At 42.9% G+C, this 144,179-nt stretch overlaps 4 protein-coding genes across 9 annotated transcripts; 1 reads left to right on the forward strand and 3 right to left on the reverse strand.

Annotated features, from left to right (window-relative positions):
• Positions 1–21,757: 21,757 nt before the first annotated feature.
• On the reverse strand, positions 21,758–32,373 carry LOC139552753 (uncharacterized). Of its 3 annotated transcripts, none has more exons than XM_071364785.1 (5): positions 32,154–32,373; positions 31,796–31,913; positions 31,050–31,110; positions 30,692–30,809; positions 21,758–26,833 (listed from the first exon to the last, which is right to left on the reverse strand). In XM_071364785.1, the coding sequence occupies exon 5, from the start codon at positions 26,242–26,244 to the stop codon at positions 22,309–22,311; it is 3,936 nt and encodes a 1,311-aa protein (XP_071220886.1). In that variant the 5' UTR covers positions 26,245–26,833; positions 30,692–30,809; positions 31,050–31,110; positions 31,796–31,913; positions 32,154–32,373; the 3' UTR covers positions 21,758–22,308. The 3 variants fall into 3 exon arrangements, with proteins under 3 accessions (XP_071220886.1, XP_071220887.1, XP_071220888.1); XM_071364786.1 differs by having other exon boundaries at positions 31,050–31,113; XM_071364787.1 differs by lacking the exons at positions 30,692–30,809; positions 31,050–31,110.
• Positions 32,374–48,593: 16,220 nt separating this feature from the next.
• On the forward strand, positions 48,594–64,451 carry bicdl2l (bicaudal-D-related protein 2-like). 2 transcript variants are annotated; one of them, XM_071364788.1, is made up of 8 exons: positions 48,594–48,724; positions 51,806–51,903; positions 52,062–52,750; positions 53,359–53,478; positions 59,328–59,486; positions 61,377–61,468; positions 61,669–61,789; positions 63,866–64,451. In XM_071364788.1, the coding sequence occupies exons 3-8, from the start codon at positions 52,187–52,189 to the stop codon at positions 64,187–64,189; spliced, it is 1,380 nt and encodes a 459-aa protein (XP_071220889.1). In that variant the 5' UTR covers positions 48,594–48,724; positions 51,806–51,903; positions 52,062–52,186; the 3' UTR covers positions 64,190–64,451. The 2 variants fall into 2 exon arrangements, with proteins under 2 accessions (XP_071220889.1, XP_071220890.1); XM_071364789.1 differs by lacking the exon at positions 48,594–48,724 and adding an exon at positions 49,617–49,796.
• A 323-nt stretch (positions 64,452–64,774) lies between these two features.
• Positions 64,775–80,322, reverse strand: abhd11 (abhydrolase domain containing 11). The gene is made up of 6 exons (XM_071364790.1): positions 79,905–80,322; positions 77,796–77,931; positions 76,350–76,523; positions 74,583–74,753; positions 71,144–71,325; positions 64,775–70,994 (listed from the first exon to the last, which is right to left on the reverse strand). The coding sequence occupies exons 1-6, from the start codon at positions 80,030–80,032 to the stop codon at positions 70,859–70,861; spliced, it is 927 nt and encodes a 308-aa protein (XP_071220891.1). The 5' UTR covers positions 80,033–80,322; the 3' UTR covers positions 64,775–70,858.
• Positions 80,323–89,783: 9,461 nt separating this feature from the next.
• On the reverse strand, positions 89,784–116,949 carry LOC139552756 (claudin-3-like). 3 transcript variants are annotated; one of them, XM_071364792.1, is made up of 2 exons: positions 115,811–116,949; positions 89,784–90,076 (listed from the first exon to the last, which is right to left on the reverse strand). In XM_071364792.1, the coding sequence occupies exons 1-2, from the start codon at positions 116,392–116,394 to the stop codon at positions 89,836–89,838; spliced, it is 825 nt and encodes a 274-aa protein (XP_071220893.1). In that variant the 5' UTR covers positions 116,395–116,949; the 3' UTR covers positions 89,784–89,835. The 3 variants fall into 3 exon arrangements, 2 of the variants coding, with proteins under 2 accessions (XP_071220893.1, XP_071220894.1); XR_011670472.1 differs by having other exon boundaries at positions 89,941–90,076; positions 114,167–116,949; XM_071364793.1 differs by lacking the exon at positions 89,784–90,076 and adding an exon at positions 94,632–96,806 and having other exon boundaries at positions 115,907–116,945.
• Between the last annotated feature and the right edge of the window lie 27,230 nt (positions 116,950–144,179).

The raw sequence follows: 144,179 nt of genomic DNA on the forward strand, positions 1-144,179 counted from the left end.
AGCAGTGGATAGCAGTAGGTCAGTTAGGACAGAATAGCTACAGTAGACAGGTGTGAGAGTAAACGTGAAGCAGGACAAACTATACATTCACGTACATACTACCTCAATTAGCCTGACCAACCGATGCCCCCGCACATTGGCTAACCGGACTATCGGCATTGTTTCCCGTCACACACCACCCGCCAACCCCTCTTTTACGCTACTGCTAATCTCTGTTTATCATATATGCATAGTCACTTTAACCATACCTACATGTACATACAACCTCAATCAGCCCGACTAACCGGTGCCTGTATATAGCCTCGCTACTGTTATAGCCTCACTACTGCATATAGCCTCGCAGCTGTTATTTTTCATGGTCTTTTTTACTGTTGTTATATTTCTTTACTTAGCTTTTGTTCACCTAATAACTTTTTTAAATTTAGAAATTGCACTGTCGGTAATAGCCTGTAAGTAAGGATTTCACTGTAAGGTCTACACCCGTTGTATTTGGCGCACGTGACAAATAAACTTTGATTTGATTTGATAATCTCAATAGTACAGTCAGTGAGAGAGAAGTATCCTACGGCTTATGTCAAACTTTTGATTGATGACTCTGCATTTAGTCCCGCCCCCTGACATATAATGACAAATTTTGCCCTCCCCTGTATTTGGTACGTCCCACTATTACATCATTTCATACCCAGAATCCTCCACATTTTCTGATTTACCCGTGTATAAATATGAGTATTAATTCAAGGGATCTCACACTTCTTCTCAGATATCGTAAGACGAAACATGTCTCAGGGAAAGCCTTCAACCATCATCCCATGGACTATGAAGCGCAAGAGGATCCAGTGTTTCCTCAGTGGAGTGCAGGGTCTTCAGCTGAAAGTGCGAGTGGCTTCTCTCCAGGTCAATTGGACGGCAACCATTCATTGGACAACAGCCATCCATTGGACGACAACAGCCATCCTTTGGAATGGAAAGCGTTCAACCATCATCCCATGGACTATGAAGCACAAGAGGATCCAATGTTTCCTCAGTGGAGTGCTGGGCCTTCAGTTGAAATTGCAAGTAGCTCCTTACAGGATCAATTGGATGACAACCATTTATTGGACAACAGCCATCCATTGGAAGACAAACATCTATGTGTTTGCCAGGAGGCGCTAGGTTTTTCACCGGGCTGCAGCCTGGGAAGCTTTCCAGGGATATGACACCCTACTTGCCGTGATGTAATTGTTGTTTGTCTAATTTTCATTAATCAATAAAAGAATGATGTATCAAAAAGCTCTTGTTTGTCTCTTTTTTATACAGCTTTTGTCATACCCTAGTTATGTGATGGGAGGGAAAAGTTACACATAGTGTCACCAGCAGAGCTTTTGTTTGTCTCTTTTTGATACAGCTTTTGCCAGCTGAGAGTATACATTCAGGTAGCAGAGGAAGCAGTGGATAGCAGTAGGTCAGTTAGGACAGAATAGCTACAGTAGACAGGTGTGAGAGTAAACGTGAAGCAGGACAAACTATACATTCACGTACATACTACCTCAATTAGCCTGACCAACCGATGCCCCCGCACATTGGCTAACCGGACTATCGGCATTGTTTCCCGTCACACACCACCCGCCAACCCCTCTTTTACGCTACTGCTAATCTCTGTTTATCATATATGCATAGTCACTTTAACCATACCTACATGTACATACAACCTCAATCAGCCCGACTAACCGGTGCCTGTATATAGCCTCGCTACTGTTATAGCCTCACTACTGCATATAGCCTCGCAACTGTTATTTTTCATGGTCTTTTTTACTGTTGTTATATTTCTTTACTTAGCTTTTGTTCACCTAATAACTTTTTTAAATTTAGAAATTGCACTGTCGGTAATAGCCTGTAAGTAAGGATTTCACTGTAAGGTCTACACCCGTTGTATTTGGCGCACGTGACAAATAAACTTTGATTTGATTTGATAATCTCAATAGTACAGTCAGTGAGAGAGAAGTATCCTACGGCTTATGTCAAACTTTTGATTGATGACTCTGCATTTAGTCCCGCCCCCTGACATATAATGACTCATTTTGCCCTCCCCTGTATTTGGTACGTCCCACTATTACATCATTTCATACCCAGAATCCTCCACATTTTCTGATTTACCTGTGTATAAATATGAGTATTAATTCAAGGGATCTCACACTTCTTCTCAGATATCGTAAGACGAAACATGTCTCAGGGAAAGCCTTCAACAATCATCCCATGGACTATGAAGCGCAAGAGGATCCAGTGTTTCCTCAGTGGAGTGCAGGGTCTTCAGCTGAAAGTGCGAGTGGCTTCTCTCCAGGTCAATTGGACGGCAACCATTCATTGGACAACAGCCATCCATTGGACGACAACAGCCATCCTTTGGAATGGAAAGCGTTCAACCATCATCCCATGGACTATGAAGCACAAGAGGATCCAATGTTTCCTCAGTGGAGTGCTGGGCCTTCAGTTGAAATTGCAAGTAGCTCCTTACAGGATCAATTGGATGGCAACCATTTATTGGACAACAGCCATCCATTGGAAGACAAACATCTATGTGTTTGCCAGGAGGCGCTAGGTTTTTCACCGGGCTGCAGCCTGGGAAGCTTTCCAGGGATATGACACCCTACTTGCCGTGATGTAATTGTTGTTTGTCTAATTTTCATTAATCAATAAAAGAATGATGTATCAAAAAGCTCTTGTTTGTCTCTTTTTTATACAGCTTTTGTCATACCCTAGTTATGTGATGGGAGGGAAAAGTTACACATAGTGTCACCAGCAGAGCTTTTGTTTGTCTCTTTTTGATACAGCTTTTGCCAGCTGAGAGTATACATTCAGGTAGCAGAGGAAGCAGTGGATAGCAGTAGGTCAGTTAGGACAGAATAGCTACAGTAGACAGGTGTGAGAGTAAACGTGAAGCAGGACAAACTATACATTCACGTACATACTACCTCAATTAGCCTGACCAACCGATGCCCCCGCACATTGGCTAACCGGACTATCGGCATTGTTTCCCGTCACACACCACCCGCCAACCCCTCTTTTACGCTACTGCTAATCTCTGTTTATCATATATGCATAGTCACTTTAACCATACCTACATGTACATACAACCTCAATCAGCCCGACTAACCGGTGCCTGTATACAGTGATCCCTCGCCACTTCGCGGTTCACTTATCGCGGATTCGCTATTTCGCGGATTTTCATAATGCATTCTTTTTTTTTTTTTGGTGCATTGTGCTCTGCATTCTGAGTCGCTAAAAACTCACTCCCGCTTCTTGTATCAAAACATGCTACGAATTGTGCTATCATTTTGTCGTCTCGTGCAGTTATGTGTACGTACATAAAACAGCTTGGCAAATTTACATTAAGTTGGCCAAATTATCTTGTAATTTCGAACATCTCCTAAACCCATAATGTCGACGAAACGGCCTACACGTGAGTCACTGTATTTGTATACATGTAATAGTTGCTAATTGTAAAAAAAAAAAAAGTTTTCTATTTCGCGGATTTCACTTATCGCGGGTCATTTTCGGAACGTAACCCCCGCGATAAACGAGGGATTACTGTATAGCCTCGCTACTGTTATAGCCTCACTACTGCATATAGCCTCGCAACTGTTATTTTTCATGGTCTTTTTTACTGTTGTTATATTTCTTTACTTAGCTTTTGTTCACCTAATAACTTTTTTAAATTTAGAAATTGCACTGTCGGTAATAGCCTGTAAGTAAGGATTTCACTGTAAGGTCTACACCCGTTGTATTTGGCGCACGTGACAAATAAACTTTGATTTGATTTGATAATCTCAATAGTACAGTCAGTGATAGAGAAGTATCCTACGGCTTATGTCAAACTTTTGATTGATGACTCTGCATTTAGTCCCGCCCCCTGACATATAATGACTCATTTTGCCCTCCCCTGTATTTGGTACGTCCCACTATTACATCATTTCATACCCAGAATCCTCCACATTTTCTGATTTACCTGTGTATAAATATGAGTATTAATTCAAGGGATCTCACACTTCTTCTCAGATATCGTAAGACGAAACATGTCTCAGGGAAAGCCTTCAACAATCATCCCATGGACTATGAAGCGCAAGAGGATCCAGTGTTTCCTCAGTGGAGTGCAGGGTCTTCAGCTGAAAGTGCGAGTGGCTTCTCTCCAGGTCAATTGGACGGCAACCATTCATTGGACAACAGCCATCCATTGGACGACAACAGCCATCCTTTGGAATGGAAAGCGTTCAACCATCATCCCATGGACTATGAAGCACAAGAGGATCCAATGTTTCCTCAGTGGAGTGCTGGGCCTTCAGTTGAAATTGCAAGTAGCTCCTTACAGGATCAATTGGATGACAACCATTTATTGGACAACAGCCATCCATTGGAAGACAAACATCTATGTGTTTGCCAGGAGGCGCTAGGTTTTTCACCGGGCTGCAGCCTGGGAAGCTTTCCAGGGATATGACACCCTACTTGCCGTGATGTAATTGTTGTTTGTCTAATTTTCATTAATCAATAAAAGAATGATGTATCAAAAAGCTCTTGTTTGTCTCTTTTTTATACAGCTTTTGTCATACCCTAGTTATGTGATGGGAGGGAAAAGTTACACATAGTGTCACCAGCAGAGCTTTTGTTTGTCTCTTTTTGATACAGCTTTTGCCAGCTGAGAGTATACATTCAGGTAGCAGAGGAAGCAGTGGATAGCAGTAGGTCAGTTAGGACAGAATAGCTACAGTAGACAGGTGTGAGAGTAAACGTGAAGCAGGACAAACTATACATTCACGTACATACTACCTCAATTAGCCTGACCAACCGATGCCCCCGCACATTGGCTAACCGGACTATCGGCATTGTTTCCCGTCACACACCACCCGCCAACCCCTCTTTTACGCTACTGCTAATCTCTGTTTATCATATATGCATAGTCACTTTAACCATACCTACATGTACATACAACCTCAATCAGCCCGACTAACCGGTGCCTGTATATAGCCTCGCTACTGTTATAGCCTCACTACTGCATATAGCCTCGCAACTGTTATTTTTCATGGTCTTTTTTACTGTTGTTATATTTCTTTACTTAGCTTTTGTTCACCTAATAACTTTTTTAAATTTAGAAATTGCACTGTCGGTAATAGCCTGTAAGTAAGGATTTCACTGTAAGGTCTACACCCGTTGTATTTGGCGCACGTGACAAATAAACTTTGATTTGATTTGATAATCTCAATAGTACAGTCAGTGAGAGAGAAGTATCCTACGGCTTATGTCAAACTTTTGATTGATGACTCTGCATTTAGTCCCGCCCCCTGACATATAATGACAAATTTTGCCCTCCCCTGTATTTGGTACGTCCCACTATTACATCATTTCATACCCAGAATCCTCCACATTTTCTGATTTACCTGTGTATAAATATGAGTATTAATTCAAGGGATCTCACACTTCTTCTCAGATATCGTAAGACGAAACATGTCTCAGGGAAAGCCTTCAACAATCATCCCATGGACTATGAAGCGCAAGAGGATCCAGTGTTTCCTCAGTGGAGTGCAGGGTCTTCAGCTGAAAGTGCGAGTGGCTTCTCTCCAGGTCAATTGGACGGCAACCATTCATTGGACAACAGCCATCCATTGGACGACAACAGCCATCCTTTGGAATAGAAAGCGTTCAACCATCATCCCATGGACTATGAAGCACAAGAGGATCCAATGTTTCCTCAGTGGAGTGCTGGGCCTTCAGTTGAAATTGCAAGTAGCTCCTTACAGGATCAATTGGATGACAACCATTTATTGGACAACAGCCATCCATTGGAAGACAAACATCTATGTGTTTGCCAGGAGGCGCTAGGTTTTTCACCGGGCTGCAGCCTGGGAAGCTTTCCAGGGATATGACACCCTACTTGCCGTGATGTAATTGTTGTTTGTCTAATTTTCATTAATCAATAAAAGAATGATGTATCAAAAAGCTCTTGTTTGTCTCTTTTTTATACAGCTTTTGTCATACCCTAGTTATGTGATGGGAGGGAAAAGTTACACATAGTGTCACCAGCAGAGCTTTTGTTTGTCTCTTTTTGATACAGCTTTTGCCAGCTGAGAGTATACATTCAGGTAGCAGAGGAAGCAGTGGATAGCAGTAGGTCAGTTAGGACAGAATAGCTACAGTAGACAGGTGTGAGAGTAAACGTGAAGCAGGACAAACTATACATTCACGTACATACTACCTCAATTAGCCTGACCAACCGATGCCCCCGCACATTGGCTAACCGGACTATCGGCATTGTTTCCCGTCACACACCACCCGCCAACCCCTCTTTTACGCTACTGCTAATCTCTGTTTATCATATATGCATAGTCACTTTAACCATACCTACATGTACATACAACCTCAATCAGCCCGACTAACCGGTGCCTGTATATAGCCTCGCTACTGTTATAGCCTCACTACTGCATATAGCCTCGCAACTGTTATTTTTCATGGTCTTTTTTACTGTTGTTATATTTCTTTACTTAGCTTTTGTTCACCTAATAACTTTTTTAAATTTAGAAATTGCACTGTCGGTAATAGCCTGTAAGTAAGGATTTCACTGTAAGGTCTACACCCGTTGTATTTGGCGCACGTGACAAATAAACTTTGATTTGATTTGATAATCTCAATAGTACAGTCAGTGAGAGAGAAGTATCCTACGGCTTATGTCAAACTTTTGATTGATGACTCTGCATTTAGTCCCGCCCCCTGACATATAATGACTCATTTTGCCCTCCCCTGTATTTGGTACGTCCCACTATTACATCATTTCATACCCAGAATCCTCCACATTTTCTGATTTACCTGTGTATAAATATGAGTATTAATTCAAGGGATCTCACACTTCTTCTCAGATATCGTAAGACGAAACATGTCTCAGGGAAAGCCTTCAACAATCATCCCATGGACTATGAAGCGCAAGAGGATCCAGTGTTTCCTCAGTGGAGTGCAGGGTCTTCAGCTGAAAGTGCGAGTGGCTTCTCTCCAGGTCAATTGGACGGCAACCATTCATTGGACAACAGCCATCCATTGGACGACAACAGCCATCCTTTGGAATGGAAAGCGTTCAACCATCATCCCATGGACTATGAAGCACAAGAGGATCCAATGTTTCCTCAGTGGAGTGCTGGGCCTTCAGTTGAAATTGCAAGTAGCTCCTTACAGGATCAATTGGATGGCAACCATTTATTGGACAACAGCCATCCATTGGAAGACAAACATCTATGTGTTTGCCAGGAGGCGCTAGGTTTTTCACCGGGCTGCAGCCTGGGAAGCTTTCCAGGGATATGACACCCTACTTGCCGTGATGTAATTGTTGTTTGTCTAATTTTCATTAATCAATAAAAGAATGATGTATCAAAAAGCTCTTGTTTGTCTCTTTTTTATACAGCTTTTGTCATACCCTAGTTATGTGATGGGAGGGAAAAGTTACACATAGTGTCACCAGCAGAGCTTTTGTTTGTCTCTTTTTGATACAGCTTTTGCCAGCTGAGAGTATACATTCAGGTAGCAGAGGAAGCAGTGGATAGCAGTAGGTCAGTTAGGACAGAATAGCTACAGTAGACAGGTGTGAGAGTAAACGTGAAGCAGGACAAACTATACATTCACGTACATACTACCTCAATTAGCCTGACCAACCGATGCCCCTGCACATTGGCTAACCGGACTATCGGCATTGTTTCCCGTCACACACCACCCGCCAACCCCTCTTTTACGCTACTGCTAATCTCTGTTTATCATATATGCATAGTCACTTTAACCATACCTACATGTACATACAACCTCAATCAGCCCGACTAACCGGTGCCTGTATATAGCCTCGCTACTGTTATAGCCTCACTACTGCATATAGCCTCGCAACTGTTATTTTTCATGGTCTTTTTTACTGTTGTTATATTTCTTTACTTAGCTTTTGTTCACCTAATAACTTTTTTAAATTTAGAAATTGCACTGTCGGTAATAGCCTGTAAGTAAGGATTTCACTGTAAGGTCTACACCCGTTGTATTTGGCGCACGTGACAAATAAACTTTGATTTGATTTGATAATCTCAATAGTACAGTCAGTGAGAGAGAAGTATCCTACGGCTTATGTCAAACTTTTGATTGATGACTCTGCATTTAGTCCCGCCCCCTGACATATAATGACTCATTTTGCCCTCCCCTGTATTTGGTACGTCCCACTATTACATCATTTCATACCCAGAATCCTCCACATTTTCTGATTTACCTGTGTATAAATATGAGTATTAATTCAAGGGATCTCACACTTCTTCTCAGATATCGTAAGACGAAACATGTCTCAGGGAAAGCCTTCAACAATCATCCCATGGACTATGAAGCGCAAGAGGATCCAGTGTTTCCTCAGTGGAGTGCAGGGTCTTCAGCTGAAAGTGCGAGTGGCTTCTCTCCAGGTCAATTGGACGGCAACCATTCATTGGACAACAGCCATCCATTGGACGACAACAGCCATCCTTTGGAATGGAAAGCGTTCAACCATCATCCCATGGACTATGAAGCACAAGAGGATCCAATGTTTCCTCAGTGGAGTGCTGGGCCTTCAGTTGAAATTGCAAGTAGCTCCTTACAGGATCAATTGGATGGCAACCATTTATTGGACAACAGCCATCCATTGGAAGACAAACATCTATGTGTTTGCCAGGAGGCGCTAGGTTTTTCACCGGGCTGCAGCCTGGGAAGCTTTCCAGGGATATGACACCCTACTTGCCGTGATGTAATTGTTGTTTGTCTAATTTTCATTAATCAATAAAAGAATGATGTATCAAAAAGCTCTTGTTTGTCTCTTTTTTATACAGCTTTTGTCATACCCTAGTTATGTGATGGGAGGGAAAAGTTACACATAGTGTCACCAGCAGAGCTTTTGTTTGTCTCTTTTTGATACAGCTTTTGCCAGCTGAGAGTATACATTCAGGTAGCAGAGGAAGCAGTGGATAGCAGTAGGTCAGTTAGGACAGAATAGCTACAGTAGACAGGTGTGAGAGTAAACGTGAAGCAGGACAAACTATACATTCACGTACATACTACCTCAATTAGCCTGACCAACCGATGCCCCCGCACATTGGCTAACCGGACTATCGGCATTGTTTCCCGTCACACACCACCCGCCAACCCCTCTTTTACGCTACTGCTAATCTCTGTTTATCATATATGCATAGTCACTTTAACCATACCTACATGTACATACAACCTCAATCAGCCCGACTAACCGGTGCCTGTATACAGTGATCCCTCGCCACTTCGCGGTTCACTTATCGCGGATTCGCTATTTCGCGGATTTTCATAATGCATTTTTTTTTTTTTTTTGGTGCATTGTGCTCTGCATTCTGATTCGCTAAAAACTCACTCCCGCTTCTTGTATCAAAACATGCTACGAATTGTGCTATCATTTTGTCGTCTCGTGCAGTTATGTGTACGTACATAAAACAGCTTGGCAAATTTACATTAAGTTGGCCAAATTATCTTGTAATTTCGAACATCTCCTAAACCCATAATGTCGACGAAACGGCCTACACGTGAGTCACTGTATTTGTATACATGTAATAGTTGCTAATTGTAAAAAAAAAAAAAGTTTTCTATTTCGCGGATTTCACTTATCGCGGGTCATTTTCGGAACGTAACCCCCGCGATAAACGAGGGATTACTGTATAGCCTCGCTACTGTTATAGCCTCACTACTGCATATAGCCTCGCAACTGTTATTTTTCATGGTCTTTTTTACTGTTGTTATATTTCTTTACTTAGCTTTTGTTCACCTAATAACTTTTTTAAATTTAGAAATTGCACTGTCGGTAATAGCCTGTAAGTAAGGATTTCACTGTAAGGTCTACACCCGTTGTATTTGGCGCACGTGACAAATAAACTTTGATTTGATTTGATAATCTCAATAGTACAGTCAGTGATAGAGAAGTATCCTACGGCTTATGTCAAACTTTTGATTGATGACTCTGCATTTAGTCCCGCCCCCTGACATATAATGACTCATTTTGCCCTCCCCTGTATTTGGTACGTCCCACTATTACATCATTTCATACCCAGAATCCTCCACATTTTCTGATTTACCTGTGTATAAATATGAGTATTAATTCAAGGGATCTCACACTTCTTCTCAGATATCGTAAGACGAAACATGTCTCAGGGAAAGCCTTCAACAATCATCCCATGGACTATGAAGCGCAAGAGGATCCAGTGTTTCCTCAGTGGAGTGCAGGGTCTTCAGCTGAAAGTGCGAGTGGCTTCTCTCCAGGTCAATTGGACGGCAACCATTCATTGGACAACAGCCATCCATTGGACGACAACAGCCATCCTTTGGAATGGAAAGCGTTCAACCATCATCCCATGGACTATGAAGCACAAGAGGATCCAATGTTTCCTCAGTGGAGTGCTGGGCCTTCAGTTGAAATTGCAAGTAGCTCCTTACAGGATCAATTGGATGACAACCATTTATTGGACAACAGCCATCCATTGGAAGACAAACATCTATGTGTTTGCCAGGAGGCGCTAGGTTTTTCACCGGGCTGCAGCCTGGGAAGCTTTCCAGGGATATGACACCCTACTTGCCGTGATGTAATTGTTGTTTGTCTAATTTTCATTAATCAATAAAAGAATGATGTATCAAAAAGCTCTTGTTTGTCTCTTTTTTATACAGCTTTTGTCATACCCTAGTTATGTGATGGGAGGGAAAAGTTACACATAGTGTCACCAGCAGAGCTTTTGTTTGTCTCTTTTTGATACAGCTTTTGCCAGCTGAGAGTATACATTCAGGTAGCAGAGGAAGCAGTGGATAGCAGTAGGTCAGTTAGGACAGAATAGCTACAGTAGACAGGTGTGAGAGTAAACGTGAAGCAGGACAAACTATACATTCACGTACATACTACCTCAATTAGCCTGACCAACCGATGCCCCCGCACATTGGCTAACCGGACTATCGGCATTGTTTCCCGTCACACACCACCCGCCAACCCCTCTTTTACGCTACTGCTAATCTCTGTTTATCATATATGCATAGTCACTTTAACCATACCTACATGTACATACAACCTCAATCAGCCCGACTAACCGGTGCCTGTATATAGCCTCGCTACTGTTATAGCCTCACTACTGCATATAGCCTCGCAACTGTTATTTTTCATGGTCTTTTTTACTGTTGTTATATTTCTTTACTTAGCTTTTGTTCACCTAATAACTTTTTTAAATTTAGAAATTGCACTGTCGGTAATAGCCTGTAAGTAAGGATTTCACTGTAAGGTCTACACCCGTTGTATTTGGCGCACGTGACAAATAAACTTTGATTTGATTTGATAATCTCAATAGTACAGTCAGTGAGAGAGAAGTATCCTACGGCTTATGTCAAACTTTTGATTGATGACTCTGCATTTAGTCCCGCCCCCTGACATATAATGACAAATTTTGCCCTCCCCTGTATTTGGTACGTCCCACTATTACATCATTTCATACCCAGAATCCTCCACATTTTCTGATTTACCTGTGTATAAATATGAGTATTAATTCAAGGGATCTCACACTTCTTCTCAGATATCGTAAGACGAAACATGTCTCAGGGAAAGCCTTCAACAATCATCCCATGGACTATGAAGCGCAAGAGGATCCAGTGTTTCCTCAGTGGAGTGCAGGGTCTTCAGCTGAAAGTGCGAGTGGCTTCTCTCCAGGTCAATTGGACGGCAACCATTCATTGGACAACAGCCATCCATTGGACGACAACAGCCATCCTTTGGAATGGAAAGCGTTCAACCATCATCCCATGGACTATGAAGCACAAGAGGATCCAATGTTTCCTCAGTGGAGTGCTGGGCCTTCAGTTGAAATTGCAAGTAGCTCCTTACAGGATCAATTGGATGACAACCATTTATTGGACAACAGCCATCCATTGGAAGACAAACATCTATGTGTTTGCCAGGAGGCGCTAGGTTTTTCACCGGGCTGCAGCCTGGGAAGCTTTCCAGGGATATGACACCCTACTTGCCGTGATGTAATTGTTGTTTGTCTAATTTTCATTAATCAATAAAAGAATGATGTATCAAAAAGCTCTTGTTTGTCTCTTTTTTATACAGCTTTTGTCATACCCTAGTTATGTGATGGGAGGGAAAAGTTACACATAGTGTCACCAGCAGAGCTTTTGTTTGTCTCTTTTTGATACAGCTTTTGCCAGCTGAGAGTATACATTCAGGTAGCAGAGGAAGCAGTGGATAGCAGTAGGTCAGTTAGGACAGAATAGCTACAGTAGACAGGTGTGAGAGTAAACGTGAAGCAGGACAAACTATACATTCACGTACATACTACCTCAATTAGCCTGACCAACCGATGCCCCCGCACATTGGCTAACCGGACTATCGGCATTGTTTCCCGTCACACACCACCCGCCAACCCCTCTTTTACGCTACTGCTAATCTCTGTTTATCATATATGCATAGTCATTTTAACCATACCTACATGTACATACAACCTCAATCAGCCCCACTAACCGGTGCCTGTATATAGCCTCGCTACTGTTATAGCCTCACTACTGCATATAGCCTCGCAACTGTTATTTTTCATGGTCTTTTTTACTGTTGTTATATTTCTTTACTTAGCTTTTGTTCACCTAATAACTTTTTTAAATTTAGAAATTGCACTGTCGGTAATAGCCTGTAAGTAAGGATTTCACTGTAAGGTCTACACCCGTTGTATTTGGCGCACGTGACAAATAAACTTTGATTTGATTTGATAATCTCAATAGTACAGTCAGTGAGAGAGAAGTATCCTACGGCTTATGTCAAACTTTTGATTGATGACTCTGCATTTAGTCCCGCCCCCTGACATATAATGACTCATTTTGCCCTCCCCTGTATTTGGTACGTCCCACTATTACATCATTTCATACCCAGAATCCTCCACATTTTCTGATTTACCTGTGTATAAATATGAGTATTAATTCAAGGGATCTCACACTTCTTCTCAGATATCGTAAGACGAAACATGTCTCAGGGAAAGCCTTCAACAATCATCCCATGGACTATGAAGCGCAAGAGGATCCAGTGTTTCCTCAGTGGAGTGCAGGGTCTTCAGCTGAAAGTGCGAGTGGCTTCTCTCCAGGTCAATTGGACGGCAACCATTCATTGGACAACAGCCATCCATTGGACGACAACAGCCATCCTTTGGAATGGAAAGCGTTCAACCATCATCCCATGGACTATGAAGCACAAGAGGATCCAATGTTTCCTCAGTGGAGTGCTGGGCCTTCAGTTGAAATTGCAAGTAGCTCCTTACAGGATCAATTGGATGGCAACCATTTATTGGACAACAGCCATCCATTGGAAGACAAACATCTATGTGTTTGCCAGGAGGCGCTAGGTTTTTCACCGGGCTGCAGCCTGGGAAGCTTTCCAGGGATATGACACCCTACTTGCCGTGATGTAATTGTTGTTTGTCTAATTTTCATTAATCAATAAAAGAATGATGTATCAAAAAGCTCTTGTTTGTCTCTTTTTTATACAGCTTTTGTCATACCCTAGTTATGTGATGGGAGGGAAAAGTTACACATAGTGTCACCAGCAGAGCTTTTGTTTGTCTCTTTTTGATACAGCTTTTGCCAGCTGAGAGTATACATTCAGGTAGCAGAGGAAGCAGTGGATAGCAGTAGGTCAGTTAGGACAGAATAGCTACAGTAGACAGGTGTGAGAGTAAACGTGAAGCAGGACAAACTATACATTCACGTACATACTACCTCAATTAGCCTGACCAACCGATGCCCCCGCACATTGGCTAACCGGACTATCGGCATTGTTTCCCGTCACACACCACCCGCCAACCCCTCTTTTACGCTACTGCTAATCTCTGTTTATCATATATGCATAGTCACTTTAACCATACCTACATGTACATACAACCTCAATCAGCCCGACTAACCGGTGCCTGTATATAGCCTCGCTACTGTTATAGCCTCACTACTGCATATAGCCTCGCAACTGTTATTTTTCATGGTCTTTTTTACTGTTGTTATATTTCTTTACTTAGCTTTTGTTCACCTAATAACTTTTTTAAATTTAGAAATTGCACTGTCGGTAATAGCCTGTAAGTAAGGATTTCACTGTAAGGTCTACACCCGTTGTATTTGGCGCACGTGACAAATAAACTTTGATTTGATTTGATAATCTCAATAGTACAGTCAGTGAGAGAGAAGTATCCTACGGCTTATGTCAAACTTTTGATTGATGACTCTGCATTTAGTCCCGCCCCCTGACATATAATGACTCATTTTGCCCTCCCCTGTATTTGGTACGTCCCACTATTACATAATTTCATACCCAGAATCCTCCACATTTTCTGATTTACCTGTGTATAAATATGAGTATTAATTCAAGGGATCTCACACTTCTTCTCAGATATCGTAAGACGAAACATGTCTCAGGGAAAGCCTTCAACAATCATCCCATGGACTATGAAGCGCAAGAGGATCCAGTGTTTCCTCAGTGGAGTGCAGGGTCTTCAGCTGAAAGTGCGAGTGGCTTTTCTCCAGGTCAATTGGACGGCAACCATTCATTGGACAACAGCCATCCATTGGACGACAACAGCCATCCTTTGGAATGGAAAGCGTTCAACCATCATCCCATGGACTATGAAGCACAAGAGGATCCAATGTTTCCTCAGTGGAGTGCTGGGCCTTCAGTTGAAATTGCAAGTAGCTCCTTACAGGATCAATTGGATGACAACCATTTATTGGACAACAGCCATCCATTGGAAGACAAACATCTATGTGTTTGCCAGGAGGCGCTAGGTTTTTCACCGGGCTGCAGCCTGGGAATCTATCCAGGGATACGACACCCTACTTGCCGAGATGTAATTGTTGTTTGTCTAATTTTCATTAATCAATAAAAGAATGATGTGTCAAAAAGCTCTTTTTTGTCTCTTTTTTTTACAGCTTTTGTCATACCCTAGTTATGTGATGGGAGGGAAAAGTTACACATAGTGTCACCAGCAGAGCTTTTGTTTGTCTCTTTTTGATACAGCTTTTGCCAGCTGAGAGTATACATTCAGGTAGCAGAGGAAGCAGTGGATAGCAGTAGGTCAGTTAGGACAGAATAGCTACAGTAGACAGGTGTGAGAGTAAACGTGAAGCAGGACAAACTATACATTCACGTACATACTACCTCAATTAGCCTGACCAACCGATGCCCCCGCACATTGGCTAACCGGACTATCGGCATTGTTTCCCGTCACACACCACCCGCCAACCCCTCTTTTACGCTACTGCTAATCTCTGTTTATCATATATGCATAGTCACTTAAACCATACCTACATGTACATACAACCTCAATCAGCCCCACTAACCGGTGCCTGTATATAGCCTCGCTACTGTTATAGCCTCACTACTGCATATAGCCTCGCAACTGTTATTTTTCATGGTCTTTTTTACTGTTGTTATATTTCTTTACTTAGCTTTTGTTCACCTAATAACTTTTTTAAATTTAGAAATTGCACTGTCGGTAATAGCCTGTAAGTAAGGATTTCACTGTAAGGTCTACACCCGTTGTATTTGGCGCACGTGACAAATAAACTTTGATTTGATTTGATAATCTCAATAGTACAGTCAGTGAGAGAGAAGTATCCTACGGCTTATGTCAAACTTTTGATTGATGACTTTGCATTTAGTCCCGCCCCCTGACATATAATGACTCATTTTGCCCTCCCCTGTATTTGGTACGTCCCACTATTACATCATTTCCTACCCAGAATCCTCCACATTTTCTGATTTACCTGTATAAATATGAGTATTAATTCAAGGGATCTCACACTTCTTCTCAGATATCTTAAGACGACGTACCTTGAAACATGTCTCAGGGAAAGCCTTCAACAATCATCCCATGGACTATGAAGCGCAAGAGGATCCAGTGTTTCCTCAGTGGAGTGCAGGGTCTTCAGCTGAAAGTGCGAGTGGCTTCTCTCCAGGTCAATTGGACGGCAACCATTCATTGGACAACAGCCATCCATTGGACGACAACAGCCATCCTTTGGAATGGAAAGCGTTCAACCATCATCCCATGGACTATGAAGCACAAGAGGATCCAATGTTTCCTCAGTGGAGTGCTGGGCCTTCAGTTGAAATTGCAAGTAGCTCCTTACAGGATCAATTGGATGGCAATCATTTATTGGACAACAGCCATCCATTGGAAGACAAACATATACGTGTTTGCCAGGAGGCGCTAGGTTTTTCACCGGGCTGCAGCCTGGGAAGCTTTCCAGGGATATGACACCCTACTTGCCGAGATGTAATTGTTGTTTGTCTAATTTTCATTAATCAATAAAAGAATGATGTATCAAAAAGCTCTTGTTTGCCTCTTTTTTATACAGCTTTTGGCATACCCTAGTTATGTGATGGGAGGGAAAAGTTACACATAGTGTCACCAGGAGAGGGAAGATAGGTAGCAGAGGAAGCAGTGGCTAGCAGTAGGTCAGTTAGGACACAGTAGCTACAGCAGTCAGGAGTGAGAGTAAAGGTGAAGCAGGACATGGTGACAATGTCAATAGTGAAGTTGGTGCAGCCATAGCATGAAGTCACCGTCAAATGTATATTTCACTCTACACTGTGTATTTATTTTGTCTCAGGCCCTAACCCCACATACACGTGCTGTAATTTAGTCAGTTTTAGTCAATTCATTTATTGATGTATACATTTACATGGGAAAAACTGTTTTTCATTTAGCCTGTCCAAAACTGACTATAAAGCTGGCATACTTGAAAGTGTGCACACTCATGTTTTCATATATTTTTTACTTTTTGAAAAAGACATTTCCAAGATAAGAAGAAACCTAGATAAATAGTATGATCTACATAGATGTGACTTCTCTTCTTCTGGTATATTGTCAAAAGGTTCAATAACAAGCCATCTATATCTGGCTTTCAAAATGTAGGCCTACTCACCACAAGACGAATCATTCTGTCATTCATCCTTTTGTTTTGACAGAATGACAGAATGACTCATAGTGGGGCGGGACTAATGACATGGTCATCAATCATACTGAAGTTGACAGAAGCCACAGGATACTTCTCTCTCTCACACTGCCATTTTTACGGACTTGAGCCCTGTTATGAAATTATATAATAGTGGGACAGAAACCAAAACTAGAACACAATGATACATGTAATGTCAAGTCAATTTTGAGTTCTCTTCTGTGAATAACTCGCCATGACACTGTTAACCACTTCGATGGAAAACATGTTAAATTCACACTTTTTCATAACATGGACAAATTAGGACTGACCTAATTCCAAATAAACATGATAGAAAATACTGTCCACCATTTTAAATGAGATCCATCAGTTTAAAAATGGATGAATATGTTCTGTTGTGCTTCATTTAATTAAATAATTGTATTGTGAAAATAGCACAACATCCCTGTACACCACTTTTTCTTCATATGCAAATCAATACAATTATTCTTTACAAATATTTAATAAGGGGCATATTTTAGTAGACAAGATATCAACAATATTCCATGTGTTACCACATTATTGTGGACAATTGTGAATATTATTCAGGTTGAAAAACATGTAACAAATTGTCACTATATTACACAAAATGTACTGTCTTTTGAAATGTTGAAACTCTTATTCCATATAGTTAACTTCTAATTGGTCCCAATCCCGGATCCGGGAGCACCCCCATCAGTAAAAAAGATGACTAGCATAGCCTAGCATAGCGTCACAAGTAAATACTAGCATATAAATATCATTCAATCACAAGTCCAAGACACCAGATGAAAGATACACATCTTGTGAATCCAGCCATCATTTCTGATTTTTAAAATGTTTTACAGGGAAGACACAATATGTAAATCTATTAGCTAACCACGATAGCAAAAGACACACCATTTTTTCCCTGCATAGGTAGCTATCACAATTTCGACCAAATAAAGATATAAATAGCCACTAACCAAGAAACAACTTCATCAGATGACAGTCTGATAACATATTTATTGTATAGCATATGTTTTGTTAGAAAAATGTGCATATTTCAGGTATAAATCACAGTTCTACATTGCAGCTGCAATCTGAAATAATGCCGAAGCAGCCAGAATAATTACAGAGACCAACGTCAAATACCTAAATACTCATCATAAAACATTTCTGAAAAATACACAGCGTACAGCAAATGAAAGACCAACATCTTGTGAATCCAGCCAATATTTCAGATTTTTTAAGTGTTTTACAGCGAAAACACAATATAGCATTATATTAGCTTACCACAATAGCCAGAAACACAAGCCGTTTACCAGCAGCAAAGGTTAGCGATCCTAACAAACCAGCAAAAGATATATAATTTTTGACTAACCTTCATATACTTCATCAGATGACAGTCCTGTACCATCATATTACACAATGCATATAGGATTTGTTCGAAAATGTGCATATTTAGCGGCACAAATCGTGGTTATACAATGTGAATTGTAGCCAAACTTGAAGCAATCTGTCCGGCGCCATCTTGGAGAGGCACCTAATCTAATCGATAACTAATCGTAAACTTGACAAAAAAATACAGGTTGGACAGCAAATGAAAGATACATTAGTTCTTAATGCAACCGCTGTGTTAGATTTTTTAAATTAACGTTACTCGACATACAGCGTGCGTTACAGCGAGACCATGCCGAAATTAATGGCGGACTAATAATTTTACATTCTTCCACAGAAATACGAATTAACATCATAAATAGCTCTTACTTTTTGATGAGCTTCCATCAGAATCTTGGGCAAGTGGTCCTTTGTCCAGAACAATCGTCTTTTGGTTGAAAGATGTCCTCTACTCCTGTAGAATTAGCTGCTAACGCCAGCGATGTACCGGAGAGGTGCCCAACTCGTGATAACGCCTGACAAAGAAACTCCAGAAAATCGCAATAAACTGATATAAACTGCTATAAGTCGGTTTAAATTAACTACCTTATGAAGTTTTTAAGACAAAAAACAAATTAAATCAGAGCCGGAGATATAGAACTGCTAAACCGAAAGCTTTTCAGGACGCCATGCTGGTGTCCCTCCTGCGTCAGGCCCCGCGTCGAAAAGGTCGGTCCTTCCGTTCCAAGAGGCTTTATACTCCCCCAGATGGTGCTATCCACTCCATTCAAAGTCTCACCGCTTACTGACATCTAGGGGAAGGCGTATGCAGTGCATGTAGCCCCATAGCTTACAAGGGAATTTATAAACCGACCCTGGAACAGAGACCTCGATTTCAGACTTCTCACTTCCTCACAGGAAAATTGCTCCAACTCGAGTTCTGTTTAACTCACAGATATAATTCAAACGGTTTTAGAAACTAGAGAGTGTTTTCTATCCAATAGTAATAATAATATGCATATTGTACGAGCAAGAATTGAGTACGAGGCAGTTTAATTTGGGAACGAAATTCCTACAAAGTGTAAACAGCACCCCCTATTGAGAAAAGGTTTTAAAGGGGAAATCTGCAGTTCAAACAATAACAAAGCAGGCACCCAATCACAAATTTAGTAAATAGTTGAGGGATGGGGCTGGAGTAATGTAACCACTCTCAAATTCATATACAAAGCTACGGATGCAATGACTGATGATCCATGAGATCAAAATGAGTTTCAACCATGTTTTGCCTTCAGAAAATATTCATACCCCTTGGCTTACTCCACATTTTGTTGTGTTACAGCCTGAATTTAAAAAGGATTAAATTGATTTATTTTCTCACTCCTATACACACACACAATACCCTACAATAACAAGTCCAACTTGTAAGTCGCTCTGGATAAGAGCGTCTGCTAAATGACTTAAATGTAAATGTAAGTGAAAACATGTTTTTTGGACATTTTTGTTGATTTATTGAAAATGAAATACTGAAATAATACAATTACATACATTTTCACACCCCTGAGTCAATACATTTTAGAATCACCTTTGGCAGCGACTACAGCTGTCAGACTTTATGGGTAAGTCTCTAAGAGCTTTGCACACCTGGTTTGTACAATCTTTGCCCATTATTCTTTTAATAATTCTTCAAGATCTGTCAAGTTGGTTGTTAAAAATTACTAGACAGCCCTGTTCAAGTTTTTCCATAGATTTAGAAGCTGATTTAAGTTAAAACTTTAACTAGGCCACGCAGGAACATTCAATGTCTTATTAAGCACCTCCAGTGTATATTGGGCCTATTTTTTAAATTAATTTTTCTGCTGAAAGTTGAATTTGTCTTCCAGTGTGTGTTGGAAAGCAGACAGAACCTGTAACGACTCCCACCGAAGGTGGCTCCCCTTCCTGTTCAAGTGGCGCTCGGCGGTCGTCATCACCGGCCTACTAGCTGCTACTGACTCCCCCCCCCCCCCCTTTTTTGTTGAGTAGGTGTACCTGTTTGTGGTTAGGGTGATTTGTGGGGCTTTATTACCCAGCAGCCCGGCCTGCTGGGTGTGCGGGATTGTTGTGTGTACACTCTGTACATTCTTGTTGTGTCTGGGTATCGTGTTGGTTGGTATTTTCCTTGTTTCTCACTCTGTTTGTGGTGAAGCATTTGTTTTTTGAGTAGCGTCGTGTTTGCACCCGTGTGGGTAATTAAATTTGGAACGCTACTCTGAACTCTCTGTCTCCTGCGTTTGACTCCTGTTCATCCCCTACACCTCGGGCATTACAGAACCAGGTTTTCCTCAAGGATTTTGCCTGTGCTTAGCTCCTTTAAGTAAAATTTTTTATCCTGAAAAGCTCCCCAGTCGTTAGCGATTACAAGCATTCCCATAACATGAATCAGCCATCACTATGCTTGAAAATATTGAGAAGGTTACTATGTTGCATTGGATTTCCCCAAACATAACTGTCACGATCGTCTTCATAAGAGAGAGAGGACCAAAACGCAGCGTGTGAAAAATAAGACATCTTCTTTTTATTATAAGAAGGGAAACGAAACAAAACAACAAACAGATGAACGTGAAGCTATGAAATAACTAGTGCACACATGCAACATAGAACATAGACAATTACCCACAAATACATGATGCCTATGGCCGCCTTAAATATGGCTCCCAATCAGAGACAAATGAAAAACATCTGTCTCTGATTGAGAACCACTCAGGCAACCATAGACATACCTAGACACATTCACTCAACCATAGACTTCCCTAGAAACATTCACTCAACACAAACCCAAACACTCTAACAAATCCCCCTAGACACTACAACCACCCAAGACAAGACAAAAACACAAACATACCCCATGTCACACCCTGACCTAACTAAAATAATAAAGAAAACAAAGAATACTAAGGCCAGGGCGTGACAATAACACTTTGTATTCAGGACAAAAAGTTGCAGTAGTACTTCAGTGCAGGATACACATTTTGGAATATTATCTAAGCTTGACATAAAAAAGGGGTAGAATACTTATTGACTGAAGGTATTTCAGCTTCATTTTTAATTTGTTTGTAAAAAATTCTAAAAACATAACTTATAGGCCAGTGACACAATATCTCTATTTAATCAATTCAGGCTGTAACACAACACAATGTGAACAAAGTCAAGGGGTGTGAATACTTTCTGAAGGCACTGTACAGTATTTGTTAACAATTACTTTGTTTACAAACATTGGAGTAAAACAAGGTAATAGTGGGTTCTGATGGGGTACGACAACTGAACTAAGCTCATGAGGCATTTATTAGTTATGCATTGGGTCTATGGAATTTCTTATAAGCTATATAAATAAATAAAGAGAGTCGCACACTATATATAAACTCCCAGTCATTTATTGGGTAAATTGGAATTTATTATGCCATAATAACATGTGAAATAGCTTCCACTCTAAAATGTATTTAATTACTTTTGCAGATTTTAAATAATTAAAAAATAATGTGACAATTCAAAAATGTGATAGTACAATATTGAAAATATATACACACACAGTATAAATATGGCCTAAAAAGTAAAACAAAAATAATTGTGTTTGTAAAAAAGAATCACATATCGTATAAAAATACAAAAAGAAAATAACAGTCAGATACAACAAATAATGTTCAATATAATATGGAATATGGTAAATTTACATAAAAGCTCTATATACTTTAACACAAGCTATGAGATAAGGATCGCATAAACAAATGCAATGTTCTGTACTTTTGCCCAGAAATCATAATCGAGGGTCTTGACAATCCCACCAGTGCTATCATAATTACAACAATATTCATAGACAACATATACAGGCATTCTTCACAGAATAGTGATTTTCTTCCATTAGATTGATTAAATACACTTTTCAAGAATGGCATAGTACAGACAGAGAACCTAGTACCCATAAGGCAGTGTGCTGTAGTCTGGGAAAAGCCTCCGCTTGTTATACACTATTCTAAATCGTTTTGGGGCAGAGCGGTTTTTTAAAGTGAATCTCCTCTTGTCCCTGACAATCTGGGTATTCTGTGTCGATATCTCATCTGAATTGTCCCTATCTCTAAGAAAGTCATTGACCAATCCTATGAGAGACTCCAGATGTACTAAAGCTGCATTGGAATGATGTAACGTGATCCCCTTAACTTTCATGCATTTCTTTCCATTGTGTGTTTTGTATCCGTATGTCTTTGGTCCACCCGATACAAACTCCACAATGTGATCACCTGGATCTAACTCGCTCGTCAGGCCCCCCAAGAACTCATTTAGCTCTGGCATCCAATCTCCAGGCCTACTCACAAATATGACACTGTCTGTGTCATGGTACAGTGTTCGTTTCTGCAGTTTTTCCATGAGGTCGTAGAGCTCCAGTCTAGCATAGGCAGTTGTGAAAGCGGCAATGAAAACATTAACAGGACCAGGAGAACTGTGGCGCTTCTCAATGTACTTCCAATTCACCATGACAACATCATCATTCAAGAAAGAGATATTAGAAACATCTATCTCAGGAGAGAACACACAGTTCAGAAGTTCCTGCAAATCTTTAATCAAAGTTGTGTTCATTTGATTTGCTCTTTGGCCAAACTTTCCCCAAAGACTGTTCAGAAAAAGCTTAGCAATTTTTCTCATGGCCTTGTTGACAACAATCTTTTCACGGTTCAGCTTAATACCTTCTGTTTCCTCATATCTCTGAAGGTACGCTTCTTTGCTAACTTCATCAGCTGCACTATGAGGCCACCCACTGGCCTCTTGTTTGTCTTTTAGAAAGGTCTTGACATACTCAGCGAAGAGAGATTCAGACTTTTCGGGGAAATGCCACACTTCAATCAGTTTGGCAACTTTGTACCCCTTCTCAATGGCTTTAGCCATTTCAACAGTACACCATACTCCAGTTAGAGCCCTTTCCTCATCTGAGTGAGTACACTCAGTCTCTTGATTCTCTGACTCAGAGCAGATTCTGCAGAGTGGAAACATGAGCTTGCCAGCAGCACGATATGGTAGCACAGGAAGATACAGACCCTTTGGGGGGTATACTTTGGCTTTGACGAAACCAAAGTATTTGTCTAGTGGCTCAAATTCACGTGCAATTATGTTAGGGTGTCCGATGGGGTAAGCCTTTGCCTTATTTACAAAGGGATAAAGTGACGTGAAATCATAGTATTGGATTGTCTCCCCTGGTTGCACTTTGTAATGCAGGTGGAGTGCGTTCGTCCTACCCCCAAAAAAGGCATCTCTGGGTTCCATGGGCTCAGGCATTTCAAAGGTTTTCAAGAACGTCTGGACCTCTGGATCTGTCTTTTTGAGATCATTCCAATCATGATCCCACATTACCTTCACATTCAAATTGTGGTCCTTTTGCAACGAGCTGATTTTGTCCTGGAAACGCTGATGCATGACACCAAAGGTAATTTTGGTCTGCTTACAAAGAGCATTATAGTCGTAACAGTCTGGGCAACCATGAAAATAGCAGCCAGCGTACTCATAGGCTGTGGTGCCATCATCATCCTCTGAGAAACCATCCAACGAGTACTTGCCCACCCGTTTTTCTCCATCGTTCAGAGCATGCTTTATGGATCGTTTTTCCTTGTGAGACAAATACTCCAACCATTGAATAGATGGATTAGAAAAAGTCTTCTGACTTTGGATGTAATTGTCTAATGGGGGAATGGCAATGGTATTTTCGGGTAAGAATTTTGTGCGGTAGATTTTCATGCACAGGGAAGCAAGAGTCACACATTGCAGTGGGTCAACCTTTGTAGTGCTAAGGACCTCTTCCCTAAACCGTAAGCATGCTTTCCGCAGAATGATCACATCATTCTTACAATATTCTGCCATCTCTTTCTTGAAGTCAAACTCAGATTTTGATTCAGATTTTGATTTGTGCCACTGCAGAAAGTTCTCCCTCTCTTTCTTCATCATGGTTCTGTCACCATATAATTCAGGGGAGGGGTACTTGCCAATGTAATTCTGGTTTTGCTGTGTGTTAAACCAATGTGGGAAATATCCCTTCTTGTCATTTTCAAAGCCCATTGCCTCTGGCATGTCACTCAGCTTCATTGATAAAAAACTGAGACTATCAATGTATCTTTGTCTAAAGTCTTTGTCAATAATGCATATAAGCTTGCTGCCTTGTGCTGTGATTTTTGGTGTAATCATGTTGTCGACTAGATAGTTCATCAAAAAATACCCATCATATCCCTTTGAGTTGTGGGCTATGAATGTATAGCCGTTGTACTTGTTTGTTCTGTATTTTTTATAGAAGGCTTTAACACAGTCCTCTCCCTCTGCAGTCCAGGTTTCCCCATGGAAATCCATACAGCACACAAAGTTGGGAACGTGCTCATCTGTGTCTTGTCTTGTCTCAAAGTCATAGAAGATGTACTTCTCACTAGGCTCCTCGGGTTCAAGTTTTTGAATGAAACACTGATGGCCTTCTTCTTCCATTTTAACAGCTTTACAGCAGTGGCATCGATTAGCTCCACATTTGTGCTCCTTCGGATTGGCCACATTAATAGTGTAACATCTCTTACACTGGGAACAGTATTTGGTTACATCACACGTGGAAAACATTTTACCAGAGGCTTTATTCAAATTACGAACTTTGTGCTGTGTATGGCAGAAGTTAGATCGGCAGATACGCAAACACTCTGTACACTGGATGGTCTGCTTTGGCTGATCTGGGCACTTAGCATGATGACAGACATTGCAGCAATTCTCACACTTGTGGTCATTCTTTTTGCTATAGCCAGCATAGCAAAAGTTGCAAAAATAGCTAACTCCCAGAAACCCCTTTGGGTTTTTGATACCATAGTAATGGTCATCATGCAGGTACAGAAACACTGTTTTGGCATGAGGTTTTTTTAAAGGTGTTTTAAAGTGTTTTATATCTGACCGTTCACGGTAAAATACCACTATTTTAACACCCAGATTCTTCTCAAATGTGTTAATGTCTGATAAAGAAACCTTAGTGAGCTCAGATAACCCAACTGAAGTCTGCAGATCTCTGCCTTTCTGCTCAGCGTCACTCGTAGTCAATCCTGGATCTAAAAGCATTACTACACAAGTGGCAAAGCAAAGGTTGTTGTCTTTGTTAGTGAGTACAATGAGGTGCCTACACTTTTTCTTAATTAGCTCACTATCCAAGATATCTGTCACCTTTCTACGTGGACCAACACCACCCTCAAGATTGTGCACGATTTGTACAACAAGCTCTAGGGTGTCATCAGTCAATATTTCTTGGTTACTCTGGACCACCTGCTCGATTAACGAAAAAAATGTGTTAGGTTCCACTTCTCCATTTGGCAAACGGGCTGAGACTGGGAACACAAAGTCACCCTCCAACTGTAACAGTCTTACATCATTAGCACCGGCCAGTTCTGTCATTTTCTTTGAAAGTCCATCTATTGCCTCTAAAATCATAGCATAGAAGACGGCATAGTCGTTCACATCATCCCGACTCATGTCCAACCGCTGTCTAATTTCAGTTGTATTGAACTTTGCTCGATTAATCACTCTTATGGATCTGTCTATGCCGTCGTCACCTTGCTGAAGTCTCTCTAAATACGCATTCAAAGCACCAAGAGGATCCATTTGCTGAGCATCATTAGTGGATGAATGAGCATCATTTTCACCTGCTGTTAAAGGCAGTGAAGGCAGGTTCTGAGACTGCCCATTATCTGTGTTGTTAATTTGTGGGAGGTGTGGGGGAACAAAACCAGGGGATCTGGCATTCAGTTCATGAGCTATATTGGTAGGGGTTGAGTCCATTGAATCAGAAACTGGTGACCTTTTGGGGGCTCTGTCCAATGGCTCATCACTCTGTCTTTTCTGAGCCATTTCAGTTTAAGATAAATGTAACTAATGTCTGTGAGATGTAACGAATAACCAGGGGTAATTGTTCCGGTGTGTTGGTTTCGTGACACTAGTTTTTTGGCTGAATTACACTTTCACAGGGGTGCACCTGGCATCTTTCAAATTACGGAAGGGGATGAGACATTTGGCCAATAGACTTGGCCGAGACTTGCGGAGAGAAGGGGGTGGAGCTAGCAAAGAGACTCCACCCTGGTTCCGCCACTAGCTTTAGTATCAAATCTCATACCTCTAACTCCAGAACCTAAGGAGGAGGGATTTTGTTTCTGTGTTGCCGAGAATATATACATTAAACAATCAGTTCACAACTTTGTAAATTAAAATGATGCATGTTTAACATACTTATTAGTCCAATGGATAATTTGTCTTTTCATACAGGTGATATTAGAAACTGCTCAAGGCTCTTGTATTATTGTCCTAGCCAATTTTAAAAAATGTATAGAGTACATATCCAAGATGAATTTGAGCCAGCTTCTGCAGGGCAGCACATCTTCTGGCTTCTTGTAGGTTCTCCCTCTTGATGTTTCTTATAAGGATCTGGTCTCAGCTATGATACCTAGAATATAAAATACAAACTTGTGATGAGTTTTATTAAGCGACTTGATTTAAGAACATAAAACTGTCATTTTAGTACAGTAATCTTGTAAGGAGAAGTTTTATGAAAGGACAAGCTCTTCTCCTAGTTCTTTAGTGATGGGAATCCTACAATTCCTACGACAGGGTAAGAGATTGTTATTTAGAACAATACAACTAAAACAGAAATGACCCAACAACATTCAAACTCTAATTTTACACCTGGAATTTGTGAACACAACTACAGTAGTATGCCATTCATTTCTAATCTACAATTCCATCCCGAGCACCAAGGGGGGAATCCCGACCCGAGTTAAGCGCAAGTAAATGGAAAGGAATTCCCTTTTAATGTGCTGTTCACTCTACGTGTATTCTCACCTTGAATTTAAGAATGAGATTAGCCTGCTATTCAACTGCTATTCGTTTGGGGTGAAGACCATAGAAATTAAGGTGTGTCGGAGATGTGTCTACAGATACATCATATTCTGACCTTGACTTAATTCCCTTATAAATCCACCACCTTTGTGTGCAATGAAACGATGAATAAGGTTGAGTAACCTGTTAGTTCCAAGTGGAACGACATCTACTTTATTTTTTAAAGATGCCATGTGCAAATGACAGTACAACGCCAAACATACCGAGTTGATTTATGATTCCTAGAATGTTTTAATTGTTATACACAGGCTTTTCACTGTATTTTTTTAAACAATTTGTATCGTGTTAAATATTAGCCAGTAACGGTAGCCACCGTCAGTTTTACCCACATACATTTATAACTTTCTCTTTACTGTTAGTTTTACATCATTCCATTACATTGTTAGTTTACCTTTATTTCCTCTATCACGTTCCTGTGTTTGTTCCTCAGGATCGCAAGCAATAGTGGATCATATCAGGCTAACGTATTACAAGTAGTCCCAATAATTTGGGACATGTAGCCTATTTGAATCATTATGGCACGCAGACCATACACAGTATCTTAAACCTGAAGCACGGTTCACAATGACTGCACTGTTGTTATCTCAGTTCTACGATTAGTGAGGATTGTTCGGGTAGATTTGTAGGACTACTGTTCATCCCCTATTGTACACTTTTCTCACCTTCCAATTGTTCATGGATTAAACAATTGATTAATCAGACCACTGGATTTTTGGTTCACCAATATATTTTGTTCGTAAAACAATATTATTCATAAATACTTTCCTAACCCTAAATAATATACAAGATCAGAGTATTTTTAAATCTACCAATTGGTGCTGGAAATGAATGGAAATGAAATGAATATGTACGTATTTACATGGCTTTCTTTCAATGATCCCTAATATTCTGAACCGGTCTCTCCATATATTCAAATGAGTCTGTCGAGATAATTCAAGTTAAAAAAGGTACACCAAATTTAAGTGGATGGCTTGAGATAAATGTACTGAAAAAGTTCAATGAAAGGCGTACAAGTCTGAATCGGGCCCCAAGAGCATAGAATAGAATGCAAATGTATTGTCCATATGTATTTGGACAGTGAAGCTAAAATGTAAATTTATTGTATTATAAAAAACAAATGAAAATGATATTATTTTATATTATTTCAAATGCTTAGAGAAAGAGATTTTGTTCAACAAGAAACACTTTATTCTCCAAAAAGATAAGGGTAAAAATGATTGACACCTCTAAAGATACTTATAAATAAAGTAGTCAAAAGTTTAGTATTTGGTCTTATATTCCTAGCACGCAATGACTACATCAAGCTAGTGACTACTGTAACTTGTTGGATGCATTTTCAGTTTGTTTTGGTTTTGTTTCTGATTATTTTGTTCCCAATAGAAATTAATGGTAAATAATGTACTGTGTAATTTTGTAAATAATAATAGAATACAATACCAGTCAAAAGTTTGGACACATCTAGTCATTCCAGGATTTATTAATTATTTTACTATTTTCTACATTGTAAAATAATATAGAAAAAAAACTGAAGTATTTAATATACTCTATAGATCAATAAAAACACAGGCTATTAAAATGTACATGCAGTGCCTTCGGAAAGTATTCAGACCCCTTCTTTTTCCATATCTTGTTATGTTCCTGCCTTATTCTAAAATGTATTAAATAGATTTTTTCCTCATTAAGCTACACACAATACACGACATGGTTCAATGTGCCAACAAATCAGCACAACCTCCTTTTTCAGATTGCTGGTGTCTTGGAGCTAAAATTGGGATCATGTATACTGTGCTAATGACGATCCAAAATTGAGTAATGGAAAGCAATATTCAAATCTGCAAACAAGGCATTTGTGGTAAGTATATTGTGGGCTCCATCTTTATGCACAAACACTATTCAATAATTGTATTTATTTATTCATTTTTATTTAACTAGGCAAGTCAGTTAAAAACAAATTCTAATTTACAATGACAGCTTACCAGTGAACTGGTGTCTTGGACAACTGCCTTGTTCAGGGGCAGAATGACATTTTTTACCTTGTCAGCTCGGGATTCGATCCAGCAACCTTTCGGTTATTGGCTCAACCACTAGGCTACCTGCCACCTCATAGCAATGTTTTTTGGAGAATGCGGGCATCGATCCCGCTACCTCTCGCATGCTAAGCAAGTGCTCTACCATTTGAGCTAACTCTCCAGCTGGAACAACTCATACAGTGATACGTAAAACTATTTAAAAGGCTCTTGAATCAATAAAGTAAAAGTAATACTACACAAACAAGGTGATTAAAACCCAGAAGGACAGCACAGGGGCATTTCCAGTTTGACTATAGAGCCTGATGATATGTGAGTCGGCCTTGTGACTTCCCTTCCACTCTGTCTGCTGGGATCTCCTGTTTGGGTGTCTGCTTGTTGCAGGGGGCCAATGGGCAGAGCTGGGAGGATCGTCAGCTGATGTAGCATACCTGGGTAGGCTTGGCCTGCAGGCTATAAAGGGTGGCCTCATCAGCCAACACTCTCTCTCTTCCCTGACTGGCAGGCTGGCTTCCACCACCTTATGGTTTTTTGGTCTGTTTCACCAGACAACACCCTCTCCACACACTGCATACACTACTGATCCTACAGATGTCCACAGCTTGTTACATTTTGTATTTATTCATATTTAGTTTAATAAATGAAGAAAAAAAATCAGAGGGGGTGCGCGTAACATTTTTGAATTTTTAAAGCCTTATTTAGATATTTGTCTGCTTATAATTCAGGATATTTGTCTGGCTATTTGTCAATCACAATTAGAAGACTATAAAGCACTACACACAAGAATACATGGTATTAATCGATAGAATAAAGGCGTAAACAATGTAGTTGGCATCTGTTATGATTTTACTGTCAATTCTGCTCTTCTCGTGGAGCGAGGTTTATAGGCTTCCCGCATTTTTCTAATTACATCAGTTGAACTGTTTCTAAGGAAATGAAAGGCAAAAGTGTCAATTGCAAAAAAAAATATTGGACGTTAGCCCGCGGTCAGTACCCACCCGTTCGTAAATGCACTAGAGAGATGCTGAAAAATTATATTTTTCCACTCCTATTTCTTTGGCAAAATGTACATTTGGTGTTTATTTCATGCAATAAATACTTAATCATTCACAAATAAATGTTATATTAGGCTACGTGTTATAGTCTGACCATCAGTGTCAAGACTTCAATAAGCAATACTATTCCATATCTAAAGTTCAAAGGTGCGGTAGAACAGGGGGTGCTGCCGTCGCTGGTGACATCAGGAAATTACCGGCAGATATAGATCCATTTTCCCTTCGAATTTGACAGCAAATATTATGAAGATCTGTTTAGCTCTCATAACATTTGTGTACATCTGAATAATACATTTGGATCCAACCCTAAACTTTACTACATACCTTAAACACGGTCTCTTCTGTGTATAAATGATCTTCTATGTTCCAGTCGGCTTTGTCAGTGTAAGCCACTTCTAGATTGCCCCAGGTTCTCAGATGCTGAACTGTTTAGCTGGTAGGTCTGTATAATGTGATGAAAATAAGAAACATGACATGATTTATGGCATTCACACACCGGTAAACTCTGCAGTAGATATTACAGACATAACATAACTTAACACTACAGTCAACAGTGCCTTTTGGTAGTGAAGCAGCTATCCCACAAACAGATCTCTTAAAAGTATTTCAATGATTATCAATGCAAACAATGTTACAAAAAGCTCTTGAAACAAACGGAACATAAAAGTAAAAATGCACTTACAGAGGGATTTACACACACATGAAGGGAGAGGAGAGGCATAAGCAGCTTCACTGAAGATAGTCTGCTGAAAAAGTTAGGCAATCTTATATATGTGACAAAGGAAATGGATAGTCCAATCACAGGCTTACACGATAGTATGATGTAGCCATGCTTAGCCTGTGCAAAATACCGTGGGTGTGACACATCTATTAGAAAGCACTGTCTCCTAGTTACAGTAAATAACAATCTCTCTCTCTCTCTCTCTCTCAATTCAAGAGCATTATTGTCATGGGAAACCTATATTTACATTGCCAAAGCAAGAAAAATAGATAAACAAAAGTGAAATGAACAATAAAAAAGTCCCAAAAGTATAAAAACATTTCAAATGTCAAATTATGTATATATACAGTGTTGTAATGATGTGAAAATAGTTAAAGTGGGCGGCAGTTAGCCTAGTAGTTAGAGTGTTTGCCTAGTGGTTAGAGTGTTGGACTAGTAACCGAAAGGTTGCAAGATTGAATCCCTGAGCTGACAAGGTAAAAATCTGTCGTTCTTCCCCTGAACAAGGCAGTTAACCCACTGTTCCTAGGCTGTCATTGAAAATAAGAATTTGTTCTTAGTAGTGAAGCAGCTATCCCACAAACAGATATAGATCCATTTTCCCTTTGAATTTGACAGCAAATATTTTGAAGATCCGTTTAACTCTCATAACATTTGTGTACATCTGAATAATACATTTGGATCCAACCCTAAACCTTACTACATACCTTAAACACGGTCTCTTCTGTGTATAAATGATCTTGTAGGTTCCAGTCGGCTTTGTCAGTGTAAGCCACTTCTAGATTGCCCCAGGTTCTCAGATGCTGAACTGTTTAGCTGGTAGGTCTGTATAATGTGATGAAAATAAGAAACATGACATGATTTATGGCATTCACACACCGGTAAACTCTGCAGTAGATATTACAGACATAACATAACTTAACACTACAGTCAACAGTGCCTTTTGGTAGTGAAGCAGCTATCCCACAAACAGATCTCTTAAAAGTATTTCAATGATTATCAATGCAAACAATGTTACAAAAAGCTCTTGAAACAAACGGAACATAAAAGTAAAAATGCACTTACAGAGGGATTTACACACACATGAAGGGAGAGGAGAGGCATAAGCAGCTTCACTGAAGATAGTCTGCTGAAAAAGTTAGGCAATCTTATATATGTGACAAAGGAAATGGATAGTCCAATCACAGGCTTACACGATAGTATGATGTAGCCATGCTTAGCCTGTGCAAAATACCGTGGGTGTGACACATCTATTAGAAAGCACTGTCTCCTAGTTACAGTAAATAACAATCTCTCTCTCTCTCTCTCTTTTTCTCTTTCTCTCTCTTTCTTTCTCTTTCTCTTTCTTTCTCTTTCTTTCTTTCTCTCTCTCTCTCTCTTTCTCTTTCCTTCTCTCTCTCTCTCTCTCTCTCTCTCTCTCTCTCTCTCTCTCTCTCTCTCTCTCTCTCTCTCTCTCTCTCTCTCTTTCTTTCTTTCTTTCTTTCTTTCTCTCTCTCTCTCTCTCTCTCTCTCTTTCTCTCTCTCTCTCTCTCTCTCTCTCTCTCTCTCTCTCTCTCTCTCTCTCTCTCTCTCTCTCTCACTCAATTCAAGAGCATTTTGTCATGGGAAACATATATTTATATTGCCAAAGCAAGAAAAATAGATAATAAACAAAAGTTTTCATTTTATTAGCTAAACAAAACTTGTTTAAACAGCGAAATTGTCGTGGAAGTCAGCCTGGTTTGCATAGCGATGATGAAAATAACGTAATTTAAGCTATAATGTCATCACAGCGTTGATATAGCAACAGACGCTAATAGTTTATCGAATCTCATTTGACATATCAATCCATGCACCCATTGTAACTTCTAGGACGATTTGAACCCACTTATCCTAAAAATGTCACAACGTTTTCCCATCATTGTAAAGTCCTAGTTATTTTGTTGCTTTGACAAAATAATTTATTTAATGTGATACATTTACAGTGCGTTCGGATGTTATTCAGACCCCTTCCCTTTATCCAGTTTTTTTTTTTACTTTACAGCCTAATTCTAAAATTGATTAAATATAAAAATCCTCATCAATCTACACACAATACCCCTATAATGATAAAGCGAAAACAGTTTTTTATATGTTTGCAAATGTATTAAAAATTTAAAAATTTAAAAACTTATTTACATAAGTATTCAGAACCCTTGATTTGAGACTCGAAATTGAGCTCAGGTGCATCCTGTTTCCATTGATAAAGTTCCTTACTTTTTCCCCCTTCCACTTGCCTCTTCCATTTTTGCGCTAATGCTGCAATTAGTTGGTTGTAATTTTGGGTAGAGTAGACATTTCCATATATTTGTGTTAGCTGCATGTGTGATATAACTCCACCAGTCCTATTAATGATATCATTTACAAACATTAAAAAACATTTTTTTTTTTAATATCAAAAATTAAAGCTTTTTTTAATCAATTAGTATATTTTAGTTTAACCACAATATTTGATGGATTATTTGTTCTGTATTTTCTGGTGGATTAAACTGAAATTGTATCCAACTTTCTATGGCTTGTTTTAAAAATAACGATATTTTGGAGATGATTTCATTTTCAAATAACCGAAAGTAGTCATGGCAGATAATATTCACATTTTTGGTGACTTCAATATTCACATGGAGAAGTCCACAGAAAAGGACTTTTGGAGCCATCGTCGACTCATTGGGTTTTGTCCAACCGGACTGGGTTTCGTCTCCGGACCTACGGACCGGACTGGGTTTTGTTTCATTGGGTTTTGTCTCCGGACCTATGCTTTGCAACAGTCATACCTTGGATCTAATTCTGTTTGTTTGGAATAAATATTGTGGATCTATATGTTTTTCCTCATAATCCTGGAATATTGGACCACCATTTTATTACATATGCAATCGCAACAAATAATCTGCTCAGATCCCAACCAAGGAGCATCAAAAACTGTTCTTGGACAGCCCAAAGATTCATAGATGCCCTTCTAGACTCCCTCCACCTACCCAAGAACGTTGGAGAACAAAAATCTGTTAACCACCTAACCGAGGATCTAAATGTAACCTTGTGTAATACCCTAGATGCAGTCACTCCTCTAAAAACCAAAAAAATGTGTCACAAGATATTAGCTCCCTGGTATACAGAAAATGCCAGAGTCCTGAAGCAAGCTTCCAGAAAATTGGAACAGAAATGGCACTCCACTAAACTGGAAGTCTTCCGACTAGCTTGGACTGATAGTACCGTGCAATATCGAAGACCCCTCACTGCTGCTCGATCAGCCTACTTTTCCAACCTGATTGAGGAAAGTAAAACAATCCAACATTTATTTTTGATACTGTCGCAAAGCCAACTAAAAAGCAGCATTCCCCAGGAGAGAATGACCTTCGCTTCAGCAGTGACGAATTCATTAATTTCTTTGATGAAAAGATCATGATCATTAGAAAGCAAATTACAGACTCCTGGAGACACTAGAGTTTTTTAATCCTGTATCTCTTGAAACATTCACAAAAATAGTCATGGTCTCTAAACCTTCCAGCTGCATACTAGACCCTATTCCAACTAAACTACTGAAAGCGCTACTTCCTGTGCTTGGCCTTCCTATGTTGAACATAATAAACGTCTCCCTGTCCTCCAGATGTGTACCAAACTCACTAAAAGAGTCCGTAATAAATCCTCTCTTGAAAAGGCCAAACCTTGACCCAGAATTTTTTTTAATATATCGGCCTATATTGAATCTCCCATTCCTCTCAAACATTTTAGAAAAAGCTGTTGCGCAGCAACTCACTGCCTTCCTGAAGACAAATAATGTATACGAAACGCTCCAGTCTGGTTTTAGACTCCATCATAGTACTGAGACTGCACTCAGTACTATGACGGGTAGTAAATGACCTTTTAGTGACGTCAGACCAAGGCTCTGCCTCTGTCCTCGTGCTCCTAGACCTTAGAGCCGCCTTCGACACCACCGATCATCACATTCTTTAGGAGACATTGGAAACCCTAATTGGTCTACATGGACAAGTTCTTTCCTGGTTTAGATCTTATCTGTCAGAAAGATATTAGTTTGTCTCTGTATATGGTTTGTCCTCTTGTCGGTGTTCCGTAAGGTTACGTTTTAGCACAACTATTGTTTTCACTATATATTCTACATCTTGGTGACGTCATTCGGAAACACAATGTCAACTTTCACTGCTATGCGTATGACTCACAGCTGTACATTTTGATGAAACATGGCGTAAAAAAAGGCCGTCCTACTCCTCTCCTCTCTACCTAACTTCCCCTCACAGTCCCTTCAGTTTCCCTTTGGCTGCTCAGCCTACCTTAGTTATCCCTCACCCATCATTGTCCTGCCATTCCCAACCAATCAGAGGGCATGGAAATAAGCCTTGAATTGTACATCGCATCTCCTCTCATTCTATCTTGGTTCGTGCAGGTGACTGTGACCTCCTCCTCAGACCACTTGCCGGTACGCCTAGAACATTTTTTATTTTATTTATTTTTATTTATTTTATTTATCCGTTATTTTACCAGGTAAGTTGACTGAGAACACGTTCTCATTTGCAGCAACGACCTGGGGAATAGTTACAGGGGAGAGGAGGGGGATGAATGAGCCAATTGTAAACTGGGGATTATTAGGTGACCGTGATGGTTGAGGGCCAGATTGGGAATTTAGCCAGGACACCGGCTGCTCTTAACACCCCTACTCTTACGACAAGTGCCATGGGATCTTTAATGACCTCAGAGAGTCAGGACACCCGTTTAACGTCCCATCCGAAAGACGGCACCCTACACAGAGCAGTGTCCCCAATCACTGCCCTGGGGCATTGGGATCTTTGTTTAGACCAGAGGAAAGAGTGCCTCCTACTGGCCCTCCAACACCACTTCCAGCAGCATCTGGTCTCCCATCCAGGGACTGACCAGGACCAACCCTGCTTAGCTTCAGAAGCAAGAAGCATTGCCCTGGGAACCAAGAGGAGTATCTCAGTTTCAAGGTCTCAGCTTTGAGAGAAGCCTTGTCAGTAACATGCAGTAACCAACATTAATAAGTATATAAGGACTGAAAAGGGAAAGCCCTTTTCGGAGTTTTAATCAAGTTTGAATTGAGTTTGTGAACATCTCCGGACGTTATAATAAAGATTGATTAATTTACATTGAGTTTGAGTCCTTAGAGGTGAATTTCCACGACAACTTCATGTTACTTTGATACGTTTCAGCCATATGTTCTACTGAATGACTGTTAGTATTCTTTAATAACTCTTAAGGATCTTTACATATCGGTGTCCCACCCACGGGACGGTTGAGCTATTGTGCGCTAATGCGATTAGCATGAGGTTGTAAGTAACAAGAGCATTTCCCAGGACATATACATATCTGGTATTGGCAGACAGCTTAGATTCTTGTTAATCAAGCTGCACTGTCCAATTTACAGTAGTTATTACAGTGAAAGAATACCATGCTATTGTTTGAGGAGAGTGCACAGTTATGAACTTGAAAAGTTATTAATAAACCAATTAGGCACGTTCGGGCAGTCTTGATACAACATTTTGAACAGAAATGCAATGGTTATTTGGATCAGTCTAAAACTTTGCACATACACTGCTGCCATCTAGTGGCCAAAATCTAAATTGCGCCTGGGCTGGAATAATACATTATGGCCTTTCTCTTGCATTTCAAAGATGATGGTACAAAAAAATTACCCCATTTTTTTCCCTTTGTACTGTCTTTTACCAGATCTAATGTGTTATATTCTCCAACATTAATTTCACATTTCCACAAACTTCTAAGTATTTGCTTTCAAATGCTATCAAGAATATGTATATCCTTGCTTCAAAAATTTTAAAATTAAATGAAAAGGTCCTGAGCTACAGGCAGTTAGATTTGGGTATGTCATTTTAGGCGAAAATTGAAAAAAGGGGCGGATCCTTCAGATTGATGTTAGAGTTGCCAATGCTGCTTTACATATTGTTTATAGTATGTAGTATTATTCCGTACTGCCATAAGTGTTATTATTGCAAGTGCTGAACAAATAATCATAGTGACTACGTCCGTCTCAGCTCGCTTATTCAAATCAAATCAAATCAATGTCTTAATCAAAGTTATGGCTTGCTTCTTATACGCTCATCGTTCCCTTATGCCATAGTTTGTACATCTCAATTGTTATCTATATAGGTCCTATATAGGTCTATCACATTAGTATCTTACTCATAATTTTAGGCAATGTTGCCATTATGCATTTCATTTTTTTGCTAACTTTGTGTATTATAATTAGCTCATGTGCTTTTCTACATGAGGAGGGGATACTATTTAATGTGGTTGGGTCTGTTACTATGTTTGCCAGTGACAGTCTCTTTCCTTTCAATTTTTTTTTTTTAAACAAAAAGTTCAGTAGTAGAACAATATAATTCCAGTTCATATTGGGAGGGCTGTTTTGTCTGTATATTGTCTAAAAATGTGGATACTCGTGTTGGTATTTTCTTTCCTTTTTAGACCACATAATAAAATACTTCAAATGGTAGGCTAACCACGTCTCTCTCTCGCTCGCTTTCTCACTCTCTCTGGGTATGGTAACTTAAAGAAGCAGTTATTATCCAGTTACACAAATCCACAAGGAGCCAGTAGAAAACATATTTATTTAGCAAGTCAGCCATATCAGCTATGGTTTTTAAAAACACACATCACGACAAGAGAGACAACACAGCACTACATAAAGAGAGACCTAAGACGACAACATAGCATGGCAGAAACACACGACAACACAGCATGGTAGCAACACAACATGGCGACAACATGGTAGCAACACAACATGGCAGCAGCACAAAACAGGGTACAAACATTGTTGGACACAGACAACAGCACAAAGGGCAAGACTGTAGAGACAACAATGCATCACGCAAAGCAGCCACAACTGTCAGTAATTGTGTCCATGATTTAGTCTTTGAATGAAGAGATTGAGATAAAACTGTCCAGTTTGAGTGTTTAATGCATCTTGTTCCAGTCGCTAGCTGCAGCGAACTGAAAAGACAAGCGACCCAGGGATGTGTGTGCTTTGGGGACCTTTAACAGAATGTGACTGGCAGAATGGGTGTTGTATGTGGAGGATGAGGGCAGCAGTAGATATCTCAGATAGGGGGGAGTGAGGCCTAAGAGGGTTTTATAAATAAGCAACAACCAGTTGCTCTTGCGACGGGTATACAAAGATGACCAGTTTACCGAACACTATAGAGTGCAGTGATGTGTCCTATAAGGAGCATTGGTGGAAAACTTCATTGGAATATATCTACAACTTTTTCAAAATGTAAAAAAAATGGATCAACCTACCACAAAATTGTTTTGCTGAAATATCTCCAAAAGTTGTGATGACACTGAGGATTTTTTTTTGTTCAGCAAGAACAGTGACAGGCAGGGAAAGTTTTGGGGAAATAATTTGGTGACATCTTGTGGTCTTTATGTAAATTACAGGGGTCTAGTTACCCCCTACTACCCTTGGCCTATGTGAATTATTAATAATACAAAAGCCTGCTGGTAAAAGCCTTACGAGTAGACCATTTAGAAACCTTCTATGGATATAGGCTACTTGGCGAATGCATGGCCAGAATAAGAAAAACACCAGACTGCTGTTGATGCAGGGTTCATTATAGCATGGTAAGGGCATATAGCCTACATGTTTGTTTTTTTACACACATCCAAAATAATAACAGGAGCTGTCTAAAATAATGTAATAGCCTAAGTAGATAAAACGGGGATGTCCGCTCACTCTTACCATACCATACAGACTCATATGTATTTTAAAGTGATCTCAAGAGCCAAACCCTATTGCTAGTCTTGATTACTTGGCAAATGCATTGGGCAGGACAAAAAAACAGCCTGCATTGAGAGGAGGAGTGGCTTGGTTTAGAGGTTGTGGGCACAAAAAGCACGTCTCCCTTGTTCCATGTTTATATCCCTTACAAAAAAAGGTTTCAGCTTTGAAACAGCAGTAAAGGTGCAGTAACTGCAGTCTACTGTGGTATTTTGGACATAGTCATTACAGATTACACTGCAAAAATTACTTTAGTAAAAAAAACTATTATTTTGGACGCAGTATTTGCAGCATAGTTCACTCTGACCGCAATGTTTTTTCATAAGGGTGGGCATAAGACACGTTTTCCTACTTTTCAGCTCAATGCCTTTTTGAACATATGAACTTTCATGTGCCTTAATAACCAAGTCGTATCTAATCTGTAAAACGAAATAAAATATGAAATCGAGAAGCTGTTTAGCAAACACAGAAAATACAGAACCTGCCCAGCCATGATTGGTTGAGATAGTGAGGGTGCTGGGACTTTCACGAGAAAGCGAGTCCATTCTGTCACTCAATGCTTATATTTCAAATGGCACGTCCTGATCTCTGCTACCGCGGATATTTGAAAGATCAATCATTGGATTTAATCATATTTTTCTTCATGGACAACATGCGAAGTGTAGCTACAGCTTTCAATAACAGTGTTATTCTGAATACAGCTGCTGTTATCGATACAGCTTGTGTCTACTGTACTGTTGGCAAAAGCAGTCTGGTTGAAGCCGAGTGGGAATGATTATTTAGAAAAGGTTTCAGTCTGCCATGAATCATCATCATAATCCATACACAGCAGGTGCACTGTATCAAAACGTAGTTTTCATTGTTAGCTATTAGTTAGTTAGGTAACGTTATACAGGTAACAGGTAAGTTATTGCCAGCTAGCTACAGTGGCTGAGCTGGCCAGTTACATTGTGCTGTTAATGTTGATTGCTGATGTGCTAAATCATGCATGATATGATGATAATCTTTGTCATGTTTAACCAGTTAGCTACTGAAAATAGGTTCAGTTGTGGTTACAAACATTAAAAAACATTTTTTTTTTAAATATCAAAAATTAAAGCTTTTTTTAATCAATTAGTATATTTTAGTTTAACCACAATATTTGATGGATTATTTGTTCTGTATTTTCTGGTGGATTAAACTGAAATTGTATCCAACTTTCTATGGCTTGTTTTAAAAATAACGATATTTTGGAGATGATTTCATTTTCAAATAACCGAAAGTAGTCATGGCAGATAATATTCACATTTTTGGTGACTTCAATATTCACATGGAGAAGTCCACAGAAAAGGACTTTTGGAGCCATCGTCGACTCATTGGGTTTTGTCCAACCGGACTGGGTTTCGTCTCCGGACCTACGGACCGGACTGGGTTTTGTTTCATTGGGTTTTGTCTCCGGACCTATGCTTTGCAACAGTCATACCTTGGATCTAATTCTGTTTGTTTGGAATAAATATTGTGGATCTATATGTTTTTCCTCATAATCCTGGAATATTGGACCACCATTTTATTACATATGCAATCGCAACAAATAATCTGCTCAGATCCCAACCAAGGAGCATCAAAAACTGTTCTTGGACAGCCCAAAGATTCATAGATGCCCTTCTAGACTCCCTCCACCTACCCAAGAACGTTGGAGAACAAAAATCTGTTAACCACCTAACCGAGGATCTAAATGTAACCTTGTGTAATACCCTAGATGCAGTCACTCCTCTAAAAACCAAAAAAATGTGTCACAAGATATTAGCTCCCTGGTATACAGAAAATGCCAGAGTCCTGAAGCAAGCTTCCAGAAAATTGGAACAGAAATGGCACTCCACTAAACTGGAAGTCTTCCGACTAGCTTGGACTGATAGTACCGTGCAATATCGAAGACCCCTCACTGCTGCTCGATCAGCCTACTTTTCCAACCTGATTGAGGAAAGTAAAACAATCCAACATTTATTTTTGATACTGTCGCAAAGCCAACTAAAAAGCAGCATTCCCCAGGAGAGAATGACCTTCGCTTCAGCAGTGACGAATTCATTAATTTCTTTGATGAAAAGATCATGATCATTAGAAAGCAAATTACAGACTCCTGGAGACACTAGAGTTTTTTAATCCTGTATCTCTTGAAACATTCACAAAAATAGTCATGGTCTCTAAACCTTCCAGCTGCATACTAGACCCTATTCCAACTAAACTACTGAAAGCGCTACTTCCTGTGCTTGGCCTTCCTATGTTGAACATAATAAACGTCTCCCTGTCCTCCAGATGTGTACCAAACTCACTAAAAGAGTCCGTAATAAATCCTCTCTTGAAAAGGCCAAACCTTGACCCAGAATTTTTTTTAATATATCGGCCTATATTGAATCTCCCATTCCTCTCAAACATTTTAGAAAAAGCTGTTGCGCAGCAACTCACTGCCTTCCTGAAGACAAATAATGTATACGAAACGCTCCAGTCTGGTTTTAGACTCCATCATAGTACTGAGACTGCACTCAGTACTATGACGGGTAGTAAATGACCTTTTAGTGACGTCAGACCAAGGCTCTGCCTCTGTCCTCGTGCTCCTAGACCTTAGAGCCGCCTTCGACACCACCGATCATCACATTCTTTAGGAGACATTGGAAACCCTAATTGGTCTACATGGACAAGTTCTTTCCTGGTTTAGATCTTATCTGTCAGAAAGATATTAGTTTGTCTCTGTATATGGTTTGTCCTCTTGTCGGTGTTCCGTAAGGTTACGTTTTAGCACAACTATTGTTTTCACTATATATTCTACATCTTGGTGACGTCATTCGGAAACACAATGTCAACTTTCACTGCTATGCGTATGACTCACAGCTGTACATTTTGATGAAACATGGCGTAAAAAAAGGCCGTCCTACTCCTCTCCTCTCTACCTAACTTCCCCTCACAGTCCCTTCAGTTTCCCTTTGGCTGCTCAGCCTACCTTAGTTATCCCTCACCCATCATTGTCCTGCCATTCCCAACCAATCAGAGGGCATGGAAATAAGCCTTGAATTGTACATCGCATCTCCTCTCATTCTATCTTGGTTCGTGCAGGTGACTGTGACCTCCTCCTCAGACCACTTGCCGGTACGCCTAGAACATTTTTTATTTTATTTATTTTTATTTATTTTATTTATCCGTTATTTTACCAGGTAAGTTGACTGAGAACACGTTCTCATTTGCAGCAACGACCTGGGGAATAGTTACAGGGGAGAGGAGGGGGATGAATGAGCCAATTGTAAACTGGGGATTATTAGGTGACCGTGATGGTTGAGGGCCAGATTGGGAATTTAGCCAGGACACCGGCTGCTCTTAACACCCCTACTCTTACGACAAGTGCCATGGGATCTTTAATGACCTCAGAGAGTCAGGACACCCGTTTAACGTCCCATCCGAAAGACGGCACCCTACACAGAGCAGTGTCCCCAATCACTGCCCTGGGGCATTGGGATCTTTGTTTAGACCAGAGGAAAGAGTGCCTCCTACTGGCCCTCCAACACCACTTCCAGCAGCATCTGGTCTCCCATCCAGGGACTGACCAGGACCAACCCTGCTTAGCTTCAGAAGCAAGAAGCATTGCCCTGGGAACCAAGAGGAGTATCTCAGTTTCAAGGTCTCAGCTTTGAGAGAAGCCTTGTCAGTAACATGCAGTAACCAACATTAATAAGTATATAAGGACTGAAAAGGGAAAGCCCTTTTCGGAGTTTTAATCAAGTTTGAATTGAGTTTGTGAACATCTCCGGACGTTATAATAAAGATTGATTAATTTACATTGAGTTTGAGTCCTTAGAGGTGAATTTCCACGACAACTTCATGTTACTTTGATACGTTTCAGCCATATGTTCTACTGAATGACTGTTAGTATTCTTTAATAACTCTTAAGGATCTTTACATATCGGTGTCCCACCCACGGGACGGTTGAGCTATTGTGCGCTAATGCGATTAGCATGAGGTTGTAAGTAACAAGAGCATTTCCCAGGACATATACATATCTGGTATTGGCAGACAGCTTAGATTCTTGTTAATCAAGCTGCACTGTCCAATTTACAGTAGTTATTACAGTGAAAGAATACCATGCTATTGTTTGAGGAGAGTGCACAGTTATGAACTTGAAAAGTTATTAATAAACCAATTAGGCACGTTCGGGCAGTCTTGATACAACATTTTGAACAGAAATGCAATGGTTATTTGGATCAGTCTAAAACTTTGCACATACACTGCTGCCATCTAGTGGCCAAAATCTAAATTGCGCCTGGGCTGGAATAATACATTATGGCCTTTCTCTTGCATTTCAAAGATGATGGTACAAAAAAATTACCCCATTTTTTTCCCTTTGTACTGTCTTTTACCAGATCTAATGTGTTATATTCTCCAACATTAATTTCACATTTCCACAAACTTCTAAGTATTTGCTTTCAAATGCTATCAAGAATATGTATATCCTTGCTTCAAAAATTTTAAAATTAAATGAAAAGGTCCTGAGCTACAGGCAGTTAGATTTGGGTATGTCATTTTAGGCGAAAATTGAAAAAAGGGGCGGATCCTTCAGATTGATGTTAGAGTTGCCAATGCTGCTTTACATATTGTTTATAGTATGTAGTATTATTCCGTACTGCCATAAGTGTTATTATTGCAAGTGCTGAACAAATAATCATAGTGACTACGTCCGTCTCAGCTCGCTTATTCAAATCAAATCAAATCAATGTCTTAATCAAAGTTATGGCTTGCTTCTTATACGCTCATCGTTCCCTTATGCCATAGTTTGTACATCTCAATTGTTATCTATATAGGTCCTATATAGGTCTATCACATTAGTATCTTACTCATAATTTTAGGCAATGTTGCCATTATGCATTTCATTTTTTTGCTAACTTTGTGTATTATAATTAGCTCATGTGCTTTTCTACATGAGGAGGGGATACTATTTAATGTGGTTGGGTCTGTTACTATGTTTGCCAGTGACAGTCTCTTTCCTTTCAATTTTTTTTTTTTAAACAAAAAGTTCAGTAGTAGAACAATATAATTCCAGTTCATATTGGGAGGGCTGTTTTGTCTGTATATTGTCTAAAAATGTGGATACTCGTGTTGGTATTTTCTTTCCTTTTTAGACCACATAATAAAATACTTCAAATGGTAGGCTAACCACGTCTCTCTCTCGCTCGCTTTCTCACTCTCTCTGGGTATGGTAACTTAAAGAAGCAGTTATTATCCAGTTACACAAATCCACAAGGAGCCAGTAGAAAACATATTTATTTAGCAAGTCAGCCATATCAGCTATGGTTTTTAAAAACACACATCACGACAAGAGAGACAACACAGCACTACATAAAGAGAGACCTAAGACGACAACATAGCATGGCAGAAACACACGACAACACAGCATGGTAGCAACACAACATGGCGACAACATGGTAGCAACACAACATGGCAGCAGCACAAAACAGGGTACAAACATTGTTGGACACAGACAACAGCACAAAGGGCAAGACTGTAGAGACAACAATGCATCACGCAAAGCAGCCACAACTGTCAGTAATTGTGTCCATGATTTAGTCTTTGAATGAAGAGATTGAGATAAAACTGTCCAGTTTGAGTGTTTAATGCATCTTGTTCCAGTCGCTAGCTGCAGCGAACTGAAAAGACAAGCGACCCAGGGATGTGTGTGCTTTGGGGACCTTTAACAGAATGTGACTGGCAGAATGGGTGTTGTATGTGGAGGATGAGGGCAGCAGTAGATATCTCAGATAGGGGGGAGTGAGGCCTAAGAGGGTTTTATAAATAAGCAACAACCAGTTGCTCTTGCGACGGGTATACAAAGATGACCAGTTTACCGAACACTATAGAGTGCAGTGATGTGTCCTATAAGGAGCATTGGTGGAAAACTTCATTGGAATATATCTACAACTTTTTCAAAATGTAAAAAAAATGGATCAACCTACCACAAAATTGTTTTGCTGAAATATCTCCAAAAGTTGTGATGACACTGAGGATTTTTTTTTGTTCAGCAAGAACAGTGACAGGCAGGGAAAGTTTTGGGGAAATAATTTGGTGACATCTTGTGGTCTTTATGTAAATTACAGGGGTCTAGTTACCCCCTACTACCCTTGGCCTATGTGAATTATTAATAATACAAAAGCCTGCTGGTAAAAGCCTTACGAGTAGACCATTTAGAAACCTTCTATGGATATAGGCTACTTGGCGAATGCATGGCCAGAATAAGAAAAACACCAGACTGCTGTTGATGCAGGGTTCATTATAGCATGGTAAGGGCATATAGCCTACATGTTTGTTTTTTTACACACATCCAAAATAATAACAGGAGCTGTCTAAAATAATGTAATAGCCTAAGTAGATAAAACGGGGATGTCCGCTCACTCTTACCATACCATACAGACTCATATGTATTTTAAAGTGATCTCAAGAGCCAAACCCTATTGCTAGTCTTGATTACTTGGCAAATGCATTGGGCAGGACAAAAAAACAGCCTGCATTGAGAGGAGGAGTGGCTTGGTTTAGAGGTTGTGGGCACAAAAAGCACGTCTCCCTTGTTCCATGTTTATATCCCTTACAAAAAAAGGTTTCAGCTTTGAAACAGCAGTAAAGGTGCAGTAACTGCAGTCTACTGTGGTATTTTGGACATAGTCATTACAGATTACACTGCAAAAATTACTTTAGTAAAAAAAACTATTATTTTGGACGCAGTATTTGCAGCATAGTTCACTCTGACCGCAATGTTTTTTCATAAGGGTGGGCATAAGACACGTTTTCCTACTTTTCAGCTCAATGCCTTTTTGAACATATGAACTTTCATGTGCCTTAATAACCAAGTCGTATCTAATCTGTAAAACGAAATAAAATATGAAATCGAGAAGCTGTTTAGCAAACACAGAAAATACAGAACCTGCCCAGCCATGATTGGTTGAGATAGTGAGGGTGCTGGGACTTTCACGAGAAAGCGAGTCCATTCTGTCACTCAATGCTTATATTTCAAATGGCACGTCCTGATCTCTGCTACCGCGGATATTTGAAAGATCAATCATTGGATTTAATCATATTTTTCTTCATGGACAACATGCGAAGTGTAGCTACAGCTTTCAATAACAGTGTTATTCTGAATACAGCTGCTGTTATCGATACAGCTTGTGTCTACTGTACTGTTGGCAAAAGCAGTCTGGTTGAAGCCGAGTGGGAATGATTATTTAGAAAAGGTTTCAGTCTGCCATGAATCATCATCATAATCCATACACAGCAGGTGCACTGTATCAAAACGTAGTTTTCATTGTTAGCTATTAGTTAGTTAGGTAACGTTATACAGGTAACAGGTAAGTTATTGCCAGCTAGCTACAGTGGCTGAGCTGGCCAGTTACATTGTGCTGTTAATGTTGATTGCTGATGTGCTAAATCATGCATGATATGATGATAATCTTTGTCATGTTTAACCAGTTAGCTACTGAAAATAGGTTTACCGAGAGACTGAAAAACAGCTTCTATCTCAAGGCCATCAGACTGTTAAATAGCCATCACTAGCACATAGAGGCTGCTGCCTATAGACGTGAAATCACTGGCCACTTTAATAAATGGAACACTAGTCACTTTAATAATGTCTACATATCTTGCATTACCCATCTCATATGTATGTACTGTATCCTATATTATTCTACTGTATCTTGTTCTATGTCGCTCTGACATTGCTTGTCCATATATTTTTATATTCTTAATTCCATTCCTTTACTAGATGTGTGTATTGGGTATATGTTGTGTAATTGTTAGATATTACTGCACTGTCGGAGCCAGAAGCAAAAGCAGTTTGCTACACCCGCAATAACATCTTCCACAATACACTTTGATTTGATTTGAAATAGCCACTGTGCTGTGAATGCTAATTGATTAGCAAGCTAATCAAACCCAATGTTAAGTGATAGGGACACATGCTAAGCTAACTAGCCACAATGAAATGATAGTTCAATAGCTATCTACATTGAACAAAAATATAAACGCAACATGCAAACAATTTCAGCGATTTTACTGAGTTACAGTTCATATAAGGAAATAAGTCAATTAAAATAAATGCATTAGGCTCTAATCTATGGATTTCACATGACTGTGAGTACAGATATGCATTTGTTGGTCACAGATACCTTTGAAAGAAATGTAGGGTCGTGGATCAGAAAACCAGTCAGTATCTGGTGTGACCACTATTTGCCTCGTGAGCGTGACACATCTCCTTCACATCACTCTGTTGATTGTGGAATGTTGTCCCACTTTTTTATGGCTGTGCAAAGTTGCTGGATATTGGCGGGAACTGGAGCACGCTGTCGTACACGTCGATCCAGAGCATCCCAAACATGCTCGAAGCGGTTTGGTGATGTCAATGTTGTGAACAGAGTGCCCCATGGTGACGGTGGGGTTATGTTATAGGCAGGCATAAGCTACGGACAATGAACACAATTGTATTTTATCGATGGCAATTTGAATGCACAAAAATACAGTGACGGTGCAGCGGTCTGAGGCACTGCATCGCTAGGGTTTGATCCCGGGCTTTGTTGCAGCCGGCGGCGCACAATTGGCCCAGCGTTGTCCAGGTTAGGAGAGGATTTGGCCGGCCGGGATGTCCTTGTCCCATCTCGCTCTAGCGACTCCATGTGACAGGCCGGGCACATGCACGCTGACATCGGTCGCCAACTGTACGGCGTTTCCGTACAGTAATGTATTTATTTAAATTGACTGATTTTCTCATATGAACTGTAACTCAGTAAAATCAGTGAAGTTGTTGCATGTTGGGTTTATGTTTTTGTTCAGTATATGGACATTGGACATGGACATTACATGTCCTGCTTCAAAGTGCAGGACAGAAATAGGCTCTCAGGCGAGATTAATTTGTTCATACCTACCTCGTACCCCTGTACATTGACTCTGTATGTAGTCTGGCTATTTTAATTTTTTTACTCATTGTAGGGAAAGTGCTCTTGAGTAAGCATTTTATGGTAAAGTCTACAGCTGTTGTTTTCAGTGCATGTGACAAATAAAATCGGATTTGATCCTGACCTGAACCAAAGTCACAACGGATCTCATTTGATAGACCTAAGCCTGTGTTTGTCGGTTTTAAGTTTTTCCTAATTGTAGGCTGCCACCTTTAGTAGTCTTTTACTCTTTAAATATTTGATTGTTTTTTAAGCATTACCTCACTGCTTTAGCACATGGCCAGAGTCACGTGTTCTCATGGGAATTCTTTAAGAGATCCGTTGCTTAAGAGCGTGTGAACGAGGCTAAATGGCCGTAAACACTGTAGCTGGTCAATGTGAAAGGTTATCTTTATTATACAACAATAGGCAATTTAATACTGTTAATGGTTTGCCAAATGGGGGAACTTGGTGAGATAACGTTCAGAGAATCCATTTAGGCAGTTTGGTAAAAGTATTACTTTTCTAAATATGTTTCCCAATGATTAGAGCAACTGTGAAAATCGCAGCAAAATGTTTAAATGCCCTTTTCTCCTAAATGGTATTATACTTGTATCAATTTTAAAAGCAGCATTACCTTCACATGTTTCTCCAATTACAAGGTATGATAAACCATTTAGAAGTCCAATTACAAGGTATGATAAACCATTTGGAAGTCTGTACTTTTATCCATAAAATAAATAAATACAAATCAAATTTTGGAACATAAGCCCGAAAAGAGATGGTGGGTCACATGTAAATGACCAATCATGGTGCTAAAATAGAGAACTTGCTTTAACAGGTTGAATAAGCAAACGAGCGTGCGATTGACAGTTACACTGGTTTAACGCCAGCCAACAATAGAGCCCGGTGGGTAAAAGCAGGTGAGCTGGTTCTACTCTTTTTGGCAATATTCTGGTGGAAAATTTAGAGGGTCAAGCATAACACGCCAACCCTGTTACCTATACATAGATAGACAGGCTAGAAATGCTTTTTGTGACGCATTTGGATTTATGGTTGATTTTAAGATTAAATCGCAACTTTATTTGTGACTTAATAAGTGACTGTTGTGGGGTTTGTAGAGCAAAACCACCGACATGTACATGTTCGTGAGAGTCATCTTTTAATATTTTGTATGTCAAACCGTTCGGACATTAGACGTTTTCGTGGGAAGACAAATTTTCGCGATGTATCATGTTCTGACAAACACTACTTTAGCTCCTCCACCAATGCGTTGAATTGAGACTCCGCCAATACAAAAAAAACATATACCTTTAACTTTATATGGGGATGTTTAATTATGTTAATTTGATTTCCGTAGGGCCGCGAAAATTGACTCGAGGGTTAAGGGGGCTGAATTTCCTGATTTGCCCTAGCTTTTCGTCTTGGTCATTAGGAAATGAAGCGGCCATGACTGATTCAGACTGAAACCAGACAATAGTTGTCTTGGGTGGTTTGTGACGTGGCAAACGTTTGTACATTAACTCTGCCAAAACCATACACCGTTACAGCCGCTCACCCATCTAGATAACCGAGAAACAGTCTAACCAGGTCTTGAAGTCGCCAAGGCCAACTTCTTTCTACAATTTGCTTCAGCCGGCTAGTGTGCGAACAGGGCAAAATTGGTTTGACATTGGATAGCTTATCTCTGGGGCTAGTTACGGGATCGTCAATAAATTACACAATGTAATTGTGACTATTTTCATGTTGCACATCTTTTAGTTGTCTCATTAAATGCTTTCAATATTTATATTAATTTATAGTTTGTAAGGAGTTAAGTCATTTTGAAATATGCAGTTATTGACATTTAAAAAATATTGTATTAAGTATATTGTGTAATTTACTGATGGACCCTAACCAGCCCTGTACAGCCCTGTACCAAATTGACCATTACTTGAGCACTGTGGGCATGTGGGAAGGATTGAAATAAACCCAACCAGAGGAACACTGTTAAAGGTACCCTTCATTCCATGACTTACATTTTTTTTTCTTATCTCACAAATCTCAATTTTGGAACACTATAATAAATGTTTCTGACTCATATGTCACAGGCCGTTTTCAAAACGAGAAGTTGTTTTTCAGGGGCAGTCGCTCTTTAACCTCATGAGATGGGAATTTTTATTTATTTTTATGAAGCTGAACAAGTGCTCTTTATGACAAATGTTAAAATTAAAATGATGTGAAATCAAGTTTTATTTATATATATATATATATATATATATATCAGTACCAGTCAAAAGTTTGAACACGATCTCATTCAAGGGTTTTTCTTTATTTTTTACAATGTTCTACATTGTATAATAATCGTGAAGACATCAAAACTATAAAATAACACATATGGAGTCATGTAGTAACCAAAAAAGTGTTAAACAAATCAAAATATTTTATATTTGAGATTCTTCAAAGTAGCCACCTTTTGCCTTGACAGCTTTGCACACACTTGGTATTCTTTCAACCAGTTCCATGAGGTAGTCACCTGGAATGCATTTCAATTAACAGGTGTGCCTTGTTAAGTTCATTTCTGGAATTTCTTTCCTTCTTAATGCGTTTCGGCCAATCAGTTGTGTTGTAACAAGGTATGGGTTGGGGGTATGCAGAAGATAGCCCTATCTGGTAAAAGTCCATATTATTGCAACAGCTCAAATAAGCAAATAGAAATGACAGTCCATCATTATTTTAAGACATGAATGTCAGTCAATCCGCAAAATGTCAAGAACTTTGAAAGTTTCTTCAAGTGCAGTCGGAAAAACCATCAAGCGCTATGATGAAACTGGCTCTCATGAGGACCGCCAACGGAAAGGAAGCACCAGATTTACCTCTACTGCACAGGATAAGTTCATTATAGTTACCAGCCTCAGAAATTGCAGCCCAAATAAATTCAGACATCTCAGCATCAACTGTTCAGAGGAGACTGTGTGAATCAGGCCTTCATGATAAAATTGCTACAAAGAAACCATTACTAAAGGACACCAATAAGAAGACTTGCTTGGATCAAGAAACACGAGCAATGGATATTAGACTGGTGGAAATCTGTCCTTTGGTCTGATAAGTACACATTTTAGATTTTTAGTTCCAACCCCTGTGTCTTTGTGAGACGCAGAGTAGGTGAACGGATGATCTCTGCATGTGTGGTTCCCACTGTGAAGCATGGAGGAGGTGTGGGGGTGCTTTGCTGGTGACACTGTCAGTGATTTATTTAGAATTCAAGGCACGCTTAACCAGCATGGCTCCCACAGCATTCTGCAGCGATACGCCATCCCATCTGGTTTGATCTTAGTCCCACTATCATTTGTTTTTCAACAGGAAAATTACCCACCACACATTCAGGCTGTGTAAGGGCTATTTTACCAAGAAGAAGAGTGACGGAGTGCTGCATCAGAGGACCTGGCCTGTTCAATCACCCAACCTCAACCCAATTGAGGTGGTTTGGGATGAGTTGGACCGCAGGGTGATGTAAAAGCAGCCAAGTGCTCAGCATATGTGGGAACTCCTTCAAGACTGTTGGAAAAGCATTCCAGGTGAAGCTGGTTGAGAGAATGCCAAGAGAGTGAAAAGCTGTCATCAAGGCAAAGGGTGGCTACTTTGAAGAATCTAAAATATTTTGATTTGTTTAACACTTTTTTTAGTTACTACATGATTCCTTATGTGTTTATTATTCTACAATGTAGAAAATAGTAAAAATAAAGAAAAACCCTTGAATGAGTAGGTTTGTCCAAACATTTTACTGGTACTGTATATATATTTTTTTACCAAGTGACACTTCTCAAAAGGCACTGAATTGGTGGAACGACCTCTCTCTTTTGTACTCTCCCTTCCATGTCTTGCCTCTTATCTCTCTCACACATTTGCTCCTCATCCCTTCTGAAATGGTGTATGTGTAGCTTGGCATTGTTATATGATGACAGGGCAGTATAAACAGATAGGTATCGTACGTCATGTCTGTAATCTGTGTCTGATTGTGTTAGGACATCAAAGGTCCATTTCCCTCAAGCCCTGAAATGTTGACGTGCCCGTATCCAGGCTACCATCACCGTAGCAATAGAAGTTAAAGGGAGAAAAAAAGGTGAGGGTGCAGCCTCCTCTGACATCACTCGATGACATCACACAAGATATGTTGGTCCTATTCTGGTTACTCAAAGTTCAGGAAAAACCAGTTGGTAAACATTCTGTGTTTTGTTCCCTCCCCTTCTCACTCTCTATTTTTCTCTCACTCTGTCATAGCCTGTTCTCACTGCCAGTCATTTTTTTTTTGTCCCAGTGAGATTGTGAGCTCCTCTCTTCAATTCTCTCTCAAACTCTCCTCTTGTCGGTTTACTGTTTGGTGGTTGTGACCCCTCTATTATACCATGGGAGACCCTGTGCCTTTCTCCATCCTGAACGAGAGACTGAGACCACAGTTCACTGCCATGGAACAACTCTGCTACTCCCTGCACACGCTGGAAGATGGACACCAGCTGCCTGGCACTGTCTGTGGCAGTTCAACCACACGGTCTACAATACTGAGAGATGAAATACAAACACAGGACGATTCAAGCTCGACCATGACTGAACCAGAGGATGACCCAGAGAAGGAGGATGTGGTCACAGAAGGGTCGACTTCGCTGACCGAAGAGGGGGACAATTGTCATGATCTGTTGACCATGACCAGTACCTGTTTGATGCCGTCTTTGACCGCAGAAGATGCTGGTCCTGATGGTTCTGGTGAGCTGGCCATGGTCAAGGAGAGTTTGGCCATAGAGAATGGCGATCCAGGTGGTTTGACCATGGTCAGTGAGGGAGATGGTTCTGATGAGGTCAGTGAGGATAAGAGCCCTTTCAGACGGAGCTACGTAGACAGAACCTTACCGGACCTCATCAGGAGTGAACGACAGCTCGGCAGACGCAGAACATTAGGACCAGTGTCAGACACGGTGAGAGAGTGAGGACGGACAAAAATAACATGTGTGTGCTGTGCAGCCAAGAAAGTATATTGAATGTAATTTGACGCAGTACTTGTTATGGTTTTCAAAGATCTTGGACCAGAACAGATCTTTCACCTCGTTCAGTACAAGTGTGTCATACTCTGCTATAGAATGTTATCAGCTCATGGAGACAGGTTTGATTTGTGGCTGAAGGGAATATTGTTGTCTCTCTTTGGGCTCTTATCAGTGAGGGGCCTGGTGTTATCTGTGTGCGTGTGTAATATGAGCTGTCACATGCGTATCCAGTACAACAGGATTTGTTTCTGCTGTGTCATCTTCCAGGAATCTGGATTAGCACTGTTTACAACTGAGCCTGAGTTTTTCATGACACCATTTATTCTTAGCTGAAGGTTGTGTGCGCGTGGTTAAAAGTAGTGCCTCGGGAGGTGGTGTGTGTGCGTGCATGGTTAAAGGTAGTGCCTCGGGAGGTGGTGTGTGTGTGTGTGTGTTTTGCATGTAACACTGTCTGTGTGTGTCTAGTTGAAGGGAAGAGGAAATTCAGCAACACCTGTAGGAAGTTGTTAAACATGCTTCTTTACAAACGTGTTTGTGTGTAGTTGAAGGAAGTGCGTCGGGAGGTGGCGCTGTCAGTGAGACGCAGTCTGAGGCTGAAGGCTCAGGTGGACAAACTACAGGAGAACAGAGACGAACCGGGATGGAGCCAACACAGGGAGAAGGTAACACACACACTTCAAATACAGTCAAGCATAACCATATATTTGAAAAGTAATTTCAAAGGTCATGCAATTGTTGAAACATACAGAAACAAGATCAGTGTGATGTATAGAGGCTGAATAACAAGAATCACATGACAACAGGGCTTGAATGGAGTCTGGGGGTAGGCTAACAGGACTGAATCCTTTCTGTTACTGTGAAGCACGTCACCTTTAGAAGTCTGTGTTTATGTTGAACTCTTTCCCCTCCCTCATCCTTCTCTCACCCCCTCCCTCCCTCAGGAAATAAAGCTCTGCCTCGGGTTCTGCTGTGGTACAGTGGTTGCACAGCCTTTCCTCTATAGGGAGGCTGTGCTCACTGAGCCTGTACTTTTTCAAAGTTTTTCTAAGGTTTTAATCAGTAACCGTGGTCAAATAGTTTGCCATGGTGTACTGTCGATTTATAGCCAGATAGCACAGGATTTGGCTTTGTGCTTGTTTTTCCCAATAGGTAATGTAGTTTTTGTTTTGACTGTGTCATTTGGTTTATTCTGATTGATTGGATGTTCTGGTCCTGAGGCTTCAGTGTATTAGTAGAACCGATTTGTGAACTCAGCCCCAGTTGGATGAGGGAAATATTTTCTGGCATTGCAGGGCTTGATGAGGGCTGGATGAGGGAAATATTTCCTGGCATTGCAGGGCTTGATGAGGGCTGGATGAGGGAAATATTTCCTGGCATTGCAGGGCTTGATGAGGGCTGGATGAGGGAAATATTTTCTGGCATTGCAGGGCTTGATGAGGGCTGGATAGGGAAATATTTAGGGCTTGATGAGGGCTGGATGAGGGAAATATTTCCTGGCATTGCAGGGCTTGATGAGGGCTGGATGAGGGAAATATTTCCTGGCATTGCAGGGCTTGATGAGGGCTGGATGAGGGAAATATTTCCTGGCATTGCAGGGCTTGATGAGGGCTGGATGAGGGAAATATTTCCTGGCATTGCAGGGCTTGATGAGGGCTGGATGAGGGAAATATTTTCTGGCATTGCAGGGCTTGATGAGGGCTGGATGAGGGAAATATTTCCTGGCATTGCAGGGCTTGATGAGGGCTGGATGAGGGAAATATGTTCCTGGCATTGCAGGGCTTGATGAGGGCTGGATGAGGGAAATATTTCCTGGCATTGCAGGGCTTGATGAGGGCTGGATGAGGGAAATATTTCCTGGCATTGCAGGGCTGGATGAGGGAAATATTTCCTGGCATTGCAGGGCTTGATGAGGGCTGGATGAGGGAAATATTTTCTGGCATTGCAGGGCTTGGTAAATTATTTGAAGGGGTCACCATATTTGAGATCTTTTCAAAACTTCATTGCTCTTTTTTTGAGTTATTATTAGTGGATATTGGCCTAATTCTGCCCCTGCATGCATTGTTGTAGTTTTCCTCTGGACATGTACTGTAGGTGTTTGCCCCATTGGGTGAAATCTTGTTTTGCAAGTGGACTCCACACCTCGCTGCCATAAAGTACAATTGATTCAATGACATATTCAATTAGTTTTAGCCAAACTATACGAGGTATTTCTATTTGGATTCGTTTTTTAGTGGTGTAGAATGCCCTGCATGCTTTCTCAATTCATTCACTGCCTCATTTAGGTGTCCAGTTGAGCTTATTTTGAAACCTAAGTAATTGTAGTGTGTGCAGTACTCTGCATATTTTGTACCAATCGAGAACTTTGGTCTAATTCCCTGAGATCTTCTCTGGAAAATCATTGTTTTAGTCTTTTGGGGATTTACTGCCAAGGCCCAGGTCTGGCAGTACTGCTCTAGGTGATGTGCTGTGGGTTTCAGCAGGCATAGGTCATCTGCGAAGAGCAGGCATTTAACCTCTGTATTGTGGAGACCAACAACAGGGGCTGAGGATTTTTCTAGAATAGTGGCCAAGAGCGCAGGGCTGCGATTGCAACCCTGGCAAAGGCCAGGCCCCTGGTTATAATTTCTTGCCAATTCTGATGCTCCATTTATTGCCAAGGATTTAATTGTCATGTCGTGAGATGTTTTTGGTAGATATCCAATTTGACTTTTAGTCAAGACATTGTGCTTATTAAGGAAGTTTAGAACTCTTACATTTATAATACTACAGAAAACTTTCCCCATGTTACTGTTCAAACAAATACCTCTGTAATTGTTAGGGTCAAATTTGTCTCCGTTCTTAAAGATTGGGGTTATGAGTCCTTGGTTCCTGTTCAAATTAAACAGTTTTAATATAGCCAATTGGAATTTTGCTGAATTTGAGCATCTCATTTAGGATGCCATCAGGTCTGCATTCTTTTTTACATTTGAGGGCTTGAAGTTTCTTAGAGGTCCTGCTCAGGGTGGGTGCTGCAGCTTCTCTCTAGGAGTCTCTGCAGTCTGTTCTCTATGGTGCAGAACTTGATGACAGACAGCTCCTTTGCCATCTCCTTTACCTCAAGAGCTGTGGTAAGGCTCTCTCTTCATGGTGACCTTTACCTCCTCAAGCACTGTGGTAAGGCTCTCTCCTCATGGTGACCTTTACCTCCTCAAGCACTGTGGTAAGGCTCTCTCTTCATGGTGACCTTTACCTCCTCAAGCACTGTGGTAAGGCTCTCTCCTCATGGTGACCTTTACCTCCTCAAGCACTGTGGTAAGGCTCTCTCTTCATGGTGACCTTTACCTCCTCAAGCACTGTGGTAAGGCTCTCTCTTCATGGTGACCTTTACCTCCTCAAGCACTGTGGTAAGGCTCTCTCTTCATGGTGACCTTTACCTCCTCAAGCACTGTGGTAAGGCTCTCTCTCAGCTCCTGGACTGGTTGATCTGGTCCTGTAGAAGCTGTCTGGTCTGGAGGTGGTGTAGCTGGGGGGCTGCTCCATTAGATTAGTAACCCATACCTCTAACAGAGACATCCTCTCAGCAGGCTGATGAGGGTGTGGTCATGGCTAGGGTTGAACATTTTGGGGAATAGTCAGAGGTGGAAACTTTCCTTGGGAATATGGGAATTTATGCAAATTAATAGTAATACCATGTAGATGTTTTTTGCATTGGATATATTTACCATAGCATATGGAGACAGAAACATAAACCTTTTACCTTATCATAAGTAGACATAATTGCAAATAATTAAATCCTTCCAATAGAAAAAAAAAAAATGTAGTTAGGAATTGAACTTTAATTAAATGAGTTGACTCTTCACATGGGATGATTTCACTGAACAACAAAAGGGAATATTGAATGATCCCCAATGATCCATCACATCTCCCAACAACATTTTCAACATACACGTGTAAAATGATAGTCTAGAAACTAAAGCTTTGGTTGTTTTCTTCTCAGGCTTCCATGTCTTCTCCCTGGACCTTCTAAATGTCCACCTCTTGAACATCAGACTCTGAGACCTCATTTTCATGGTCACCTTCCAACCTTGTTGAGGATGGCTCGTTGTCAGGCTCAAAAAGAAAAACATTTGCCTGGATGGCCACCAATTCTTCAACCCTTGTATTGGTCAGCCTGTTGTGTGCTTTGCTGTGTGTGTTTCCAAACAAGGACCAGTTGCGTTCTGAGGCGGCTGATGTTGGTGGGATTTGGAAGATGGAGGCAACAGGGGAAAGAGCCTCAGATCCACAAAGTCCCTTCCACCAGGTGGCTGATGAGATGTTGGCACGACTGCCATATTGCATCTCCATCCCAAAGCCCTTGCTTGGAAGTGTACTCCACCAGACTGCCAAGAATCTTGCCCTCATCCAGGCCAAGGTGGTGAGGCACAGTAGTGATGAGACCATAGGCCTTGTTGATCTCTGCACTAGACAGGATGCTCTTGCCAGCATACTTGGGGTCCAACATGTACGCTGTGGCGTGTATGGGCTTCAGGCAGAAGTCTTCACGCTCTTTGATGTATTTCAGAATTGCAGTTTCTTCTGCTTGGAGCAACAGTGAAGTGGGCAGGGCAGTACGGATTTTTTCTCTTACATCTGCAAGCAGAGTCTGAACATCAGACAAGATGGCATTGTCTCCCTCAATCCGTGCAATGGCTACTGCTTTAGGTTTCAGGAGTTTCAGGCTGCTTACCACCATCTCCCAAAATACATCATCCAGGAGGATCCTCTTGATGGGGCTGTCCATATCTGCAGACTGATATGGCCATTTCTTCGAGAGATTCCTATCCTTCCAGGACTGTCAAACATGATGACAACACAACCCCAATGGGTGTTGCTGAGCAGCTTCAATGTGGTGCTCTTATTCTTCTCACTTTGCTTAGTGAGGTAGATTGCTGCTATAACTTGTTGACCCTTCACATACCTAACCATTTCCTTGGCTCTCTTGTAGAGTGTATCCATTGTTTTCGGTGCCATGGTGTCCTTGAGGAGCAGATTCAATGCATGAGCAGCACAGCTAATGGGTGTGATGTGAGGGTAGGACTCCTCCACTTTAGACCAAGCAGTCTTCATGTTCGCAGCATTGTCTCACCAGTGCAAATACCTTTTGTGGTCCAAGGTCATTGATGACTGCCTTCAGCTCATCTGCAATGTAGAGACCGGTGTGTCTGTTGTCCCTTGTCTGTGGTGTCTGATTCATCATTTTCACCCCAAATGGAACTAGATGGAATTTTGTCAGATGTTGCTTGTTGTGAGTGCTGAGGGAACTTTATGCACTTGGCCAGATGATTCTGCATCTGTTGCATTCTTCACATATGATTTGGCACAGTGTTTGCAAATGTACACAGCTTTTCCTTCTAAATTAGCTGCAGTCTGCACACATCAGATGGTGCCTGTGGCATTTCCCTGCAAAGATTAGAAAAAAATGAGTAAAAAAACAAATACAATTCCATGTACAGATGAATAGTTAAGCAGTTAGATTACACAACTTCTTTGTAAGATAAATGAAACATCCACCATTCCAGTGTTTAATTGCTATATTGTAATTACTTTGCCACCATGGCCTATTTATTGCCTTAACTCCCTTATCTTACCTCATTTGCACTAACTGTATATATACTTTTCCTTTTCTTTTTTTTCTACTGTATTATTGACTGGATGTTTTTGTTTATTCCATGTGTAACTCTGTTGTTGTATGTGTCAAATTGCTATGCTTTATCTTGGCCAGGTCACAGTTGCAAATGAGAATTTGTTCTCAACTAGCCTACCTGGTTAAATAAAGGTTAAATATATATATTTTTAAATATGGAAACAGGTGAATTAACACTCAGTTAGCAGGCTCAAGCAAGCGAAAACCCACATGGTAGCAAAAACTAACTAGGAGAAATTGTTAACAAGTTAGAAATGATTTAAACACACTTTGCTGTATTTACTAGTTAACAAAAAAAAATATATGTCATAAAATATTCACCCCATCCAGTATTGTAATCAAAACTTACCAGAAAGCATGTTGTCCTTGGCTCAGACAGTGTAGTAGTGTGGGCTTAATAGCATCTCATTAGTATGCAAGATCTTGAGAATCAGCTGTACATGTGATGTAAGAGTGCACTGTGCATGCAGAGGGTTGCAATTCCATTGGATTGGGGATAGTGTAACCAAAAATAGCCCCAAGACTTAGAATTGCCTTGTGTATCCCACAAAAAAAGGTTCACTGTTATAAGCTAACTTTTCTGATGAATTTAAGAAAAATTCCCCAAATTCCAGGGATTAACTTCCTAGCAAGCTAACTGACAAATTTGAATTTAGCAAGCTAGCACGATTAAGATAGCTTTTTTTTTTTTTTTTTACTCACTCTGTCAATCTTTTCCTCGATCTTCAGTTGTCTAATTTGACTACTTATATTTTGTAGCACATTTTCCTCGCGATCTTAACAAACAAGTTATAAAAGTCAGGAGCTGTTCTTCTGCGTGAATGCCTTGACTGTTTCTCTCTCTAGGTTACAGAGGAGGTTCAGTCCGTTCTGAGGTTGTTGCTTCCTCTGACAGAAGCAGAGTCCAGCACAGTAGAACCATCTGTTCAGGAGAACAGTCTGGATACAGCGCTGGTCCTGCTGCAGAACGTCGCACGCAAACTAGCTCTCAGCCACACAGCACAGGTGAACCTAAACTAGCTCTCAGCCACACAGCACAGGTGAACCTAAACTAGCTCTCAGCCACACAGCACAGGTGAACCTAAACTAGCTCTCAGCCACACAGCACAGGTGAACCTAAACTAGCTCTCAGCCACACAGCACAGGTGAACCTAAACTAGCTCTCAGCCACACAGCACAGGTGAACCTAAACTAGCTCTCAGCCACACAGCACAGGTGAACCTAAACTAGCTCTCAGCCACACAGCACAGGTGAACCTGATAACCTAGCTCTCAGCCACACAGCACAGGTGAACCCTAAACTAGCTCTCAGCCACACAGCACAGGTGAACCCTAAACTAGCTCTCAGCCACACAGCACAGGTGACCCTAAACTAGCTCTCAGCCACACAGCACAGGTGAACCCTAAACTAGCTCTCAGCCACACAGCACAGGTGAACCCTAAACTAGCTCTCAGCCACACAGCACAGGTGAACCTAAACTAGCTCTCAGCCACACAGCACAGGTGAACCTAAACTAGCTCTCAGCCACACAGCACAGGTGAACCCTAAACTAGCTCTCAGCCACACAGCACAGGTGAACCCTAAACTAGCTCTCAGCCACACAGCACAGGTGAACCTAAACTAGCTCTCAGCCACACAGCACAGGTGAACCCTAAACTAGCTCTCAGCCACACAGCACAGGTGAACCTAAACTAGCTCTCAGCCACTCAGCACAGGTGAACCCTAAACTAGCTCTCAGCCACACAGCACAGGTGAACCCTAAACTAGCTCTCAGCCACACAGCACAGGTGAACCTAAACTAGCTCTCAGCCACACAGCACAGGTGAACCTAAACTAGCTCTCAGCCACTACAGCACAGGTGAACCCTAAACTAGCTCTCAGCCACACAGCACAGGTGAACCCTAGAACTCTCAGCTCTCAGCCACACAGCACAGGTGAACCTAAACTAGCTCTCAGCCACACAGCACAGGTGAACCTAAACTAGCTCTCAGCCACTCAGCACAGGTGAACCCTAAACTAGCTCTCAGCCACACAGCACAGGTGAACCTAAACTAGCTCTCAGCCACACAGCACAGGTGAACCTAAACTAGCTCTCAGCCACACAGCACAGGTGAACCTAAACTAGCTCTCAGCCACTCAGCACAGGTGAACCCTAAACTAGCTCTCAGCCACACAGCACAGGTGAACCTAAACTAACACTGAGCCACACAGCACAAGTTAGGCCAGGGTCCTCAAGGATGCATTTAGTTCCTCAGTTTTTAGTGAATGTGACCCAGGCACTCAGCCACTCACACACCTCTTAGGTGAGCGTAGATCCCACCCCCACAGGCAAACCCATAGAATACAAAGATGAGTAAATCTGTGCCTATCCAGCAGTAGCTCGGAGGCTAACGGTTCATGTCAGATGAGTTTAGACACCGCCCCTCAGGTGAGCCCAGACTGGTTCCGTTCAGGTATGTGACCTGATGGGTTCAGTTAGCTCAAACTTGTTTCAATGGAATTTTAATTACTCGGTGGCATTTAAATGCCTCCCAGGCATAATGCATCACCACATGACTCCCAGCCGTAATGCATCACCACATGACTCCCAGCCGTAATGCATCACCACATGACTCCCAGCCGTAATGCATCACCACATGACTCCCAGCCGTAATGCATCACCACATGACTCCCAGCCGTAATGCATCACCACATGACTCCCAGCCGTAATGCATCACCACATACACAGAAGGTCAGAATACATCAGCAAACATTTTATTCCAACTAGCAGAAGAACTGATGTCATCAATAGTAAGAAACACCATTTTATGTCAATGTATTCCATAACTGTGAATATAAATAAAACAAACCTGCCTTTTTTCTCCCAACCACTCTCTCTTGTTTTGTTTTCCCCAGGATTCCCAGTTCTGGGTTAAAAAAGGGAATGGTGTGGATGACAGTGCTGTTCTACAACAGGCACTACGTGACAGAGACGATGCCATGGACAAGTGAGTACACACACACACACACACACACACACACACACACACACACACACACACACACACACACACACACACACACACACACACACACACACAGCAAAGAGAAGTGTCAATGCCTCCTCTAAGAGGGAACTGCATTGTTCCTGTAGAAAAATGACACATTGATGTTTTGTTTAGTTTTTTTTCCCCTTCCTGTTGAACAGGAAGAAGGCCATGGAGACGGAGCTTCTCCGCAGTAAGACAGAGATGATGTTACTGAACAACCAGCTGTTGGAGGCTGTGCAGAAACGACTGGAGCTCTCACTGGAACTAGAGGCCTGGAAGGTACTAAAAGATGGTGGGAGGAGAGAAAGAGAGAGCGAGTCGGAAAAATGGATATGTCTGAGACATACAGTAGCAACATATGAGCTCAGCTGGGGAGAGGTTACGGTGGAAAACAAGCTCTCACTAATGAGGGACAATGGCAAATTACCCATGGTTTAACACACACGTTATAATGCATCCAGCCGGTACATGTCACCAGCTGGTATCCTAGCATGATAATAAAGTAATAGAGCCTGGGGCCATCTGGTGGTGAGGGACCAGCTTCCTCTAATGGTGCAATATGACATCACATACTTCTGGTCACTTTAGTGTATGTGGACACCTGCTCGTCGAACATCTCATTCCAAAATCATGGGCATTAATATAGAGTTGGTCCCCCCTTTACTGCTATGACGGCCTCCAGTCTTCTGGGAAGGCTTTCCACTAGATGTTGGAACATTGCAGCGGGGACTTGCGTCCATTCAGCCACAAGAGCATTAGTGAGGTCAGGCACTGATGTTGGGCGATTAGGCCTGGCTTGCAGCTGGCATTCCAAGGTGTTCGATGGGGTTGAGTTCAGGGCTCTGTGCAGGCCAGTCAAGTTCTTCCACACCAATCTTGACAAACCATATCTGTTTGGACCTCACTTTGTGCACAGTCATTGTCATGCTGAAACAGGAAAGGGCCTTCCCCAAACTGTGGCCACAATATTGGAATCATAGAATCGTCTAGAATGTCATTGTATGCTGTAGCGTTAAGATTTCCCTTCACTGGAACTAAGGGGCCTAGCCCAAACCATGAAAAACAGCCCAGGATCATTATTCCTCCTCCACCAAACTTTAGTTGGCACTATACATTTGGGCAGGTAACGTTCTCCTGGCATCTGCCAAACCCAGATTCGTCTGTCGAATTGCCAGATGGTGAAGTGTGATTCATCACTCCAGAGAATATGTTTCCACTGCTCTAGAGTCCAATGGCGGCACGCTTGACATCACTCCAGACGGCGCATGGTGATCTCAGGCATGTGTGTGGCTGCTCGGCCATAGAAACCCATTTATGGCTTCCCGAGTGGCTCAGTGTTGGGGTGTCATTACCGGCCATTACCGGGAGTCCCATAGGGCGGCACACAATTGGCCCAGCATCATCCGGGTTAGGGGAAAGTTTGGCAGGGGTGGTTTACTTGACTCATCGCACTCTAGCGACTCCTTGTGGCGGGCCGGGCGTCTGCAGGCTGACTTCTGTCGTAATTTGAAAGGTGTTTCACACATTGGTGCAGCTGGCTTCCGGGTTAAGTGAGCGGATGTTAAGAAGCGCGGTTTGGCGGACGCATGACTTTTGCCTCTGCCGAGCCCGTTGGGGAGTTGCAGTGATGAGACGAGTTCGTAATCACGGAATTTGAGAGAAATAAACTAAGAAACCGATTTCATAAAGCTCCTGAAGAACTGTTCTTGTGCTGACGTTGCTTCCAGAGGCAGTTTGGAATTCGGTAGTGTGTTGCAACTGAGGACAGACGATTTTTACGCACTTCAGCACTCGGCGGTCCCGTTCTGTGAGCTTGTGTGGCCTACCACTTCGTGGCTGATCTGTTGTTGCTCCTAGACATTTCCACTTCACAATAACAGCACTTACAGTTGACCGAGGAAGCTCTAGCAGGGCAGAAATGTTATGAACTGAAAGGTGGCATCCTATGACGGTGCCACGTTGAAAGTCACTGAGTTCGCACACTTTCTTTTTACCTCATCACTGGTCAGAATGTGTACCAAGTTTGATGTCTAACGCCTCGATCACACCGATAGCGTCATTGTATTTTCGTACACCGGAAGTGCATTCATTTCCAATGGAATGCTGCATATGTTGGATTTATCGAATGTATGCGTAGACAGTTTGACAGAAATGGTAAATGTTGAACTTTTGTTGCACACATCTAGATGACGCTGTAGGTGTTATCAAGGCGTCAGAGGTAAAAGTTGCAGCAGTGGGCAGAAAAAGATAAATGCAATACTGGATTGCCATAATGAGAAATAATCCATCAATATTGTTGTCTGTTTTTTACCAATAGTCAATAAAGATGTCAACAAATGTATTTCCGTGTGTCAGGACGACATCCAGAGGATCCTGCAGCAGCAGCTCCAGAGCCAGCAGGCAGCAGAACAAGCCCAGAGGAAACCCTCCCGTCTGGGGCTGCTGAGGAGGACTAAAGAACCCCCACAGAGGCCAGCCTCCACCCCTACCACCTTGACCTACACCCCTGGACAGGTCATCCATACCCCTGCCCCCTCTCCGGCCCCTGTTACATGGAGGGATAGGCTGAAGAGGGGGAAGACGGGTCGTCATGGTGACCAGGATGCAGCGCAGGCGTCGCCGGTGTCGCGGTCGTCGAGTAGCAGCAGACTGGAGGGGTTTCATACCATAGACTTATAATACAACATAGCATGAGAGGGACAAATCATAGATACTTTATACATTTTTCAAACTGTTGATTCCTACTGGGAGAGATACATGGATTGAGCTGATAGTTGACATGCATTACACACATTCACATGGAGATTAATTCTCTACTTGAGGAAAACATTATTCAGTGGTAATGGTTGCCTTCATACTACATTTGGGTTGTAGATTCCCTCGAACTGTAATCATTAATTAATCTATAACGCGTGTCTTTGATTAAAGTAATTTAAACGTCCTTCCAAATGCTGAGCGTGCCGTTTATTCTAGTACACAGCTAAAAATTAGGGATTAAAACAGCCACAATGTCATCACAACTTCCCATTCTCCTTAACCCATAATATTTACCAAGTGCAGACTATCCGAGACAGGAAGACAAGACATGTTTTTTTCCCCTTCAATTTTAATATACATCAGTAATACATAATTTAATATCTCAATTATTCACCCAATGTATCTCACAACTACATGACATTGAATGAACGTTACTGTGGCAAAGTTAAAATGCATAGGCCTATCGACAACTGAACAAGAGGATGAAAAGGCATGCTCGTAATAAAATAGACTAAATTACTGTTTGTTTTATTTAGCCATGTTGAAATTGACAAACATTTCACCTCATACCTGGGTTAAAATAGTATTGGTTTACTTTAGGTGTGCGCTTGATTGAGCTTGTACAGTGTTAATGGAACCAATGGAATAGTCCCAAAAGTGCAAACCCCATCAACCCAGGTTCAATATCGACACATTCTTGACCAACAAAGCCAATATGAACCCTGGGGTCTGAGTATGATTGGTAGGGGATTGCCTAGCTACTCAACCACCAAACTATTTTAGTTAAAACAAGGGTAAGCTAGTTCAACACAAACCATTCTGATATCTTTAGTTATTCAAACCTGGCATCCAACGGAGTACACTTTTTGTTTAACTTTCAACTACAAAAATTATAAACACACTAGAACCCTTTTGGGGCTATGAGTCCTTGTGATAAAATATACATAACTGGCAACACGGAGACCAGTCTCAGAGCTGCTGGTTAACTGCGGAAAACTTGTTACAAATTTTACAGAGATGAAAAAGAGATGAAAACAAAAAAAGCCTCAGAAGGCAGACAGACAGACTTACTGAGCTGCAGTATCACTGTTTGATTGTACTTTTCCCCATACACACAAGCACCAAAACATTTCACTGAAGAACAAACCTGACCACAGAGGAAATCTGATAAGATTAAGAACAATATGAGTTAGAGATTATTTTGCAGCATATCTGACATACCCATAAACACTAAAACATGGCAGCCCAATTCTGATATTTTGCCCAATTATTCGCAAAACATCTGATTGGTCAAACGACATTAGCAGCATAATATCAGAATTGGGCTGCCTGTGTAAATGCAGCCTTCGTCTACAGAGTTAAAGTGATTCATATACTTGAATAAATGACCATTGAAACAGACGCTAGTAGATTATCACAAACAACAGAGTACACAGTTCATTTTTACAAAATGGCCACTCACAACACAGAAGAGTAGAGAATATTACCCAGTGTAGAGCATTGGGTTTTCCAACTCCAGTCCTAGAGAGTGGAGGCTTTTGTTCTAACCCTGCACTAACACACCAGTTTCAAGTAATCAACTATTCATGGTCTTCTGTCTGGAACTTGATTAGTTGAATAAGGTGTTAGTGTTGGGAGTCAGGACCCAGAGTGTGTTAGTGTAGGGCTGGAACAAAACCCTGCAGGTCCAGTAGATTCCCCAGGACCAGAGTAGGACCCCCTCTGCTGTACAGTCTAACCTGGGAGATACAGGAGATAATACAGTACCTGGAAAGATATAGCTTTATTAGCGCTTAAATGGCATAGAAAGGTAGCTATTTAGCTATCTGAATGACATCGCACTATAAAAAAGGTCAAAAACAACATGTTACACTACATGTAATCGAGTAGTACGACACACAAAAAAACTACCTTTACACATCATTGAAAAGAATACTGAAATTAATTCCAAAGACTAAGGGTCAGATTTACTAAGCGTTTGCATCAATTGCAACACCCTTTTCCCCCAGCTGAGGATAAAATACCAAAAAAAAACACAGCTTTAACACGGCTACACTGTGTGCTTTCACTTAATGTCTTATTCCATAACAATCATTTTACCCCTTTGTTCTCCTTTCTGGCTAATTCCCACAGGCTTAGTAACATACCGCACACAAAACACACAAATGAACCCCATGTATAAAAGCGATTGCACACAGCAACACAACAGCCCCGATCTCCCTGGGGAGCCGTAGATGTTCCTTCACTGACATCAGGTGCTAAATCCACATGTCCGTTCAGACAGAACCAGAGCACTTATTCAGAAAGCTTCTTAGACTAGGAGTGCTCATCTAGGATCAGGTTCACCCTTTGTTCATATGTTATTCACTATGATCTAAAAAGGCAAAACTGATCCTAGATCAGCACCCTAATCTCTGGTTCAGAGCTGCAGTTGTACTTTACATTCCATCTGCTTGAGAGGTCCTGTCTTTAGTCCAGACTTCTAATATAAGACAATTAGGGCCCGTATTCATAAAGCATTGTAGGATTAGGAGTGCTGATGTAGGATATATATATATATATTCTTTCCCCCCCAGGGGTTGCCTGGCTATCCAAGCTCCTTGCTCCAGCCAAACGCTACACCACACCCACGGGTGTTAATTTCTTCTCCGCAATGAGTCTAAATCTGAGTACTTCCACAACGATTTCTAGAACAGAAAAACATTCTAACCGTTCTGATTGGTCCCAGAAACAGATGGGTTGGGCCAGAGCCAGAACACACACGGTTAAAGCAGAGGTTTGATTAGTTAGAGATGAGCCAATCGCTGATTACTTTGTTTAGTACAACACCCCTCATTTTGATATCACCGCAAACGACTTCAATAGCTAGGTTTCCATCCAATTGGCGACAGATTTTCATGTGAATATTTAAATCTGCAGAGATGAGTTTCCATCAAATGGACTTGTTGTGGATTAAAGGCTGTGCGTGATGACGTAGTGCACATAAAAATACCTTTTGCGGATTCACATGTACCGAATAAAAAAGTGAAATGGGTTTCCATGGCACTTTCAACTCTAGGCCTACTGATGGTTTTGTCACAAACAAATGTTGCGTTATATAGCGAATGTGGCCACTCTGGTATTGGCTTTAGTCAACAGCTCAGTGGTCACCAACCTTTTCTCAGTCAAGATCACTTTCGCAGTCAAAACGCAACACAAGATATACTGCTCAGGATTTGTTTTTAACATGACTTAAGAAAATGAAACATTAACCCAATAAAAAAAGTCCTGTAAGAATGACGTTTGTGCAGTAGGCCTAATACATTATCACAGCATATCGGCTATATGCCTAGCCTGCCAATATTTAAAAACTTGAGATTTGATAACAAAATAGACCAGTTGGTGTAGCACTTGCAAGGCACAGCTGAGCATAGTGCTGAATACATATTTTTAACATGAACTCGCTCATAAAAAGAGCAGCTCTTTGCTGTATTCTTTGACAGTCTCTCTGTGGTCATGTTTTTACAAGTTATTACATCTAAGTTAGACTAGTATCAAACCTTGCTCTCGCCTGGTGTCGTGGAAGCTCTGTAGGCACTGTGATTTGATATATCAGATTGGCCACCCAAGTAGGCGCACTCGATTTAACCACAGATCTCCCGGTCCCAGTTTAACTTTTCAGACAACTGAAATGGTTCTAAATGGGAACTTTGCTTACCCGGTGCGCAGGGCTTCTCAAATTAAGCGCACATCTTGCCAACAGCGCAACATGAATTTAAAAGGAGCGCAAGCCTTTATCACAGCCTTTAACGTTGGATTTTCTACAGAAATGTTTGGTGATCGACTAGGAATGCCTTGAAGATCGACCGGTTGGTGAAAACTGGCCTGCATGATTAAATTATGGACTAAAGAGAAAGATCATTTTTATTTGTCAAACGGCAGCCAAACATCGATCATCATGTCACTAGAATAAGACCCTCGATATTTATTGGAAAGCAGCATCAAGCTAATCACCTTGCACTTTCACCACCCTGTGAAGTTCCTCATAACTTATTTCATATGAAGCGTAATAAACTGCATGCTTTCCCGAGTCGTAATGGGAGGACCCCCAGTTCTTGCATAATACATTTTACGACACCAAAAGATCCCATCTTGTCTAGCGATTTTGTTTTGTCTACATTTGGAAAGTTCACTGACAAACTAGTGTAACAGTATAACTTTAGACCATCCCCTCGCCCCGACCCGGGCATGAACCAGGGACCCTCTGCACACATCAACAAGTCACCCACGAAGCGTCGTTACCCATCGCTCCACAAAAGCCGCGGCCCTTGCGGCGCAAGGGGAACCACTACTTCTAGGTTTCAGAGCAAGTGACGTAACCGACTGAAAGGCTGCTAGCGCGCACCACCGCTAACTAGCTAGCCATTTCACATCCGTTACACTAGCTTTTTCCATCAAGGCTACCGTGGCATTTTTATGTACTTTACTCGCATACATTTTTTGGATGGAAGCATGCCTGGTTAATGATGGAAGTCAGACTGAAGTATGTAGCGAACGATAGAGCAGCGGAATAATTCAATTTGAGTCAACAGGCAAAAACAGGGGCGCACTGATCCTAGATCAGTACTCCTACTCCGAGATGCTTTGTAAATAATGCTTTAGCTGTGCTTTACATTCTCTCCGCTTGGCTCGTCTTCAGGCCAGGCTTCACTTCTCAGCCAGTATTATGAACCAGGGTTACAACCACAGAACTAGAATGAGATTATATTTGTATATCGCCAACCCTCCTGTTCTGCCAAGCTCCCTGCTGAATCACCCCTCTAGTCTACCCATCCCAGAGACACAGAGTCTGGCTGCTTTACAGATCACACCATATTCCCCATACTGTAGGGTTAGAGCTGCGATGTATCTCAGGCATTGTCTCAAATTAGACACCCTATTTCCTTTTTGCACTTCGTCAACCACTCCTCCCTTGTACTTGATTGATGAATTAAGGTAATTCATTAGTAAGGAACTCCCCTCACCTGGTTGTCTAGGTCTTAACCTGCAGACACTCGGCACTCAGTGGAATGAGTTTGACATCCCTGGACTACATAGTGCACTATATTAAGGCTGTTATGACACCCTATTCCCTACATAGTGCACTGCTTCAAAAGCTGCAATATGTACATTTTTGGGCGATCTGACCAAATTCACAAAAATGTGAGTTATAGATCTGTCATTCTCATTGAAAGCAAGCCTAAGAAGTGGTAGATCTGTTCTATGTGCACTATTTCTATGCTTCCCGTGCTTAAGTTACATTTTTGCATCTTTTACTTTCAGATTTGTACACCAGTTTCAAACAGCTAACAAATACAATATTTTAGGTTATGGAAAAGATATTTCACAGCAGTTTAGACGGTACAATGATTCTCTACACTATTACTTTTCTGTTTCTCACAAACTGAAATTAGGCAAACTATTAGAATTTTTGAAACCAGGAAATGGCACAGCGGTTTCCGCATAGTGCATCTTTAACTAGTGCACTATATGGGACACAGGGTGCCATTTGAGACATAGCCAGATACATACAGAACATGTCCAGACTAGACTAGATAAGACCTGGCTCGAAGACTTTCTTCAATGCTGATTTACATCACCCTGATTAGAGTAGAATGGTACTGTGCAACAATGACGAGAGGATCTTTGGATTAGTAACTCATACCTAAAACAACTCCCTCATTTAAAAACAAACTGTCAATCTATCTACTTTAAATATAATCTCAACCTCTGACTACCCAACTACCTACTTTTCTTACTATTTACATATCTATTAAGTACGGTAATACATTTACACAAATCCTTGATTGTATTACAATATGGCGGTTAAAGGAGCTATATGTAACTCGTTGTCAATTTCACAAGAGAAGGTCCGTCTTTTGTTGACCAATAAGAAGGCTGCACCATTAGAATGTAATTTTGTGTGAGCCCAATAACCTTTCTTGGGGAAGGAAAATGATGAAACACTATCATTCCACTATTACTATAGATATATTAAGGGCATTTTCCATACATTCCATTCTATACAGCTCCTTTAAGCGCAAGATAAACAGCATGGAAAGAAAGAGTGAGTTTGGTCCAGGGTTAGCAATATTAGCATTGTCTACTAAGATGGCTGTGCCTCCTCTGGTTTGAAGCTCTACCTACTGGCTGTTTGAAGAGGTGGACCCCAGTGTGAGTGGGCGGAGCCTAACAGGCCTTTCACATTATTCGCACAAGGCGTTTTGCTCACAGCGAGAACACCACGCACATACGTTGGAAAGGTCAAACAATTATTTGAACTTTGATGAGTATAGGCAACAGCAGTGACAGACACCCTCAGAGCCTTCGCAACACAGAATGCCCTTTGGAGCTTGATCTTTTCCGTCATTGGATAATAGTGGCTTTGTGCTGTGCCATATTAGTGTGAATAATGTTAAAGGCCAGTGGTTGTCCTGTAATTAGGTGGTGGTGGGTGGAGAGGGTTGGAGCAGGGTAGGGTTAGTAATTAGGTGGTGGTGGGTGAACAGGGTTGGAGCAGGGTAGGGTTAGTAATTAGGTGGTGGTGGGTAAACAGGGTTGGAGCAGGGTAGGTTAGGGCTGCAGGAAGGAGCTGATGGAGCTGATGAAGTCCAGGGGTTTGTCTGCGTGGATCCAGTGGCTGGCGTCTGGGATGTACTGGATGTCTGCACAGGGGAACAACCGCTGGATCTCTGGATAGTCCTCAGAACTGAGAGGGAGAGAGCAGAGCGAGAGCGGCAAAATATGGAAGAGTGAAAGTAGGGAAACAGAAGACAAATCAAATCATAGTTGAAATATTACAAAGCAGTCTTACACCAATGACAGCTATTAAACTGTATAACAGATTACATCTTATACCTGATGTAGGCAGAACTGGCTCCGCCCAGGAAGAGGGTGGGGCCCTCGTATGTGGTTTCGAAGGTAGGGAAGCTCATGATGTCATCAAGGTGCGCGGCAATGGCGTCCAGGTTGACTCTCCAGGCGTAGTGTCCGTTCTGCTCCACCAGGTTGGTCAGCAGGAACTGGCGCACTGAGCGCTCCTGAACACAGGAAGAAACACAACACCATTACTAAACAAACTATCCCTGGGTATGTCCTCCAAATGCCTTCTCTTTGGTTTCAAAAGAAAAGGTATTTCAATGGACTGGATTTACAGTATATAATAATGCTTTTTACTCAATTCCAAAGCCCTTTAGATGGTGCTTGAGGATTAGTCAACCACCAATTGAAGACTGCTTTATATCCATTTGGTTTCACAACGCATTCATTCATTCTCCAAGGACTAGGGATGTTAACAGTTAAATCGGTTAGCTGCCAAAAATACATTTAACTGGTCATGCTGATCGGTCTATAGGTTAATTTGCATAATTTCCCGGGAATTGCATTTTGCCAATAAAATGGTATTATGTTTTACATTCGCTACTTCATTACAGTAGTTGTATGTTCAATTACATAGCCTTTCAGCTGTCAGACGATTGGGTTGCTACTGTTGTAGTGAGATGATAGTGACAGGTAGTGTGAACCCTGGGTGGTATTAACAGTAGTATTTGTATTTATTAAGGATCCCTATTAGCTGGTGCCTTATGGGTTCCATGAACATAAGGTAGTTATATACACACACCTTAAAATATTACCTGACATTACATAACACATTGTGTTCCCTCAGGCCACTACACTACTGTCACATACAGTTGAAATCGGAAGTTTACATACACCTTAGCCAAATACATTTTAACTCAGTTTCACAATTCCTGACATTTAATCCTAGTAAAAATTCCATGTTTTAGGTCAGTTAGGATCACCACTTTATTTTAAGAATGTTACATGTCAATAATAGAGAATTATTTTTTTCAGCTTTTATTTCTTTCATCACATTCCCAGTGGGTCAGAAGTTTACATACACTCAATTAGTATTTGTTAGCATTGCCTTTAAATTGTTCAACTTGGGTCAAACGTTTTGGGTAGCCTTCCACAAGCTTCCCACAATAAGTTGGGTGAATTTTGGCCCAATCCTCCTGACAGATCTGGTGTAACTGAGTCAGGTTTCTAGGCCTCCTTGCTCGCACACATTTTTTCAGTTCTGCCCACAAATTTTCTATGGGATTGAGGTCAGGGCTTTGTGATGGCCACTCCAATACCTTGACTTTGTTGTCCTTAAGCCATTTTGCCACAATTTTGGAAGTACGCTTGAGGTCATTGTCCATTTGGAAGACCCATTTGCAACAAAGCTTTAACTTCCTGACTGATGTCTTGAGACATTGCTTCAATATATCCACACAATTCTCCTTCCTCATGAAGCCATCTATTTTGTGAAGTGCACCAGTCCCTCCTGCAGCAAAGCACCACCACAACATGATGCTGCCACCCCCGTGCTTCCCGGTTGGGATGGTGTTCTTCAGCTTGCAAGCCTCCCCCTTTTTCCTCCAAACATAACGATGGTCATTATGACCAGACAGTTCTACTTTTGTATCATCAGACCAGAGGACATTTCTCCAAAAAGTACAGTATTTGTCCCCATGTGCAGTTGCAAACCGTAGTCTGGCTTTTTTATGGCGGTTTTGGAGCAATGGCTTCTTCCTTGATGAGCGGCCTTTCAGGTGATGTCGATATAGGACTCGTTTTAATGTGGATATAGATACTTTTGCACCCGTTTCCTCCAGCATCTTCACAAGGTCCTTTGCTGTTGTTCTGGGATTGATTTGCACTTTTCGCACCAAAGTACCTTTCATCTCTAGGAGACAGAACGAGTCTCCTTCCTGAGCGGTATGGCGGCTGTGGTCCCATGGTGTTTATACTTGCGTACTAATGTTTGTACAGATGAACGTGGTACCTTCAGGCTTTTGGAAATTGCTCCCAAGGATGAACCAGACGTGTGGAGGTCTATAGCTTTTTTTCCTGAGGTCTTGGCTAACTTCTTTTGATTTTCCCATGATGTCAATCAAAGAGGCACTGAGTTTGAAGGTAGGCCTTGATATATATCCACAGATACACCTCTAATTGACTCAAATGATGTCAATTAGCCTATCAAAAGCTTTTAAAGTCATGACATAATTTTCTGGAATTTTCCAAGCTGTTTAAAGGCACAGTCAACTTAGCAAATGTAAACTTCTGACCCACTGGAATTGTGATACAGTGAATTATAAGTGAAATAATCCGTCTGTAAACAATTGTTGGAAAAATTACTTACGTCATGCACAAAGTAGATGTCCTAACCGACTTGCCAAAACTATAGTTTGTTAGCAAGACAATTGTGGAGTGGTGGAAAATTTGTTTTAATGACTCCAACCTAAGTGTATGTAAACTTACGACTTCAACTGTATGTACTATGCTTATTGGTCATAGTATGGATACAGTTAGTATGCCAAAAGTTCCCGGATGTCGACCTACATTCCACAAAATATTAAGTATACAAGCAGTGGACACTATTTCCGTGCTTTTAGGGCGCATAATGCAATTCTTCAGAAAATGGGCGTGGCTTCACAACATTTTCAGATTTGAAGAAAATGCCGGAAAATATGCAGCCCAAGTTCAATGAGAGCGGATTCAAATTCATTGCTTTAACCAATTACAACAAATGTTAAGAAAATGTTTAGCAATTTAGTAAAGTAATGACTTTTCAAATACATTCCACGTTATGTTGACTGACAATATGTTAGCTACGCTATCCTTTACGGACCGCATAACATATCATTACAGCAGTATGTACCGTATGTTAGCTAGCTACCTAACGTTAGTTGGCTACTAATACATCGAACTTGCAAGTATATTAACTACATGCTAACTATCCAACATTTATTGACTTGATTATTCCCGTCATTCTTAGCTCAGCGGGATAGTTGTTGTGCGTTCAATGGACATTGTTAATTAAGTGCATTCGTAAATTCACTCTGGCTATCTACTCCGATTTCAGAACACTCGAGTCTGATTGTGCCAGTGTGCGCTCTGAACGCTCCGAGAACAAAACGCTCTGAATTTACGAACACCCAGAGCGCACGCTGGCACTCCAGATTGAATTTACAAACACACCCAAAGTCATAAGATGTCCAGCTAGTAATTTGTTACTCTAACAAGCTAGCAAGAGGTTGCATAGCAACATAATCAACTTCAGGTAGACAGGCGTAGCGCTAGTACGCTCAACTGAAAGGATAACAGTATACTAAAATTAACTAATAGTATATAGTCATTACGTATGTAGTATACAGTATGGGTATTCGAACACAGCTCTGGTGTTAATAACAGTAGTGTGAACCCTGGTGGTAATAACAGTAGGGATAGCCAGTGAGGAGCTTGCCCTAACCTTGACCAGTTTGCGTAGCTGGTCCTCGGCCATGCGGCGGGCAGTCGAGCGAGGGATGTCGCTAGAGATCTGCACATCCTTCATGGCCTGGATGTAGGAGTGGAAGTTGGTACGGGTGGTGGTCTGGGCTGGACTGATGTCCACCACCACCAACCTCTCCACCAGGCCAGGCTACCGGGAGATATATGGGGAAAGGAAGGAAAAGGGGGTGATTGGGGGGAGGGGGAGAGCGATGAAGAGACAGGTAGAAGGAGGGAGAGAAAAGGAAGAGGGAGAAGAGAGGAAGAAATTAGTTCTGCCTTCTCTATAAAATGGGAAAGTGTGACCACTTCAGTTTCTAAAATCTTCTTAAGAGGCATAGAGTAGAAGTAAATTCACCCACGAATGTGAATTTCATTTTATATACCGTATACAGTGAGTTTGGAAAGTATTCATACTGACTTTTTCCCAACATTGTTACATTAGAGCCTTACTCTAAAATTGATCGTTTTTCCTCAATCAACACCCCGTGACAAAACGAAAACAGGTTTTTCGAAATTTTTGCAAACTTCAAAATCAAACAGAAACACCTTATTTACATAAGTATTTAGACCCATTGCTATGAGACTCAAAATTGATTTCAGGTGCATCCTGTTTCCATTGATCATCCTTGAGATTTCTACAACTTGATTCAATTGATTGGACATGATTTGGAAAGGTACACACCTGTCTATTTAAAGTCCCACAGTTGACAGTGCAAAAACCAAGCCATGAGGTTGAAGGAATTGTCCATAGAGCTCCGAGACAGATCTGGGGAAGGGTACCAAAACATTTCTGCAGCATTGAAGGTCCCCAAGAATGCAGTGGCCTCCATCATTCTTAACTGGAAGAAGTTTGGAATCACCAAGACTCCTCCTAGTGCTGGCTGCCTGGCCAAACTGAGCAATCAGGGGAGAAGGGCCTTAGTCAGGGAGGTGACCAAGAACCTGATGATCACTGACAGAGCTCCAGAGTTCCTCTGTGGAGATGGGAGAAACTTCCAGAAGGACAACCATCTGCAGCACTCCACCAATCAGGCCTTTATGGTAGAGTGGCCAGACAGAAGCCACTCGTCAGTAAAAGGCACATGATAGCCTGCTTGGAGTTTGCCAAAAGACACGTAAAGGACTCTGACCATGAGAAACAAGATTCTCTGGCCTGATGAAACCAAAATGTGCAGCGACTCTGCCCATCCAACCTGACAGAGCTTGAGAGGATCTGCAGAGAAGAACGGGAGAAACTCCCCAAATACCGGTGCTCCAAGCTTGTAGCGTCATACCCAAGAAGACTCAAGACTTTAAATCGCTGCCAAAGGTGCTTCAGACAACTGAGAGAAGCGTCTGAATACTTATGTAAATGTGTATTTCATTTTTTTGCATTAAAACAATTGATTTTCAGAAATGTTGGCAAATGTATTTTTGCTTTGTCAGTACGAGGTACTGTGTGTAGATTGATGAGGAATAAGGCTGTAAAGTTTTTAAAAAATGGGTCCGAATACTTTCCGAATGCACTGTATATCCTAAATGACTGCGTTTCCGTGAATTTGATGATATAATCTCAAAGTGCATTCAAAAAAAGTATTGGGACTGGATCCAGGAAGTAAGGCGAGTTGGACAGTCACTTTCCCATGGTACAGTGCAGCAGTAATCATTGCAGGTTTCTAATGTAATTAGTGCAGCTTCAAGCGGCACAGAGACCACAGTGTAGTAAGGATTCATATTGATGTTCCGGGGTCGTTCGTTTGTTCACCTGCGACAGGGCCGTAGTCATGGCGACCTTGCCCCCCATGCTGTGGCCAATCAGGACGCACTTCCCGATGTGCAGCTGGGCGAGCAAGTGCGTCAAGTCATTGGTCATCGCCTCATAGGTCAGATCGGCGCTGTGTGTGCTGGTACCGTGGTTACGGGCGTCGACCGTCAGCACCTGACTGGACAAAGGACAGTTAGGACACTAGGGAGGGGTGGAGAGGAGGGAGATGGAGGGGAGGAGAAGAGGGAGGGCACAGGGCTATAGGCTAGATAGAAGACTACAGTCCAGTCCTCTGTGATCACTCATTGAAAGGAAGGACAGTAGGGTTTCATTGGGGTGAGAGGAGAGGGAGAGTAGGGTGAGATCAGAGGGAGAGTAGGGTTGGAGGAGAGGGAGAGTAGGGTGGGAGGAGAGGGAGAGTAGGGTGAGAGGAGAGGGAGAGTAGGGTGAGAGGAGAGGGAGAGTAGGGTGAGAGGAGAGGGAGAGTAGGGTGAGAGGAGAGGGAGAGTAGGGTGAGAGGAGAGGGAGAGTAGGGTGAGAGGAGAGGGAGAGTAGGGTGAGAGGAGAGGGAGAGTAGGGTGAGAGGAGAGGGAGAGTAGGGTGAGAGGAGAGGGAGAGTAGGGTGGGAGGAGAGGGAGAGTAGGGTGAGAGGAGAGGGAGAGTAGGGTGAGAGGAGAGGGAGAGTAGGGTGAGAGGAGAGGGAGAGTAGGGTGAGAGGAGAGGGAGAGTAGGGTGGGAGGAGGGGGAGCGTAGGGTGAGAGGAGGGGGAGCGTAGGGTGGGAGGAGGGGGAGCGTAGGGTGGGAGGAGGGGGAGCGTAGGGTGGGAGGAGGGGGAGCGTAGGGTTGGAGGAGGGTACAGGCCATAATCCTGTTGGTATTAATTTCTTACTGGCACTGAACTGCATTACGGTCACTGATTGGTACACATATCTGGTTTCACAACCCTCACCAAATAGAAAGCATGAATAAAACAGCCACACTCGAAGACCAGAGTGGTGCATAACTGGCTGTATGTGAGAGAATAACTGAGCCTTATCAGCATGGTTTCAGATCAATTCTATACACTAAATTCCGATTTATTATTTACCTGGTTGTTTAGAGAGAAAGATATCAGTTAAGACCAAGGCATACATAGCCTAGTGTATCCCCCCTCCTCGTGTGTTAGCCATCCTGGATTTACAATCTTTAACATTAACATGTGTTGCTCTTTGTGATAAATAATTGTACATTTACATTTTAGTCGCTCTTATCCAGAGCGACTTAGATGAGCAATTAGGGTTAAGTGCCTTGCTCAACAGCACATTGACCAATTTTCACCTAGTCGGCTCGGGGATTCGACCAAGGAACTCCTTCAGGTTACCTGCCCAACGCTCTTAACCACTAGGCTACCTGCCGCCCATGTAATATTTCTGAAACAGTTGTCTGCCTTGTGAGACTATGCGTTACCTTTCGGCCTGTCCTCTGCACCAGGGACTTGGCTATAGAGTGGAAGTTGGACTTGCTGCCAAACAGCCCATGGAGGAAGACCAGGGGGGTGCCATCCCCTGTCCCGTCAAACACGTCATAGGTTAGGTTCACAGGGCTGCAACAGACAATAGAATAATACATTGTTAGAGTTAACATACACACAAAAGTATGTGTAAATGCCTTCAAATTAGTGGATTCGGCTATTTCAGCAATACCCGTTGCTGACAGGTATATAAAATCGAGCACACAACCATGCAATCTCCATAGAGAAACATTGGCAGTAGAATGAATTTACTGAAGAGCTCAAAGACTTTCAACGTGGCACTGTCATAGGATGCCACCTTTCCTCTGCCCTGGTCAACTAAGCGCTGTTATTGTGAAGTGGAAATGTCTAGGAGCAACAACGACTGAGCTGCAAATTGGTAGGCCACACAAGCTCATAGAACGGGACTGTCTAGTCCTGAAGAGCATAGCTCATCTGTCCTCGGTTGCAACACTCACTACCGAGTTCCAAACTGCCTTTGGAAGCAACGCAGCACAATAACTGTTCTTCGGGAGCTTCATAAAATGGGTTTCCATGGCCGAGCAGCAGCACAGAAGCCTAAGATAGCCATAAACAATGCCAAGCGTTGGCTGGAGTGGTGTAAAGCTCACCGCCATTGGACTCTGGAGCAGTGGAAACGTGTTCTCTGGCTTAATGTACAAATTACCTCGACTCGGGACTCGGGTATATAGCCTTGTTATTGTGTTACTTTTTATTATTTTTACTTTAATTTGGTAAATATTTTTTTAACTCTTCTTGAACTGCACTGTTGGCTTGTAAGTAAGCATTTCATGTGACAAATCACGCTTCATTATCTGGCAGGCCGATGGAAGAATCTGAGTTTGGCGGTTGTCAGGAGAACGCTACCTGCCCCAATACATAGAGCCAACTGTAAAGTTTGGTGGAGGAGGAATAATGGACTTGGGCTGTATTTCATGGTTCGGACTAAGCCCCTTAGTGCCAGTGAAGGGAAATCTTAACGCTACACCATACAATGACATTCTAGACAATTCTGTGCTTCAACTTTGTGGCAACAGTTTGGGGAAGGCCCTTTCCTGTTTCCGCATGACAATGCTCCCGTGCACAAAGCGAGGTCCATACAGAAATGGTTTGTCGAGATCGGTGTGGAAGAACTTGACTGGCCTCAACCCCATCGAACACCTTTGGGATGAATTGGAATAAGAGCAACGTCTAATCGCTCAACGTCAGTGTCCTACTTCACTAATACTTTTGTGGCTGAATGAAATAAAGTCCCAAACATCTAGTGGAAAGCATTCCCAGAAGAGTGGAGGCTATTATAGCAGCAAAGGGAGGGACCAACTCCATATTAATGCCCATGATTTTGGAATGAGATGTTCGACGAGCAGGAGTCCACATACTTTCGGTCATGTCGTGTATTTGATAATAAATTAGCTATCTTCACTGGGGTGCAAGAGGAAAGAGACAATTACGTGAATGAATTGTTAACGTATCCTTGGTAATGAATTCGGCTAAGAAATGTAGTAAACAAAACAAGTAACTGACTGTGTCAACATGATGCTCTCATTCAACGATGTAACTTATTTACCATAACGTTACATTGCTAACCTAGGGCAGTTAAACAAATACTGAGTAGGGCCAGGGTCATTGTTGGAATGCTGGCCTAGCTGGTTAGCTAGCTAGATAAAATGCTAGCAAAATATTGGGCTTTAGATTTGACAACACACAATACAATAAAATGCAAGCAACATCGGATGGGCACACATTGCTTGTCATACAACAGAAAATGTAGAAATATATTAATTTAGTCCACAACCAAGTGTACTGCTAACGTTAGTTAGCTAACATACATTAGCTATCCATCTAAATAAAATACCCTAGCTACCCCTAAATAACATAAACATACACAAATAAAGATCGATGATGATAACCAATGTATCCTATAATGTTGTTATTCGGTGCATTTACATGAACGTTACGTAGCTAAAGAAGATAGCTAGCTAGAATGTGAACTCGCTGTCAATTTATTAGCCTGGACTGGAGCAAGTAGAGGGCATTAACGTTACCTGGTCGAGCCAACCGCCCGAGCCATCCGCAGCACGCCACCGCTGAAATCCTGCTGTCCGGTTACAAACCGACATGTTGCCCGTCCGCAGAGAAGTCCTCTCGAGAGTAAGCTACAGAAAACACTCATGACAAGGTAGGCTCGTTGAGTTTACTTCCAGGCTAACCGACAACATACGCTTTCTATTCTGCAGATTTCGGAGCAGAGAAAATCATTCTCTGACTGACATTAGAAGAGAATGAGTCGTCACTAGTTACCACAGTCACAAAGTCCTATACCCCGCCTATTTAAAAAAAAAAATGGCTCTTCTTAAAATGTAACCCTAACATTAACCAAATCTTAACCTACCCTTAAATTAAGACCAAAAAGCCATTTGTTTCATACACTTTGACGATGTAGCCCAGGTTGACTTTGTGTCTGTGTTATCTAGTGGAAACCAAGTGTGGGAGGAGCGGAATTGGCATAAACTGATGCTTTCGTCATGACGCAAAACGCAGGTCTGGGCTGACGTTTTCGTTCAGTAGTCAGCACGTAACACATGTTGACGAGCAGATGGCGCCAGATCCTAACAACTAATCAATCAAACAACGCATAAATTATATTTTCATTCTGGTCAATCTCATCTACTAGCGTCGAGCGATTTACATTAAGCTGAGGTAGATAAAGGTTAAAACAACCACATATCACAGTCATTGCAATTCTAAACGTTCGTCAATAACACATTTCCTCTGCAAAAGCAGCTAAGAAAAATGATTGACAAAAAAAAAAAAAAACATTCATACCCCTTGATTTATTACACATTTTGTCACATTACATCCTGAATTCAAAAAGGATATTGGTTCGAATCCAAGCTGTATCACATCCGGCCGTGATTGGGAGTCCCATAGAGCAACGCACAATTGGCCCAGCGTTGGCCGGGGTAGGCCGTCATTGTAAATAAGAATTTGTTCTTAACTGACTTGCCTAGTTGTAAATCAAACATCTGTATGTGCCTTACTAGTGGAGACAGGTAAGATGCCGTGGATATATAAAAATTGTCATTAGCTTATTGGGTTAGGATGAAAGTCTTTGAGGTTGACCATCCCGCTGCTACTGTTCTAGATGACTGTTGGGAATATACTAGTAGACAAGGCAGTGGTTTTGGTTGGAAAGCTTGCTGATGAGCGTGGTATGAGAGAATTTGAGTTTGTTCCTGCATGGTTACTCCCAGATCCTGTTGTTGATCTAACCTTGGTAGAGAAAAGGAAAGATTGGTCAGAAGTCCGTGATATAGGGAAACTGGTTGGCAATTACATTGGTGGAAGGTTTTATGCATTTTTACCAAGATAGTGCGCGCACAGGAGCAGGCGTTTATGTTCCTGAATTTGATGTGCAGATATGTAGAAGACTAACAGATGAACTGTCAGTATACTCAGTTGAACTGTTGGTGATAGTAGTTGCCCTCCAGCGGTGGAGGACATACAACCTGTTAGAATTATAGTATGCTCAGATTCTCTGTCTGTATTGAATAGTTTATCATCTGGTAAATCTAATAGGAGTGACCTACTATTGGAGCTATTCATGTTATTATGGAGAATTGAGAGACTGGGTGTAGTAGTAAGATTCTGCTGGGTCCCAGCCCATTAATGTGTGGAAGGGAATGAAAATGTGGACCAGTTAGCCAAAAGAGCTTAGATTTATTTGATATTAATGTTCCACTGGGTAGAGGTGAGGCCAAATGTAAGATCAGAGCCATTTTGACAGATGTGTGGCAGAAGAGATGGGACTCTGAGCATTTATATGCCGTCCAAAGAAAGGTTAGTGGACCAAGATTCAAAGGACAGATTAGGAAGTAAGAGGTGGTGTTTGATCGATTGTGCCTAGGAAATTGTACATTGAACTTGTCATTATATCTGGTTGGCAACCATGTGAAAGGTTTTTGTCTAGAGTGTATGTTCAAGGAAATGGTGGAGCATCTTTTATATTGTAAGTATGTTGAGAGGAAAGATTGAAATGCAAGGTCATTGAGGTTGGACGGGGTTGGGGGTGTTTAGAAGAGATTTTGGGGTTGGGGGAGGGTCTATTAGATGTTAGTAGGGCTCTTTTTTATTTCCTCAGAAGTACTGAGTTAGGTGGGAGGATTTAGAAATGTGGAGCTAATGTTGTAAACCGTGATTTACCACACACTCCAGCACAGTAGGTGGCGTCATGCACCTTTAACGTTCATTTGCGGACCACCATTATATCATAGAAGAACTGCATGTCAAATCAGAAGCTATACCATGAAGTCCAAGGAACTGTCCATATAATGACAAGATATAATTTTGATGAGGCATATGTAACAGTATAACTTTACGTCCGTCCCCTCGCGAACCAGGGACCCTCTGCACACATCAACAACTGACACCCACGAAGCGTCGTTACCCGTCGCTCCACAAAAGCCGCGGCCCTTGCAGAGCAAGGGGAAACCCTACTTCAAGGTCTCAGAGCAAGTGACGTAACCGATTGAAAGGCTATTAGCGTGCACCACCGCTAACTAACTAGCTAGCCATTTTACATCCGTTACACATATATCTGGGGAAGGTTATCATTTTTTGTTGTTGTGTTGACTGTGTCCAAGAGCACATAATTGGGAAATTGAAAAAATATGGATCTGCCTACAGCTGGCCGTCCGACCAAACTGAGCAACCGGGCAAGAAGGATCTTGGTCAGGGAGGTAACCAAGAATCCAACGACCACTCTTGCAGAACTACAGGGGTCTTTGGCTGAGATGGGAGAACCTGCCAGTGTCTACAGCTCTTCACCAATCTGGGCTTTATGGGAGAGTGGCCAGACGGAAGCTACTCCTGAGAAAAAGGCACATGATAGCACGCCTGGAGTTTGCAAAAACTAACTCTGAGATCATAAGGCCAAGGTTCTGTGGTCTGAAGAGACAAATTTAACTATTTGACCTGAATGCAAAACAATTAAGTCTGGAAAAAAACACACAGCTCATCACCTGTCTAACACCATCCTTGCTGTGAAGCATGGTGGTGGCAGCATCATGCTAAATGGATGCTTTTCAGTGCAGGGACTGGGAGACTGGTAAGGATAGACGAAACAATGAATGGAGCCAAATCCTAGATTAGAACCTAGTTCAAGGTGCAAACTACCTTAGACTTGGGCAAAGATTTACGTTTCAACAGGACAATGACCCCAAGCAAACATAGTCAAAGCAACGCTGGAATGGCTTCAGAACAAGAATGTGAATGTCCTTGAGTGGCCCAGCCAAAGCCCAGACGTTTATCCCATTGAACATTTGTGGAAAGACTTGAAGATTGCTGTTCACCACTGCTCCCCATCTAATTTAACAGAGCATGAGAAAATCTGCAAGGAAGAATGGGAGAAAATCCCCAAATCCAAATGTGCAAAGCTGATACAGACATACCCAAGACGTCTCAAAGCTGTAATCACCGGCAAAGGTGTTTCTACAAAGTACTGACTCAGGGATGTGAATACTTACAGTACCAGTCAAAAGTTTGGACACCTACTCATTCAAGGGTTTTTCTTCATTTGTACTATATTCTATTGTACATGATTCCATATGTGTTATTTCATAGTTTTGATGTCTTCACTATTATTCTACAATGGAGAAAATAGTAAAAATAAAGAAAAACCCTGGAATGAGTAGGTGTGTCTAAACTTTTTACTGGTACTGAATTTAAATGAGATATTTCTGTATTTCATTTTCAATACATTTGCAAACATTTCTAAAAACATGTTTTGACTTTGCCATTATTGGGGTATTGTGTGTAGATGGGTGAGGAAAACACAAATATTTAATCCATTTAGAATTCAGGCTGTAACACAACAAAATATGGAAAAAGTCAAGGGGTATGAATACTTTCTGAACGCACTGTGTGAGCGCTAGCGTTACAGTACAATGAGTAGGCTACATGAATGGAGAAATTACCAGCTAGGCTACATACCCAGCCTGTATATGCAATAAAATTAAATTCCCCAATCCAATTTGACTGAAGTGAAGATGAAGGCTTGTACTATTGTTAAGGGCTGAATAGTAAGGCGGACACAATTATATTCAACACTCAACAACTGTTATCCAACAGTGGCTGAGATCATTGAATAGAGCATTGGGCTCCAGAGTGGCGCGGCGGTCGAAGGCACTGCATCTCAGTGCTTGAGGCGTCACTACAGACAACCTGGTTCGAATCCAGGCTGTATCACAACCGGTTGTGATTGGGAGTCCCATAGGGCGGCGCACGATTGTCCCAGCGTCCTCCTAGTTTGGCCAGGGTTAGCAGTCGTTGTAAATAAGAATTTGTTCTTAACTGACTTGCCTGGTTAAATAAAAACTAAAAACAATTTAAACAATTGAAGCTACAGTTTGTGAGAGGCAGGCCAGGCAGAACTACAGTATGTAGTAGGCCTATCTACCATCATCAGTTGTAGAATAGCCTAGGCCCTAAACAAGACTAATCTCGTCCACCAGCCGGCACTCTTTCTATATGTGTTAACAGTTGAGCTGGGGATGAGGCTAAAACAACACGCTCTAGTAGTGAGATGATGCATGCTTGTCCCTTCTCCCTCCCTGCCCCTCATCTGAGGATCGTTAAAGTTTATTTAGGATCAGGTTTTGTGTGCCGTGTGTTCCCTCTGTGGCCCCTGCTGCCATGGTCTGATCTATGACGACCTGAAACCAACAAAGAGAAAAACACCATCAGTTTAGAGAAGTATGAGCTAAGGCCCCGTCTCTCTTTTACTGGTCCATTGCTATGGGAGGCATGTTTACCAAGATAGAGCAGGCGATGCATGCCGTCACCATGGTGATGACATGACACAGAGGCCCAACGGGAGGAGGAGGGGAAGCAATCCAACCGAAACTCTTGGTCAACTCTCTCTCCCCCCCGCCTCTCTCTCTCTCATTCGCTTTCTCTCCTTATCTCTCTCGCTCTGTGTTTGCAGAGTGTGCTATGTATCTTCACACACTGGCAGAACACATTCAGTCCCAGCCAAGATCTGTTCTATGTGCTCTATTTCTATGCTTCCCATTTTGTTTGTGTGTCTTTTACTTTCGGTATTGAACACCAGCTTCAAACAGCTGAAACAACAATATGTTTGGTTATGGAAAATATATTTCACAGCGGTAAAGATGGTACAATGATTCCATACACTATACTAGCTTATTTTGTCACATAAACGCCAAATCCTGACTCTGCCATCAGCATGATGCAACAGGAACAGATTTTCCATTTCTCAATAGCCGCTTCTTCTTGTTTTTAGCTGATAGGAGTGTAACACGGTGTGGTCGTCTGCTGCAATAGCCCATTCTTGACAAGGACCGACGAGTTGTGTGTTCCGTGATGCTGTTCTGCACACCACTGTTGTACTGCGCCCTTATTTGCCTGTTTGTGGCCCGCCTGTTAGCTTGCATGATTCTTGCTGTTGTCCTTCCACCTCTCATCAAGGAGCTGTTGTCCTTCCACCTCTCATCAAGGAGCTGTTGTCCTTCCACCTCTCATCAAGGAGCTGTTGTCCTTCCACCTCTCATCAAGGAGCTGTTGTCCTTCCACCTCTCATCAAGGAGCTGTTGTCCTTCCACCTCTCATCAAGGAGCTGTTGTCCTTCCACCTCTCATCAAGGAGCTGTTGTCCTTCCACCTCTCATCAAGGAGCTGTTGTCCTTCCACCTCTCATCAAGGAGCTGTTGTCCTTCCACCTCTCATCAAGGAGCTGTTGTCCTTCCACCTCTCATCAAGGAGCTGTTGTCCTTCCACCTCTCATCAAGGAGCTGTTGTCCTTCCACCTCTCATCAAGGAGCTGTTGTCCCCCAGAGGACTGCCGCTGACTGGATGTTTTTTGTTTGTCACACCATTCTCTGTAAACCCTACACACTGTCGTGTGTGAAAAGCCCAGGATGCCGTCCGTTTCGGAGATACTGGAACCGGTGTGCCTGGCACCGACGATCATACCACGCTCAAAGTCGCTTAGGACAATTGTTTTGCCCATTCTATCGTTCAATCGAACAGTAACTGAATTCCTTGATGCCTGTCTACCTGCTTTATATAGCAAGCCACGGCCACATGACTCACTCTCTGTAGGAGCGAGCCATTATCGTGAACGGGGTAGTGTACCTAATAAACTGAGAATACATGTGAACAGGAGTAATAGTGACCCGTAGCAGGATAAAGGGCACTGTGGTAAAGGGCGGTGCATTTTCCATACCAGACGGTGATGCAACCAGTCAGGATGCTCTCCATGGCGCAGATGTAAAAGTTTCTAGGGATCTGAGGTGCCATGCCAAATAATTTCTGAGGGAGAAGAGGCCTTCTTCACGACTGTGCTGGTGTGGGAGGACCATGTTAAGCTCCTGACCCTCTCCACTCTCGATGTGGATGGGGGTGTGCACCCGCCCCTGTTTCCTGAAGTCCACGATTAACTCCTTGGTCTTGCTGACGTTGTGGGAGAGGTTGTTGTTCTAGCACCACACTGCCAGGTCTCTGACCTCCACCCTGTAGGCTGTCTCTGATCTCATTGGTGATCAGGCCGACCACCGTCGTGTCATCAGCCAATTTGATGACGGAGTTTGAGTCGTGCGTGGCCACAGAGTCGTGGGTAAACAGGGAGTACAGGATGGGGCTAAGCCCCAGGGGCCCCCTGTGTTGCGGGTCAGCGTGGCGGAGGGGTTGTTGCCTACTCTTACCACCTGCGGTTGCCCCGTCAGGGAGTCTAGGATCCAGTTGCAGAGGGGGGTGTTCAGTCCCAGGGTCCTGAATTGGTGACGAGCTGGAGGGCACTATGGTGTTAAATGCTGAGCTGTAGTCGATGAACAGCATTTCACATAGGTATTCCTCTTTTCTAGGTGGGTGAGGGCAGAGTGGAATGTAATTGAGTTTGCGTTAGCAGTGGATCTGTTGGGGCGGTATGTCATTTGGATGATGGAGATGTGTGCCATGACTAGCCTTTTAAAGCACTTCATTATTACTGATGTGAGTGCTACAGGGCGGTAGTCATTGTGGCAGGATGCCTTTGGGAACAGGAATGATGGTAGTCAGCATGAAACATGTGGAGATTACAGAGTGACACAAGGAGAGGTTCAAAATGTCAGTGAAGACGCCTGCCAGCTTGTCTGCGCACACCCTGGAATACTATCTGGCCCAGAGGTCTTATGAGTGTTGACCTGTTTAAAAACCGTACTCACGTCAGCCTTGGAGAGAGATATCGGGGGCCCTCATGCAGGGATCTTTGTTGTTTTTGTTGAAGCATGGATAAAAGGCATTGATTATGTCTTAAAGTCTGCATCAAAAATAATAATTAGGCCTAGACAGGCCCACTGGGGTAAAGATCAACCAGCCCATCTGGCATTTGCCAGATCTGCCCTATGACCAGTCCGCTCCTGAAGAGGAATGTCTTCTTTCCCTTTAGAAAGGCAGGCAGAACACTTTACTGTCTTGTGAGGCTTTCAGTCAGTGTCCTCACAGTAGCCTTAGTGGATGTTCTTATACCTGTTCAGTTAGTCATTTAAGTTATGAGTGTCCTCACAGTACCCTTATAGTGCCCAGTTCTCTTGTCTTGTATGTCTTGGAATGTGATGTCTGTTGTCTGTATACCGTACTAAATGAGGAGGATGTTGATATTTGTAATCTGACTATGCCTTCCATAATTGCCCTGAGGGCATAAGAGAGTTGTATTGAATTGAAATTAGTGTGCTGTGTGCACTAGCCTTAAGAAGTAACCGGCTGTTGACAGTTGGGTACCAGCTAGAAATACAGTAGCTATTCCAGCTCAGTGTTACTGTGGAGGTGGGATGGGGCACTGTTACTGTGGAGGTGGAGGTGGGATGGGGCGCTGTTACTGTGGAGGTGGAGGTGGGATGGGGCGCTGTGTTACTGTGGGGGTGGGATGGGGCACTGTGTCACTGTTACTGTGGGGGTGGTATGGGGCACTGTGTCACTGTTACTGTGGGGGTGGTATGGGGCACTGTGTCACTGTTACTGTGGGGGTGGTATGGGGCACTGTGTCACTGTTACTGTGGGGGTGGTATGGGGCACTGTGTCACTGTTACTGTGGGGGTGGTATGGGGCACTGTGTCACTGTTACTGTGGGGGTGGTATGGGGCACTGTGTCACTGTTACTGTGGGGGTGGTATGGGGCACTGTTACTGTGGAAGTGGGATGGGGCACTGTGTCACTGTTACTGTGGGGGTGGTATGGGGCACTGTTACTGTGGAGGTGGGATAGGGCACTGTTACTGTGGAGGTGGGATAGGGCACTGTTACTGTGGAGGTGGGATAGGGCACTGTTACTGTGGAGGTGAGATGGGGCACTGTTACTGTGGAGGTGAGATGGGGCACTGTTACTGTGGAGGTGGGATAGGGCAATGCATCAGTGTAACTGTGGAGGTGGGATGAGGTTCTGCTCACTTTGAGGCCATAGTATTTACATAGGGTCACACCAGGCCACGCGTTCTGAAGGACAGGGGAAGCATAGCGTCCATCCTAGCTAGATAAGTTTGGAGCACATTACAGCACATTTACAGCAGTGTTGGGGTCAATTCAATAAATTGTTTTTTGAATAAATAGTTTATATTTTTCAGTTTAAGTCACTGAAAGTAGATGCTATTTTTTCAATTATTAAATTAGACTTTTCAAACGACAAATTACTACGAAATGACCCCAACTCTGAAATGACCCAAACCCTGAAATGACCCAAACCCTGAAATGACCCCAACTCTGAAATGACCGGAACCCTGAAATGACCCCAACCCTGATTTACAGAATGCAGTCCAAATTGTGTGTGATGCCAAGGCCCTACATCTATCCTAGAGGACGTCCTGCATGATGTAACATTGTAGTCTTCACTACAGTGATGCAGAAACAACATGGCCCACCGTTTCACACCAAAAGCACAAAAAGGCCAAAAAACCCTGATCAGGGTTGACATTTTGGTTGAAACTGTGGATCGGTTTTTACGAAGATTAAGTAAAACCAGGAGTAGGTCGGATTAACAGTCATCTCGAAATCCCTTGTCCATAAAACCGTCCCTGAGAGAGTGTTTTCTTTCAAACATCTGTTAACTTGTCCAATGGTACATCCAGGGTTGTGTGTGTGTGTGTGTGTGTGTGTGTGTGTGTGTGTGTGTGTGTGTGTGTGTGTGTGTGTGTGTGTGTGTGTGTGTGTGTGTGTGTGTGTGTGTGTGTGTGTGTGTGTGTGTGTGTGTGTGTGTGTGTGTGTGTGTGTGTGTGTGTGTGTGTGTGTGTGTGTGTGTGTGTGTGTCTGCCCCCTATCGCCACTGTGAAGGGAATAGGGTTCTATTTGGGACATAGAGTTTGTAACACTGATATGCCCTTCAACCACACCTTATGATCATCTCCAATAGGCCAGATATTTACAGCCTGCTAGCGGAATCAGTTGAGTTGTCAGGATCTGATAATCCAATGGGAGTTATCTCTCTCACACAAACAACCAATATTTCCTCTATAGGGGTTAAAGCATCTTTGATAACCTGCTGTGGATGGGGATCCTTGAGGATTATTAAATAGGCGTCCCTATCAGATGCCTTTTGGACTTTGCTCTCTGTCCTTCAGATTGTGTGAAAATCAGCCATATGGCAATGTTCCCGGGCAGCCATAATTCAGTTTCTCATCATTTACAAACATTCCATCTCTTCTTCCTCCTCCTGCTGTCCTCCTGTCATACCTCACTGTTAGTTCCCTGTATGTTGTCATACCTCACTGTTAGTTCCCTGTAAATATAACAATAGAAATACAAAATGTTGGGGTTGGACAGACCAGAAAATCAGGATAGGGCTGACATGGTCTGTCTGTCTGTTCGTTTGTCCGCCTGTCTACATGTCATATTCCAACTGTTTAAAGTCAGCTGCTTGATGATTGTGATGACAAGAGCATTTGTATAATCCTGTTTTTTATTATTAAAAATGTACCCAAGCCAGTTTGAGGTTACAGTAAAATGAAAGGTAATGAATGCAATGTGAAGGTACAGAGCATCTGTATGGAGTTTGAATTTGAAATGCATCGGTTGACATTAATTACAATTAGTTTGAATCCGTGTGTTCTCTCCCACCAGTTGAGCGAGCAGAATCTCCCAACCCGCCTCTTTAGGTGAGACATGGGTGTGTTGCTTCCCTGGAGCATTGTTCCCATGGTAACAGCAGTGATGACGGCTGCAGACATCAGGTAACTAGGACCAAGGAAATTCAAGATGTTACAATTTGATGACTAGAGTGGAGGGCAAGAAGTTGAGAGACCTCACTAAGTATGTATGTGTGTGTATGTGTGTATGTTTGTGTGTGTGTGTGTGCATACAAGCTGATGTGACAGGTGGTGTACAGTGAGGGAGAACTGTGTCACACTGGTCTGGACAGGAGTCCGTTGTAAATGCAGTATTCGTGCAGAAAGGGGCTGAACTTTGATTGGCTCTCTCAAATATATATATTTTCTTTCCTGGGGGGTTAAGACTTGACATTATTTGGATTTGAAAATCCAATAGCTGTACTGGTAGGGGGCAGAGCTCGGGGCTGTGTGTGGTTGTACCTGTTGGTGTTTTAGTGAGAAAGACAGAGTAGAACCAATCAGTAAAAAATCACAATATGCTTGGGCGTGTGTTAGTACTGATAATGCTTAGAATATTGATTATTTCTGACAGACTGGGTGCTAGGGTGGGTCGAGGTGAAATAGCCCATCTTTGTTTAGGAGATTAGTAATGTCATGTTCAATGAAGTGAGCTCTCTGCTCTGCCTGGTTTGAATTGACATCGTAATAACCAAGGCTTTATGGTGTCACTTATTGACCAGTCTAGGGCCTTTAGGAAATGTGACAGAGGGGGTTATGGTTTAATGAATTGTATGACCCAAATAATGGACATTGATAAGAACACCCCAGCAGCTTTGAAGAATTCCCAGAAATTACATTCTCAGAAATGTGTTGTATTCATAGGTTGCACTCGTACATCCATCACTCGGTCGTGTCATGCCACTCTTATGAACGTTCTCAAGCCGCTCTCTACCGTAGACGCAATAGTGGTGCCAAAAAGTCGGGATAAACCCAGTCATTCTGGACAGACACTAACGACTATTTAGTCTAAATTACACTATAGCGCCTGCAAATACAATGACATTGCTAAAGCATTTGTATTAAGTCTTTGCCAGCGTTAATGCATAAAAATAAAAAAATCTATGTTAAGGGAAATGATTGAAAAAATGTCAACGTATGTTTTCATGTGGTATAAGCACTCGGAAGACGACCTTTGTTGGCGTTAGCATTCTCATAGACTTTGACTGGGTGGGTTAGCTAGTTAGCACATTAGACTGTATCTAATAATGGTCGTTATCCATACAGGCTGTAGGACTATCCCTTTTCAATCAAAGATCAATGCTTGAAATGGCAATGTTGTTAGAAACAGAAGATCAATGACAAAAGACAGAAACGGTGGCAACATCTTTATATAAACATTAGGATATTTGCTATCTGTTGTGCTACAAAGCTAACTAGCTAACCCTCCCAGTCAAAGTCTATGAGTATGCCAATGCCAATGAATGTCAGCTTCCGAGTGCTTATACTTTAATTTAATTAACATATCTTTCAAATTCGGTACATGTTATTTAGTAGTTTTGACCAATGTAATTCATATTAACAATGTTTTGCTTGTTTGTGAATGGGCCTGAAGTAGGAAAACAAAAGCAACAAATTAGATATGCCCTTGTTTTTTAAATGATTTTTAAATGTAACCTTTATTTAACCCTTGTTGCCAGGCGTCATAAGGTGAATACCCTATTCATACCCTATTCATACCCTATTCATACCCTATTCATACCCTATTCATGAATCAGCGAGTGTGTGCTAAGTGTTCTGTGTGGAATGACACTCATTTAATCTCATAAAACTCACATCAAGAGACTGACCCAGAAAACCTTCTAAGGGCATTTAGTCTGCCTAGTGTTTCTGTTTATATTCTTATTCCATCCCTTTACTTAGAGTTGTGTGTATTAGATAGTTGGTGTGGAATTGTTAGATTACTTGTTAGATATTACTGCACTGTCGGAACCAGAAGCACAAGCATTTTGCTACACTCACAATAACACCTGCTAACCATGTGTATGTGACCAATAAAATGTGATTTGATTTGATAGCACTATAATCAAATCAAATCAAATGTTATTGGTCACATACACATATCTAGCAGATGTTATTGCTGGTGTTGCAAAATACTTGTGTTCCTAGCTCCAACAGTGCCGTACAATTCACAACAATACACACAAATCTAAAAGTAAAATAATGGAATTAAGAAATATATAAATATTAGGACGAGCAATGCACCACCCTCTGGAGAGCCCTGCGGTTGCGGGCAGTGCAGTTGCCGTACCAGGAAGTGATACAGTCCGACAGGATGCACTCAATTGTGCATCTGTACCCTTTTCCCCTTATAAGATTGTTGTGGAGACCTCTATGTCAGTCATATAGGAAGACAAACTAGGGCTGTGCACAAAATGGCACCCTTTTCCCTATAGTGTACTACTTTAGTTGAGCGCCCTGGGCTGGGTTTCCTATAAGCATAGTAGCACTGAGATCATATTTCATCCATTTAGTTTCAATGAAATTAAGATGATCTCAGTGCTACGATGCTTTTGGGAATCCCAGCCCAGGTCAAAAGTAGTACACTACAGGTAACTGCCAAAATAAAGGAAACACTTGAGTTAATGAGGGATACAAAGTATATTGAAAGTATTTGCTTCCACACAGGTGTGGTTCCTGAGATAATTAATCAATTAACATCCCATCATGCTTAGGGTCATGTATAAAAATGCCCAGTTGCTTATTACTCAAAGGAGTATGGGGGGTTTAAAGGGTGTGTGTGTGTGTGTGTGTGTGTGTGTGTGTGTGTGTGTGTGTGTGTGTGTGTGTGTGTGTGTGTGTGTGTGTGTGTGTGTGTGTGTGTGTGTGTGTGTGTGTGTGTGTGTGTGTGTGTGTGTGTGTGTGTGTGTGTGTGTGTGTGTGTGTGTGTGTGTGTGTGTGTGTGTGTCAGTCACCAGGTCTCAACCCAATTGAACACTAATGGGAGATTCTGGGGCGGTGCATGAAATTGTGTTTTCCACCACCATCAAAAAAACATCAATGGGATTTCTCATTTTATGTATTTTAGTCATTTAGCTCTCATCCAGAGCTACTTACACTGCATTCATCTTCAGATAGCTAAGTGGGATAACGACATATCAAAGTCGTAGTAAGTACATTTCTCCTCAATATAGAAGTTATCAGCCAAAGTGCTAGTAGGAAAAGAGCGGGAACTGACTTCCCGTAGGGGCGGGACGGCCAGGAAAAGAGCGGGAGCTGACTTCCTGTAACGGCGGGACGGCCAGGAAAAGAGCGGGAGCTGACTTCCCGTAAGGGCGGGACGGCCAGGAAAAGAGCGGGAGCTGACTTCCCGTAAGGGCGGGACGGCCAGGAAAAGAGCGGGAGCTGACTTCCGATAGGGGCGGGACAGCCAGGAGACCAGAGCTGCCCGAACTGAGTGCTTGGGTTGGGATGTAGGGTTTGAGCATAGCCTGAAGGTGGGGAGGGGCAGTTCGCCTTACTGCTCCATTAGGTAAGCACTATGGTCTCTTAGTGGATGTGAGCTATGACTGGAAACCAGTGGAGTATGCGGAGGAGTGTGGTGACATGGGAAGGTTGAACACCAGACGGGCTGCGTCGTTCTGGGTGAGTTACAGGGGTTCGATGGCACAAGCGGGGAGCCCAGAGAACAGTAGTCCAGACGGGAGATGACAAGTGCCTGGATTAGGACCTGTGCCGCTTCCTGTGTGAGGAAAAGTTATACTCTACGGATGTTGAAGAGTATGAACCTGCATGAGGGAGTCACTGCTTTGATGTTTGTAGAGAACGACATGATCACGCCAAGTTTCTTTGCACTCTGGGACTGGAAGAGTGGTATTGCATTCCTGCAATAGAATTCCAGACACTTGTAGAATCAATGCCAAGGCGCATTGCAGCTTTTCTGATGTCTTAATAGGGCCCAACGCCCTATTAATAAGACACTTTATGTTGGTCTTTCCTTTATTTTGGCAGTTAACCTGTATCCAAGGGATAGGGTGTCATTTCAGATGCAACCCAACTCATTCCTCTCACCATAACTTTAGCAGATCAGTGTTTTCAATTGTGTTAATATGTTAATTTGGGACAGGTTTATTCAGGTGTTGTGCCATTAGCTGTACCAGAGGAAGTTCTCATAATCATAGAAACACAATACAGATACTCTGAACAAGCAGTATCACTTCCCCACAGAGTGTTAGTAGAGAGAGAAACATGCGGAAGACACATTTCAGTTGTACAATTGACTTGCCTAGTTAAATAAAGGTTAAGAAGAAGAAAAAAAAATGAAAAAATGCAGAAGACACATTTCAGTTGTACAACTATAATGTGTCCTCCGCAATATATATTTTTATTTAACTAGGCAAGTCAGTTAAGAACAAATTCATATTTACAATGACAGCTTATGAATAGTGGGTTAACTGCCTTGTTCAGGGGCAGAACGACATATTTTAACTTGTCAGCTCAGGGATTCGATCCAGCAACCTTTACCGTTACTAGCTCGCCGCTCCTACCACAAGGCTACCTGTCTGTGATGGAATAAGACTATGTATAGAGTAATTATAGATAGTTACCTCTACCAGGAAGAGGTAAAGCTAGAGGTTGGAGGTATTTACCATGAAGAAATAAAACTGTTAAATGACAACAGGGAATACATTTTCACATTTATTGAAGCATAGTAGAGGACAGCTGAATATGTAGAGAGAAGCAGACCATTGCAAAACACGACATCATTCAAGCAATGTTGTCTTAACATATACGTATATAAAGACAATTTACAAGATACACATTCCATCAAACAATAAGTATTGAAACTAGGCATTGTATTTTAAATAAAAAAACTAAAATGGCTGACTTATTTCAAATAAACAACTGAAGCTGTCCATTGTGGTTATATGGGCGTTTGTAGGTAAACCTGACTGCTTGCCTGCAGTTGAAAATTAAGACCTTAGACACACATGCCTTTCATTAGGTAGTCTCTCACCCTCTATGAACACATCCACGCACGCACGCACGCACGCACGCACGCACGCACACACACACACACACACACAGTCTAAACCCTCATTCAGGTGTACTACTCCCTGCTCACCAAACAGTTCTTACAGTTGCTTTGTTAAACAGGAGACTGACTGACTCCATACGTCACCTCAGACAATGGTCCTGCTTTACCATCACTCTCCTAACTATAATTAGTCTATACATAGTCTCATTCTTTTACAAATGACACTACACATGTCTTACTATTTACAAGACAAAAATCTGACAAAAAGCATTTTCAGCATTAAAAAGCTATTAATTATTTGTAAAAAAAAATTACTAAACAAATGTTATTACACCACACACAAACACACACAGACACACAGAAAGGCCTAAATAGAGTGGAACTGTGAAGAGGAAGGAATCTATGATATCATGACCTGAGGCAGAATCTCTCACAACCAAATACATGCAAAAGACGCATGTGCGCACACACACACACACAAACACACACACATACTGAAACTCATTGCCTAATCTATGTAAAAACAGTGCTGGTCCTTCCTGGTCTGTGTTAATGAGACAACAATGAAACTTTTTAACTGAACGTTTCAGTGAAAGAAAATCCCACCTCCCCAACAGTAAACTACACACGCAATAGGGACCTCCATACTGCAGTAGAAATATGAGCCCACATGCTGTGTAACTGAAGCAGTTCTTCCAAGTACTTGAAAACCAAGACCCTTCAACTGTACGGTTTACTGAAACAAAAGGGCTTTGGTTTATCATCTGAAGTTTGAAATGAATGAATAACAACTAGAATTTAAACTATTCCATAAAACCAGTCATTACCAGTAGTCAACCTACCCCTTTGGGATTGTATGTACAGCATCTGGGTCTGACAGCCTCTACCAAACTTCACACAAGCCTATATAAAGCTGAACAATGACGCTGAACAGAGACACCCAAGCGGAGGAAAAGCTAAGCAGTAACATTAAAACACACATCCCTTCATATCGGAGTCTTTTCAGTAGGAGTTGTCTCCTAGTTTTTCCTGTCAGATAGCAAACTATCTATCTGTCTGTCTGTCTACCTGTGTGTCTGTCTGTCTGTCTCTATCTATCTACTTCTCCTCTATCACTCCTCTATCCTTTCTCCCCTCCGTTCAATCATGCAGGTAAATAGTCCCTCAGACGTAGTCTTTCCTGTCGTATCCCGCTGTGCCCCCGCTCACGCTGCGAGGGGCGGAGTAGGCCATGCGGGCGGGCTTGTACCTCTTCTCCTCCTTGGGGGGGCAGGAGCAGCACAGCATGGCTCCTCCGATAAGGAGCAGGGCCGCCGACCCCCAGCCGATGTAGAGTGAGGCTCCCAGCTCCCTCCTTTGGGACTCGACCAAAAGGGGGTTGTAGAAGTCTCGGATGATGGTGTTGGCCGACCAGGAGACAGGGATGAGGACGAGGATACCGGCCAGGATGAAGAAGATTCCGGAGATGATCATGACTTTAGCTTTGGCGGATTCGTCATCGATGCAGTTGGTGCACTTGGCTCCGACGATGGAGACCATCACCCCTAGAATCCCCAGGATGATGGCGATGATTGTCATGGCTCTGGCAGCCTGAAGGTCCTGAGGTAAGGCCAGCATGGAGTCATAGATCTTACACTGCATCTGTCCCGTGCTCTGGGTCACACAGTTCATCCATAACCCTTCCCAGATGGTCTGGGCTGTAATGATGTTGGCTCCGATGAAGGCTGTAACCTTCCACATGGGCAAAGCACAGACCACGATGCCCAGGATGAATCCTATGACTCCCAGGGCGATGCCCACAATCTCCATGCCCATCGACATGCTGGCTTCCTGGGGGCGTCTCTCTTATACACCTGACCTACCTGGAGGAATGAGGATGTCACTCAATTAAGGAATTCTAGAACCTCCTGAGATTCCAGAATTCAGCACAAAGAATGAACAGAGGATTCAGGCCAGCACTTTGTCCTAGGTTCTTTGTGTTCTGTTTTCTTCCTGTTGATGGCCCTGTGTATGACCACTCCCCTCTCTCTCTCTCTCTCTCTCTCTGTGTGTGGCGGGTGTGATGTAGCTAAGTGATGCTGCCACGGAAACTGAGATCTTTTATAGCTTAGTGGAGGCAGGTGAGGATGGAGGGAGGAGTCCCCTGGTGATGATGTCACAGGGTGGCAGAACAGGTTGCTGAATGCTCTTCACAAAAACAACACCTGCCCATAGAGGTTACTGAGAAAGGAGACGTGAGGGGGGTGGAGGAGGAGAAGGGAGAAGAGGAAGGAGAGATGAGAGGAGGGAGGGAGCCAGAGGGGAGAGTTTCACCTGTAATCTGACTCCCTCTTGACTATTTGTTCCAGTAACATAGGGACAGACAGTGCATTGACAATTACGCTGGCCTTACCTGCTCTCTTCTTTCGTGCCTTTCTGAAGAACAAATACCCGCTAAATGTTGGAAACAAGTGTGCTAAATCATGTCCTCTGACTGGATGTACTCTGTACCTTAGAGGTAATGGCTGGTACAACTAGTGTCATCTAATGGTTTGAACGTTTCACACAAAGAAACATGGACGGGAAACTATTTTTGCTGGTTTGACAACAAACATTAGGCCAGTCAATCTCCCTCACCCTACACACACACACACACACACACACACACACCCTTCTCATCCCCTCCCTGTAGGTAAGCCAGAGAGGGTAACAGTAGCTCATAGTGATACGTTCTACAGAGTCTGTTGTCATCACTGAGTGGTTGGGCCTATGGCTACCTATAAGCTTTACTGTGACTACCTATAAGCTTTACTGTGACTACCTATAAGCTTTACTGTGACTACCTATAGGCTTTAATGTGACTACCTATAGGCTTTACTGTCTGTGCATATTTGTCAACAACAGCTGGTGCACAAAATCTCAGGGAATCTCTAGATTTTGCTCGCCTGAAGTAGAGTATATTGTGATAAATTGCAGGCCGCACTACTTGCCTAGAGAGTTCTCAGCTATACTTTTCGTGGCTGTTTATTTACCACCACAGACAGATGCTGGCACTAAGACCGCACTCAGTCAGCTGTATAAGGATATAAGCAAACAGGAAACCACTCACCCAGAGGCGGCGCTCCTAGTGGCTGGAGACTTTAATGCAGGGAAACATAAATCAGTTCTACCAAATCTCTATCAACATGTTAAATGTGCAACCAGAGGGGAAAAAATTCTAGATCACCTGTACTCCACACACAGAGACGCGTACAAAGCTCTCCCTCGCCCTCAATTTGGTAAATCCGATCACATCTCTATCCTCCTGAATCCTGCTTACAAGCAAAAATTAAAGCAGGAAGCACCAGTGACTCAGTCTATAAAAAAATGGTCAGATGAAGCAGATGCTAAACTACAGGACTGCTTTGCTATCACAGACTGGAACATGTTCCGGGATTCTTCCAATGACATTGAGAAATACACCACATCAGTCACTGGCTTTATCAATAAGTGCATTGAGGACATTGTCCCCACAGTGACTGTACGTACATACCCCAACCAGAAGCCATGGATTACAGGCAACATTCGCACTGAGCTAAAGGGTAGAGCTGCCGCTTTCAAGGTGTGGGACTCTAACCCGGAAGCTTACAAGAAATCCCGCCATGCCCTGCGACAAACCATCAAACAGGCAAAGTGTCAATACAGGGCTCATACTATCATACTACACCGGCTCCGACACTTGTCGGATGTGGCAGGGCTTGCAAACTATTACAGACTACAAAGGGAAGCACAGCTGCGAGCTGCCCAGTGACACGAGCCTACCAGATGAGCTAAATCACTTCTATGCTCGCTTCGAGGCAAGCAACACTGAGGCATGCATGAGAGCATCAGCTGTTCCGGACGACTGTGTGATCACGCTCTCCGTAGCCGACGTGAGTAAGATCTTTAAACAGGTCAACATACACAAGGCTGCGGGGCCAGACGGATTACCAGGACGTGTGCTCCGGGCATGTGCTGACCAACTGGCATGTGTCTTCACTGACATTTTCAACATGTCCCTGATTTGAGTCTGTAATACCAACATGCTTCAAGCAGACCACCATAGTCCCTGTGCCCAAGAACACAAAGGCAACCTGCCTAAATGACTACAGACCCGTAGCACTCACATCCATAGCCATGAAGTGCTTTGAAAGGCTGGTAATGGCTCACATCAACACCATTATCCCAGAAACCCTAGACCCACTCCAATTTGCATATCTCCCAAACAGATCCACAGATGATGCAATCTCTATTGCACTCCACTACCCTTTCCCACCTGGACAAAAGGAACACCTATGTGAGAATGCTGTTCATTGACTACAGCTCAGCGTTCAACACCATAGTACCCTCAAAGCTCATCACCAAGCTAAGGAACCTGGGACTAAACACCTCCCTCTGCAACTGGATCCTGGACTTCCTGACAGGCCGCCCCCAGGTGGTGAGGGTAGGAAGCAACACATCTGCCACGCTGATCCTCAACACTGGAGCTGGCCAGGGTTGCGTGCTCAGTCCCCTCTTGTACTCCCTGTTCACCCACGACTGCATGGCCAGGCACGACTCCAACACCATCATTAAGTTTGCTGACGACACAACAGTGGTAGGCCTGATCACTGACAATGACGAGACAGCCTATAGGGAGGAGGTCAGAGACCTGGCCGGGTGGTGCCAGAATAACAACCTATCCCTCAACGTAACCAAGACTAAGGAGATGATTGTGGACTACAGGAAAAGGAGCACCGAGCACGTCCCCATTCTCATCGACGGGGCTGTAGTGGAGCAGGTGGAGAGCTTCAAAGTCCTTGGTGTCCACATTAACAACAAACTAGATTGGTCCAAGCACACCAAGACAGTCGTGAAGAGGGCACGACAAAGCCTATTCCCCCTAAGGAAACTAAAAAGATTTGGCATCGGTCCTGAGATCCTCAAAAGGTTCTACAGCTGCAACATCGAGAGAATCCTGACCGGTTGCATCACTGAGGAAGGCCCTAAAAATTGTCAATGACTCCAGCCACCCCAGTCATAGACTGTTCTCTCTACTACCGCATGGCAAGCGGTACCGGAGTGCCAAGTCTAGGACAAAAAGGCTTCTCAACAGTTTTTACCCCCAAGCCATAAGACTCCTGAACAGGTAACCAATTGGTTACCCGGACAACTTGCATTGTGTGCCCCCCCAACCCCTCTTTTACGCTGCTGCTACTCTCTGTTTATCTTATATGCATAGTCACTTTAACTATACATTCATGTACATACTACCTAAATTGGCCCGACCAACCAGTGCTCCAGCACATTGGCTAACCGGGCTATCTGCATTGTGTCCCACCACCCGCCAACCCCTCCTTTTACGCTTCTGCTACTCCCTGTTCATCATATATGCATAGTCACTTTAACGATACCTACATGTACATACTACCTCAATAAGCCTGACTAACAGGTGTCTGTATATAGCCTTGCTACTCTTTTTTCAAATGTCTTTTTACTGTTGTTTTATTTCTTTACTTACACACACACACACATACCTTTTTTTCCCCGCACCATTGGTTAAGCTTGTAAGTAAGCATTTCACTGTAAGGTCTACACCTGTTGTATTCGGCGCACGTGACAAATAAACTTTGATTTGATTTGAGTACATTTTAGCGCTGACAAAAGCGTTATAGGTTTGGGGGTGTGTCAAATAATTGTTGCTATTTCTATGCTTGGTTTTTAATCAAATTTAACACAAGTGGGGAAACCAATCGAGATTTACACACACAAATGGCACATCTCTCTTTCCGTGGGAACTGTGCTTCATGGCTCGATAGGCTGCGCTTCCGTTCTCAAAATCCATTATCAACTGCGTTACCGTTAAGAGCTTCTTTTTGTGGGTCTTAAAACTTCCCATTAGTGCTGCTTGAAAATGTCACTTTTGCTCATGTTTTTAAGGACACACTTCAAATATTGCCACAGGTCAAATGCCAAACCTGACACATGGGGCTGGAGAATTCCCCAGTTTTAACATGACAAAATTGCTAAATAACGTGTTTGACACTTGCGCCTCCTTAGCGCCAGCCAAAAAATAGAGCCCTCAGTCACACTCACGCAAACAAGCACACACACACACACGCAGCAATAAGCCTCACACCGTGATTCACCTAGGCCTACTGTGTAGCAACATACACAATTACGTTTTATGATAGTGATTTCTCACAGTAGTTTCTTGGTTCCTTGTCTCTAATTGTAATTATTCCTTCGTATAATTCTACCTTTGTTTGTTTCTATGTGAATGAGAATTTATTAATAAAAGACGAATATGGAAAAAGGTTGACGTTGCTGTCAGAATTGTTGAGCCACCTTACTATTCATTATGTTGGCCTACTTCCTGCTTCCACATGGTGACATGGCATTCCACAGCCAGCAGGTTTCTGTGTCAGTTCCTATAACAGAATGATTATGCGGGAAAACATTCCCAGATCTCTGAAAACCTGCAAAACTGCCCTGTGAGTAAATATGACCACACACAGAGAGAGAGAGAGAGAGCCCAGACACCCTTAGCATACAAACCATGTACTCCTCTCAGTATCGGTTGCGAACTCACATTCTACAGCTTCCTCCATATACTGAGTGACACATTAGAAATACCATGAAAAATTTCACTCACACTTTGTAGAATAAAGTCAGTTGTTCTCTGTCATAAGTATAACTAATGTTCAGTTAACTCAATTTGCTGTTTTGGCTTTAGCTGTCAGTGAAGCACTAAAGCAGATGAATAGCGTTGAATTAAAGTGGGTACGTATTTGTATTGTGTTAAGGATGGTGATGGAAGGCCTGTCACATGTTGTGATGGTGATGAAAGACCTGACCCCCCCCCCCCCCCTCCCAACCACCCAAAATGTCCACATTTGTCAGTTGGTTGCCTCTGGTTACCGGTCCTTGGGATATATCTCTCACAGGTACAATCAACGGCAACAACATTGAGATAGCTAAATTTACACATGAAACCTTTAACTGAACGGGTACTCTGCTCAGCATGCATTTGAGTCTGTTGTGTTTACAGTTCTTGTTAATCAGTCCATTGATTGTAGCACCTGAATAATCAACAACAACAGCAACAACATCAACAACAGTGGAGTGTTTTACATTCAACTAAACATACAGCCACTGACATTCACCACAGGTCTATATTTCCGTAGATGATAAACTTGGGCTTAGTTTTACCTGATCATGTGACCTGACCTAAAGCCTTATGTGTGCTGTGCCCCAACCTATCCGACAGCAGTGTTGGGGAAGCTACTCTGAAAATATAGTTTACCAAGCTACCAATTACTTCACATTGGAAGAAGTTAAGCTATACTAAAGCTACCCTTAATGTCGCAAAAAAACTTTTTAGGCGAACGGACCAAGTTCAAATAGAAATATGAGTTATAGATCTGTCATTCTCATTGAAAGCAAGTCTAAGAAGTGGTATATCTTTTCTATGTGCACTATTTCTATGCTTCCCGTTAAGTTCCGTTTTTTGCGTCTTTTACTTTCGGTTTTGTACACCAGCTTCAAACAGCAAAACAAGACAATATTTTTGGAAAATACATTTCACAACGGTTTAGATGGTACAATGATTCTCTACACAATGACTGCTTGTTTTGTCACATAAACTGAAATTAGGCTAACTATTAGAATTTTAGCATCTAGAAAATGGTGGATGGATTCCTGCATATTGCACCTTTAAGAAAAATATACAGATGTCAGACCTTAACTTGATCACTCTTTTGTCGGGAGAATTTTCCCGCTGTATCGGGAAATTCGAATGAGCCGCGTTATTCCTTGAACATGTGCAGTTCTCTTTCTCTCCATGCAATCGAGTCATTGGGATCAGGACTTGCGATCAAAATAATATTATCTGTCACTCGCTCAAACGCTACATCAAGATCATATTATAGTTTATCAAATCTGTTTATCATACAGTATATGCATAGTCACTTTAACCAAACCTACACTACCGTTCAAAAACATTTCCTTGTCCTTGTCACTTAGAAATGTCCTTCTTTTTGAAAGAAAAGCACATTTTTGTCCATTTAAAATAACATCAAATTGATCAGAAATACAGTGTAGACATTGTTAATGTTGTAAATGACTATTGTAGCTGGAAACGGCAGATTCTTTATGGAATATCTACATAGTTGTACAGAGGCCCATTATCAGCCAACATCACTCCTGTGTTCCAATGGCATGTTGTGTTGGCTAATCCACGTTAATAATTTTAAAAGGCTAATTGATCATTAGAAAACCCTTTTGCAATTATGTTAGCATAGCTGAAAACTGTTGTTCTGATTAAAGAAGCAATACAACTGGCCTTCTTTAGACTAGTTGAGTTTCTGAAGCATCAGCATTTGGGTTCGATTACAGGCTAACAATGAGAAGTTGGAGGCCCTGGTGCACAACTGAGCAAGAGGACAAGTACATTAGGGTGTCTAGTTTGAGAAACAGACGCCTCACAAGTCCTCAACTGGCAGTTCAGTAAATAGTACCTGTAAAACACCAGTCTCAACGTCAACAGAACTAAGCCAACCTCAGCGTGAGCTTTGGTTGCGAATGGTATGAACTTTGAACTCTTATTCACTACAGATGTGATACCTCCTAGCCGTTGAGTTAGCAACAGCAGCTGTAAACATGAGCTAGGAAAGGACGGAGGTTGACGTATCCAGTCTAACACACAACGAAGATACTACAACGTATCCAATTTACCACCAGAGACATTCTTCGGAGGACAGGAAGATCTCTTTTGGCCAACACGGCCAGCATCTACGACCAACCTACCGAAGCGCAGCTCAGAGTAAATATTTATTGCATTTTCCTTTTCCAAATGGGCGGTAATTTAGAATGCATAAGATACTGTATTTACGATAGCATAGCTTTTCCCCTTTGTTCCTCAGTCTTCCCGCTCTTTCACTCAAACCCAACCCCCTTTCCTTTGTGTAACCAGCCGTCATGTCGGCTTTGTCCACCAGGGACTTTTTCTGTATATATGTAATTCTGTGTGATTAGTTGGGTATTTAGTAAATAAATAATTAAACCCAATTTTGTATTGCTGATTCAACTTGTTAGCCAGGGTTCGTGAAGATAACAAAAAATGTACAACTTTCAGATGAGACTGAAATAAGGTGACGATTAATATTGACTGCTATTGATGTAAAATATGACTAGGTCTTTAAGAGTTTATTCGGAAGGTAACAGCTCTATAAACACTCTTTCGTGGTGCCCCGACTTTCTAGTTAATTACATTTACATGATTAGCTCAAGTAATTAGCTCAGGTAATATTAATTACAGAGAAAGGATTTTATAGAATAACATGTCATATCACTTAATCTGGCATAGCCAAAGACACGACAAATGTTATTCATATTCTTCATAATTAATCTGTATTAATTAAATAAACACGCTGAAAATCCAGTGTTTCTATGTTAATTAAACAGTTTTGTTATATTTCTGTCTTCTGTGCTCTATATAAAGTGTAATATTGCAATGCAAACTGATTTTTTTTTAACTCTATATCTGACATGGTACAGGTGTCTTCTTTTTTGGAAGCCCATAACCATGTGTGTGAGGTGTATACTTTAGTTTCAAAGTAGATTTGTTTAAGGCTTCCTAGAAACACTATTTGTGACCCTGATTGCACTGCAGTAAAAGGTTAAATAATAAATTAACATCAAATCAATTACAGTAAGTTGTAATTTTTGTTCTCTCACAGTTGAGCATAAGGTGTAAAAAATGACCAAACTACAATTCTAACTAGTAGTTTTCTGATCTGATATTTTTACACTTACTTGAGTAGTTTATTAAGAGGACTACTTTTTCTTTAGTAAATTACAAACTAAGTGACAGTATGTTCAGTACTTTATCCACCTCTGAAAATTATGCATAGCCTAACTATAAAATGTGGACGAGCATCCACGCTGGAGGAACTACTATTGGTCACCTCTACCGCTCCCTAAAATATTATGTCGGTGTTAACAGATAGCAGGGGTGGAAATATTTGGGGTGTGTCCTTAAAAACATGATCCATAGGGCTAATTAGCGCTGAAAGGGATATTTAAGATCAACCAAAAGCTGGTTTTAGCGGTAACACAGTTGGTTCTGGCATGAATTTTAACAGTGGAGACGCAGCTTATCCAGCCATGACTCACAGTTCCCATATGCGCATGGAACTAGAGTTGCCTAATATTCTTTTGGTGCCTGTATACTTCCTATTTAGAAACATAAAAACAAATGCTTTTTTCCATTTTGTTTTATTTTGTTAAATACCAATGACGGCTTTTTTTTGTCAAGACTGTCAATAAAGGTTTTGGCTCCTGAGACTGCTTGGAAATAAATGTTAATCACCAAAGATTTATTATAATATAAAGTTTGTGAAGAGCAAAACAGTGAGCGAGCAAAACAGTGAGCTGACATTCCCTTTTAATCTATGAATTGTAGGCAGGCCCACATAATTTTTGCCATTCAGGTCCCGTTTTGGATGTGCTTAAGATCCCCTCCAGGATGTAGGCTACGTGTCCATGCCCATCATGAAACCAGAGATGTGAACCTCAGTGAATACCAGTAATCATCGTATTTAGAAGTTATCTGTAACCTGTAACAATTGTTTGTGTTCCATTTCATATGTTCAAAAACCCAATACCTCTCTTCGGCCTACTATAAAGAAGACTGGTTCAACAGCTATGCTTGTCTTTTTTATCAAATATAATTACATTTCACATTTATTTATTGTTGTTGTTGTTAAAAAACAAACATTATATTGGATTTTTGTCCAACTACTGTGAAAAGTGTGGATGTGCCGTAAAAAAGAGGAACAGAATCAGAACCAGGAACGAACGTGATCAATAGTGTTCGAGAACAGAATCCTTATTTTAAATGCAAGGCAACCGGTTAATAACATTATTTTACGTTCCAGAAATGTTTTTCAGTCCCACAAAAAACTAAACAAAGCGTCTAGGCAAAGCCCTCACTCTGTTACTCAGGTTGCCAAGGGTAGCCTGGCCGTGCTTCCCAAAAAAAACTACTAACCCACCAGACTGAGACAATTGAATGTTAACACCAGGATACTGTCCAACTACTACACCAGACTGAGACAACTGACTGTCAACACCAGGATACTGTCCAACTACCCCACCAGACTGAGACAATTGAATGTTAACACCAGGATACTGTCCAACTACTACACCAGACTGAGACAATTGACTGTCAACACCAGGATACTGTCCAACTACTACACCAGACTGAGACAATTGAATGTTAACACCAGGATACTGTCCAACTACTACACCAGACTGAGACAACTGACTGTCAACACCAGGATACTGTCCAACTACTACACCAGACTGAGACAACTGACTGTCAACACCAGGATACTGTCCAACTACTACACCAGACTGAGACAACTGACTGTCAACACCAGGATACTGTCCAACTACTACACCAGACTGAGACAACTGACTGTCAACACTAGGATACTGTCCAACTGCTACACCAGACTGAGACAACAGACTGTCAACACCAGGATACTGTCCAACTACTACACCAGACTGAGACAACAGACTGTCAACACCAGGATACTGTCCAACTACTACACCAGACTGAGATAACTGACTGTCAACACTAGGATACTGTCCAACTACTACACCAGACTGAGACAACTGACTGTCAACACTAGGATACTGTCCAACTACTACACCAGACTGAGACAATTGAATGTTAACACCAGGATACTGTCCAACTACTACACCAGACTGAGACAATTGAATGTTAACACCAGGATACTGTCCAACTACTACACCAGACTGAGACAACTGACTGTCAACACCAGGATACTGTCCAACTACTACACCAGACTGAGATAACTGACTGTCAACACCAGGATACTGTCCAACTACTACACCAGACTGAGACAATTGAATGTTAACACCAGGATACTGTCCAACTACTACACCAGACTGAGACAACTGACTGTCAACACCAGGATACTGTCCAACTACTACACCAGACTGAGATAACTGACTGTCAACACCAGGATACTGTCCAACTACTACACCAGACTGAGACAATTGAATGTTAACACCAGGATACTGTCCAACTACTACACCAGACTGAGACAACTGACTGTCAACACCAGGATACTGTCCAACTACTACACCAGACTGAGATAACTGACTGTCAACACCAGGATACTGTCCAACTACTACACCAGACTGAGACAATTGAATGTTAACACCAGGATACTGTCCAACTACTACACCAGACTGAGACAACTGACTGTCAACACCAGGATACTGTCCAACTACTACACCAGACTGAGACAACTGACTGTCAACACCAGGATACTGTCCAACTACTACACCAGACTGAGATAACTGACTGTCAACACCAGGATACTGTCCAACTACTACACCAGACTGAGACAATTGAATGTTAACACCAGGATACTGTCCAACTACTACACCAGACTGAGACAACTGACTGTTAACACCAGGATACTGTCCAACTACTACACCAGACTGAGACAACAGACTGTCAACACTAGGATACTGTCCAACTACTACACCAGACTGAGACAACAGACTGTCAACACCAGGATACTGTCCAACTACTACACCAGACTGAGACAATTGAATGTTAACACCAGGATACTGTCCAACTACTACACCAGACTGAGACAATTGAATGTTAACACCAGGATACTGTCCAACTACTACACCAGACTGCGACAACTGACTGTCAACACCAGGATACTGTCCAACTACTACACCAGACTGAGACAATTGAATGTTAACACCAGGATACTGTCCAACTACTACACCAGACTGAGACAACTGACTGTCAACACCAGAATACTGTCCAACTACTACACCAGACTGAGACAACTGACTGTCAACACCAGGATACTGTCCAACTACTACACCAGACTGAGACAACTGACTGTCAACACCAGGATACTGTCCAACTACTACACCAGACTGAGACAACTGACTGTCAACACCAGGATACTGTCCAACTACTACACCAGACTGAGATAACTGACTGTCAACACCAGGATACTGTCCAACTACTACACCAGACTGAGACAACAGACTGTCAACACTAGGATACTGTCCAACTACTACACCAGACTGAGACAACAGACTGTCAACACCAGGATACTGTCCAACTACTACACCAGACTGAGACAATTGAATGTTAACACCAGGATACTGTCCAACTACTACACCAGACTGAGACAATTGAATGTTAACACCAGGATACTGTCCAACTACTACACCAGACTGCGACAACTGACTGTCAACACCAGGATACTGTCCAACTACTACACCAGACTGAGACAATTGAATGTTAACACCAGGATACTGTCCAACTACTACACCAGACTGAGACAACTGACTGTCAACACCAGAATACTGTCCAACTACTACACCAGACTGAGACAACTGACTGTCAACACCAGGATACTGTCCAACTACTACACCAGACTGAGACAACTGACTGTCAACACCAGGATACTGTCCAACTACTACACCAGACTGAGACAATTGAATGTTAACACCAGGATACTGTCCAACTACTACACCAGACTGAGACAACTGACTGTCAACACCAGGATACTGTCCAACTACTACACCAGACTGAGATAACTGACTGTCAACACCAGGATACTGTCCAACTACTACACCAGACTGAGACAATTGAATGTTAACACCAGGATACTGTCCAACTACTACACCAGACTGAGACAATTGAATGTTAACACCAGGATACTGTCCAACTACTACACCAGACTGCGACAACTGACTGTCAACACCAGGATACTGTCCAACTACTACACCAGACTGAGACAATTGAATGTTAACACCAGGATACTGTCCAACTACTACACCAGACTGAGACAACTGACTGTCAACACCAGAATACTGTCCAACTACTACACCAGACTGAGACAACTGACTGTCAACACCAGGATACTGTCCAACTACTACACCAGACTGAGACAACTGACTGTCAACACCAGGATACTGTCCAACTACTACACCAGACTGAGACAACTGACTGTCAACACCAGGATACTGTCCAACTACTACACCAGACTGAGACAACTGACTGTCAACACCAGGATACTGTCCAACTACTACACCAGACTGAGACAACTGACTGTCAACACCAGGATACTGTCCAACTACTACACCGGCCATACAGCGTGCTGACCTTCTGTTTCCTGGTATGGGGGGGCTGTCATTGGCTGATAAGGGAATCCTCAGGCGTACTGTGAACCTCGGATCCAAGCTCTGCAGGCTGTAGTGCAGGGTGCTTCAGGGCCTCTATGATAAACAGGCACAAGGCCACAAGGCTCACAAGCAATCTTGCCCAATGTTTTGAGCTGCTGCCCCCCTGGAAGGAGATTAAGCGTCCCATTGTTCAGCAAGAACAGGAGCAGGGCAAGTTTAATTCCGTCAGTCATCGTGCTGCTGAGCAGTGGAACATAGGACAGATGCAGGTCCAATGCACGGTCAGACAGTAGGCAGCAGAGACTTTGAATATGTTAAAATGTTAAATGTGTAACTTGTGTAATAACTTTCCAACCTTAGGTGTGCTGTGCCCCAACCTATCCAGGTTATGGAAAACAGCTTATTTTTTCAATGCCTACCTGATTGGTCAAGTGAAGTAGTTTAGTGGTGTTAATATTCACCTGCGGCAGCACCTCTCCAGGCCTCTCCACTAAGCCATGTGCCTCCACACCTCTCAGGTCAGACCATAAGGTACAATTTAACTATTCAAATAGGGAAGCAGCAGTAGTCAATCAACCAGTCAGTCAGTCAGTCAGCCAGTCAGCCATTCAGTCAGTATCTTTGCCAGCCTGTCTCTATCATTGAGCCAGCCAGACCAGCTGAGTCACTGTGATTATTTGTGTCCGTGCTTGTGTGTGTGTGTGTGTGTGTGTGTGTGTGTGTGTGTGTGTGTGTGTGTGTGTGTGTGTGTGTGTGTGTGTGTGTGTGTGTGTGTGTGTGTGTGTGTGTGTGTGTGTGTGTGTGTGTGTGTGTGTGTCTGTGTGTGTGATCTGCGTGAATACTTTCCTCACACTTCCACTTTTTATGGTATTTTCTTCCTATTTATTGTGTGTAAACGCACCACCATGGTTATTGAACCAATGACGGGTATGTTAGTCTGGTTTCCACCGAAACTGTTTAGATATGCTGTCAGAAAAACACAATGCATGACAGTGATAGAATAGGTAAGTAAATAGATAATCAAAATGTCATTGTATGTGCAATTCTCTTGTCTAACCCAACCTCACTGTCTTGTCTAACCCCACCTCACCCTCTTGTCTAACCCCACCTCACCCTCTTCTCTAAACCCACCTCACCCTCTTCTCTAAACCCACCTCACCCTCTTCTCTAACCCCACCTCACCCTCTTCTCTAACCCCACCTCACCCTCTTCTCTAATTAGCCCCATCTCACCCTCTTGTCTAACCACACCTCTCTCTTCTCTAAACCCACCTCACCCTCTTGTCTAACCCCACCTCGCCCTCTTCTCTAAACCCACCTCACCCTCTTCTCTAACCGCACCTCACCCTCTTCTCCAAACCCACCTCACCTCTTCTCGAACCCCACCTCACCCTCTTCTCTAACCCCACCTCACCCTCTTCTCTAACCCCACCTCACCCTCTTCTCTAACCCCACTTAAACCTCTTCTCTAACCCCACCTCACCCTCTTGTCTAACCCCACCTCATCCTCTTGTCTAACCCCACCTCACCCTCTTCTCTAAACCCACCTCACCCCCTTCTCTAACCCCATCTCACCCTCTTGTCTAACCACACCTCACCTCTTCTCGAACCCCACCTCACCCTCTTCCCCAACCCCCTCTCACCCTCTTCTCTAACCCCACCTCACCCTCTTCTCTAACCCCACTTCACCCCCTTCTCTAACCCCACCTCACCCTCTTCTCTAACCCCACCTCACCCTCTTCTCTAACCCCACTTAAACCTCTTCTCTAACCCCACCTCACCCTCTTGTCTAACCCCACCTCACCCTCTTGTCTAACCCCACCTCACCCTCTTCTCTAAACCCACCTCACCCCCTTCTCTAACCCCACCTCACCCTCTTCTCTAACCCCACCTCACCCTCTTCTCTAACCCCACCTCACCCTATTGTCTAACCCCACCTCACCCTCTTCTCTAACCTCACCTCACCCTCTTCTCTAACCCCACCTCACCCTCTTCTCTAACCCCACCTCACCCTCTTGTCTAACCACACCTCTCTCTTCTCTAAACCCACCTCACCCTCTTGTCTAACGCCACCTCACCCTCTTCTCTAAACCCACCTCACCCTCTTCTCTAACCCCACCTCACCCTCTTCTCTAAACCCACCTCACCCTCTTCTCTAACCCCACCTCACCCTCTTCTCTAACCCCACCTCACCCTCTCTTCTAACCCCACCTCACCCTCTTCTCTAAACCCACCTCACTGTCTTGTCTAAACCCTACCTCATCCTCTACTCTAACCCCACTTCGACCTCTTCTCTAAACCCACCTCACTGTCTTGTCTAACCACACCTCTCTGTTCTCTAAACCCCACCTCACCCTCTTGTCTAACCCCACCTCACCCTCTTCTCTAAACCCCACATCACCCTCTTCTCTAACCCTACCTCACCCTCTTTTGTAAACCCACCTCACCCTCTTCTCTAACCCCATCTCACCCTCTTCTCTAACCCCACCTCACCCTCTTCTCTAACCCCACTTAAACCTCTTCTCTAACCCCACCTCACCCTCTTGTCTAACCCCACCTCACCCTCTTGTCTAACCCCACCTCACCGTCTTCTCTAAACCCACCTCACCCCCTTCTCTAACCCCACCTCACCCTCTTCTCTAACCCCACCTCACCCTCTTCTCTAACCCCACCTCACCCTCTTCTCTAACCCCACCTCACCCTCTTGTCTAACCACACCTCTCTCTTCTCTAAACCCACCTCACCCTCTTCTCTAACCCCATCTCACCCTCTTCTCTAACCCCACCTCACCCTCTTCTCTAACCCCACTTAAACCTCTTCTCTAACCCCACCTCACCCTCTTGTCTAACCCCACCTCACCCTCTTGTCTAACCCCACCTCACCCTCTTCTCTAAACCCACCTCACCCTCTTCTCTAACCCCACCTCACCCTCTTCTCTAAACCCACCTCACCCTCTTCTCTAACCCCACCTCACCCTCTTCTCTAACCCCACCTCACCCTCTCTTCTAACCCCACCTCACCCTCTTCTCTAAACCCACCTCACTGTCTTGTCTAAACCCTACCTCATCCTCTACTCTAACCCCACTTCGACCTCTTCTCTAAACCCACCTCACTGTCTTGTCTAACCACACCTCTCTCTTCTCTAAACCCCACCTCACCCTCTTGTCTAACCCCACCTCACCCTCTTCTCTAAACCCCACCTCACCCTCTTCTCTAACCCTACCTCACCCTCTTTTGTAAACCCACCTCACCCTCTTCTCTAACCCCATCTCACCCTCTTCTCTAACCCACCTCACCCTCATCTCTAACCCCACCTCACCCTATTGTCTAACCCCACCTCACCCTCTTCTCTAACCTCACCTCACCCTCTTCTCTAACCCCACCTCACCCTCTTCTCTAAACCCACCTCACCCTCTTCTCTAACCCCATCTCACCCTCTTCTCTAACCCACCTCACCCTCATCTCTAACCCTACCTCTCTCTTGTCTAGCCCCACCTCACCCTCTTCACACAATGATGTGATGACAAAATCACATTTATATACCATAATCAGTACATTACTTACATGAATTATACATTCATTCAGTTCCTACTGATCTAAAGTACATCATTTAACATTTAACTTAACAGCACTTAAATACATCAGGTTGTATGAACCAGCTCATACCACTATGTCATAAAAACGGTATTTGCCTGAAATGTCACATGCTGAAATTTAATGTGAATGTCTTCTCTCTGTCACTCATGGGTGAAACTGAAACTCTGGGAAAGAGTTTACTTGGCCGCTCTGCAGCCTTTCCTGCTATGACTGTTGTTTACTCTGAATGGTAGATCCTTCCTGCCAAGTCTTTACCTCACTCAGAAATACACACACACCACACACACACACACACACACACACACACACACACACACACACACACACACACACACACACACACACACACACACACACACACACACACACACACACACACACACACACACACACACACACACACACACAGTCTTGTGCAGCTAACCTTGTGGGGACATACAATTCAGTCCCATTCAATATTCTATTTTCCCTAACACCTAACCCTAAACCTAAACCTAACCCTAACCTGTACCCCAACCCTAACCTTAACCAGAAAACCTAACCTTAACCCTAGCTCCTAAGGCTAACCCTAAAACTAACCCTAGCTCCGATCCCTAACACTAAACCTAATTCTAACCCTACCACTAATTCTTACCTTAACACTAAACCTCTTATAAATAACTTTTGACCTTGTGGGGTCCAAGAAAATGTACCCAGTTGGTCAAATGTTAGTTGCTTGTACAAGTATAGCTCAACACACGCACGCACGCACGCACGCACGCACTCACTGACATGTTGAAATACTTCCTATTCATTTGAGCTATTTTATTATTGGGGAACATTAAAGCGTTATATATTCAATTTCAAAATAATGCAAAAAACACCTATTTTACTGAACAGAGTAAAACACTTGTATTATATAACCTGTTTTGTATGAATCATCAAACTGTAAACACAATATTTCCAGGCAAACAGAGGTCAATCATTTAGATTACAGGAGTTACACGTCTCATGGAAAGGTTATTCATTTCAAAAGATCCCAGATTGGCTGTCGGTAAATAGATGACATATTGCAACAACAAAAACAGATATGATATCAAAGTCCAAACTTCATCTGAGTAGTTTTTTTATACAGGTTCACTCTATGTTGAGAAGATTTGCTATAACGTTTTATATGACCATGAAGTCTCCTTCCTCCGCTACTCTCAAACATCACAATGTCACTGCTGTCAATGCTCTTTGTATTCTGTAGTTTACTGCTACTGTGCCACCTTGTTGGCCTGACTGTTTGGTTGCCCCAGCAACCCTGCACAGTCTATTTTTGTTGTTTACGTATCTTATAAAATATATGTATATATTGTCCTAGACTTACTGTACATATCGTGCATTGTTGAAACGTCTGTTGAACGGATTGGACTCTGATGCATAACCAATTTCCCCTTTCTCTTCCTCCCTCTATGGTTTTTAGACAACAGTTCAAATGCAATACCAGCTGTGAGCCGTCCTACCTCTTCTTCTGACAACAGTACAAAACCTAAAACTTTTGTTTGACATATTTCACATAACATTTGGAAACACACACATATGGAGTGATTCAAACCATTCAAAATAAGAATAGCACACTAAAACAGTTCCCAAAAAATTATGTAAACATTTAGTTCAGCTTTTGGCAGTGGTGGAAAATGTACCTAATTGTCATACTTGAGTAAAAGTAAAGATACCTTAATAGAAAATGACTGAAGTAAAAGTGAAAGTCACCCAGTAAAATACTACTTGAGGAAAAGTCTAAAAGTATTTGGTTTAAAATATTCTTATGTATCAAAAGTAAAAGTAAAAGCATAAATAATTTCAAATTCCTTATATTAAGCAAACCAGATGGAACAATTGTTCGTGTTTTTTTAAATTTGCGGATAGCCGGGGGCATATCCAACACTCAGACATCATTCAGAAACAAAGCCTTTTTGTTAAGTGAGTCGCCAGATCAGAAGCAGTAGAGATGTCCAGGGATATTCTCTTGATAAGTGCCTGAATGGGACCTTTTCTGTCCTGCTAAGCATTCAAAATGAGTACTTTTGGGTGTCAGGGACAATGTATGGAGTAAAAAGTACATCATTTTTTTTAGGAATGTAGTGAAGTAAAAGTAAAAGTTCTCAAAAATATAAATAGTAAAGTTAAGTACAGATACCCCAAAAAACGTCTTAAGTAGTACTTTAAAGTATTTTTTATTTAATTACACCGCTGGCTTTAGGTCAAGTTGGTTGTGGTCTAGCAAGCCGTGACTTTTTTTAAATCACATTATCTATTATTTAATCACCTGTATTGACAAGATACAGTATATTGCAAGTCTACAATAGCTCTAGTTAATAAGAGCATTGTGGCCTATAGTAGTGCTCAGTTATGATGAGTATTTAGTATTTTATTAAGATCCCCATAGCTCTGGCTGAAGCAGCTACTCTTCCTGAAGTCCACACAAAACATGACATAATACAGAACATCAATAGACAAGAACAGCTCATGGACAGAACAACACTTAAAATAAACAATAGAGCCCCTGACAACTGAGTCCCTGACAACTGAGTCCCTGACAACTGAGTCCCTGACAACTGAGTCCCTGACAACTGAGTCCCTGACAACTGAGTCCCTGACAACTGAAAGTAAACCAGACAGTATAAAACAACAAACAATTTTGTTTTGATTAGTGTATAAGGGCTTTTTTTTTTGGTCTCAGAGGAATAAGAGTAAACTTGATTCAGAGTTCTGGTCACCTCAAACCGTCCTAAGCTCAAGACATCTCCCTTTCCATGAAGGGAAGAAGGAGTTAAAGAATTTGCCCATTCTCCTGGTATATTTAAACAAACATTTGAAACAATCCCTTATATTCTAACATAAGAATCCCACATATACCAACCCCCCGCCGCCCCTTTCTCACACGTAGTCTCTCCTGTTGTAGGAGCTGGGGGCTGCAGACCGTGGAGTTGCAGAATACACCATCCGGCTCTGGGGTGGGATTGAGTACCTCGTAATGGGTTTGTCCTCCTGGGGAGGGCAGCTGCAGCAGAGGATAGCCCCCCCCACCAGCAGCAGCGCGGCTGCGGCCCAGCCCAGGTACAGCGCCGCCCCGATCTCCATCTTCTGTGCTGAGGGGATGATGGGGTTGTAGAACTGCTGGATGATGGTGTGAGCCGACCAGGACACAGGCACCATCTGGGTCAGCGAAGCCAGGATAAAGGCCACTCCGGCAGACACCATCACCTTGGCCTTCACCCCCTCCTCCTCGATGCAGTTGGTGCACTTAGCCCCAATGATAGCCACGAGGAGAGCTATGACCCCCAGGATGATGGTGACCACGGTGAGAGCCCTGGCGGCCTGCAGGTCCTGGGGCAAGGCCAGCATGGAGTCATAGACCTTACACTGCATCTGTCCCGTGCTCTGGAACACACAGCTCATCCATAACCCTTCCCAGTAGACCTGGGCTGTGATGATGTTGGCTCCGATGAAAGCTGTGACCCTCCACATGGGCAGAGCACAGCTCACTATGCTCAGTATCCAGCCCAGCACTGACAGGATCACACCCACTAGCTCCAGAGCAAACGACGCCATCGCACCACACTACTGGCTGAGTCCCACTGAGGATTAGGGTGGCACTCCTCTTTCTCTCACTTGCCTTTGTTCTCAGTCACTCACTCCACAGACGTCTTGATCACTTTCCTTACTCTTCTCTCAGACCCTCACTTTTCAGCTGTGACTCTTTCACTCCTTTCTCAGTCTCTTTATTTTGCTCTTTATTTCACTATCTCAGACTCTCACTCCCTCACTCATTATTTCCTTCTTTTTCTTGGTCTTATGTATCTCCAACTTCTTCCTTTTATATCTCCCTCACTCGTCTTGGTTGTAACTATTTCTCACATTCTTTCACCCCTCACACACTCTCTTCTTCTCTCCTGCCTTCAGTTCTTTTCTCTCCTTCTCTTCTTCTCTCCTCTTACTCTCTCCTTCTTTTCTCCTTCAGTCCTGTAGCAGATCACCTCTCCCTTGTCTACGTATCCAGGAATCGAAGCTTCTCACAGTGCGTTCTCTGTGTGTGTATCTCTGTGTGCATTTTCTTAGGTACAGATATCCCGTTTTCTCTGCCGTTGAGATGTTGTTCACTCTTATCTTTATATATTTTATTGCAGCATGGTCAGACCCATTGAAGCCATGACATCATACGCCAGGGCCAGCCAATCAGGTGTGGACTCGACACCGGCCATGTTTACAGCGAGGGTGTGTGTGTGTGTGTGTGTGTGTGCGTGTGTGTGTGTGTGTGTGTGGGTTTCCTCATAAAAGGGAGTAGTATTTATGGGTTAGCCTTTAGCCCATAGTAGCACTGTCCTCTGTAGTTTTTATTGGTGTTAATGGGTAATAAGTAGCAGAGGCAGGGCTTGTTATGTGGTTGATAGGTAACCTGCTGGAAGGGAGGCAGGTCTTGTTATGTGGTTGACAGGTAACCTGCTGGAAGGGAGGCAGGTCTTGTCATGTGGTTGACAGGTAACCTGCTGGAAGGGAGGCAGGTCTTGTTATGTGGTTGATAGGTAACCTGCTGGAAGGGAGGCAGGTCTTGTTATGTGGTTGACAGGTAACCTGCTGGAAGGGTGGCAGGTCTTGTTATGTGGTTGATAGGTAACCTGATAGAAGGTAGGCAGGGCTTGTTATGTGGTTGACAGGTAACCTGATGGGAGGCAGGTCTTGTTATGTGGTTGATAGGTAACCTGCTAGAAGGGAGGCAGGTCTTGTTATGTGGTTGACAGGTAACCTGATGGAAGAGAGGCAGGTCTTGTTATGTGGTTGACAGGTAACCTGATGGAAGAGAGGCAGGTCTTGTTATGTGGTTGACATGTAACCAAATGGAAGAGAGGCAGGTCTTGTTATGTGGTTGATGGGTAACCTGATAGAATGGAGGCATGTGGTTGTAATGTGGTTGACAGGTAACCTGATAGAATGGAGGCATGTGGTTGTAATGTGGTTGACAGGTAACCTGATAGAATGGAGGCATGTGGTTGTAATGTGGTTGACAGGTAACCTGATAGAATGTTTAGTCACTCATTCAGAATGGTTAAAGGCTAAAGGGTTAAGGTTTGGGGTATGGTTAAAAACAGTGTCCATGATTGGGATTAAACGTGCAACCTTCTGATCCAGAGTTATGGGATTACCCACATCTACCACCCCCGTGCACAACGCCCTAGGAAAACCCAAACCTACTTGATGGTTATAGCGCTCACTGTTGCCACTAGTGGCCGGTTTTTAATCAATCAATTATATTTATAAAGCCCTTTTTACATCAGCAGATGTGACAAAGTGCTATACAGAAACCCTGCCTAAAACCCCAAACAGCAAGCAATGCAGATGTAGAAGCAACCTTCTGATCCAGTTTTGGGATTTGAAGGCATTTCCCCACGCCTCCAGGTGGTAAGGGAAGGTAACATCACATCCGCCACACTGTTCCTCAACACAGGGGCCCCTCAGGGGCACGTGCTCAGTCCCCTCCTGTACTCCCTGTTCACTCATGACTGCACGACCAGGCACGACTCCAACACCATCATTAAGTTTGCCGATTGTGGACTACAGGAATAGGAGGACCGAGTACGCCCCCATTCTCATTGACGTGGCTGTAGTGGAGCAGGTTCAGAACTTCAAGTTCCTTGGTGTCCACATCACCAAAAAACTAACATGGTCCAAAGACACCAAGACAGTCTTGAAGTGGGCACGACAAAACCTATTCCCCCTCAGGAGACTGAAAATATTTGTCATGGGTCCTCAGATCATCAAAAGACTCTACAGCTGCACCATCGAGAGAATCCTGACTGGATGCATCACTGCCTGGTATGGCAATTGCTCGGTATGGCAACTGCTGGTATGGCAACTGCAAGGCACTACAGAGGGTAGTGCGTACAGCCCAGTACATCACTGTGGCCAAGCTTCCTGCCATCCAGGACCTCTATTCCAGGCGGTGTCAGAGGAAGGCCCTAAAAAAAGACTCCAGCCACCATAGTCATAGGCTGTTCTCTCTGCTATCGCACGGAAAGCGGTACCGGAGCGCCAAGTCTAGGTGCAAGAGGCTTCTAAACAGCTTCTTCCCCCAAGCCATAAGACTCCTGAACATCTAATCAAATGGCCACTCAGACTATTTGCATTGCCCCCCCTTTAACGCCGCTGCTACTCTCTGTTATTATCTTATAACTCTACCTACATGTACATATTACCTCAAATACCTCGACTAACAGGTGCCCCCCACACTGACTCTGTACCGGTAAACCCCTTTATATAGTCTCACTATTGTTATTTTATTGCTCCTCTTTAATCACTTGTTACTTTTATTTCTTATTCTTATTCTTTTTTTTTAACAGCATTGCAGGTTAGGGGCTTGTATTAAGCAATTCACTATAAGGTCTACTACACCTGTTGTATTCGGCGCTTGTGACTAATAACTTTTGATTTGATTTGAAATAGCACCCTATTAGTGAACTGATTTTGAACAGCGCCCTATGGGAATAAGGTGTGATTTGGGACACAAGCATAATGCTGGCCAAATGATAGTGCCTGCAGCCACACCCACATTAATCTGTGCATGCAGGGCAAGCAATGTTTACAGGCCGAGATATGAAACTTCTTATTTTATTACAGTCCATAAAAGTAAGCTTTCGCAACTTCTAAATATAAATTAAAAGGAGTGAACCGAAACATATTTTACTAGGTCATAATGCATGTGTTTATGGCGAATGGGTAACACAAAATGTGTCACGAGTTTTATGATTTTTCTGGTTACGAATGAGGGACATGGGTCACATGAACAGGCTACATGTTTGACGACAATAATAATATTTACAGGAATATTGTGTCATCGCATGTTTGACATAATCTCACACTTAACCTTCAGTAGCTTTAGCCTGAGCATCAGTCTGTATGTGCTTTTATTATACCAACTCTTTGTCACTCATTGTCAGGCCAAATGTTTGTCTTGACGCACAAACAGACGTGGGACCAGCCTACATAACTCTCTGTCTGCCTGTCCTATAGGACCATGAGGCAGACGTGGGACCAGCCCACATAACGCTCTGTCTGCCTGTCCTATAGGACCATGAGGCAGACGTGGGACCAGCCTACATAACTCTCTGTCTGCCTGTCCTACAGGACCATGAGGCAGACGTGGGACCAGCCTACATAACGCTCTGTCTGCCTGTCCTATAGGACCATGAGGCAGACGTGGGACCAGCCTACATAACTCTCTGTCTGCCTGTCCTATAGGACCATGAGGCAGACGTGGGACCAGCCTACATAACTCTCTGTCTCACTGTCCTATAGGACCCTGAGGCAGACGTGGGACCAGCCTACATAACTCTCTGTCTGCCTGTCCTACAGGACCATGAGGCAGACGTGGGACCAGGCTACATACCGCTCTGTCTGCCTGTCCTATAGGACCATGAGGCAGACGTGGGACCAGCCTACATAACTCTCTGTCTGCCTGTCCTATAGGACCCTGAGGCAGACGTGGGACCAGCCTACATAACGCTCTGTCTGCCTGTCCTACAGGACCATGAGGCAGACGTGGGACCAGCCTACATAACGCTCTGTCTGCCTGTCCTATAGGACCATGAGGCAGACGTGGGACCAGCCTACATAACTCTCTGTCTGCCTGTCCTATAGGACCCTGAGGCAGACGTGGGACCAGCCTACATAACGCTCTGTCTGCCTGTCCTACAGGACCATGAGGCAGACGTGGGACCAGCCTACATAACTCTCTGTCTGCCTGTCCTATAGGACCATGAGGCAGACGTGGGACCAGCCTACATAACTCTCTGTCTTCCTGTCCTACAGGACCATGAGGCAGACGTGGGACCAGCCTACATAACTCTCTGTCTGCCTGTCCTATAGGACCATGAGGCAGCTTGTTTTAAAGAGGCCAAATACCCCACAATTGTTACATCTGCTCCTGCCATGCCCTCTACTTCTCATCCTGTGTCTCCCTAACCTGCCACCACTCCCCCAGTGCTTTCTCCCTCTTCCTCTCTCTGTGTGTGTGTGTGTGTGATTGTGTGGACGGAGACAGGTGTGCTGGAGGCACAGCAGATCCCCACCAGCTGCAACCTGATCCATATTCAAGACCTCTACAAATACTCAGCCCTGCCACTTCATTGGACTAGTAACCGAAAGGTTGCAAGATCGAATCCCTGAGCTGACAGGGTAAAAAAAGCTGTCGTTCTGCCCCTGAACAAGGCAGTTAACCCACTGTTCCTAGGCCGTCATTGAAAATAAGAATTTGTTCTTAACTGACTTGCCTAGTTAAATAAAGGTAAAATAAAAAAACACAAAAAACTTCCACGCTGCCAGATTGTAACCTCTGCTCAGTCAGCCTGCGTTTTTTGCCGTTTGTTCCTGTTTAGATCCTGTTTTCGTGTTATGCCTGTTTTCCCTTGCCTGACGCAGTTTTCCTCTCCTCTACGGTTCTGCCCGCTCTGACGTTGGCCCCTGTCTCCAGTCCCACATCTCGTCAGTCCTGCTACTCTTTCCTGGACTCCCCACTCCACTGCGTCCTTGGATTCCTCTCCGGGACTTGCTTACCCAATCCCAACTCCCCTTGCTCCAGTCTCAGCCTCCACTCCAGGCTTCCTGAAACCAGCCCGAGCTTCCCCTGGCCTGCACCCTATCTTCCCCCCGTGTTTTAATAAATACCATGGTTACCACATCCCAGTCTCCTCGTCTGAGTCTGCTCTTGGGTTCACCTGTTCCGCTCTGCATTACAAAAATGTCTGTTTGTAGAAAGTGACAAGGACATCAGTGACTTAGTTAACATTTTAGATTATCTCATTGGTCAACTTCCGTTCCTCCTGCAGGGAGTTTTCTGTTGCCTTTTGTTTTGCATTGCCCGCGGGTGGGTGGAGAATTAACTTTGGGACTAATGTCAAACTCTGCTCACCCGCAGCACCGGGCAATGCAAAACGAACAGCCACAGAAATCTCCCTGCAGGAGGAACGGAATTCGACCAATGAGAGAATCGAAACGAATGAGCTGACTGAAACTACACGAGATAGATGAACGTACAACAGTATCGACTGGAAAAGGGGAAACCAGGCTGATATCCTGCATCCTAAATGGAACACTATTTCCTATGTAGTGCACTTCTTTTGACCAGGCACTACATAGGGAATAGGGTGCCATTTGGGACACAAACACAGACTGGTTGGCTCTCTGTGATTTTTATTTGTTTAGTTTCATATGAACTCAGATGAGAAAAATATTAGGAGGGACTGGCGTTACCCAGAAAACAACAATACATGAATCAGCACAGTACGAGTCTCATGAGACCTATCAAATACTTGCTACAATATTATCGAACACTTTTACCCCTTTTTCTCCCCAATTGGTAGTTACAGTCTTGTCCCATCGCTGCAACTCCCATACAGGCTTTGGAGAGGCGAAAGTCAAGAGCCATGTGTACTCCGAAACACAATCCTTCCAAGTCACACTGCTTCTTGACACACTGCTTCCTAAACCCAGAAGCCAGCCAGACCTATGTGTCGGAGGAAACACCATACAACTGGCGACCGAAGTCAGCTTGCAGGTGCCGGCCAGCCACAACGAGTCGCTAGAGCGTGATCGGACAAGGAAATCCCGGCCGGCCATACCCTCCCCTAACTTGGACGACACTGGGCCAATTGTCCTCCACCTCATGGGTCTCCCGGTCACAGCCGTCTGTGACACAACCTGGGATCAAACCTGGGGCTGTAGTGCCGCCTCAAGCACTGCTGCAGCGCCTTAGAAAGCTGTGCCACTTGGGTGGCCCAAAATAAGTGTTTTTTAATTAAAAGTGTAATGGCAGAAAAGTGTAATGGCAGAAAATAGTAATGGCAGAAAGGTGTTATGGCAGAGAAGTGTCCAATATGAATGTTATTTTTTTTTAAATTAGATTATTTTGATCTCAAAATTACATTTATGGACTTTAATAGCACAAAAACCTTTTCTGACACAATGTTTATATAATGATAGAGAGGCAACTAAAAAATCTATTTGGAGACATCACTACAGACAAATCCAGTACTATTGGATCAACATTCTTGGTGTTGTGGGTGTTGTCCATACTGTAAGTCTCTGTGTGTGTGTGTGTGTGTGTGTGTGTGTGTGTGTGTGTGTGTGTGTGTGTGTGTGTGTGTGTGTGTGTGTGTGTGTGTGTGTGTGTGTGTGTGTGTGTGTGTGTGTGTGTGTGTGTGTGTGTGTGTGTGTGTGTGTGTATTTCAGAATGAGGTAAAGACTTGGCAGGAAGGATCTACCATTCAGAGTGAACAACAGTGAAAGGAGGAAAGGCTGGAAAGGCTGGAAAGGCTGGAAAGGCTCTTTCCCAGAGTTATGGGTGTTGTCCATACTGTAAGTCCAGTTTCAAGCATTTCCTATTAACTGTTACCATAGCGACTGCAGGTTTGTGAGCTCTGTCTTATCAAGGAGTAAGATGAATTTGCACCCAACACTGATCTTAGATCAGGTTCGTCTTTACTGCCCCTAATGGTTCATGTTAGGATCAGGACAATATAAGCTGATCCTAGATCAGAACTGCCAAGGTCAAGAGTGTAGTGGTGTGTGTAAATATATGTTTTTTTTGTCAGGGTGAGGCATGTGTTTAGACTAACCCTCAGGGCCAGAAAGTACTGGCTCAGCCTAGCCGTTAATAACCAGAGCAGAGAGAACATCATGTTTCGCCCTAGAACAGACACACAGCGCCCTGGACACACAGGCACACACACAAACACACATTTAAGGTCGTAATGACCCACAACATCAGAACATACTATAAGATACAGTACCTTCAGAAAGTATTCACACCTCTTGACTTTTTCCTCACATTTCGTTATGTTACAACCTTAATTTGAAATAGATTACATTTCGACATTACCCAATATTGTAAAAATTTTATTATGTTTTTAGAATTTTTTACAAATTCATTTAAAATGAAAAGATGAAATGTCTTGAGTCAATAAATATTCAACCCCTGTGTTATGGCAAGCCTAAATAAGTTCGGGAGTAAAAATGTGATTAACAAGTCACATAGTAAGTTGCATGGACTTACACTGTGTGCAGTAATAGGGTTTAACATAATTTTGTAATGACTACCTCATCTAGGTACCCCACACATACAATTATCTGTAAGGTCCCTCAGTCGAGCAGTACATTTCAAACACAGATTCAACCACAAATAATTTAGGTTTTCCAATGCCTTGCAAAGAAGAGCACCTATTGGTAGATGGGTAAAAATAAAGAAACAGAGATTTAATATCCATTTGAGCATGGTGAATTTATTCATTACACTTTGGATAATGTATCATCGTTTGACATGTATCATCGTTTGACATGTTTCTACGAACTGTAATGACTTTTCGTCTGAACTTTTGCCTTGTGAATTTCGACTGGTGAACTAATCGCGCTAACAAAAAGGAGGTATTTGGACATAAATGATGGACTTTATCGAACAAAACAAACATTTATTGTGGAACTGGGATTCCTGGGAGTGCATTCTGATGAAGATCATCAAAGGTAAGTGAATATTTATAATGCTATTTCTGACTTCTTTTGACTCCACAACATGGCGGGTATCTGTAAGACTTGTTTTTGTGTCTGAGCGCTGCACTAAGATTATTGCATGGTGTGCTTTTTCCATAAAGCTTTTTTGAAATCTGACACAGCGGTTGCATTAAGGATAAGTATATCTTTAATTCTGTGCATAACACTTGTATCTTTTATCAAAGTTTATGATGACTACTTCTGTAAATTGATGTGGCTCTCTGCAAATTCGCTGGATGTTTTCGAGGCACAACATTACTGAACATAACGCGCCAATGTAAACTGAGATTTTTGGATATAAATATGAACTTTATCGAACAAAAGTTCCCTGAGTTCCCTGAATTCCTATCGGACCTTGTAGTCATAGCAGATAATATTCAAATTTTTGGTGACTTTAATATTCACATGGAAAAGTCCACAGACCCACTCCAAAAGGCTTTCGGAGCCATCATCGACTCAGTGGTTTTGTCCAACATGTCTCTGGACCTACTCACTGCCACAGTCATACTCTGCACCTAGTTTTGTCCCATGGAATAAATGTTGTGGATCTTAATGTTTTTCCTCATAATCCTGGACTATCGGACCACCATTTTATTACGTTTGCAATCGCAACAAATAATCTGCTCAGACCCCAACCAAGGAGCATCAAAAGTTGTGCTATAAATTCTCAGACAACCCAAAGATTCCTTGATGCCCTTCCAGACTCCCTCTGTCTACCCAAGGACGTCAGAGTACAACAATCAGTTAACCACCTAACTGAGGAACTCAATTTAACCTTGCGCAATACCCTAGCTGCAGCTGCACCCCTAAAAATGAAAAACATTTGTCATAAGAAACTAGTTCCCTGGTATACAGAAAATACCTGAGCTCTGAAGCAAGCTTCCAGAAAATTGGAACGGAAATGGCGCCACACCAAACTGGAAGTCCTCCGACTAGCTTGAAAACACTGTACGGTGCAATATCAAAGAGCCCTCACTGCTGCTCGATCTACCTATTTTTCCAACCTAATTAAGAAAAATAAGAACAATCCGAAATTTATTTTTGATACTGTCGCAAAGCTAACTAAAAAGCAGCATTCCCCAAGAGAGGATGGATTTCACTTCAGCAGTAATAAATTCATGAAATTCTTTGAGAAAAAGATCATGATCATTAGAAAGCAAATTATGAACTCCTCTTTAAACCTGTGTATTCCTCCAAAGCTCAGTTGTCCCGAGTCTGCACAACTCTGCCAGGACCTAGGAGCAAGGGAGACACTCACGTGTTTTAGTACTATATCTCTTGACACAATGATGAAAATAATCATGGCCTCTAAACCTTCAAGCTGCATACTGGACCCTATTCCAACTAAACTACTGAAAGAGCTGCTTCCTGTGCTTGGACCTCCTATGTTGAACATAATAAACGTCTCTCTAACCACCCAATGTGTACCAAACTCACTAAAAGTGGCAGTAATATAGCCTCTCTTGAAAAAGCCAAACCTTGACCCAGAAAATATAAAAAACTATCGGCCTATATCGAATCTCCCATTCCTCTCAAAATTTTAGAAAAAGCTGTTGCGCAGCAACCCACTGCCTTCCTGAAGACAATGTATACGAAATGCTTCAGTCTGGTTTTAGACCCCATCATAGCACTGAGACTGCACTTGTGAAAGTGGTAAATTACCTTTTAATAGCGTCATACCGAGGCTCTGCGTCTGTCCTCGTGCTCCTAAACTTTAGTGCTGCTTTTGATACCATCGATCACCACATTCTTTTGGAAAGATTGGAAACCCAAATTGGTCTACACGGACAAGTTCTGGCCTGGTTTCGATCTTATCTGTCGGACAGATATCAGTTTGTCTCCGTGAATGGTTTGTCCTCTGACAAATCATCTGTAAATTTCGGTGTTCCTCAAGGTTCCATTTTAGGACCACTATTATTTTCACTATATATTTTACCACTTGGGGATGTCATTCGAAAACATAATGTTAACTTTCACTGCTATGCGGATGACACACAGCTGTACATTTCGATGAAACATGGTGAAGCTCCAAAATTGCCCTCGCTAGAAGCCTGTGTTTCAGACATAAGAAGTGGATGGCTGCAAACTTTCTACTTAAACACGGACAAAACAGAGATGCTTGTTCTAGGTCCAAAGAAACAATGAGATCTTCTGTTGAATCTGACAATTAATCTTGATGGTTGTACAGTCGTCTCAAATAAAACTATGAAGGACCTCGGCGTTACTCTGGACCCTGATCTCTCTTTTGACGAACATATCAAGACTGTTTCAAGGACAGCTTTTTTCCATCTGCGTTCCATTGCAAAGATCAGACATTTTCTATCCAAAATTGATGCAGAAAAATTAATCCATGCTTTTGTTACTTCTTGGTTAGACTACTACAATGCTCTACTTTCCGGCTAGCCGGATAAAGATCTAAATAAACTTCAGTTAGTGCTAAATACGGCTGCTAGAATCCTGACTAGAACCCCAGAATTTGATCATATTACTCCAGTGCTAGCCTCCCTACACTGGCGTCCTGTTAAGGCAAGGGCTGATTTCAAGGTTTTACTGCTAACCAACAAAGCATTACATGGGCTTGCTCCTACCTATCTTTCCGATGTGGTACTGCTGTACATACCTACACGTACGCTACGGTCACAAGATGCAGGCCTCCTAATTGTCCCTGGAATTCTAAGCAAACAGCTGGAGGCAGGGCTTTCTCCTATAGAGCTCAATTTTTATGGAATGGTCTGCCTACCCATGTGAGAGACGCAGACTCGGTCTCAACCTTTAAGTCTTTCTTGGAGACTCATCTCTTCAGTAGGTCCTATGATTGAGTGTAGTCTGGCCCAGGGGTGTGAAGGTGAACGGAAAGGCACTGGAGCAACGAACCGCCCTTGCTGTCTCTGCCTAGCCGGTTCCCCTCTCTCCACTGGGATTCTCTGCCGCTAACCCTATTACAGGGGCTGAGTCACTGGCTTACTGGTGCTCTTCTATGCCGTCCCTAGGAGTGGTGCATCACTTGAGTGGGTTGAGTCACTGACGTGGTCTTCCTGTCTGGGTTGGCGCCCCCCCTTGGGTTGTGCTGTGGCGGAGATCTTTATGGGCTATACTCGGCGTTGTCTCAGGATGGTAAATTGGTGGTTGAAGATATCCCTCTAGTGGTGTGGGGGCTGTGTTTTGGCAAAGTGGGTGGGGTTATATCCTGCCTGTTTGGCCCTGTCCGGGGGTATCATCGGATTGGGCCACAGTGTCTCCTGACTCCTCCTGTCTCAGCCTCTATTTATGCTGCAGTAGTTAATGTGTCGGGGGGGTCTGTTATATCTGGATTATTTCTCCAGTGTCCTGTGTGAATTTAAGTTCTCTCTCTCTAATTCTCTCTTTCTCTCTTTATTTCTTTCTCTCTCTCGGTGGACATTAGCCCTAGGACCATGCCTCAGGACTACCTGGCATGATGACTCCTTGCTGTCCCCAGTCCACCTGACCGTGCTGCTGCTCCAGTTTCAACTGTTCTGCCTGCGGCTATGGAACCCTGACCTGTTCACCGGACGTGCTACTTGTCCCAGACCTGCTTTTTTCAACTCTCTAGAGACAGCAGGAGCGGTAGAGATACTCTTAATGATCGGCTATGAAAAGCCAACTGACATTTATTCCTGAGGTGCTGACCTGCTGCACCCTCGACAACCACTGTGATTATTATTTTTTGACCATGCTGGTCATTTATGAACATTTGAATATCTTGGCCATGTTCTGTTATAATCTCCACCCGGCACAGCCTGAAGAGGACTGGCCACCCCTCATAGCCTGGCTCCTCTCTAGGTTTTTTCCTAGGTTGTGGTCCTTTCTAGGGACTTTTTCCTAGCCACCGTGCCTTTACACCTGCATTGCTTGCTGTTTGGGGTTTTAGGCTGGGTTTCTGTACAGCACTTTGAGATATCAGCTGATGTAAGAAGGGCTATATAAATACATTTGATTTGATTTGATCCAGGGTCAATGCCCTGCTCAAGGGCATGTTGACCGTTCTACCACCAGGCCAAAAAACCTGAACCCAAACCGTCCAAGATCCCCCCCACAGTTCCCAAATAGCTGTCTCTCAACCATTCGAGACCCCTCCCACAGTCCCCCCCAGGAAGAAAAAACAACAAAAAAAACAATTAATTCCATTCCCCACCCCAAGAACCCCCCAATGCACCAACAACCAGGAGAATGAACTAAAGAGAAAAAAATAAAAGACAGAAGAAAACAGCAAACAACAATGCAAGTGTCACGCCCTGGCCTTAGTTATCTTTGTTTTCTTTATTATTTTAGTTAGGTCAGGGTGTGACATGGGGGATGTTTGTGTGTTTTTGTCTAGTCGAGGGTGTTTGTATTGTCTAGGGGGTTTTGGTAGAGTTCATGGGGTTGTGTTCAGTGTAGGTGTTTAGGTATGTCTATGGTTGCCTGAGTGGTTCTCAATCAGAGACAGCTGTCTATCGTTGTCTCTGATTGGGAGCCATATTTAAGGCAGCCATAGGCATTAGGCAGGTTGTGGGTAATTGTCTATGTTGCATGTGTGCACGTAGTTTGTATAGCTTCACGATCGTTTGTTGTTTTTGTTAGTTTGTAAAAGTGTTTCGTTTTCGTGTTCATCTTCGTCAATAAAAAGGAAGATGTATTCGTATCACGCTGCGCCTTGGTCCTCTCTTCCACATAAAGACGATCGTGACAGCAAGAAAATAGATAAAACAAAATAATGAATTTAAAACAAAGGACATCAAGGACAACTGAAATTATAACAACAATGCTAACTGTATATGTTTGTGTGCATGTCTGGCACTAAATTAGCCAACATTTCAAAAAACATGTTTTAATTTTGTCACTATGGGGTACTGTGTGTAGATGTGTGAGAAAAATATAATATTTAATCCATTTTGAATTCAGGCACAACAAAACGTAAAATAAGTCGAATGGTATGAATACTTTCTGAAGGCACTGTATGCATACTGATAAAAAAATTACTTTTTTATTTTGCGGTAACTCACTTTTCTACTAACCATGTAAACTCAATCAGCCTGTGCTCAGCTGAAACGTGTGTATGCCTACATAATATTATTTTAACGTTTTTATTTTGCAGAGGGGATGGCAGGTAGCCTAGTGGTTAGAGTGTTGGGCCAGTTACCAAAAGGTTGCTGGATCAAATCCCCGAGCTGACAAGGTGAAAAACTGTCGTTCTGCCCCTGAGCAAGGCAGTTCCCGGGGCCTTGCTCAGTGGAGCTGTGGATGTTGAGTAAGGCAGCCCCCTGCACCTCTCTGATTCAGAGGAGTTGGGTTAAATGCGGATGACACATTGCAGTTGTATGAAATGGTGGAGTGGCTAATTCCCTTATCTACTGACCATTTAAACTCACTCAGTCTGTTCTCAGCTGAAACATGTCTGTGTGTGGATGACACCTGGGTTCTTTGCAAATCAATTTTATTTGTCACATACACATGGTTAGCAGATGTTAATGCGAGTGTAGCGAAATGCTTGTGCTTCTAGTTCCGTCAATGCAGTAATAACCAACAAGTAATCTAACCTAACAATTTCACAACAACTACCTTATACACACAAGTGTAAAGGGATGAAGGATATGTACATAAAAATATATGAATGAGTGATGGTACAGAACGGCATATTGCAAGATGCAGTAGATGGTATAGAGTACAGTATATACATATGAGATGAGTAATGTAGGGTATGTAAACATATAAAAGTGGCATTGTTTAAAGTGGCTGGTGATACATGTATTACTTAAAGATGGCAAGATGTAGTAGATGGTATAGAGTACAGTATATACACATTAGATGAGTAATGTAGGGTGTGTAAACATTATATTAAGTGGCATTGTTTAAAGTGGCTAGTGATACATTTTTTACATCAATTTTTCCATTACTAAAGTGGCTGGAGTTGAGTCAGTATGTTGGCAGCAGCCACTCAATGTTAGTGGTGGCTGTTTAACAGTCTGATGGCCTTGAGATAGAAACTGTTTTTCAGTCTCTCGGTCCCTGCTTTGATGCACCTGTACTGACCTCACCTTCTGGATGATAGCGGAGTGAACAGGCAGTGGCTCGGGTGGTTGTTGTCCTTGATGATCTTTATGGCCTTCCTGTGACATCGGGTGGTGTAGGTGTCCTGGAGGGCAGGTAGTTTGCCCCCGGTGATACGTTGTGCAGACTTCACTACCCTCTGGAGAGCCTTATGGTTGTGAGCGGAGCAGTTGCCGTACCAGACGGTGATACAGCTCGACAGGATGCTCTCGATTGTGCATCTGTAAAAGTTTGTGAGTGCTTTTGGTGACAAGCCACATTTTTTCAGCCTCCTGAGGTTGAAGAGGCACTGCTAAGCCTTCTTCACCACGCTGTCTGTGTGGGTGGACCAATTCAGTTTGCCCGTGATGTGTACGCCGAGGAACTTAAAACGTACTACCCTTTCCACTACTGTCCCGTCGATGTGGATAGGGGGGTGCTCCCTCTGCTGTTTCCTGAAGTCCACGATCATCTCCTTTGTTTTGTTGACATTGAGTGTGAGGTTATTTTCCTGACACCACACTCCGAGGGCCCTCACCTCCCTGTAGGCCGTCTCGTCGTTGTTGGTAATCAAGCCTACCATTGTAGTGTCGTCTGCAAACTTGATGATTAAGTTGTAGGCGTGCATGGCCACGCAGTCGTGGGTGAACAGGGAGTACAGGAGAGGGCTCTCTCGTTGCTCTTATATCCAGTAGTTCTTCCCGACTGTATGTAATAAAACCTAAGATTACCTGGGGTACCAATGTAAGAAATAAAACGTAAAAAAACTAAATACTGCATAGTTTCCTAGGAACGCGAAGCGAGGCAGCCATCTCTGTCGGCGCCGGAATGATTATGTTCCCTGTAAAAACATTTGTTTTAATCAGCAGAACAACATAAACAAATAGTTAACAACAATCACACTTTGATATTGATGAGAAATGTGTATGATAGTTTGGGTAGTGTTTGTGATAGTTTGGGTTGTGTGTATAGTTTGGGTAGTGTGTATGATAATTTGGGTTGTGTGTTTGATAGTTTGTGTTGTGTGTATGATAGTTTGGGTAGTGTGTATGATAGCTTGGGTTGTGTGTGAGTATGTTAAGGGTAGGGGGCAGCATTCAGAATTTTGGATGAAAAGCGTGCCCAAAGGAAACTGCCTGCTACTTCGGTCAAGAAGCTAGGATATGCATACAATTGGTTGATTTGGATAGAAAACACTCTAAAGTTTCCAAAACTGTTAAAATAATGCCTGTGAGTATAACAGAACTGATATGGCAGGCAAAAACCTGAGGTAAATCCATCCAGGAAGTGCTATTATTTTGAAATGCCTATTTTTCCATTGAAAGCCTATCCACCATACAAAAGACGTATGACCCAGTTCACGATCCCTATGGCTTCCACTACATGTGACCAGTCTTTAGGCATTTATCGAAACAAAACAAACATTTATTGTGTAACATGGGGTCTTGGGAGTGCTACCATATAAAGATCATCAAAGGTAAGTGATATATTTTATCGCTATTTCCGACTTTTGTTACTCCTCTTCTTGGCTGCTAACTGTTTGTAATGATTTGTCTGCTGGGCGCTGTTCTCAGATAATCGCATGGTTTACTTTCGCCGTAAAGTATTTTTGAAATCTGACACCGTGGTTGGATTAACAAGAAGTTAATCTTGAAACCAATGTATAACACTTGTAAGTTTCATGAATTTTTATAATGAGTATTTCTGTTTTTGAATTTGAAGCTCTGCGATTTCACTGGATGTTGGCCAGGTCCCACACCCCCTAGAGAGGTTTAAGTTAGGATTCAGAACAAAGAGGACATGAAACCCAGACTGTATCTGTCATGTAGGACCATAAAAATGGACAGGTGGGTAACAGCAAGCCCAAAGTCTTTAGTGATCTCAGCGCTGTCTGTCTGACTGACCATTAGCTGTCTGTCAACGACCCTGAGATTTACACAGAACACCATGACCTGATTTAGTGGCCCTGCACCAGTTGTATATCGCTCATAGACACTTAGACTACCTACCCGTCTCTATCTTACCTGTGTTCAATACTCACCTATCTGTCTCTATCTTATCTGTGTTCAATACTCACCTACCTGTCTCTATCTTACCTGTGTTCAATACTCACCTTCCTGTCTCTATCTTACCTGTGTTCAATACTCACCTACCTGTCTCTATCTTACCTGTGTTCAATACTCACCTTCCTGTCTCTATCTTACCTGTGTTCAATACTCACCTTCCTGTCTCTATCTTACCTGTGTTCAATACTCACCTACCTGTCTCTATCTTACCTGTGTTCAATACTCACCTACCTGTCTCTTTATTCCCTGTGCTCAATACTCACCTTCCTGTCTCTATGTTACCTGTGTTCAATACTAACCTACCTGTATCTATCTTACCTGTGATCAATACACACCTTCCTGTCTCTATCTTACATGTGTTCAATACTCACCTACCTGTCTCTATCTTACCTGTGTTCAATACTCACCTTCCTGTCTCTATCTTACCTGTGTTCAAAACACCTTCCTGTCTCTGTTTTACCTGTGTTCAATACTCATCTTCCTGTCTCTATCTTACCTGTGTTCAAAACTCACCTTCCTGTCTTTGTCGTACCTGTGTTCAATACTCACCTTCCTGTCTCTATCTTACCTGTGTTCAATACTCACCTACATGTATCTTTATTACCTGTGTTCAATACTCACCTTCCTGTCTCTATCTTACCTGTGTTCAGTACTCACCTACCTGTCTCTATCTTACCTGTGTCCAATACTCACCTACCTGTCTCTATCTTACCTGTGTTCAATACTCCCCTTCCTGTCTCTATCTTACCTGTGTTCAATACTCACCTACCTGTCTCTATCTTACCTGTGTTCAATACTCACCTACCTGTCTCTATCTTACCTGTGTTCAATACTCACCTACCTGTCTCTATCTTACCTGTGTTCAATACTCACCTACCTGTCTCTATCTTACCTGTGTTCAATACTCACCTTCCTGTCTCTATCTTACCTGTGTTCAATACTCACCTACCTGTCTCTATCTTACCTGTGTTCAATACTCACCTACCTGTCTCTATCTTACCTGTGTTCCATACTCACCTACCTGTCTCTATCTTACCTGTGTTCAATACTCACCTTCATGTCTCTTTATTACCTGTGTTCAACAGTAATGGTGTTCATAAACTCTGGGATGACAAAGACCACCTAATTACACTGAAGGTTCTTTCTGTCAGATAAAGTCCTATTTGGATGGGAAGTGTGTGTGTGTGTGTGTGTGTGTGTGTGTGTGTGTGTGTGTGTGTGTGTGTGTGTGTGTGTGTGTGTGTGTGTGTGTGTGTGTGTGTGTGTGTGTGTGTGTGTGTGTGTGTGTGTGTGTGTGTGTGTGTGTGTGTGTGTGTGTGTGTGTGTGTGTGTGTGTGTGTGTGATCACGTGCGAGCATACTACCTACAGTACTGGTATACGTTTCAGTGTGTGAGGTTGTGTGACTGGTTATTCCAACGCTGCCACAGCCACAGAAGGAAGCGGGTGTAGAATACGATCTTGTTTATTTGTACACGTTATCACTCGACCACACGTTGGTATCACTCGGACAGGCCACTCCACCATGGACAGGCTAATCATGAATTAGCCGCGATAAGATAACATTATTAAATCAAAACTTAATCTGTGTCTGAGGAAGGATTCAATTGCACAATCAGTTAAAGCACACTTGATTGCTAATATTATCAATTCAAGTGTTTGTTCAGTCAAATAGGAAAATAGTTTAGACCAATGCTGGTCAATAGACTGCTGAAGAATAGAATACTTGTATTAGAGGCTGTTACAGTGTATGGGCTGGTTTCCCAGATCAAAAGCCTTGTTCTGGACTAAAAAGATATTTCAATGGAGATTCTCTTTAGTACTATGACTAGGCTTAATCTGTGTGCAGGAAACCGGCCCTGTAATTTATTGTTTTACTTTGAATCAAGAGTAAAGTGAATTGATGTTGCCCTGGACTAGGCTTATTGTCACGCCCTGGCCTTAGTATTCTTTGTTTTCTTCATTATTTTAGTTAGGTCAGGGTGTGACATGGGGAATGTATGTGTTTTTTGTAGTGTCTAGGGTGGTTGTAAGGTTTAGGGGGTTTATTAGAGTAGTTGGGTTTATGTTTAGTATAGTAGTCTAGCTGTGTCTATGGTTGAGTGTAGGTATCTAGGAAAGTCTATGGTTGCCTGAATTGGGTCTCAATTAGAGACAGCTGGTTATTGTTGTCTCTGATTGGGAGCCATATTTAAGGCAACCATAGGCTTTAGCTGTTTGTGGGGAATTGTCTATGTCGAAGTGTTTTGTGTCAGCACTTATGTTTGTATAGCTTCACGGTCGTCTGTTTTGTTGGTTTGTTTTGTTGTTTCCTTCTTTAAATAAAAAGAAGATGTACTTTCCACGCGCTGCGCCTTGGTCCTCTCTCAGTCCCTTTGACAATCGTGACAGAATTCCCCACCGCTTATGCGGGATCAAGCAGCGTGAAAAGCGGCAACAGGAGCAGCGCAAGGAGGAATGGAAATGGGAGCGTAATATGGACTACACTACGTGGGAGGAGATCGACAGGTGGGCGATCGACCCAGGGCGAGTGCCGGAGCCAGCCTGGGATTCTCTGGCGCAGTGTGAGGAGGGATACCGGCGAATGGAGGCAGCACGACGACACGGTAGGAAGCCTGTGAGTCAGCCCAAAAAAATTATTGGGGGGGGCTTAGAGGTGGTGGGCCGAGGGCAGGTAGGAGACCTGCGCCCACTTCACAGGCTAACCGTGGAGAGCGGGAGTACGGGCGAACACCGTGTTACGCAGTAGAGCGCACGGTGTCTCCTGTACGTGTTCATAGCCCGGTGCGGGTTATTCCACCTCCCCGCACTGGTAGGGCTAGATTGGGCATTGAGCCAGGTGCCATGATGCCGGCTCAACGCGTCTGGTCTCCAGTGCGTCTCCTCGGGCCGGCATACATGGCACCAGCCTTATGCATGGTGTCCCCGGTTCGCCTACATAGCCCGGTGCGGGTTATTCCACCTCCCCGCACTGGTCGGGCGACGGGGAGTATTCAACCAGGTAAGGTTGGGCAGGCTCGGTGTTCAAGGGAACCAGTACGCCTGCACGGTCCGGTATTTCCGGCACCACCTCCCCGCCCCAGTCCAGTTCCACCAGTGCCTACACCACGTAACAGGCTTCCAGTGTGTCTCCAGAGCCCTGTTCCTCCTCCACGCACTCGTCCTATGGTGCGTGTCTCCAGCCCGGTACCACCAATTCCGGCACCACGCACTAAGCCTCCTGTGCGTCTCCAGAGTCCTGTGCATCCTGTTGCTGCTCCCCGCACTAGCCCTGAGATGCGTGTCCCCAGCCCGGTACCACCAGTTCTGGCACCACGCACTAGGCCTAATGTGCGTCCCCAGGGTCCAGTATGCCCTGTTCCTTCTCCCCGCACTAGCCTGAAGGTGCGTGTCCTTAGCCCGGTGCCTCCAGTTCCGGCACCACGCACCAGGCCTACAGTGCGCCTCATCCGGCCAGAGCCATCCGTCTGCCCAGCGCCATCTGAGCCATCCGTCTCCCCAGCGCCGTCTGAGCCATCCGTCTCCCCAGCGCCGTCTGAGCCATCCGTCTCCCCAGCGCCGTCTGAGCCATCCGTCTCCCCAGCGCCGTCTGAGCCATCCGTCTGCCCCGAGCCATTAGAGCCGCCCGTCTGTCCCGAGCCGTCAGAGCCGTTAGTCAGTCAGGAGCCGCTAGAGCCATTCGTCAGTCAGGATCTGCCAGAGCCGCCAACCAGACAGGATCTGCCAGAGCCGCCAACCAGACAGGATCTGCCAGAGCCGCCAGCCAGCCATGATCAGCCAGAGCCGTCAGCCAGCCATGAGCAGCCAGATCCGTCAGCCAGCCATGAGCAGCCAGATCCGTCAGCCAGCCATGAGCAGCCAGATCCGTCAGCCAGCCATGAGCCGTACAGCCAGGATCCGCCAGAGCTGTCCAGCCAGGATCCGTTCCTCAGTCCGGAGCTGCTCCTTATCCTGGTGCTGTCCCTTAGTCCGGTGCTGCCCCTTAGTCCGGTGCTGCCCCTTAGTCCGGTGCTGCCCCTTAGTCCGGTGCTGCCCCTTAGTCCGGTGCTGCCCCTTAGTCCGGTGCTGCCCCTTAATCCAGTGGGGTTAATGTGGAGGGTGGCCATTTGGAGGAGGCTACGTAAGCGGGTAGTGACTATGGTGGGGTGGGGACCACGACCAGTGCCGGAGCCGCCGCCGTGGACGGACGCCCACCCAGACCCTCCCCTAGACTATGTGCTGGTGCGCCCGGAGTTCGCACCTTAAGGGGGGGGTTATGTCACGCCCTGGCCTTAGTATTCTTTGTTTTCTTAATTATTTTAGTTAGGTCAGGGTGTGACATGGGGAATGTATGTGTTTTTTGTAGTGTCTAGGGTGGTTGTAAGGTTTAGGGGGTTTATTAGAGTAGTTGGGTTTATGTTTAGTATAGTAGTCTAGCTGTGTCTATGGTTGAGTGTAGGTATCTAGGAAAGTCTATGGTTGCCTGAATTGGGTCTCAATTAGAGACAGCTGGTTATTGTTGTCTCTGATTGGGAGCCATATTTAAGGCAACCATAGGCTTTAGCTGTTTGTGGGGAATTGTCTATGTCGAAGTGTTTTGTGTCAGCACTTATGTTTGTATAGCTTCACGGTCGTCTGTTTTGTTGGTTTGTTTTGTTGTTTCCTTCTTTAAATAAAAAGAAGATGTACTTTCCACGCGCTGCGCCTTGGTCCTCTCTCAGTCCCTTTGACGATCGTGACACTTATGCATGAATAACAGAATTCTACAACCCAAAAAATTTACTAGATGTGCAATGCAGGCTTTTGTTCCTGCCAAGCACCAACACACCTGATTTAATTATTATATTATATTAATATATTATAATTAAGGTCCATATAGAGGACCATGATTTGTTGATTATCTGGTACAAAGTGTATACCAAGAAAATTGTTTCTACTCTTCTTCCCATAGAAGGACTGTACCTAAGAAAGCAAAGGTAACTGAACTAAATGACTATTGCCCTGTAGCACTCACCTCTGTCATCAAGTGCTTTGAGAGACTAGTCAAGGATGAGGTCACCTCCACCTTACCTGCCACCCTAGACCCTCTTCAATTTGCTTACCGCCCTAATAGATTCACAGACGATGCAATCGCCACCACACTGCACACTGCCCTGTCCAATCTGGACAAGAGGCATACCTATGTAAGAATGCTGTTCATTGACTATAGTTCAGCATTCACCATAGTTCTCTCCATGCTCATCATCAAGCTCGAGGCCCTGGGTCTGAACCCCGACCTGTGCAATGTCATCCTGGACTTCCTGACGGGTTTCCCCCAGGTGGTGAAGGTAGGTAACAACACCTCCTCTTCGCTGATCCTCAACACTGGGGCCGCACAAGGGTGGGTGCTCAGCCCTCTCCTGTACTCCCTGTTCACCCAGGACTGCGTGGCCAAGCACGCCTCCAACTCAATCATCAAGTTTGCAGACGACACAATAGTAGTAGGCTTGATTACCAACAACGATGAGACAGCCTACAGCGAGGAGGTGAGGGCTCTGGGAGTGTGGTGCCAGGAAAATAACCTCTGGCTCAACGTCAACAAAACTAAGGAGATGATCGTGGACTTCAGGAAACAGCAGAGGGAGCACCCCCCTATCCCCTATCCACATCGATGGGGCCACAGTGGAGAAGGTGGAAAGCTTCAAGTTCCTTGGCATACACGTCCCTGACAAACGGAAAAGGACCACACAGCGCATCTTCAACCTCAGGAGGCTAAAGACATTTGGCTTAACACCTAAAACCGTCACAAACTTTTACAGATGCAGAATTTAGAGCATCCTGTCGGGCTGTATCACCGCCTGGTACGGCAACTGCACCGCCCACAACCGCAAAGCTCTACAGAGGGTGGTGCGGTCTGCCCAACACATTACCGTGGGTAAACTTCCCGCCCTCCTGGAAACCTACAGCACCCGATGCCATAAAGATCATCAAGGACATTTTTATTTATTTAACTAGGCAAGTCAGTTATGAACAAATTCTTATTTTAAGTGACGGCCTAGGAACAGTTGGTTGACTGCCTTGTTCAGGTGCAGAACAACAGATTTTTACCTTGTCAGCTCGGGGATTCGATCTAGCAACCTTTCAGTTACTAGTCCAACGCTCTAACCACTAGGCTACCCTGCCGCCCCATCAACTACCTGAGCCACTGCCTGTTCACTCCGCTATCATCCAGAAGGCGAGGTCAGTACAGGTGCATCAAAGCTGGGACCGAGAGACTGAAAAACAGCTTCTATCTCAAGGCCATCAGACTGTTCAACAGCCATCACTAGCACATCAAGGGCAGCTGCCTATAGAAATAGATTAGGAATCACTGGCCACTTTTAGAAATGAAACACTAGCCACTTTAATAATGTCTCTGTATCTTGCATTACTCATCTCATATGTGTACACTGTACTCTATACTATTATACGGTATCTTAGTCACTTTAATTATATGTAAATATTGCATCACCCGTCTCATATGTATATACTGTACTCTATACTATGCCACCGTGTCTCAGTCCAATGCCGAACTGACATTTAATATATGTATATATATTCTTAATCCATTCCTTAGTTAGATTTCCGTGTATTTTGGGTTATGTTGTGAAACTGTTAGATATTACTTGTTAGATATTACTGCACTGTTGGAGCGAGAAGCACAAGCATTTCTCTACAATTGCAATAACATCTGCTAAACACGCGTATGTGACTGATTTGATTTGAATTAAATTGTGAAGATAATGACCCATTCCTCCTAATAGGGGTGGCAGGTAGCCTAGTGGTTAGAGCGTTGGGGTGGCAGGTAGCCTAGTGGTTAGAGCGTTGGGGTGGCAGGTAGCCTAGTGGTTAGAGCGTTGGGGTGGCAGGTAGCCTAGTGGTTAGAGCGTTGGGGTGGCAGGTAGCCTAGTGGTTAGAGCGTTGGGGTGGCAGGTAGCCTAGTGGTTAGAGCGTTGGGGTGGCAGGTAGCCTAGTGGTTAGAGCGCTGGGCCAGTGAACCGAAAGGTTGCTAGATTGAATCCCCGTCCTGACAAGGTAATAATCTGCTGTTCTGTCTCTGAACAAGCACTCTGTCACTGTAAATAAGAATTTGTTCTTAACTGACGACTTGCCCAGTTAAATAAAGGTAAATAAAATACCCAGTAGCGATCCGTGTTAGGAGACATGGGATCTGTCTGAACGCTGACACTATTGAAACACAGCCAACCTGTCTGAACGCTGACACTATTGAAACACAGCCAACCTGTCTGAACGCTGACACTATTGAAACACAGCCAACCTGTCTGAACGCTGACACTATTGAAACACAGCCAACCTGTCTGAAAGGTGACACTATTGAAACACAGCCAACCTGTCTGAAAGCGGAAACTATTGAAACACAGCCAACCTGTCTGAAAGGTGACACTATTGAAACACAGCCAACCTGTCTGAAAGTTGACACTATTGAAACACAGCCAACCTGTCTAAAAGCTGACACTAATAAAACACAGCCAACCTGTCTAAAAGCTGACACTAATAAAACACAGCCAACCTGTCTGAAAGTTGACACAGCCAACCAGTCTGAAAGCTGACACTATTGAAACACAGCCAACTGTGTCATGCTACTACTGCCCTCCCCTTCCTGAGAAGTCATTACAGGGAGTTTCAGTTAGCCACAGATTTCTCTCTCTCTCACACAGAAGGTTGATGAAGAGTTGGCAGAGGGATTATCATGACTCTGTGTTCTGCTTGTTTGCTCGTGAGCTTCCCCAGACCTGAGAGAGAGTAAAGGTCATCCTTTGTTCAGGCGGGAGCGAGCAGGCAAATAGGAAGCTAATTCCAGCTAACCAAACTGTGTGGTTCTGCTCACACAGGCATGCACTATGACATGATTTCAAACTGTGGCTTCCTGGGAGAGTCACCTGTTAGAGGCAGCACTCCTTTTCAAAATACCCTCTCTCCACGTCTCATTGGTGTGTGTGTGTGTGTGTGTGTGTGTGTGTGTGTGTGTGTGTGTGTGTGTGTGTGTGTGTGTGTGTGTGTGTGTGTGTGTGTGTGTGTGTGTGAGAGAGAGTGTAGTTGTGTGTGCCTGTGAGCATGTGTACGTGTATGTGTACATGTTCGTGTTTGTGTATGTGTGCGCATGCCTGTACATAGTGTCATGTATACTAGCAGGTCGCTAGTCCATGACAGTAGTCTCTACATCAGGTCACTAGTCCATGACAGTAGTCTCTACATCAGGTCACTAGTCCATGACAGTAGTCTCTACATCAGGTCACTAGTCCATGACAGTAGTCTCTACAGCAGGACATTAGTCCATGACAGTAGTCTCTACAGCAGGTCACATGTCCATGACAGTAGTCTTTATATCAGGTCACATGTCCATGACAGTAGTCTCTACAGCAGGACATTAGTCCATGACAGTAGTCTCTACATCAGGTCACTAGTCCATGACAGTAGTCTCTACATCAGGTCACTAGTCCATGACAGTAGTCTCTACAGCAGGACATTAGTCCATGACAGTAGTCTCTACATCAGGTCACTAGTCCATGACAGTAGTCTCTACATCAGGTCACATGTCCATGACAGTAGTCTCTACATCAGGTCACTAGTCCATGACAGTAGTCTCTACAGCAGGACATTAGTCCATGACAGTAGTCTCTACAGCAGGACATTAGTCCATGACAGTAGTCTCTACAGCAGGACATTAGTCCATGACAGTAGTCTCTACATCAGGTCACATGTCCATGACAGTAGTCTCTACAGCAGGACATTAGTCCATGACAGTAGTCTCTACATCAGGTCGCTAGTCCATGACTGTAGTCTCTATATCAGGTCGCTAGTCCATGACAGTAGTCTCTGCATCAGGTCGCTAGTCCATGACAGTAGTCTCTACAGCAGTTCATTAGTCCATGACAGTAGTCTCTACAGAGAGAGAGAGAGAGAGAGAGAGAATGAGGGCGAGGTTGAGAGAGAGAGATTGAGGGAGGTAGAGGGTGAGAGAGACCTAGCGACTGAGGGAGAGGTAGATAGAGAGAGATTGAGGGAGAGGTAAAGGGAGAGAGAGACCTAGAGACTGAGGGAGAGGTAGAGAGAGATAGATGGCCTGAGGCCAAACCACACGACCAACAACATTGGACACTTTATGGAACACAGAGCCTTCACTATCTCATCCTGGAATATCCAAGGCCTGAGGTCATCTGCCTTTGGCCTAAAGAGCAGGAACCTGGACTTCATCAAAGAAATCAGAAATACAGACATTGTCATCCTACAAGAAACCTGGTAAAGAGGAGACGGACCCACTGGTTGTCTTCTAGATTACAGAGAGCTGGTAGTCCCATCCACCAAACTACCAGGTGTAAAACAGGAAAGGGACTCAGGATGTATGCTAATTTGGTACAGAGCAGACCTAACTCACTCCATTAAATTAATCAAAACAGGAACATTTTACATTTGTCTAGAACTTCAAAAGGAAATGATCTTAACAGAGAAAAATGTCCCCCTGTGTGCTACCTATATCCCCCCACTAGAATCCCCATACTTTAATGTAAGTGTCAGTATACATAGTGTCATGTATACTAGCAGGTCGCTAGTCCATGACAGTAGTCTCTACATCAGGTCACTAGTCCATGACAGTAGTCTCTACATCAGGTCACTAGTCCATGACAGTAGTCTCTACATCAGGTCACTAGTCCATGACAGTAGTCTCTACATGACATGACACTTTCCTCCTGGAGGAGGAAATTAATAATTTCCAGGCCCAGGGACATGTACTAGTCTGTGGCGACCTAAATGCCAGAACCGGACAATAACCTGACACCCTCAGCACACAGGGGGACAAACACCTGCCTGCAGGTGACAGCATTCCCTCCCCCATATGCCCCCTACTATGACAACATAACCAACAAAAACGGGTCACAACTCCTGCAGCTCTGTCGCACGCTGGGTATGTACATAGTCAATGGTAGGCTTCGAGGGGACTCCTATGGTAGGTACACCTATAGCTCATCTCTTGGCAGTAGTACTGCAGACTACTTTATCACTGACCTCAACCCAGAGTCTCTCAGAGCGTTCACAGTCAGCCCACTGACACCCCTATCAGACCACAGCAAAATCACAGTCTACTTGAACAGAGCAATACTCAATCATGAGGCATCAAAGCCAAAGGATCTGAGTAATATTAAGAAATGCTATAGATGGAAGGAATGTAGTTTGGAAACCTACCAAAAAACAATTAGGCAACAACAAATTCAATCCCTTTTAGACAACTTCCTGGATAAAACGTTCCACTCTAATAGTGAAGGTGTAAACTTGGCAGTAGAGAATCTTAACAGTATATAACAGTATATTTGACCGATTTGATAGCTTCCCTATCAAACCTAAATATCTCAAATAGAAAACCGAAGAAAATGAACAACAATGACAAATGGTTTGATGAAGAATGCAAAAATCTAAGAAATAAATTGAGAAACCTGTCCAACCAAAAACATAGAGACCCGGACAACCTGAGTTTACACCTTCACTATGGTGAATTACTAAAACAATACAGAAATACACTACGGAAAAAGAAGGAACAGCAAGTCAGAAATCAGCTCAATGTATTTGAAGAATCCATAGACTCTAACCACTTCTAGGAAAATTGGCAAACACTAAACAAACAACAATACGAAGAATTATCCATCCAAAATGGAGATGTATGGGTAAACCACTTCTCCAATCTTTTTGGCTCTATAACAAAGAACAAAGAACAAAAACATATACATGATCAAATACAAATCTTAGAATCAACTATTAAAGACTACCAGAACCCACTGGATTCTCCAATTACCTTGAATTACATGGGCTTGCTCCTACCTATCTTTCTGATTTGGTCCTGCCGTACATACCTACACGTATGCTACGGTCACAAGACGCAGGCCTCCTAATTGTCCCTAGAATTTCTAAGCAAACAGCTGGAGGGAGGGCTTTCTCCTATAGATCTCCATTTTTATGGAATGGTCTAACTATCCATGTGAGAGACGCAGACTCGGTCTCAACTTTTAAGTCTTTACTGAAGACTCATCTCTTCAGTGGGTCGTATGATTGAGTGTAGTCTGGCCCAGGAGTGTGAAGGTGAACGGAAAGGCTCTGGAGCAACGAACCGCCCTTGCTGTCTCTGCCTGGCCGGTTCCCCTCTCTCCACTGGGATTCTCCACCTCTAACCCTATTACAGGGGCTGAGTCACTGGCTTACTGGTGCTCTTCCATGCTGTCCCTAGGAGGGGTGCGTCACTTGAGTGGGTTGAGTCACTGACGTGATCTTCATGTCTGGGTTGGCGCCCCCACCTTGGGTTGTGCCGTGGCGATCTTTGTGGGCTATACTTGGCCTTGTCTCAGGATGGTAAGTTGGTGGTTGAAGATATCCCTCTAGTGGTGTGGGGGCTGTGCTTTGGCAGAGTGGGTGGGGTTATATCCTTCCTGTTTGGCCCTGTCCGGGGGTATCATCGGATGGGGCCAAACCAAAGGTCTATAACCCCACCCCCACTCTGCCAAAGCACAGCCCCCACACCACTAGAGGGATATCTTCAACCACCAACTTACCATCCTGAGACAAGGCCAAGTATAGCCCACAAAGATCGCCACGGCACAACCCAAGGTGGGGGCGCCAACCCAGACATGAAGATCACGTCAGTGACTCAACCCACTCAAGTGACGCACCCCTCCTAGGGACGGCATGGAAGAGCACCAGTAAGCCAG

Source organism: Salvelinus alpinus, chromosome 24 (assembly GCF_045679555.1).
Source record: "Salvelinus alpinus chromosome 24, SLU_Salpinus.1, whole genome shotgun sequence".
In the NCBI taxonomy this organism is placed as follows: Eukaryota; Metazoa; Chordata; class Actinopteri; order Salmoniformes; family Salmonidae; genus Salvelinus; species Salvelinus alpinus.

Bases quoted from the DNA above. Each gene is read 5' to 3' on its own strand.
- LOC139552753 (XM_071364787.1), bottom strand. From the start codon at position 26,244: ATGGCTCAGAAAAGACAGAGTGATGAGCCATTGGACAGAGCCCCCAAA.
- bicdl2l (XM_071364788.1), top strand. From the start codon at position 52,187: ATGGGAGACCCTGTGCCTTTCTCCATCCTGAACGAGAGACTGAGACCA. The intron at 52,751-53,358 runs GTGAGAGAGTGA...GTTTGTGTGTAG, and splicing joins TAGGACCAGTGTCAGACACG to TTGAAGGAAGTGCGTCGGGA. The intron at 53,479-59,327 runs GTAACACACACA...TTCTCTCTCTAG, and splicing joins GGAGCCAACACAGGGAGAAG to GTTACAGAGGAGGTTCAGTC.
- abhd11 (XM_071364790.1), bottom strand. From the start codon at position 80,032: ATGAGTGTTTTCTGTAGCTTACTCTCGAGAGGACTTCTCTGCGGACGG. The intron at 77,932-79,904 runs GTAACGTTAATG...TGTCTGTTGCAG, and splicing joins CGGGCGGTTGGCTCGACCAG to CCCTGTGAACCTAACCTATG. The intron at 76,524-77,795 runs GTAACGCATAGT...TTGTCCAGTCAG, and splicing joins TGCAGAGGACAGGCCGAAAG to GTGCTGACGGTCGACGCCCG.
- LOC139552756 (XM_071364793.1), bottom strand. From the start codon at position 116,394: ATGGCGTCGTTTGCTCTGGAGCTAGTGGGTGTGATCCTGTCAGTGCTG. The intron at 96,807-115,906 runs GCTGTACCTGGG...CCAGGAAGCCAG, and splicing joins AAGATGGAGATCGGGGCGGC to CATGTCGATGGGCATGGAGA.